This window comes from Trichosurus vulpecula, chromosome 3, assembly GCF_011100635.1.
Source record: "Trichosurus vulpecula isolate mTriVul1 chromosome 3, mTriVul1.pri, whole genome shotgun sequence".
NCBI classification, from domain to species: Eukaryota; Metazoa; Chordata; class Mammalia; order Diprotodontia; family Phalangeridae; genus Trichosurus; species Trichosurus vulpecula.
In genome coordinates this window covers 245,896,718-246,040,896 of record NC_050575.1, presented here as the reverse complement: position 1 = coordinate 246,040,896, position 144,179 = coordinate 245,896,718, and positions in this window count along the sequence as shown.

The window sequence follows — 144,179 nt, the reverse complement described above, 5'->3', positions numbered from 1 at the left end:
AGAAAAGAGTAAATAAGTAGAATGTGTGTGTCTGTGTGTGTTTTGTTAAAGTGGTTAATTGTTTCAATTAGATTTTTACTTGATTCTCTAGGATTCTCCAAGTATACCATCATATTATATACAAAAAGTGATAATTTTGTTTTCTTATTGCCTATTCTAATTCCTCCAATTTCTTTTTATTCCTTTTTTGCTATACCTAGAATTTGATACAATATTGAATAAAAGTGATGATAATGGAAATACTTGTTTTACCCTTGAACTTATTGTGAAAACTTTTAGTTAATCATCATTATAGATAATGCTTGCTGATGTTTTTAGATAGATCTTACTTGGTGTTTGTCCTTCATTCTCAAAGTGTACCATGACATCAAAGAGGTGATGCTATGACATGCAAGTGTATTGGATTTAAGTGAGGCAGGACTGTGCAAAGTCACCAGCCTCACTTTCTCCTCTGGAGCCATCTGCGTCTAGTGGCAAGATATAGATCATGAAGACTGGAGGTGACCTGGATGAAGTGGGAGACCTTTGCATTTTTAAGCTAAGGTCTTTAGTAGGCTTCAGTTTGACTGAGGCAAAGCCCTTTCAGTGATTGTGGCTATTAAGAAATGAAGCAAAGAATGGCCTCTTAAAAATATATCTGAGAGGGTAAAACTTCCAGGCTCTGCTGAAACAGCAAGTGGCAAGCCCTGGAGGCAGCTGGATTGAGAAATAGCCTTGACCTCAGCCACAGGAAGTTTCACTTCCTAGACAGTGTAGGCTTCTCAGTGGGAAAAGATTGAGGGAGCCTCTGCTGGCAAGGGACGCCAAGTCCAGCTGTGCTGCCAAGACATAGTCCTGGGCAAGAATGAATCAGCATATGCCTGGTGAGTACAGAAGTAGTGGGGGTGGGGATGCTGCTGCCTGTGGGCACTTACAGGAGGGTGGTTCTTGGTTTTGTTCCAGGCAGAGGGGAGGATGGAAGTAGGATCTGAGGTGAGAAGCACAATCCCCTATACCTCAGGACTAGAGGATGATTAGAAAAAATAAGCTGGTACAAATACAAAAAAAAAGCAGGCAAAGCAAAACGAATCTAACTATAAGAAGTCACCATGCAAGTAGAAAAGAGGAGGATACTGAAGCAAAAAGAGCCTCTCCTACCCCAAAGTCCCCTGCCTGAAAGTAATTAAGAGAAGAACTTAAAAAAGACTTTGGGGAGACGAGGGGCGGAGCCAAGATGACGGCTGGAAAGCAGGGACTAGCCTGAACTCCCCACCGAGTCTCTCCAAAAACCTATAAAAAATGTTTTTGAACCAATTCTAGAACTGCAGAACCCACAAGGCAGCAGAGGGGGGCAGGGCTTCAGCCCAGGATGGCCTGGATGGTCTTTGGGTGAGGTCTATCCCACAAGGAGCTGGGAGCTGGGAGCTGGGAGCTGGGAACGGAGTGGAGCAGAGCCCAGCGTGGACAGCACAGACCAACCAGACCAGGAGCCGGGCGGAGCGGGCCCTAGCACCCTGAATCAGTGAGCTGCGGCAGTTACCAGACTTCTCAACCCACAAACACCAAAGACAGCAGAGAAGGTTAGTGGGAAAAGCTTCGGGAGTGGAAGGAGTTCGTAGTTCAGCCACCGCTCCCGGGGCAGCGGAGGTGGGGCAGCTATAGCCTCAGTTGCTTCTGGCCCCAGGCCCACCTGGTGGGAGGAATTAAGTAGCAGATCAGAGCAGGAGTGCACAGCCTGCTGAAGATCTAAGCCCAGTCCGGGTTGGAGATTCTTGGGGAAGGAGGAGTGCTGGTGTGGCAGAGCTGGCACCTCCCCCCCAAACATGGAACATAGAACTCTTTAGTCTACAAGCAGTCATACCCCACTGAAAAACTCAAGGGTCAAGTTAGTTGGTTGGGAATATGGCCAGGCAGCGAAAACACACTCAGATTCAGTCTCAGACTTTGTATTCTTTCTTTGGTGACAAAGAAGGCCAAAACATACAGCTAGAAGAAGTCAATAAAGTGCAAGAGCCTACACCAAAAGCCTCCAAGAAAAACATGAACTGGTCTCAGGCCATGGAAGAGCTCAAAAAGGATTTAGAAAAGCAAGTTAGAGAAGTAGAGGAAAAACTGGGAAGAGAAATGAGAAGAATGCGAGAAAACCATGAAAAACAAGTCAATGACTTGCTAAAGGAGACCCCAAAAATACTGAAAAATACACTGAAGAAAACAACACCTTAAAAAATAGACTAACTCAAATGGCAAAAGAGCTCCAAAAAGCCAATGAGGAGAAGAATGCCTTGAAAGGCAGAATTAGCCAAATGGAAAAGGAGGTCCAACGGACCACTGAAGAAAATACTACCTTAAAAATTAGATTGCAGCATGTGGAAGCTAGTGACTTGATGAGAAATCAAGATATTATAAAACAGAACCAAAGGAATGAAAAAAATGGAAGACAATGTGAAATATCTCCTTGGAAAAACCACTGACCTGGAAAATAGATGCAGGAGAGAGAATTTAAAAATTATTGGACTACCTGAAAGCCATGATCAAAAAAAGAGCCTAGATATCATCTTTCAAGAAATTATCAAGGAGAACTGCCCTGATATTCTAGAGCCACAAGGCAAAATAGAAATTGAAAGAATCCATCGATCGCCTCCTCAAATAAATCCCAAAAAGAAATCTCCTAGGAATATTGTTGCCAAATTCCAGAGCACACAGATCAAGGAGAAAATATTGTAAGCAGCCAGAAAGAAACAATTTGAATATTGTGGAAACACAATCAGAATAAACCAAGATCTAGCAAAGTCCACCTTAAGAGATCGAAGGGCTTGGAATACGATATTCTGGAGGTCAATGGAGCTAGGATTAAAACCTAAAATCACCTACCCAGCAAAACTGAGTATCATGCTCCAAGGCAAAATATGGATTTTCAATAAAATAGAGGACTTTCAAACTTTCTCAGTGAAAAGACCAGAGCTGAATAGAAGATTTGACTTTCAAACACAAGAATGAAGAGAAGCATGAAAAGATAATCAAGGAAAAGAACAAGAAAAAGAAATTGCAAGAGACTTACTAAAGTTGAACTGTTTTGTTGACATTCCTACATGGAAAGATGACATGTACGATTCATGAGACCTCAGTATTAGGGTAGCTAAAAGGAGTATGCATATATATGTTTATGTGTGTATATATATATATATATATATATATATATATATGTATGTATGTATGTTTATGTATATATATGTTTATGTATATATATATAAGTGAACGTGTATGTATATATGTATATATGTATGTGTATATATGGAGAGAAAGAGAGAGAGAGAGAGAGAGAGAGAGAGAGAGAGAGAGAGAGAGCGGACACAGGGTGAGTTGAAGATGAAGGAAAGATATCTAAAAGAAATAAAATCAGATTAAGGGATGAGAGAGGAATATATTGATAGAGGGAGATAGGGAAAGATAGAATGGGGTGGATTATCTCGCATAAAGGTGGCAAGAGGAAGCAGTTCTGTGGGAGGAGGGGAGAGGGCAGGTGAGGGGGGAATGAGTGAACATTGCTCTCATCAGATTTGGCCTGAGGACGGAATACCATACATATTCTGTTGGGTATCTTACCCCACAGGAAAGAAGAGGGAGGAAGATAAAAAAATGGGGGGAAGATGGAGGGGAGGGCAGATGGGGGTGGAGGTAATCAAAAGCAAACACTTTGGAAAGGGGACAGGGTCAAGGGAGAATATTCAATAAAGGGGGATGGGTTGGGAAGGAGCAAAATATAGTCTTTCACAACACGAATATTGTGGAAGGGTTATATATAATGATACACATGTGGCCTATGTTGAATTGCTTGACTTCTTAGGGAGGGTGGGTGGGAAGGGAAGAGGGGAGAGAATTTGGAACTCAAAGTTTTAAAAACAGATGTTCAAAAACAGAAAAAAAGAAAAGTTTTTGCATGCAAGTAGAAAATAAGATACACAGGCAATGGGGTGTAGAAATTTATCTTGCCCTACAAGAAAGGAAGGGAAAAGGGGATGGGAGGGGAGTGGGGTGACAGAAGGGAGGGCTGACTGGGGAACAGGGCAACCAGAATATATGCCATCTTGGAGTGGGGGGAGGGTAGAAATGGGGAGAAAATTTGTAATTCAAACTCTTGTGAAAATCAATGCTGAAAACTAAATATGTTAAATCAATAAATTTAATAAAAAAAGTTTGGAGACTCCGACACTGTGAGTTTCAAAAAGTCAAAAAAAAAAGACTTTGAAAATCAAATGAGAGAGACCGAAGAAAAATTAAAAAAAAAAAAAACATAAGGACAATACAAGGAAAACAAGAATGTTAGAAAAAGAAAGACAACCAATTCGAAAAGGAGATCCAGAATCTTAAGGAAGAAAACTTCTTGAAAATTAGACCTGGGCAAAGGGAAGCCAGCAAAATTATAAGAGACTGAGAAATAATAAAACAAAATATAAAGACTGAGAAAACAGAAGGGAATGTGAAACATCTCGTAAGAAAAACAAGTGATCTGGAGAACAGATCAAGAAGAGAAAACATAAGAATAATCAGACTACCTGAAAGCTGAGATTAAAAAAAAGAATCTTGGTACAATAATCACAAGAAATAATTAATTCAGTTTGTCCTGAAGTGTCAGAACAGGCCAACCTACAGCAGCTTGTGGCACATCAAAGAATCTCCTCTATATACAAACAACGTTTTACTCTACATATTTTGAGGGATACCCAAAATCCTTCGGTGTTCTGCAAGTGGCCCACTGGCCATAAGTGGCCTGCAGGCCACAGAATGTGAAGGCCTGGTTTAGAACAAAAGAGGAAAATGGAAATAGAAAAAATGCACCAATCACCACTTGAAAAAGATCTTACGAGGACCACATACAGGAATATCGTAGTGAAATTCCAAAACTGGCAGCTTAAGGAGAAAATATTGTCAGCAACAAGAAAAAAAAAACAAATTAAATATGATGGTGACACAATTAGAATAACGCAAGGTCTTGCATGGTGACACTAAAAGACTGCAGGTCTTGAAGCATTATATATACAAGAGTACAAGAATTGTGGTTGCAGTAAAAAGAAAAATCCTACCCAGCAAAATTAAGCACAATCCTGAATGAAAAAAATGAATATTCAATGAATTGCCAGACTTTCAGGATTTTGTTTAAAAAAACTGAACTTGATAGAGGATTTGACATATAAAATACAAGAGAAATATAAGGTACATATCAAAGACTAATTATAAGGGACTCAATAAAGATAGAGTGTTAATTTTCATATGAGAAATGTAAAATGTATGTCTAAGATTGTTATTAGTAGTAATTTGGTAGTTTGAAAGAAAGATTGGGGTAGACCTTAGTATGATGTGATTCTAAAATTAAAGCCTCTTAAGTGAAGGTAAAAAGAGTAATTATCTTATACAAATGAGTTGTGGGAGGGAGGATTGACACAGAGGAATTAGATGAGGGAGGGAGGCCCGGTAGTTCTGGAACCCTACTCTCATCGGGAATGGGTTTAAGAGGTAACAATACATATATATCTAGAAGAGTATAAAATTCTTCTTAATTTGGAAAGAAATAAAAGGCTAAGGGGATAGGGAGGGGGGACAGGATAAGGGAGAGATTTTTAGAGGGGAGGATGAGGGAGGATGAGGTAGAGTATAGAGAGTGTTTAGATTAATAAGAATGTGAAGACAAGGCAGGGATCTTTGGAGGGTGGGTAGGTTAAATAATGAAGGGCAAGTAGAGGTAAACTAGAGGAGTCAAGAAGGACATGAAATAAGGGATACACACAAACATAAAATAAAGATCAGGAGTAGAGTTTACTATGAAAAAAAAGCAGGAGTAGTAATCACGCGCTCAAATAAAGTTAAAGATAAAACATATTTAATCAAAAGAGAAAAAGAGGGAAACTACATCACATGTTAACTATATTAATCCATATTGTTTTGGATTATTTAAAATAACTAGACAGTATAAGATTGGAACATTTCTGTGGTGTAGGAAATGATGAATTGGTGGACTTAGAAAATATAGAAAGACTCAGACTTATTAAGGAAGGGGTTATTCACCCTCAGAGAAATAGAAGACAAAAAAGTATAATAAGGTCTTATGTAGATGCATATGAATGTGTATGTCTATATGAGTGTGATTATGGATCTCTCTATATATGTATACATACACACATATGTATGTATGCATGTATATGTCTTTTTGTGTATATATGTATATTGCTATATATTTATGTGTGTATTACACACAAAAACATAGCATATATACACATTTATACATACACATATGTGCATATATACACACATACATACATGTATGCATACATATATACATACATATCTATGCTTAATTGTAGTCTTCTTGGGGGAGGGGGAAAAGGGGAGGAAAGGACAAAGTAAAATGTGCACAGCAGAGAATAAAAGAGAACTTACAATGAAGCAACGAAAAAATGAACAGCTCTGAGCACAAAGCATAGCAGTTATTATACAGGCTTTCTTGAAAAGGAAATTAATTTCTGTATATTTTGATTCCTCTCTTATGTTGTGCTATTGTAATATTAATGGAATAGAAAGATCTTCCCTGTCCATTAATAGGCCTTTGTGACCACATGTGTTCAGTCACAGTCCTGATACGTCTTGAGTCACATAGAGCACATTGGGGGAGGAACTTGCCTAAGGAGATGTTTGCTTACTCAGAGGCTTGCTTGTAGTAAGGCTTTTACACCTGATGGTACTAAGTTAATTAGACATTGAGTCACAAGGGTTGTAATGCCTTCTGGCATATATTGATACTCTGAGGTGAGATTTTGCTTTGGGGATTCAATTATGAGAAGGACTTTTTGATTCCCTGGAAGCGACTCTGAGCAGCCATTTGTTCAGAGCCCCCTGGCTACTCAGATCCCCTAATTCAGTGGTATATGTAGATGGTTGTATTATTTTGATCAGATAGCTGGAGCCCTTTCTGTTGGTATTTGTGCTAAATTCTCTGCTTGTCTTTTCTCTACTTGTATTTTCTCCATGTTCAGGGTGCTGACCTTTCCCCTGAACTAAAAATAGTAATTAAAGTAAGATTCTTGACCCTTTAAAAGCTATATTTCCTTCAAAAGCAGATCAAAGAACTTGTGCTAGCAGGCCATCCTGGGTGTGACAGGGTGCTTGATGTTACAGCCATTTATGTGGCAATGCTTTTTTTCCCTTTTATTATTTTATATTTAAATTTTAACATTTAATTTTATGTTTCTTTTTCTACTCTTATTGTGTATGTATATTTAAATTTTAGTATTTAAAATAAACTATTTTTCAAAAGAAAAAAGAAAATGTTGTAGGAAGAAATGAAAGGAGTAATTATCTCATTTAAGTGAGTCAAAAAAAGGAAAAATTGATACAGAAGAATCTAATAGGAAGGTGGGTGGGTAGTGCTGGAGCCTTACTCTTATTGGAATGGGGTAAAGAGGGAAAAACATATATCTAGAAGGATATAAAAATCTAAATTCAGAAAGAAATAAGGGGGTATGGAGATAGGGTTGGGGGGGGAGAAGATAAGGGAGGCACTCTTGGAGGGGTGGCTAAGTTAAGGAACAGGAGGGCAGGGTAATATGTAGAATTAAAGTAAAGGAGTTAGGACAGATAGGAATAGAGTGAGAAGGATGGGGAGGAAAAATAGGAAGAAGGAAAATACGCAAGTAATTATAACTTAGAATGTGAATGGGATGAATTTACCCATAAAAAGGAAATGCATAGCAGCTTAAAAACTCAAAGTCAGTAATATGTTGCTTTCAGGAAATGTTATAAAATAGAGATACACACAAAGATAAAATAAAGATCAGGAGTAAAATTTATTATGTAAAAAAGGCAAGGGTAGTAATTCTGAAAGTTAAATCTAGTTAAATCTAAAATAGATTTAATAAAAAGAGAAAAACAGGGAAACCACACCATGTATCAGCAATATTATTCAGTATTATTTTAGACCATTTCAAATAACTAGACAGTATAAAATACCTGAGAATATACCTGCCAAAAACAGACACAAGATCTATATGAACATAAACACAAAACACTTTTTATACATCTTAAGTCAGATCTAAATAATTGAAGTAATATTTATTTTTTCATGGGTAGATAAAGGCAATATAATAAAAATAACAATTTTACCTAATTTATTTATTTGATGCCATCCCAATTAAAATACTAAAAATTATTTTACTGAGTTAGAAAAAAGTAATTAAAAAGTTCATTTGAAAGAACAAAGATTCAGGATCTTCAAAGAAACCAAGGGAAAAAGATGTAAAGGAAACCAACTCAGCAGCATCAGACCATAAATTTTATTTTAAAGTGAGAGCATTGTTGAACTGTGAAATGGATAACTTTAATTACTTTAAGGTAAAAATTTTCTTGTATAAGTAAAACCTATGTAGCCAAGAATAGAGATAATGCAGAAAATTGGGGGGGGGGAAACTTTCATAGATAATCTCTCAGGATGTGATTGGTTTGGAATATTGCTGTGCTACAGGAAAAGATGAGCTGGTTGATTGAGAAAGAAAAAGACAGGGAAAGCCTTGGACTTATGAAGGAAGATGCTACCTACCTTCAAAGAAAGAGATGGCAAATGAAAAATATGAATAGTACGGTCTAATGTATATGTGTATCAATTTATATAGGTATATATATATATATATATATATATATATATATATATATATATATATATATATATATATATATATATATATATATATGTGTGTGTGTGTGTGTGTGTGTGTGTGTGTGTGTGTGTGTAATTGTAGCCTTCTTTAAGGCAGAGTGATAGGGGGAGAGAGAGGGGGAAAATAAAGTAAAATGTGTACAGCAGAGAAGAAAAGAAAACCTACAAGGAAACAAAGAAAAGTTGGTCAGTTTTAAAAATATGTAGTATTTATTATATAGTTTTTCTTGAAATTGAATTTTTTTGTTTTTTATTGAATCATCTCATGTTCTGCTGTGTACATAGAAATATTGTTTTTCTTTTCTCATTTTGTATGTAAGTTTAAAATAACTTCTAAGATTACAAAAAAAGAGAATACACCATAAAAAAACCCATCCACAAAGATGTGGTGTATTGGTAATTAAAGAGGGCTTTTAGCACTTATTCAGTCAAGTGTCCTTGAAGAGTTTGGCCTTTATTTCCTTGATTAAATTAGGAGTCCTTGATGACCTCCTTTCCTCAAGGGAAAGCCTAGTTTACATGGGTTTGAGTGACATGTTTGTGGCATCAGAGGCTTTTAGACCATGTGGGTTTAAGTCTCATTTTTTGTGACACTTTTAGGTCATGTGGGTGAGTCCCCTGTGGGACTCACCTTTGACCCTGAATGAGATATAAACCCTGAGGTCGGCATTCTCCCTTGGGGCTCTCACTCTTGGAGGTGTGTTGAAGTAGAGACTCTGGGAAGCTGTAGTTAAGAGCCCTTCAGCTTGTATACCCAGATGCTGGGAGTTTGTTAAACCCTGGTAAATATTCATTGAGATTGGAATTAGACAAGGTCTGTCTGTTGATGTTTGTAATCTGTTTGTATTTGTTCTGAAGTTCAGGGTGCTGGCTTTTTCCCTTGAACTTAGTGAATGATATTTGTATGTGCGATTAAACTGAGATTGTTATCCCCTTAACATTACTTTCTTTAGTAAAGCAGATCAAAGAACCTGCGCTGGTAGCATTCTTATGGTTGGGCTTGTATTGGTCTTTCACCCCCACAGCAGCTGCTAGCTGAATTGTTGTAACAGTGGGTGATAAGCTTTTCAGTTTTTCCAACAACACAAAGCCTGACAAGAAAGTTAATACACTGAATCACAAAAATATCAAGATAGAGTTGAACTGTGACACAAATTCAAAAAAGATAACATTTGATGAAGATGAAATCTATAGTTGGGTTAAAAAATCAACTTTAAAATTATACGATGGGAGAGGCATGGCTGGCTAGAAGAACATCTGGAAATGATATGAGAATTTTAAGTGACTGTAAGATCAATACAAGGAATACTAATATATACATTATATTCAGAATTAGGGAGACGATACTCCCAAAGCCCTCTGCTCTTGTTAAAATATAGCTGAAATACCATGTTCAGCTCTGGGTACCACATTTTAAGAAAGACATTTTGGAAGCTGAGTCATTTTGAAAAGAGAGCAACCAAGGTAATAGAACTAGAGGTCATTAAATACAATGATTGATAAAAAAGGGGGAATATCTGAAGACTTAAGAAAGGCATCATATAGTATTTAAGTATTTGAATGACTATCAAGTGAAGACAGATTAGACTTATTCTAATTGACTTCAGTGGTCACAGCTAGTAGGGATGTGTGCAAGCTATAGTGTGATAGATCTAGGTTTGATGTTAATGAAATACTTTCTAAGAATTAAAGCTATCCAAAAATGGAATGGGCCACTTTTAGTAGTAATGGGCCCACCCTTTCTAGAAGTCTTCAAGTGTACCCTGGGTGACTACTTTTCAGTAATCATGTCAAAGGCATTCCTGTTGAATTAGACGGCCTCTGAGACCCCTGCCGATTCCAAGCTTCTGAAACACTAAGCTCCTAAGTAATATTGCTCTTGTTGTTTCCCAGAATTTTTATCATTTTTTATAAGATAATGAGCAGATAAAATTTGAAGCTGGTCTTCCAACTGTGTATTATAACATAAGTCCGGACACATGGTAGGCACTTCACAGACTGAATGAAGTATTACGAAATTAGCCAATTTTAATGTCAATTTTAGGTCATATTTTCTGTATCTGCACTAACTGAGCAGAATCCTGCTCAGTTCCTGCTTGCTGCTGTAGACATATCAGCTTTTACTTTCATGGTTTTTTTTTTCTTTAGCTGCTGAAATTGCATGCCTATCTATCTATTTCCAAGGAGCAATCATCATATCCTCTGCCCTCTGTCCCTTACATTATCTGTTTTTCTACAAAGTTTGTATTGTATAGTGATAGAAAGCAATGGGGCACAGGATATATCTATACTAGTTTAATACCAATAGGATAATATATTATCATATATTAGTTTAGTATTGACAGTGGTATTGAAATTTCAGCAATTCTTATCCTAACTTAGCTCTATATTTTTTCTTAGGAAAATGGTTCTCCTCAGGTTGAAATTGAGAAAATCAGTATGTAAAACAAACCATCTATTCTGATTATGATATATTTCTACTTTGGCATGTAGAATTCATTATCTCTTTTCCTTATAACATAGTTGAATGCATGAGGGTTTATTAAAAATTCAAAATTAAGATGTGCTTTTCTTCATGCATGAAATTTATTATCTACAACTTAATTATATTAAACTCCCAGTTCTCCAAAATGACATGGGAGGTGGGCAGCTGCAGGGACAAGGCAGTTTGGTTTGGTGAGTGAAGTATTGGATAGAGAGACAGAAGAGCTAGGTTTAACCATGACACCAAGCAGCATTGTGATATTAAGCTAATCTCTTTATATTTCTAAGTCTTACTTATTCATCTGTCATATATGGAGCTTGTACCACAGGATGTCTAAAGCAACTTCCAGTTTTAAAAGTCAATATTCTTATGAATTGCATGACCTGGCAAATTGAATATTCTGGTGAACAGACAATTTCCACATGAATCCAATATGAAATACCAAGAATTAGAACAGATTCAAATATATTTGATTATGAATGAGATAATCATAATTATTTGATTTAGAATAATTTTTGAGAACTTGTCCAACATAAGGGGAGTATTAATTCTATTTTTAAAGCTGGAATAATATGTCTGATGTAAGAAGCTTCTGATGAGGAAAATTCCCTACCAACATACATCAGCAAATTCTCTGTAATAAATTCTTAAAGAATTGCTCAGGATACTGGTATGTAAAGTGACTTCCCTCTAAATGTCAGAGAAAGGACTCGATCCCATGTCTCACTGAAGCCCAGGTCAACTTTCTATTCACCCCATCGTATTGCTTCTCAATTCTAACTTTAAATTATCATGAGCAGATTCCAGTTATTCAAACTTTTAAGTGGTTTGGGCTGTGGCTAACTGGGTGATACTGTATTATTATCTCCAATTTTTCCTGGTGTCATTCATGGTTTCACACATGACAGCTTATCACCATGCTACCTGCCAAGCTGCTTGTCAGATGTTCCTTGGCTTGGTGTGAAGCAAATAGTGTATTACAAAATGTTGTTTTTTTCCTTCTATCTAGCTTTTATGTTGATAATGAATGAACTACACTCAGTGAAGCAAACTGTGCTGGGCTCTAATTTCCAGTGCAGCTGTGGGGATGATTTGGCTGCTGTCACTTTACATTTAGAGTAGTACACTAGAAGATGCAATGAAGCTCCTAAAAGAAAGCTCAGAAGAGCTTTTGAAAATGTTTCTTTCAAAAGAAAAATCAAGTGAACTTTTTTAATGGTAAAAATTTAAAAATCATAGATGCTTTTGTACTATGATAATCTCATGCTTTGTTCTGCAGGAGACATGTTAGGTCTTGTGGCAGAAAACTCTCCATTCTTTTAGTTGGATCCTGGGGAAATTAGAGAGGGGAAATAGAGAGGGGAAATAGGATTTCTTAGGCAAAATGTCTCATATTCATTTGATCCTAGGATGAAATATACACACATATACATACATACATTATATATATATATACATATTTATATATGCATACACACAGACACCCCCCCTCCACATATATATATACACACACACATATGTACATACATGCAGGCATATATACATGTATATGTATATATAAATGGGACATAACAGTACTTGCTTCTAGGACAAGAGTTAATAACCAAGAAATAGGAAAGTCTATTACAAAAAAACCCTGCCTCCCTGCCATCATTTCTATTCTTGATGTGTAAGTACAAACTTTAACAAATAACATTATTTTAGTACTGCATATACTACCTCTATAAAGTGAATCTCAATGGAATACAATTACCTAATTAGGATAGAAAGTAAACTCAGTTCAGCCATTTTAATAATACAGGAATGGACATTCCATTCAGGAATGTCGAATTCTGATTTCTATTACACTTTATAATACTTTTTTTCTCACTATTCTGTTATTGTAATGTTGTCCTTAAACATTTTTCCCCCAGTTTTTACAGGTGAAGAAACCAAGCTCTGTCTAGTGATTAGTCTAAGGAAACAAAACTAGCATTATGGACAGGAACTGGGGCTCAAATAAAGCACCTCCGCTTTGCCTAGTATTTCTTCATTATTCCATACTCTCTTAAAAAATCCTAAAAGTCATGGTAGAAATTTGTATTATCAGACTGAGGTAAAAAGAACCTCAAAAGTATGTTGTGAATATGTGTCCATTGTAGAATGTATGATTCACCTACAGCTTTATCACCTGTGATGTTTACCCAGGCTGATTTTTATTGTGGCTGTTTCTTCTCCTAGGCAGTTGATATGCTTATCCAAGGCAATATATTAACAGGTCTTAATATAATAATATACTGATATGAGGTTTCTGAATTTTAACAGTGTTTTCCAGGAAAAAATAAATTTAATCGTGGGAGTTTATATATCATGGTATGCTTGATATTGGGGCAGGGCAATTTGGGGAGGAGTGTTGGACTTTTTTGTTGACCCTTTTGTTAACACATAGGCCTCATCTCCTGCTTCTTTGGGTTAGTTTAGTTCTATTACTCTGTCTTGATGCACCATTACAAGTGCTCAACACAAAAAAGTTGATGATGAGAAGAATGAAACATTTTTTATTTAGTATTTTATTTTCCCCAATTACATGTAAAATGATTTTAATATTCATTTCTAAAACTTTGAGTTCCAAATTCTCTCTCTTCCTGCCTCTTGCCAACCCATTGAGAAGACAAGCAATTTGATACAGTTATAGATGTGTGGTCATGCAAAATATTTCCATATTAGTCATATTGTGAAAGTAAACAGAACAAAAAAGAAAACAAAAAAAAATAAAGTTAAAAAAGTGTTCTTCATTCTGTATTCAGGTACCATCAGTTCTTTCTTTGCAGATGGAGAGCATTTTTCATCAAAAACCTTCATACTTGTCTTGGATCATCATATTGTTGAGAATAGCTAAGTCATTCATAGGTAATTATCTTGTAGTATTGCTGTCACTTTGTACACAGTACACTTCACTTTGAATCAGCCCATGCAAGTCTTTCCAGGTTTTTCTGAGAGCAATCTGCCCACCATTTCTTATAGCACAATAATATTTCATCATAATCATATACCAGAATTTATTCAGCTATTCCCCAATTGATGGGCATCCCCTCAACTTCCAATTCTTTGCCACCAGGAAAGAGTTGCTATAAATACTTTTGTAAATATGTTCCTTTACTTTTTAAAATCTCTTTTGGGATAGAGACTAAATAGTGATATTACTAGATCAAAGGGTATGCATGGTTTTATAGCCCTTTGGGCATAGTTCGAAATTGATCTCAAGAATGACTGAATCACTTCAGAACTCCACCGACAATGCATTAATGTCTTTTTTCCCACACCCTCTCCAACACTGGTCATTTTTCTTTTCCTTTTCTGTCCTATTACTCAATCTAATACATATGAGGTAGTACCTCAGAATTGTTTTAATTTGCATTTCTCCAATCAATAATGATTTAAAGCTTTTTAAAAAAAATATGGCTATAGATAGCTTTGACTACTTGATTTAACAACTGATCATATCTTTTGAGAATTTATCAATTGGGGAATGGCTCTTATTTTTATAAATTTGACTTAGTTCTCTCTATGTTTGAGAATTGAGGCCTTTATAAGAGAAACTTGCTTTAATTTATTCCACCATTACTATTGCTAATTACTTCCCTCCATCCTACCCTGCCCCCCAATTAATCTTTTTTCTCTCTCTCAACCCGTCCCTCCTCAAAATTATCTTGTTTCTGACTAACCTCTCCCCCAGACTGATCTCCTCCCTCCCCTTTCTTTTATTCCGTTCACCTCCTACTTTCTTGTATAAATTTCTATACACAATTTAATCTCAATGGTATTCCCTCTTTGAACCAATTCTGATGAGAGTAAGAGTCACTCATTTCCCCTAATCTTCCCCCTCTTTTCCTTTACTTTAAAAGGTTTTTCTTGCCTTTTTTATGTGAGATAATTTGCCCCATTATTCCTTTCCCTTTCTTCAGTATATCTCTCTCTTGGCCCTTAATTTTATTTTGTTAGGTATCATCCTTTGATAATCAACTCATATCTCTGCCTTCTGACTATATCTCTGTCTATGTCTATGTGTCTGTGTCTGTGTCCATGTCTATATCTATATCTATCTATACACACATATATTATATATATATGTGTGTATACATACATATACATACATACACACATACATTTATATGCCCTAATAATGGGAAAGTTCTTATGATTTACAAATATCATCTTCCCATATAGGAAGGTAAACACTTAACCTTATTAGACCTCTTATGATTTCCCTTTCCTGTTTACAATTTTTGTGCTTCTCTTGAGTATTATATTTGAAAGTTAAATCTTCTATTCAGCTCTAGACTTTTCATCAAGAATGTTTGAAAGTCTTCTATCTTGGGTGTGGAGCCAAGATGGTGGCTTGAAAACAGGGACTCATTTGTGCTCTCCCCCAAATCTCTCCAAACACCTACAAAAATAACTCTAAACAAAATCTAGAGCTACAGAACCCATGAATTGACAGAGTGAAACAAATATTCAAAACAAGACAGCCTAGATGGTCACTGGGAAGGGTCTATCGCACTGTACTGGGAGTGGAACCCACACTGGAAGAGACCAGGCCTCAGGGCAGTGAATCACTTGCAGCTGTATCAGTTTCCAGACTTCTCAACCCACAAACACCAAAGAAAACTTGGCAGGTCAGTGGAAAATTGTTGGATCTGGGTAAGAGACGTTCATGGTTCAGCCCCAGCCCCAGAGCAGTGGAGGTGGCTGCAGCTGTGGCAGCTGCTTCTGGAGCTCCACCTCTACAGATGGTGGGGGGAATCAGGCAGTTGATCAGAGAGGGAGTGCAGGGGTCTCTTTGCTGGCGCTGAGGCAGTGTTCCCTTGCTTTGCCTTGCTTAGATCTGGGTCACAGTCCTGGTTGGTGGTCCTTGGGGGAGGAGGAGGAGTGCTGGTGTGGCAGAGCTTGTGGTGGCTGTGAAGAGGGAGTCCTCCTGGTAGTTACACATCAGAAAGGGGTGCTTGCATCCACAGACAAGAAAACAGGCCAGGAGAGTAGTATCATACCTCCTCAGAATTGAAGTAGCTCTGATAACAGCAGTGCAAAACCCCTGAAACTTGGGACAGAGCACTCTCCACTTGGGAAGCAGTCATATCCCAACCAAGAGCTCAAAAGTCAAGTAATTGGCTGGGAAACTGAGCAGGCAGAGAAAAAGGACTCAGACTATAGAATATTTTTTGGTGACAAAGAAGATCAAAACATATAGTCAGAAGAAGTCAACAAAGTCAAAGAACCTATATCAAAAGCCACCAAGAAAAATATGGATTGGTCTCAGGCTGTGGAAGAGCTCAAAAAGGATTTGGAAAGTCAACTAAAAGAAGTAGAGGAAATACTGGGAAGAGAAATGAGAGTGATGCAAGAAAATCATGAAAAATGGATTGACAATTTGCTCGAGACCCCCAAAATACTGAAGAAAATAACACCTTAAAAATAGACAGACCCAAATGGCAAAAGAGCTCCAAAAAGTCAATGAGGAAAAGAATGCCTTAAAAAGCAGAATTAGACAAATGGAAAAAGAGGTCCAAAAGACCACCAAAGAAAATGCTGCCTTAAAAATTAGAACGGAGCAAATGGAAGCTAGTGACTTTATGAGAAATCAAGAAATTATAAAACAAAACCAAAAGAATGAAAAATGGAAGACAATGTGAAATATCTCATTGGAAAAACCACTGACCTGGAGAATAGATCCAGGAGAAATAATTTAAAAATTATTAGACTACCTGAAAGCCATGATCAAAAAAGAGCCATATTTCAAAGAATTATCAAAGAAAAGTGCACTGATATTCTAGAACCAGAGGGTAAAATATAAATTGAAAGAATCCACCGATCATCTCCTGAAAAATATCCAAAAAAGAAAACTCCTAGGAATATTGCAACCAAATGCCAGAGTTCCCAGGTCAAGGAGAAAATATTGCAAGTAGCCAGAAAGAAACAATTCGAGTTCTGTAGAAACACAATCAGGATAATACAAGATCTAGTAGCTTCTACATTAAGAGATCAAAGGGCTTGGAATGTGATATACCAGAGGTCAAAGGAGCTAGGATTAAAACCAAGAATCACCTACCCAGCAAGACTCAGTATAATACTCCAGGGCAAGATATGGATTTTCAATGAAAGAGAGGACTTTCAAATATTCTTTATGAAAAGACCAGAGCTGAACAGAAAATTTAACTTTCAAATACAAGAATCAAGAGAAGCATGAAAAGGTAAACAGGAAAGAGAAATCATAAGGTACTTACTAAATTTGAACAGTTTTGTTTACATTCCTACATGGAATGACGATATTTGTAACTCATGAGACCTTTCTCAGTATTAGGGTAGTTGAAGGGATATATATATGTATAGACAGAGGGCACAGGGTGAGTTGAATATGAAGTGATGATATCCAAAAAAAACATAAAATTAAGGGGTGATATAGGGGTATATTGGGAGAAGGAGAAAGGGAAAGATAGAATTAGGTAAATCATCTCCCATAAAAGTGGCAAGAAAAATCTGTTGTAATGGAAGTGAAGAGGGGGTAGGTGAAAGCAAATGAATGAATCTTGCTCCCATTGGATTTGGCCTAAGGATGGAATAACATACACACTTAATTAGGTATCTTAACCGACAGGAAAGTAGGGGGGAAGGGGATAAGAGGGGGAGGATGATAGAAGGGAGGGTAGATTGGGGAAAAGGTAGTCAAAAGCAAACACTTTTGAAAAGAGATATGGTTAAAGGCAAAAATTGAATAAAGGAGGATAGGGTAGGATGAAAGGAAATATAATTAGTCTTTCACAACATGACTATTAGGGAAGTGTTTTGCCTAACAATACATGTATAACCTATATTGAATTGCTTGCCTTCTAAAGGTGAGGAGGAAAGAAGGGAGAGAATTTGGAACTCAAAGTTCTAAAAACAAATATTAAAAAAAATGTTTTTACATGCAACTGGGAAATAAGATATACAGGTAATGGGGTAAAGAAATCTATGTTGCCCTGCAAGAAAGTAAGGGGAAAGGGGTTAAGGGGGGTGTGATGGGGTGATAGAAGGGAGGGCACACTGGGGAACAGGGCAATTAGAATATATGCCATTTTGGGGTTGGGGGAGGGTAGAGCTGGGGAGAAATTTTTTTAACTCAAAATCTTGTGGAAATCAATGTTGAAAACTAAAAATAAATTAAAAACAAAGAAAGTCCTCTATTTCATTGAATATCCAGTTTGCCCCCTGAAGGATTATACCCTATTGAGCAGGTGATTCTTGGTTGTAATCCTACCTCTTTTCCCCTCTGGAATATCATAATCTAAGCGCTCAGATACTTTAATGTAGAAGCTGCTAAATATTGTGTTATCCTGACTGTAGCTCCATGATAGTTAAATTGTTTCTTTCTGGCTAATTGCAACATTTTCCCCTTGACTTGGGAACTATGGAATTTGGCTATAATAGTCCTAGGAATTTTCATTTTGGGATCTCTTTCGGGAGGTGTTCAGTGTATTCTTTCAATTTCTGGTTCTAGAATATTAGGGCAATTTTCCTTGAAAATTGCTTGAAAGATGATGTCTAGGCTCTTTTGTTTTTATCATGGCTTTCAGGTAGTCCAATAATTTTCAGATTATTTCTCCTGGATCCATTTTCTAGGTCAGTTGTTTTTCCAGGGAGATAGCTCACATTGTCTTCTATTTTTCATTCTTTTGGGTTTATTTCTTGATTTCTCATAAAGTAACTAGCTTCCATTTACTCAATTCTAATTTTTAAGGAATTATTTTCTTCAGTAAGCTTTTGACCTCCTTTTCCATTTGGGCAATTCTACTTTATAAAGAGTCTTTTCCTTCAGTGAATTTTTATGCCTCTTTTTCCATTTGGACCACTCTGCTTTTTAAGGCATTCTTCTCCTCATTTGCTTTTTGTACCTCTTTTACCATTCGGCCTAGTCTATTTTAAGGTGCTAATTTCTCCAGTATGTGTGTGTGTGTGTGTGTGTGTGTGTGTGTGTGTGTGTGTGTGTCCTTTACCAAGCTCTTGGTGCATTTTTCACAATTTTCTTGCATCACTCTCATTTCTCTTCCCAATTTTTCCTCTGCCTCTTTTACTTGATTTTCAAAATCTTTTTTGAGCTCTTCCATGGCCTGAGACCAACTCGAACTTTTATTATAGGCTTTGGATGTCAGAACTTCTGACTTGTTTCATCTTCTTCTGAGTGTGTGTTTTGATCTTCCTTGGCACCATAGTAACTGTCTATGGTCAGAAGTTTTTCCATTGTTTGCTCATTTCCCGAGGCTATTTCTTTAGTTTTAACTCTTTGTTAAAGTAAGGCTCTACTTCCACGATTGAGGGTGTACTGTCCTAAGCTTCAGGAGTTTTGTGAAGCTGTTTTCAGAGATACTTCAAGGGATCTGTAAGTTTTCAATTCTTCCAAGGTGGTATGATCTAAGGAAAGGTGTGTTTACTACTCTCCTAACCTATGGAATGCGAGGAACCAAAAGCATTCTTTTCTGCCCTGGAACTGTGATGAAAGTCCTTGTTCCACTGGGGCCACAAGCCTTGGTGTGCTAGTCACCGAGTCCTGGGACCTGAACCTAAGTATGGTGAAAGCCATAGAGTGCTCAGTGCTATCAAAGAGAGCCCTGTAATCTCCTTCTGAACAGTTGTGCAACCTCCTTACTGTCTATGGGCTGAGAGCTCTGGAAGCAGCTGCTCCAGATGCTGATTAAGTGGCTCCTAAGGCATGCTCCTACTTGTTTTGGCTGGGTCTGTGTTGGTGCAGCCTGTGCTGGACTGTGCTCCACTCTTGCCCAGGTGTGACAGACCTTTCCTGCTGATGTTCTAAGTTGTTTTTTGCTTGAACTTTATTTTACTCCATCCTCTTTTGAGTTATGATGCCCAAGGAATTGTTTTGTGGTATTATTTAAAGGTGTTTAGAGGGGTTTTTGTGAGAGCTAAGGCAAGTCACATCCTTTTTCTGCCATCTTGGCTCTGCCCTTAGAATAAAGTTTTTATTAAGCATTTACTCTGTGCCAGGCAGCATGCTAAACCCTGGAAATACCAAAAAAAAAAAAGTGAGGGGGGGAAACAACCTTATCCCTACACTCAAGGAGCAATCATTTTAATGCAAATTAAAGCATGCAAATAACCTTATCAAAGACCTCTAAGATACATGAATGTCCACTAGGGAGAGCAGTTCATAGAATGCTGGAGTTATATTCACGAAAATATAGATCTGAATCCTGCCTTAGATACGTATTAGCTGTGTCACTCTGGGGAAGTCACATAACTTCTCTCTGCCTCACTTTACAAATATACATGATCATATCTATTTTATTAAAGTGGAAGGTCTCATATAGGGCATATTTCAATTGTATCATAAAGTTAAGAGTTAAAGGTTCTAATTCGCAGACCTAGCATATTGTAGTGAAAAGTTTCCTGTACTAAGAGTCAGGCATGGCAGATTTTATTTCTAACTCTGGCAGTATCTGCCTATGGCTGGATTTAAGATTGTAAAACCTAATACTAAACCCCTAAGTTTCATTCTTGTCATTTTATCTGTTTCCTATGGCACATAACAACAGCAACAAAATACTTTGGGAATCATAGCGACTAAAGGTAGGTGTATCATAAAAAATAGATTATTTTGTCCTTTGTAGTCACAAGGTTAGTATTGATTGCTGTTCCTAGAACAGAATGTGGAAGTTGCGGGTGTGAGGGAAGTAGGTACACATGTGTAGTGACAGAACATATGGCAAAATGCCTATTTAGGCTATTCTTTTCTGATGCATGGCTAGCTGGGGTATAGCATGGTTAGATACCAGCTAAACATAGTGTTAGGTAAGTTTGTATTGACTCACTGATGAATTAGGGCTGCTCAGCTTCAAGAAGGAAATCATTAAGTCCAACCCTCTTTATTTCAGAGTCCAGGAAACTGAGACTAAAGTAAGATAATTCAATGAGGGTTACCAAGTTAGTATTGGGGCTGAGTTTAGAAATGAATTTCTGATTTCAAATCCAGTGCTTCTAACTAAATTATTCATCAATTAAGTAGTTTGTGGCACATCTCATAATCATCTATGAAAAGAACACTCTGTCCTAATATAGGAAGAGGCAAATATTCCTTGAGATCTTAATGTTTCAGCTATTCAGTTGTCCCTAGTTATAACATTCAAAATCTTTGAAACTTTGATTCAATGCCCAGCATTGACTTTTGATGACTAGATGATAGAGCTTTTGAAATAAAACTCTCTTCCCCCTTATCCTACCCTGTGATAGATTGTGACTGATGATGCTCATACAAATCCAGACAGTTAAAAGAACTCATCAATGTATTGAACATGACAAAGGAAGAGCCTCTGTTAATATCAAATCTGACTATTCTAGTAAAGGTACAAGCACATTCACATTCATTGTCCAGTATCAAAATGGTTCTTCTTTAACTGAACTTTGGTAAATGATCCTATCAGAGGAGACTCCCTGTTAGCACTAACATGGGATCCCTAGTATCTGATGTCTGGGAGAAAAGATGTGTAGCCTGTGAACAATCAATCACATTACTAGAGCCTGTCAATCTCACCAAAAAAAACAGTCCTCACATTCTTCCCCTACTTTCAATGTCCATTGCTACCACCATCATACTGACTCATTCCTAGTTGCATAGCTTCTTACAGTTTTCTTCTAATACATTGCCCTACCTCTCTTGGTTTTGTTTTCCTACCCACTTTACAATCCATCCTTCATATGGCTGATTCTTAGACCTTATTGTCTCTCCCCTCTACTTAAAAATCTTTAGTATCTGCCTAGTATTTCAAATTTACTTTGCATGGCATTCACTCACCCCTTACACGTTTTAGAAGAATTCTGCTTTTTGGCATATGGAAAAGCCTATCTACTTCTAAGTGTGAAGTGACAAGATTGATGACAAGGCAGAGGGTCCATAAATATCAAAGTAAGAATGGCCCTCATTGGTGGCTCCTCTCACTCAGCTATCCCAGATACTCTATCTTCTCTCTTTGGGAGAAACCCTACCTTTGATTATTGACTCTGTGCCCATCCTTTAATACCCAGCTCAAATGCCACTTCTTCCCAACAAAACAAAACGCCAATAACAAAAATGGTCCTAGCAGTTGGTATCAGCCCTCACATTCATACCTTTAAACAGACACACAAACACACACATACACATGTGCATACATAGTCATAGAATAGATTACAGATAGAAGGTACCTTTAAAGAACAATTATCCAAAATTAATCATTTTACAACTGAGCCAATTGAGTCACAAACAGGTGAAACAACTTCTTCATAGATCTTCTGACTTCAAATATACTCATTCCTATCATACTTAGTTGTCTCAAGTGTTGAGGATCTTTCTGTCTGTCAATGTCTCTGTCCCTCTCTGTCTCTATCTCTCCTTGTCTCTCTGTCTCCCTCTGAACTTGGGAGGCCTGTATAAATTCAAATCAAGGCAATCCCAACTGGGTCTGAGAGAAGTAATTTGATTCAATACTAGTGCAACTTGACTTGTGTGTCTAAATTTTAAGGGTTACTGTAAATAACTGTATTTTCCATGCATATGTCATTTTCATGAAGCTGAATGTTTATTCTGAGCCAATAAGTCATCCCCCCAATTTATGTACTTATTAGTTCACATGAATCATTTTTCTCCCACTCTATAATTTATTCAGTGGAGCTCACTTATCTAAGTATGTGCCCACTAGCTAAATGCATAGGCTAAGAAATATTGAGGCAAGTTGAATTTCTCCAAACTGCTCTGCAAGGAATGACATTAGAAAAATTTGTGAAGAAGCAGTTATAAAATGTCAATGAGATTATGATTTTTTAGTAAATATGGTAGTAGACAAGGCATTGAGAAACTGAGTCCTAGTAATTCACAGGACAAGATAATGTACTGGCATCTTAACCACCTTTGGCCTTAGTTTCCTCATCGGCAAAATGAGGGGTTGGACTAGATGATTTTTGAAACCTTCCAGCTCTAATCTATGATTTTAAGTACAGTGGATCCTGAAATAAGACAGGTACAAAGGTTAGTGCCAAGCCACTGCATAATGCTGAAAAAAATTTGCAGGAATAATTCACATAATAGTTCAATGATAGATGCTTGTTCAAGTTGCCAGAGACCACATCCATCCAAAAATCCCAACCAAATAAATAAATGCAAAAGACCAGGATGACTACTAGTCAAATCTTTGTAGATCACAATAGATCTTCTGATTGTTTTATTCTCATCTTGAATGACATTTGTCATTTTTTTCATGAGCCCCAGAAAATCTAAACATTGCCTACATTCTAATTTCCTTTATTCTAATTCCCCCACCAAAAAAAAAATTAAAGCAATATTAGTCATTATACAGTTTCAAACTACTCTTGTGGATCTCCTATGTACCTAAAACAACTTTCCTCCTTTTTTGATTTACAACTGACTCTTTCTTTACCTTTTGTAAAATAGTTATTGAGACAGAGCAGGTAGAACTGAGCATTTTCTTTTGGCAAATGTGATATTTAGACACTCATTTTTGTTTTAGTGCAAGAGGAAAGTCTGACTCCCTCAAATAAATGACTTTGCTGAATAGAATTGTCTAGCAAATGGAAATAAGCTATATATAGGTCTAGTTGTAAACCACAGACAAAAGCACTGGAGCATCTAAATGGAATTAGAAAAAGGAAGGGAGATTACTTCATATAAAGAAAAGCAGGAAGAATTGGGGCCATATTTAAACAAGATGTCAAATTGGAAAATGGGTGTGGGGAAATATAAACTACTTGGGAATTTGGTAGTTTCACATCCAATGATCCAGGAGTAAAATCATGTGAAGAACATGCAAAACTTTGCAAAGAGTGAAAATCTACAAAGACTTATAAAGAAAATCTATGCAGCTTAGACATTGTGGATAGCATGATTTCATATGAAAAAATAACAACTTGCTATTGAGAGAAAAACATTAATTTTCATTGGAAACAGAATCAGAAAGAAAATAAATAAAAATCAGAGATGACCAAATTGAAATTTAAAAAAAAACCTCACAAAGTTATATAATGAGTGATAAGGAAGCAAGACTTAATAAAACAATTGGAAATTTTAAGATATGACACAAAGGCAAAAGATAGGAAAAAGGACAGACTTAAAATGGTCAAAATTAGACCAGAAAGAAAATAAGATATCAAAGCAATATAGATAGGAACCTACTAACTTGTAACAGAGTCAGTCTGAGTTGCAAGAGACAGGCTAAAAAATTGAACATTTGGAAACTCAATGGAACAATCAAAGCAAGTAGTAAAACTAGAATTAGAAGGCATTAATCATGATTTTGAGATGGTACAGTACAAATTTTAAAGTCAATTAAAATTGAATAATATCCACAAATATAAATTACTAGGAAAAAGGTTCTCTATTTCTCAAGTGTTCCTGAGAAAATTATAATGCAGATTAGAAGAAATTAGGGTCAGATCAAAATCTTACAAAACATAATCAATGAGGATTCTTGACCTCAGTATATAATGTAATATCATTAAAAAAAATACAATACAAAATTAAATAAAAAAAAAACTTGTCAAAGAATAGAAAGTAGTATCTTCCAGGGAAACATTATTTTTTAATTGATTAATTTTTTGTAGTTTGCAACACTCAATTCCACAAGTTTTTGAGTTCCAAATTTTCTCCCCTTCCCTCTTCTCCCCCTTCCCCCCAAGATAGCATGTGATCTGATATAGGTTCTACATATACCTTTACATTAAACTTATTTTCCCAGTAATCAAGTTGTAAAGAAGAATTATAATCAATGAAATGAATCATGAGAATGATGAAACAAAACCAAAAATAAAATAAAATAAAAAGGAGAGAGCAAATAGTTTGCTTCAATTTGCATGTAGACTTCATAATTCTTTCTCTGTATATGGATAGCCTTTTCCATCATGAGTCTTTTGGAGCTGTCTTAGAGCCTTGCATTGCTGAGAAGAGGCAAGCCTATCAAAATTAGTCATCACAGAAGAAATGTATCTATGGTTGTGTACAATGTTCTCCTGGCTCTGCTTCCTTCACTCATCATCAGACAATATAATTTTCTCCAGGTTATTATGAAGTCCACCTGCTCCTCATTTCTTATAGTACAAGAGTATTCCATTACATTCATATACCACAATTTGTTTAGGCATTCCCCAATTGATGAGCATCCCCTTCATTTCCAATTCTTTGCCACCACAATAAAGAGCTACTAGAAATATTTTTGAACAAATGGGTCCTTTTACCCCTTGTATGATCTCTTCAGGATAAAGCCCTTGAAGTCGTATTGCTGGGTCAAAGGGTATGCACATTTTTATAGCCCTTTGGGCATAGTTCCAAATTGCTCTCCAGAATCGTTGGATCAGTTCACAACTCCACCAGCAATGGAATAGTGTTCCAATTTTTCCACATCTTCTTTAGCTTTTATCATTTTCCTGTTTTGACATGTTAGCTAATCTGACAAGAGAGATGTAGTACCCAAGAGTTGTTTTGATTTGCATTTCTATAATCAATAGTGATTTAGAGCATTTTTTCATATGCCTGTAGATATTTTTAATTTCTTCCTCTGAAAACTGCCTGTTCATAACCTTTGACCATTTATCAATTGGGGAATGACTTGTATTCTTATAAATTTGACTCAGTTCAAGGGAAATATTCTTAACCAAATGAGAGATAAAGGCAACCATAAAAGATCAAAATGGATTATTTTGATTAAAAAAAAAGTTTCTGATTGAGCAAAATCAATAAAGGGGAAAAATTGTTAAGGAAAACAATTATTGAATAAAAAAACCTGACATTGTATTTTCAACACATATCCTTTCTTCCAATGTAGGTTATCATTTCTACTACAAATTATCTTCTGAGAAAGTTACCTCAAGCAACCTAACACGACTTATCAAGGACCAGAATGTGAATATAAGTCAGAGTTGGAGTTTGAACAAAGGTCTTTTATACTCCATGGCCAGCTCTTTACCAATGGTGAAGTGCTGTCTTCTTTAGCATCAAATATGACTGATCAAATCTGTATCCAAAATATATCAGGGATTGTTTTGCCAGTGCGATACCCACAGCAGCTGCTATGATTATGCTGGTATATTCCTAGGTTTGAATCGCAAAATATAACAGACTCTTGCTCAAAGATAAAACCAAGAAATTTATTCAAACACTAGAAAGCCAAATCCATCATAGTAACCAAGAAGTCTATGCACATTACCAATGCAGGGAGCCCTGCCATCCCCAAGCCTTCCCTCCCTTAGGGCCTTCCCACAAACAAGCTCCCTTAGGCCAAATCATTCCCTCTCTCTCTCTCTCATGCTAGCTGCTCTGCTCTGCTCCTGCCTCTTTCTCTCTCTCCCAGCTCTGTCTCACTACCACTTCCTGCTCCACCCCTTCCTGCTCCACCCATTTAGTAAGCTCTTCCTATGACAGGCTCCTGTGACTCAGACTTCCATGTGACTCCAGCTCAAATCAGGTCACATAAGCCTATTAATGGGCAAGAAAGATCTTCCCATTCCGTTTACAATATTCCCATTCTATTAACAAAATAAGGATTGAGACCACTGTGTTATTGGAAATGATTCTTTTGCAAATAGTTAGAAAAAATAACATTAAAGTATCTGCTACATTTCACCTCTCATGCTGCAAATTAGCAAAAATTACAGAAAATAGGATCATCTAATATTAAAAGTAACATAAGCAGACACCCACACTAATACACTGCTGGTGGAATTTTGAATTGGTCCAACTATTCTAGATCACAACTTGATCTAGAAATTATACCAAAAAAATAATCTAATTGGTCATTCCCTTTGACCTAGCAATTTTATTACTGTGAGACATATTTATGGTGGTAAAAACCAGAAATAAATGTCAAAACATCTCCCCCCTGCCTTTATCAAATCAAAATAACACTTTTTGTTGTGTCTAGGGACCAGAAGCAAATAATATACTCCTCCATTGTTGCATGGCTAGAAAAAATTGTTGCATGTGAATCTAATAGAATATTATTTTGTATTAAACTATATAATCTTCGTAAGTAGAGATTATTTTATCCTTTTGTACTTGTATCCCCAGTGCCTAACAAAATGTCCAGCATTTACCAGTAAATAAAGACTTGTTGATTTAGTAGTTGATTAGTACAGTAAGAAAGTGCAATTATAGGAACTTTAGACAAATATGGGAGGAATAAAAAAACTGATAGAGTAAAATAAACTTAACCAAAAGAACAATATATACAATGTGTTTGGTGGGAAGATCAGCAAAAAGAAGATGGACTCAGAATAATCAAGTAATCATTGATGGTTCTAGAGAGCAGGCAATGATATATTGCTTCCCTCTTCTTGGTGCAGAGGTAGGAAAACTAGGGTAGAATGGTGTTTACTTCGTTAAGCATGGTGGCTATATTGGATGTTTTAACTACACTGTTTTCTTTTGTTAAAAGAGAAGGTTTAATTTAGAAGATGTGGAATGGGGAGAGAGATTTCAAAAAAAGGTAATGTAAAAAGAAAAAAGAATCACTAAACTTGTTTTTTGTAATTGAGAAAGAAAAAAATTCTTCACATTAAGAGAGTTACAATATACGTATAGCAGAAATACAAAATTTAAATAAGTCACTATACCCATTATAAATTTACCTCAGTCAGGAGAGAGAGAGAGAGAGAGACAGAGAGAGAGAGGGAGAGACAGAGAGAGAGAGAGAGAGACAGAGAGAGAGAGAGAGAGAGAGAGAGAGAGAGAGAGAGAGAGAGAGCAACGCCCATCCTTTTGACCTAATAAGAAGTCCATCTCAAAGACATGAACCAAATTCAGGCTTTGATATAAGGGGGAAAATAACAATTTAAAACCTTCCCAAAATGAAAGTGTGCCTCTAGAGTTTATGGGTTTCCTATCACTCAAGATATTTAATCAAAGAATGGATGACCATTTATATGACAGGTAAATTGTTAAAGTTATTCTTATTCAGGTATCAACAGGACCTAATTGCCACAGATGTCTTCCATCTCTGAAATTATGACTTTTTTTGTCATGTCATCTGTCTTATTTTAAGTCTAGACAATACTGTACTGATAGTTGTTCATACAGAAATCTGGGTTTAAGCTAATGGAGAAATTGTGAACTTTCATTGTTTGCCAACATCAGACAAAGATTTAGAGTTGTCAGGGAATTCAGAGGCCTTCTATTCTAGCTGCTTCGTTTCACAGATAAAGCAACTAAAACTCCAAAAAGTGAAGTTATATGCCTAGGTTAACATAGCAAATCAGTGTCATGGATGGAACAATAATAATAAGAAACAAACAGGTATTCCTGATTCTCAAGTCCAGTATTCTATCCCCTAAACCAAATAGTCTATGGAAATACATTAGGACTTCACCTATCACATGGATTCTTATGGTATTCAATGAATTATTTAAATTTTAAATTTTGCTAATGGTTCCTTTTCTTTTAAGATCGATCCAAATTGTCTTATAGTAGGTGACAGAGAATCAAGCACAACAATTCCATAGCCCTTTAACATCAAAAAGCTTACATTTCATTAGAAAAAAGGCTATATACACATTGATACATACATACCGAGAAGATTAAGATTGATATTGTGTTATTTTCTTAATGCTTCTATTTACAGTTGATTGGTTTTGTCCTGTAACTACTTAAGTCATGCTTCTTTTTCTCTGAACTTAGTTCAAAATTAAGCTGTCCTAAAATGTTTTTTTATAAAATCCAGTTTTCTAGCCTTAAGGCATTTAACTGACCTTGGAGAATGTGTGTGAACAGCAATGGAATTAGGGCTTGATTTCTTTACTCCACTAAGCTATCCTTCAAGGATGTCTGGTTTACTGTCCGAAAGTTTAGGCCACTCTTCTCACATCTGCTTTCAGACAATGAGCAATTCTTCACATCATGAAAGAAGGAGGGGTTCATTGCTATCCCCCATTACCAAACTTCCTACCAAAAATGTTATTACCTGAGCCTCAGCTCTGTAACCAGTCCTGTTTTACTTAATTCCATGTTGTCATCTACCCTGTTTTGTATTGCCTAAAACCTATAAAAAGGGAAGTGTCCTTTTTGCTTGGAGACTTTAGCATAAATGGAGGTAATCCATTTACCCATTTATTGACAGGTAGCCTACCTCTGGCAATAAATGTTTTCTTGCTCAGGGATCTCCCTTCTGCTAAAATCAAATCATGAGTACAAACATGGACATATACATACACATACACACAATGTAATTACAAGTTGGGAACACTGGTAGCTAAAGAGATCAAGAAAGGTATTATGTAAAATGTGGTTCTTGAATCATATTTGGTTTAAAGCTAGGGATGCTATATTAAAAGGTGGCGAGGAGGGAGTGAATTTCCAGCATGGGACTAGTATATGCAAAGGCATGTCAAAAAGAAAATGTTATATGTGAGTAACTGCAAAAACAGTTATTTTAGATCATAGAGTTCAAGAAAAGGACCTTATTTTTGCCTCTCTTTTTAAAAATAAAAATTATAACATTCATTCTTAATTGGCTATATCTACTTTATATCAAAACAGGTGTAAGCAAAATGAAAATTTCTATTTTCCAGATACTTGACAAGCCAAATATTTAGAAACATTTAGGAGACTGACAGAAGGTTTCCCTTTTTGTCTAGCTGTTTGCTCTTATGTAGATGCAGGGTGTATGATTTTAAAATATTTCCTTCCTTCTAGTGAGCATCCAGATTTTATGACTCATGTTTTAGGTTTATGTAAAAGCTATTGAAGGACTTCTGTGCAAAACTTGAATAGAGAAATTGATCCCAAAATTTGAGAAAAGGAGGAGTATACTCACTTTAAATTTGTCTGATTCAGATCTTTAATACAATTCTCTTCCTCCATCAAGTATATTCTATTCAATAAGCAAAGTGTATACAGTTATTCACAAAAGAGTTGGCAAATTGGTGGTTTGGCTGTTGCAAATCACTGATCCCATCATATCAAATTTGTCTGAAAGAGTTTAGGTGAAGTCTCCTGAGGCAATGGGACAGATAGATGATACTTAAAAATTCCCTCCCTGAGCTGGAATTCTACAGCTTTCAGTGCTGCTGAGAATATTAAAAAAATACAAGATCTTTCATGCTTGAAAAGAAAATAAGACAAAGAAAGAAAAAAATGCAAAACATTGTGTAATAACCTCAGAAGGATCACCAAGGCTTCTGGTTCTGATAGGCAGGTATGATATTAGTTAATTGTAAATTGTCAGTTTCTCAATGTTGTCTGTACCAAGTTTGAATTTTGTTCTTTTAAATAGACCTTCAAATAAATAATGACAGATAATAGACATTCTTGTAGTGAAAATTACTCCTTGAGTGTGAGTAGACAATTGAGGAGGGTGTATTCTTATTGGCTAACCAACTAGCTGTGTAGAAAGCCATCAGCTTAATGAATAGAGGGAGGCAGCATGTTACAGGGGGAAATTATTTGATTTTGGAATCAGGGGATGTAGACTAGATGATTTAGTCTGTCGCTGAATATTTGTGTGAACCCTCTGAATCTCAGTTTACTCATCTATAAGCTGGGTGGCAATCATGAAGCTCTCACGGTCTTTCAAAATTTCTCAGGGTTTTTTCTTTTGTTTTTATCTTTGAAAAGAAAAAAACAATATTGGTACTATAATGAATATTCCTTTTCTCTTTGGTATCAACCTGTGATTTCCTTACTGTCAACTCCCTCTACTAGTGCAGAGTAGAGTTGACTGGGGGCACCAAGAGATTGTGATTTACTACATGTTCACACAGAGATGTCAGAGGTGGGATTTTAACCTGAGTTTTCCTGGCTATAAAATCATTTCTCTATTCACAATGGTATAGGATGGCTGCTGGGCATGTAGGTGGTGCAATGAATAGAGTGCTGGACCAGGGGTCAGGAAGACCAGAGTTCAAATTCAGCCTCAGACACTTAACAGCCATGTGACCCTGGGCATTTAACTTTGCTTCAGTTTCCTCATCTGTAAAATGAACTGGAGAAGGAAATGCCAAAGCACTCCAGTATCTTTGCCAAAAAACCCTGAATGGGGTCATAAAGAGTCAGATATGACTGAAAAAACTGAACAATAATAAAAGATGGCAATATGTCATAGTGGAAATGGTACTAGAGTTAAAGTGCCTGACTACAAATTTATTTTTTTTAAGTAAAAGGCATTTTATTTTCTGATAAAGATCATACACCTTCAGCCAGTGCAAAATGCACCATAGACACACCACCCCCCTCCAATGCAAAAAACTGGTGTCACTAAACATTTAAGAAATCCTACACTTGTTTGTTTGTTTTTGTCAAAGTGCTGTATAGTGTTATTCGATCTGTTTTATAAAATTAATTATTCATCCGTGAACCAATCAATATCAAAATTTTATGCAGAACACCCCAGAAATGAGAGAGTGAGTGGCTGAAGAAATAAGGTTCTGTTTATGCATAGATTGAAGTACAGTATTAATCCTAGCTGAAAGTTACAACTTGTATAAACTTGACGAAGTCCCTTAACATCTTGGTACTTCAGTTTTCTAAATTGAATAAGCAAGAGAATTAGATTAGAGGCCCTATATTCATTATTTCTTTTATGATTCCCAATGAATTTCATAACTTGCCAACTCCCCTCCCCTCCCCCTGAGATCATAGAGGGACCAAAGAAATAAAGGACATATATATTTGGTAAATTGGGATTTCTATGAACACACACCATGGAGTTAGTAATTTTTTCTCCACTTTAGTTTTGAAAATGATTTCATTTGAGGGGTTTTCCTTACTAGGGTAAAGATGGAAAAAGATGAAGGGGAATCTACTGGAAACTCCATGTTTTTCCTTTCTTTGGCTATCAGGTACAGTGAGGGTAGTGGGTGGTATGATTGGAGGACTAATTTATCGGATTTAGATAACCTAGCTAATCTAGGTGAACAGTTTATCAGTGTTCTGAAAGTCAATGTGTCCTTTGGAAAAGTGGTTATGGTGATTAAAAAGTACATTTTTAACTTTATATTTCTCTCAATACTTAGAGTCTTAGTAATTTTATCAGTGTTATTCATTCCTCCACATGTATAAACCATATGCCTTATAACTTTTTTTCTTAACAGACCTGGGATTTTTTTGGTATAGTGAATTTCTGGGGAGGAACATTCAACTTCCTCTACACTCCCTTTATTACAATAAATTAGTATCTATTGTATCATTAGCACCTATAGTTTTAGAGAATTAACTGAGCTGCTAAGTACTTGAATACAAGTTTCCTTAACGCTGGTAGTTTTTCTAGTTTCTTGTGTGTCCTTTGTAACTAAAGAGGTGGTGTTTGAGAGTGGCCAAGTAGGTGATAAGTCATTTCAAAGCTGTTAGCTTAATTAGTCTTCAAAGAAGAGTTACCTAGTCTATCACTAGGCCCAAGCCCAGTTTTGTCTTGTTTAGATTTTGCATAGTTTGAATTCTTCACATCCCTTAGTAGCTATTTTGTTTTTAATGATAAGTAGGGCATCTCTTTCTCAACATAAAAAGCTACATTAATATGCTGGCAGTGGGCGAGAGGGCTCTAATGAACATTAAGATTTGATCCTGAGATAGAATGTATAATATACAATTAAAGAAAGAGTATATAGGTGTGGAATGCCCAATGCAACAACAAATATTCCATTATCTTTTTATTTTTCTTTTGAAATTTTGTTCTATTTATCTATTGATATGGGAAGAAAATTAATTATGTTCATTGATGATGGGATTTGATAACAAGATCCCATTCAAAAAGATTTTTATAATAACAAAATATCATTTCCTTGAAAATTAGACAGTTAGCTAACCAAATATTCATGAGTTTAGAAATTCACAGTATATATTCTTGCAATTTAAGGCATTGCATTAATTTCTTCAGGGACCGCATGTCTATCATTCAAACAACAATAAAAGAATAGCTAAAAATAAAATTTAGTATATAATGTTGGCTTATAATGGAAAAGGAATTGAGGAAAAATGGGAATTGAGAATACATATTAGTTATAGGGCCAGGTCTTGAAAAAATACAAAATATAGGAAATCTAAAATGAGGGACTGCATTAGAGGATTTCAGATGGTCTTTCCAGATCAAATATCCTATGGCTCTATAATGCAACTTTAAGGATTATGAAAAAAAAACAAGCAAATAAACAAAATTTTAAAAAAAGTTAGGGCCAACTACTTGAATTTAAAGATGAGGAAGCTGGGGCTCCAAAAGGTTAACAGACTTTCCAAGTGGTACCCAGGTATGAAGTCACAGAGCAAGGCTCCACGATTTTTAATCCACAGCTCATTATAGTACAATTGCCCCATATGTTTGCTTAAATAAAAGCTGCCTTTTTCCTATTTTTCTTTTACTCTGTGTTATGTTTCTCAACAAACACTTGTTGACCATAAGTTGCAGTGATATGCCATTGCAGATTGTCAAATGTGACCTTTTTTTCATCCGGGGACATTTCATATCCACTGATGTAAATCAATATCTCATCTATAACATAGTTTTAGAGTTTCCAGAGGTTAAACAATTTGCCCATGGTTATTCAACCAGTATGTGTTAAAAACAAAACTTGACCCCAGGTCTTCCCAATTCTAAAGTTGACCTTCTAGCCACTATACTTTGCTGTCTTTCAGTGGAAGTATAATCATTCCCATTTTGTGTATGAGGAAAATGAAAGTCAGATAGGACAAGCAACATTTTCAAGATTACAATTTTTTCTGTATCAGAATTGATTTTCTATCAGTCTTCCCAGTTTTTATAATTCATAATACTCTTCTGCAACAAATGGAGATTTTATCTTAAATTCCAGTTATGGAATTTACTTTATTCTTCTCATTATCTATTTCACACATTCTTTTGAAAACTAAAGTTAAGAGAGACTGAGCAATACATGAAATTTTTAGAATTAGTGGAGCTTCAGACATGAAATGATGGTGTGGTGTGTTGTCTTTGAGCCTCACAAAAATGAATTAGTTTACCCTTTAACCATCAGCTTGTCAGTCTCACCTCTATAATTTGGAAATAACATTTCTTACTCTTTTATGAAATGGCAGGTTTCACATCCACAGACTCCTCTGTAAGTAATTGCTGCCTTCATGAGAGCAGACAGTCACCTTTTGTAATCCCTCTTAATATCTCCCCCTCCAAAAATTCTGTATTTAGAAAGATCCTTTAACACCAACTTGCTTCAATACCTAACTAATTAATCACATAAAAGAAAATAGAACGGTTTCTGGAGCTCAGGTTTATATTTTGTACTTTTTTATTTTGTAGCGCTTTTTAGAATTCTAAGCTTAATGGTATCTAAAAAATCCAATTCAATTAAAAATGTAGTATTTTTACACATTGCATAGTGCAATAGATTTGGAGGCAAAAAGGTGTGGGTTTGGGTCCCAACACTTTTATCTACTAGCCACTTGACCTTGTGAAAATCACTTCACATCTTGAGCATGTTCACATGAAACAATTGGGCTGCATTAAAAAAAAAAGCATAATTTGTAGCAATAAGGAAATAGAAATGCCAGTTTTTTCTTTCCCAGTCAAATGACATCTGGAACACTATGTTCGGTTTTGGGCACCAGTATTTGAGAAGCACATTGATAGAAGATAAAGATTATCTAGAGAAGTGTCACCAGGACAGTGAAAGGCTTCAATTCAGTGTCATATGGGGACCTCATGAAGGAACTGGGAAGATTAACCTGTAGAATAGAAGATGTAGGGAGCAGTGAGATGTTACAGTTGAAAGTCTTCTCAAGTAGAGAAGGGACTGGACTTGTTCTGTTTAGCCTTTGAGAGCAAAATGAGGAGTAATGGATGGAAGATGCAAAGGGAAAAATATGGGCTTGATGGAAGAAGGAGCTTTCTACAAAGGCTCATGAGATAGTGAGTTGCCTCTTTATGATCACTTGATGGGCTTGATGATCACTTGTCAAGTATGCTAGAAGGAAGATTCTTCTTCAGGGATTGGTTGAGGCAGACATCCCCTGATGTCCCTCCCAACTCTAAAATATTGTGATTATACAATATTAACAATAATGCAATAAAACAAAATACAGCAGGTGTTTTGAAAATGCAAACTACGTCTAGAGCACTGCACTACACACTGCAATAAATATAAGATGTAGCCCATCCTTTCAAGGACGTTATCATACAATAGGAAGATAAGAGACTAAAACATGGCTTCATGATATTATAAAATAAATCCTTGGAAACACAAGAAAAAAGGTCTTGTCTGATAGGAAAATTTATCATCATCTGGGATCTCTAGATAATAGCTAAAGTCTTCAAACAGAGAGGAAAATTTTACCCCAAAGATACAATTGAGATTTGATAGGATAATACTTGTGACTGAAATAGCGGTCTGGTAAGGTATGCCTTATTCTGAAACAACAGATTAATAGATTAAATTGAGTGGGGGAAGATTACAGTTGCATTAAAAAGATACATTCATGTAAAGAAAGCAGTGAGTCTTATTGGTGAAATATAGTGGGGAATATTCGGGTCAGTACCAACAGGGGAAACTGGAATAATACTGTCATTAAGGTAAACTATAGACAACCTGAAGATAAGAGGGGATTGGATGGAAGAAGTTTCAAGAAACAGATAATAAACCTAGAGGCATGAAATCGTGGTGATGAGAGACTTAAATTATCCAGACACTTAATAGAATTTTCTCTTATCCAAAGTAAAGAAGCATATAAATTCCTGACATCACTTAGTGACAGTTTCATCTTTTAAAAATGTAGGAATGGTTAGAAGGGGAACTTCTATTTTGGATTTCTTCCTAACAAAGAAAGAGTAGAGTTGCTGAAGGTAAAATGAAATGAAGCTTGGGGAAAGCAATAACTCTATCATTGAATTTGTGAAGGAGTTCAGCTATTTCCTAATTAATGTACACCCCCTAAGATTCAAATTCTTTGCCCTCTCAAAAAGAGCTATGCATATGTCTGTACAATCTTAGAGTTTACTTTACATGAGACAGATCTCTTCCTTAATCTATTGGCTCTTTAATTGCCCATAGTCCTTCTCCCTTTTCCCCCTTATTTACCTGTTGAGCAAACTTTGTAGCCAATTTTGTGCATATTCTTTCATCATTTTACCAGGTAAAATAAAGGTGAGGTATCAGCCTGTCCCCAACCCATTGCTACTTGTTTGCATGGAATTCTACTTGCAGGCCCAAGTATTATGAGATACTTTTTTCCTAACCTTCATCCTCACATTTGTCCTGTATTCCTCTTCCCCTCCCTTTCAATTTTATTTAAGGTCAACAAGACATATAACAGAGCCACTCCCAGGTTTTCTATCTATTACACTCTCTTTCTTTCTTCTAGTGATGATAAGGTTCAGAAGAAATAAATGTTTCATCTCTCCACAGCAAATGTAAGCAGTTTATCCTTGTTTAGTCCCCTATCATTGTTCATTCACATATACCTTTTTGTGTTTTTCTTACTTCATTTTTTGAATTGAAAGTTTTTTTGTAGCTCTTGTCTTTTCATCAGAAATGCTTGGACATACACTAATTCATTAACCCAGCCTTCCCCCACCTCAACGCACGTGTCTTGTGCTAAGTTCCTAGTTGCCTTTTCACTTCTTTCTTCTGGGACTCTCATTTCTTTTGCATTTTTTTCTACCAATGGTTTTATGCCATTTTATTTCATTCATGAAAAACATTTTAACTCTTTAAAAAAGGAAAAAAAAACTATTGCTTCATTTCTTCTAGGAATTCTACTTGAATTTATGCCCAATGTGTATTTTTATTTTAAAGCTTTGCTTGTATATGTTTTGGAGACATTCTTTTCTACTTGGTTTATATCTTGAATATCCCTGTCACCACAATAATTACTTATGATGTGATTGTTTTTGCTCATTCTTCTAACCTACTTCTCAACATCAGGTTGGTTGTTAAATTCAGGCTCTACCTACTTCTGGAGGGAAGGTCTGTGCTGAACCTATTTCATTTTCTTAGGGTATTGGATGTTTTGTTATTCCAGGACTTTAAAGTTGAGGGACCTGCAAGCTTTTAGTGCTCTCAGTGTGATCTGATCTAGAATAAAGTCTAACACCATCCCTCCTTTCTCAGCTCTGAAAGTTTTTGACTTGTATTTTTGTATGAGCAATATTAAACTGTTGCTGGAGTAAGTTACTCTGAGTCAGATGGAAATCTCTGCTGATTTACAATTCAACTTCCCTTTGGTCTAGGACAGGTTTCCTGGTTATTATTTTGCCAGCTTTAGATTTTGCTGCAAGCTAGAATTAAGACCATACTCCATCTGTGCCATAGAGATGCTGTTGCTTCTGCACCACAGCTAGACTGACACTTCTAGTCACAAATCCATTCCTATGTCTGACTTGGATCTGTGATGTAGACAATAACTGCTGAAGGTCATCATGGCCAGGTATAGGACCTTGTCTTGACCTTGAGCATAGTCTTTGGCCACTAAAATGTTCTTAGTGTGCATTCCTCACCAGACTTCATCTCTAGTCTTTACAGATCTACCCTGTCTGTCTCACTGGGCTGCAAAAATAATTCAATGTGTTTGTTTTCTTTCTTTGACTTCCTAATCAAGATTCAGTCAGGTGTGAATTTTGTTAGATTTTTTTGGAGTTTTGTCAGGAAGTTCATCATATGTCTTCCTGTTGCTTTGCATCTTGGTTTGCCATTCTCTATTCATTATTGAGCTGGAAATTATTTCCAATAGTCCTTGTGCTTGAGAGTACTCATTAAGTGTTTCATGCCTCTTTTTTTAATCCCTTTTCCCCACTTCTTAAAGATTTTGCATATTAAGTAGATTTCACCCCATGAAAAGATAAAAAATAGGAAAGCAATTGTCCTTAATAGATTTGGGGTGCTGTGGTGTTGTTAATATTCAAAGAATATTTCTACTATAAAATATATTATCTTGTGATTTGAGGAAGGAAGATGACCTAAGAAAGAAGCAATGGTTTAAGACACATATAAAATGAAACTGAACTAGGTACCAGAATAGTCAAATAAATAAAGTATATTCAAAATTAAAATCAAGTATGGTTTTAAAAGCAGATATGTATGTATGCATATGTATGCATGTATGTATATATGCATATATCCTCACATGCATAGACATAGATAGATAGAGAGATAGATAGAATAAGAATAGAATAGACCAAGATGCCTATTTTAAAGACAACCTGAGGAATATGAATCAAATAGGGGAGGGAGATTCCTACATGCTTACTGAGTAAATTCTGAAGTATATAGGGAGGAGAAGAAGCATAGTAATGTTATATATTTATGGACTATTTTCTGTATAACCATCTCAAGACTTATTTTTAGCACCAAAGAGAAGAACATTTCTTTTTCTTCCCCACCAGAGGTCTCATTGAGAAACATCAACCATCAACCATTCCTCTTACTTACTGTAATCCCCCATTTGAATATAGGGTCCTTGATGGCATTTCCAAAGCTCAGTATAGTTCCTGGCACATAGTAAGTGCTAAAAATGGGGTTTATAGGGTGTTAAGGGAAGACTAGGACCTCTGGTGTGAGTGCTTGTCGGGCCCTTTTCAGGAATGCTCATCCACCTTGGTTTTCTAACCAGTCACACAATTCTCACTTGTGGTTCCAAGAAGCTGTAGCATGAGCACACAAACCCTGGAAAATCATCTCAGCACACCATCTAAACCAGGTAACTAACAGGCCTCCAACCCATCCATGAATTTGGAGGATGTCTATGCCAAAAATGTGAAGACTTCCCCTGGTGAAATGGGCAGATGAGAATAATTTGTTCCATTGGCCATGAATGCTGTGGAGAACTAGAGCTAAGCAGACACTGAAGATGCCAAGGTCATTAAACTGCATCCCAGCCCATCCCCAGTCATCCTGATTTTTGTTTTACCATTCTGGACATTGATGATTCTGGAAGAGATATTGAGGCAGATGACTTTGTGCAACTCTCCCTCATGAATCAAATTCACACCCAAGTCAAAACATCACCCTGTGATGTCATTGGTCCTCTTGGAATGACAAATGAGTGTTTAATATATGTTATGTACTAACTCACTTTTTGATTGATTGACATAAGCTTATAATTATGCTTCCTCTTATTTGTATACTTTTTTATCTTCCACCATCCAGGAAGCATAATTATAAGCTTATGTCAATATCTCTTCCAGAATCATCAATGTCCATTATTTCAAGTTGGATTGTCAAAAATCAATATTAAGGCATTTTAATGACTTTGTTAAAAAGGGTTTTTTAAAAGTTGTATAATTTTTCAGTCTGGCAGTCTAATCTTTCTGGATGTTGTAAGAAAAATCAAAGCATAATAAGTGTGTTTGGGGAAAATAATTATAGAATAATTGAGCTGTGTGGTAGTGGGGGAGGGGAAATAAGTTGTCACTAGTGATTGGTGCTCTTCAGCTATTAGTACCAGAGAATAGCTGCCAATCAAGTACTTAGACTCATTCCTGACTATCTTCAACACCTGAAGTCACTCTGAAATAATTCACTAACGACTATCCAAAGTCCCCATATTCCTTTCTCCTTGCATCTGTTACCCATCTCTGGATACAAATTAAATAATTAGAATTTACATCAGGATATCATTGGAACAAGAAGAGCTACAATTGTTACAGAAAAAGATGGTGAAAGAAGGAAAACCTTCACCTCTGCATATTGAAAATCTAGAAACATGGATGATCATTAACTTGAAGCTTAGGAAGACTTTAAAGTCCATTTAGTCCAATTTCATCTTACAGAGGGAGAATCTACTATTCAGAAAGGTTAAGTTATTTGCATATAGTTACTTCTCCCCAACTGTCAAATGCCACCCATCTGCTCTAAGAAATTTCCTTTATCATTATATCCAAAACTTATCTCTAACTAATTTGGGCCCCCATGTCTTCAGGTAGATTTTTTTAAATTTATTTAACATACTTAGTTTTCAGCATTGATTTTCACAAGAACTTGGATTACAAATTTTCTCCCCATTTCTACCCTCCCCCCCACTCCAAGATGGCGTATATTCTGGTTGCCCTGTTCCCCAGTCAGCACTCCCCTCTGTCACCCCTCTCCCCTCCAATCCCCTTTTCCCTTCCTTTCTTGTAGGGCAAGATAAAATTTTACGCCCCATTGCCTGTGTATCTTTTTTTCTTGTTGCATGCAAAAACATTTTTGTTTGTTTTTGAACATCTGTTTTTAAAACTTTGAGTTCTAAATTCTCTCCCCTCTTCCCTTCCCACCCACCCTCCCTAAGAAGTCAAGCAATTCACCATAGGCCACATGTGTATCATTATGTATAACCCTTCCACAATACTCATGTTGTGAAAGACTAACTATATTTTGCTCCTTCCCAACCCATCCCCCTTTATTGAATTTTCTCCCTTAACCCTGTCCCCTTTCGAAAGTGTTTGTTTTTGACTACCTCCACCCCCATCTGCCCTCCCCTCCATCATCCCCCCATTTTTTTTTATCTTCTTCCCTCCTCTTTCCTGTGGGGTAAGATTCCCAATTGGGTATGTATGGTATTCCCTCCTTAGGCCAAATCTGATTAGAGCAATGTTCACTCATTCCCCCCTCATCCGCCCTCTCTCATCCTCCCACAGAACTGCTTCCTCTTGCCACCTTTTTGGGAGATAATCCATCCCATTCTATCTCTCCTTATCTCCCTCTCTCAGTATGTTCCTCTCTCATCCCTTAATTTGATTTTATTTCTTTTAGATATCTTCCCTTCATCTCCAACTCACCCTGTGTCCATTCTCTCCCTCTTTCCCTCTCTCTCTCTCTCTCTCTCTCTCTCTCTCTCTCTCTCTCTCTCTCTCTCTCTCTCTATATATATATATATATATATATATATATATACATACACACATACACACATAGATATATACATACATACACATTCACCCATATACATACATAAACATATATGTATGCATATTCCCTTCAGCTACCCTAATACTGAGGTCTCATGAATCACACACATCATCTTTCCATGTAGGAATGTCAACAAAACAGTTCACCTTTAGTAAGTCCCTTGCAATTTCTTTTTCTTGTTCTTTTTATTGATTACCTTTTCATGCTTCTCTTGATTCTTGTGTTTGAAAGTCAAATTTTCTATTCAGTTCTGCTCTTTTCACTGAGAAAGCTTGAAAGTCCTCTATTTTATTGAAAATCCATATTTTGCCTTGGAGCATGATACTCAGTTTTGCTGGGTAGGTGATTCTAGGTTTTAATCCTAGCTCCATTGACCTCCGGAATATTGTATTGCAAGCCCTTCAATCTCTTAATGTAGAGGCTGCCATATCTTGGGTTATTCTGATTGGGTTTCCACAATACTCAAATTGTTTCTTTCTGGCTGCTTGCAGTATTTTCTCCTTGATCTGGGAGCTCTGGAATTTGGCGACAATATTCCTGGGAGATTTCTTTTTGGGATCTATTTGAGGAGGCGATCGATGGATTCTTTCAATTTCTATTTTCCCCTGTGGTTCTAGAATATCAGGGCAGTTCTCCTTGATAATTTCTTGAAAGATGATATCTAGGCTCTTTTTTTGATCATGGCTTTCAGGTAGTCCAATAATTTTTAAATTCTCTCTCCTAGATCTATTTTCCAGGTCAGTGGTTTTTCCAATGAGATATTTCACATTGTCTTCCATTTTTTTCATTCCTTTGGTTCTGTTTTATAATATCTTGATTTCTCATAAAGTCACTAGCTTCCACTTGCTCCAATCTAATTTTTAAAGTAGTATTTTCTTCAGTGGTCTTTTGGACCTCCTTTTCCATTTGGCTAATTCTGCCTTTCAAGGCATTCTTCTCCTCATTGGCTTTTTGGAGCTCTTTTGCCATTTGAGTTAGTCTATTTTTTAAGGTGTTGTTTTCTTCAGTGTATTTTTCGGTATTTTTTTGGGTCTCCTTTAGCAAGTCATTGACTTGTTTTTCATGGTTTTCTCGCATCCTTCTCATTTCTCTTCCCAATTTTTCCTCTACTTCTCTAACTTGCTTTTCCAAATCCTTTTTGAGCTCTTCCATGTCCTGGGACCAGTTCATGTTTTTTCTTGGAGGCTGTTGGTGTAGGCTCTTGCACTTTATTGACTTCTTCTAGCTGTATGTTTTGGTCTTCTTTGTCAGCAAAGAAAGAATGCAAAGTCTGAGACTGAATCTGAGTGTGTTTTCGCTGCCTGGCCATATTCCCAGCCAACTAACTTGACCTTTGAGTTTTTCAGTGGGGTATGACTGCTTGTAGACTAGAGAGTTCTATGTTCCACGTTTGGGGGGGAGGTGCCAGCTCTGCCACACCAGCACTGCTCCTTCCCCAACCCCCAACCCGGACTGGGCTTAGATCTTCAGCAGGCTGTGCACTCCTGCTCTGATCCGCCACTTAATTCCTCCCACCAGGTGGGCCTGGAGCCAGAAGTAACAACAGCTGTAGCTGCCCCACCTCTGCTGCCCCCGGGGCTGGAAGCTGAACCGTGAAATCCTTCCACTCCCGCAGCTTTTTCCACTAACCTTCTCAGCAATCTTTGGTGTTTGTGGGTTAAGGAGTCTGGTAACTGCCGCAGCTTACTGATTCAGGGCGCTAGGTCCCCCTCCGCCGGGCTTCTGGTCTGGATGGTCCATGCCGTTCAGGCTGGGTTCTGCTCCACTCCATTTCCAGCTCCCAGCTCCGTGTGGGATAGCCCTCACCCAGAGACCATCCAGGCTGTCCTCGGCTGGAGCCCTGCTTCCCTCTGCTGTTTTGTGGGTTCTGCAATTCTAGAATTGGTTCAGAGCCATTTTTTATAGGTTTTTGGAGGGACTCAGTACAGAGCTCACACTAGTTCCTGCTTACCAGCTGCCATCTTGGCTCCGCCTCCTTCGGGTAGATTTCTAATGTGAAAAATCATGGAATGGTAGAAAAACAGTCTGACTTGTAATCACTCAAGAATTGGCTTTGAATTTCAACTATGACATCAACTGACTTGTGCAACACCAGAATGGTCACTTGACCTCTCTAGTTTCCTTCTTTGTTAAAAAAAAAAATAGGAATAATGATACTTAAAATATACCTCATGAATTACTGGGAGGAAAGTTCTTTGAGATCCTTAGAAGAATATAAAATATGATCTATTATTATGCAGTTAGAATGTTGCTTCATATTTAAGTTTATGCACATTTCTTATCTCTTACTAAATTATAATATTCTTAAGGACAAACACTCTGTTTCATTGATCTTTGTATCCCATGGATTGCATAGCACAATACAAGGTACATAGCAAGAGCTCAAAAATTTTTGTTTATTGGGAAATAGGTAGATAGGTAGATAGGTGGATAAATAGATAGGATTTCACATATTGGAAAGAGATCTGAAAGCCCTAGCCAACAATTATATCTGACATTATATCTGAAAGGTGAAAACTTAGGTAAACCAAAAACAAAGTATATGATTGCTAATATCATAGCACATTTAAGCTCAAAGCAGTACTTAAATGTCACTCTAGTTTAAACCCCTCATTTAGCATAAGAACAACATGAGGCACAGAGAGGTAAATTCAATAAACACATTTTAAGTTGGAAGGGACCTGAAAAGTAATCTAGTTAAACTCTTATATGTATAATAGCTGACAAATGATCTTCCCTTCTGTACCTGAAAACCTTTTATGAGGGGAAATCCACTACTGCCTAAGGGAGAGCATTTCACTTTGGGGTAGCTCTAATTGTTAGGAGATTTTCTTCTTCATCATACCTAAATTTTCTGACTTACAACCTCCACCCAATACTCTTGGTTCTGCTATTTGAGACAAAGTAGAACAAGTATAATTCCTCCTGTACATGAGTCTTTTATTTCCTTGAATGTAGTCAGCATGTTTCTTCCATGGTTCTTTCATCTCTTTTCCATCTTCTCTATGCTAAATTTACCTAATTCTCTCAAGCAATCATCATATGACATAGACTCAAAGCATTTCCTGAAACCAAGTTGCCATTATCTGTATGAGCTCTTGCTTATAAATGTACTCTTTGAACTGCCCTACCTAGATTCAAAACTAAGTCACTATCCTGAATATTTGTTGTCCAACCTTGCTTCTCAAGTCCTTCAAATTCTGTGAACACATTACCCTCATGAAACCACTCATTTTCCTTCAGAAAGCTTTAATCCTAAGGCAATTAGTCCGCACTGAGAGCCTGGATCTTTTTGTCCACAACTGCCGCCTCTGATGCCAAGTTTTGTTCTCTGAGGCCAAACAGAACAAGTTTCATTCCTCTTCAACATGATTGCCTTTCAAATACCTGAAGACAGCAATCATGTCCCATTTTCTCATCTGTATAATAATCTTTATGAAACTGATCATCTAACTGTGAAAAAAGCTGATCAAATCCTTTCCTGAATGAAGGCTTTGATAGAGCATGAAGGGCACTGGATGGGAAAACATGAGAGAGAGAGAGAGAGAGAGAGAGAGAGAGAGAGAGAGAGAGAGAGAGAGAGAGAGAGAGAGAGAGATGCTAAGGGCAACAAAGACAACTTGACCTAAATTTCATCAGCAACATGGTTTTGCTGGGGTTTGGCTTTAAGGAATAAACTCCTTTTAAGCCAATTATACTCCAATGACTATTAGCAGTAACAGCTGGGATATGGACATTTCCTACACTACTTGGAAATAAGGTCTACTTTGCTCCATAGTTCAAAAGTCTCCCTATGTTCCATTACCCTGGGATATATTTCTAATAGTGACCAAATATTTTTCAAACAAGAGTCATTGTTCATGAGAACACTAGGCTGTTACCAATGGATCAGTACAGATCCATTCCAGGAATTGAAAGACTCAAAGTCAGTCTTTAGCATCATCATCATCATGTAATGCTAATTAAGACCAATTAGGTATAATAGAAATTCAGATTAGGCAGAGCGAGGGAGGGGTAAGTAGCAATGACACAGAAGACAATTTAATTTCTGATGCAGCTGCATTGGAGGATGTGAATCCCATACCCTAGAGAATGGTCCTTAAACCTGTGGGGTCTAAGAGATGGAAAGATGAAGGATAGAGAAACTACAGCAGTAGGATTCTCATGATGGTTTTTGTATCCAGATGTCTAACCTCAATATCTAGCCCTGTGGGGCAAAGTTCAGTTTGCCTGCTGCTATTAACTCTATCCGAGAGAGAAATTTGAAAGATGTTTGAGAACCTCAACCTGGGAAGTGAGGACATTTGAGTTAGGTGAACAACTATAGGGAAAAACTGGAAGAAAAGGAACTAAAAAGATTGATTTCAAATGTGGAATGACAAAATTTACTACTTCTTGAACCAATGGAATGATCAGGGTAGAGGATATTGGTAGGCTACGTCCCTCCTAAAATGACTTTGATTTCTTCTCCTACTTTATCCTCCTGTCTGTTTAGCTTCATTTTGCCTTTCATCTGTCACTTTTTCAGTATTTTCTTCACAAATTACATCTTGGCCCTCAAACTAAGGTAGCTCATATTAAATTCTCTTTCCTAATATGTCAAAGACAATAAGTCAGAATTACATTATCATTTAAAGCATTGAAGGGAAATGGAAATGTGGTGGTCATGTTCTTAACTACACAAAGAGGTGATCTCTGATTATTTACTGAGGAAGTATTTAACTTTAGCAAAATCTTGCATAAATTTTACATCTTTATTTTTTCTAAAGTACAGACTGTCAGAAATATTTTAATAGAACTTGAATTGTATTCACTGATTCTCAGTGTTTAAAATATACATGAATTGAAACAACATGAAGTGTCCTCTGCCGAAATCTCCAGATAATTCATTATGTAGTACATTGTCGAGATGTGAATCAGGAGTAATTTTACCTGCAACTTAACTCAATTGTACAGCATTAAACTTACAAGGCAAAGTGACTCATATTCTTTGTGTGTCTGTCATAAGCTTAATGAGGGAAGTTCTTTGAAGTTTTCTGGGAAAGGGGGAATAAGTACATGTAAGACAAGCATGAAATTGGTACTGCTCTCTCTGGGAGCTGCTACCGTTCCCATGAGAAGAAAGAACTCTTCATTCTTGGCAGTTCACTAGTGTTGCCCCTTCCTAGTGTTCTAAGAGATATTCGGAGGGTCTTAGAGGTGAATGAACACAGGTTATGGTTTTGCCTCTGGGAGGGATAAATGTGGTGGGAAGTATAAAGTGTTTCCTTCTTTATGATCAGGGACTTTTCTAGGACATAAAGACAAATCCAGTTCTGAAAGTAGTTGCTAAAATAGTTTCTATCCCTGGAAAACCCTAGAATTTCCATTCTGCTTACCACAATCTTGTCATAATCATAAACTGAGAATATTAAAAAAGATTAATCTGTATGAAAAAAAAATCAACACTGACTATAAACATCTAGACATGCAATTAATTGGATTTTTCAACAAAATATTTTATTATAATGAATATTTTCTATGTTGCAATCCTATAACGGTGAATCACAGTAGTATTTCTGTCATTTTTTTTGTTGTTAGTGATTTGACTTTAAAAAAAACCATCATTTTAGCACATAGTATTAACAAAGATTTGTTTAGGCATTTGGGATGCCCCCCCCAAAAAAAAATTCAGCCCCTGCCTCCAAGGAATTTTCATTCTCCTGGGAGAACAAGACATACTTACACATCAATGGATACAGGGCAATTTGAAGAGGGAGGTGATTAACAGCCAGGGGAATCAAGGAAAGAATTTCCATGGGAGGTGTAATCTGAGCCATACCTCACATTTGCAAATGGCCTAGGGATGCAAAGTCCTCTTCTTACAACATCATGATATATTTTTAATCCAACCATAGGCAATAATTTATTTAATCATCTCCTAATCAATGGAATTATAGGTTGTTTTCTATTTATTATAATTACAAAAATAAAATAAAGACTTTATAGGAACATTTTCTTTTGATTTGGTTTGGTTTTAATTGGACAGAGAGGTAGACCAATGTCTTCTGAGTAATTTTGAACATCATTTTTAAAATATATGACAAAACCAGGTTTTGTGGCACACAACTATAATCCCTGCTACTGGTGAAGGCTGTGTATTATATCCTTTGAGTTTCAGAGGTCTGAACCAAGCGTCTGTGCTGCATTCCATCCTAATGTGGTGAGGAGCAGGGGTACCAGGCTGCCAAAAAGAGCTAGTTTAACCTTCTGTCCTGATTAATTTGAAGCTGTGAGTGACTGTTCTACTTGTAACCTGGTTGAAATAGAGAAATTCAAAGAAGGAAGGAATAAAGGAAGGAAGGAAGAAGGAAGGAAGGAAAAGAAAGAGAGAGAGGAAAGTAGGCAGAAAGGAAGAGAGAAAGGAAGGGAGGGAGGAAGGAGGAAAAGAGAAAGACAGAAAGAAAGGAAAGGAGGCAAGGAGGAAGGAATGAATGAATGAAGAAACAAAGGAGGGAATATTACAAAAGATGGGCTCTTCTTGTCCAGAGAATGAGGGAATAACTATTCACAAATTCTATTGTTATTCAAAAAATATCAGGAAAATCAGAGGAAGGTTCCAGGCACACTGTATCCCTTTTTGGAGATTTATAGGATATCATGAACAGGTGGCATATGGAATGGTGAAGCCTCAATGAATTCAAATCTGTATCACTAGATAGAGGTTAAATTTAAGTTCAAATCTCAGCTTTCCTGCTTACTACTGTAACCTTTGGCAAATCACTTCCCATTTTGTAATTTAGTATATGACTAAGTAACTTAGTTTATGATCCAGAAGGCTTCAATGTTAAGAAAATAGAACTGGGCCCAAGAGCCAATCCTAGTTGTATTATTTACTACTTGTGAGACCATGAAAAAGTTACTCTATCAAAGAATTGTTCAATTAGCAAGTGTTGATTAAGTATTTACTATGTCAGAGGCACTGCTTCTAAGTTGTAGTGTACAAAAGTGAGATAATACTTGTTCCTAAAGAGTTTACGTTCTACTGGACAGATAGAATAGGTTCACAAACAAGTAAAGGTAGGATATATTTAAGATAAATACAAGGCTGTTTAAGGACAGGACACTGAACATCTAGGGGGATGATGAAGAGCTTCATTCCAACTGAAGGAGGTGGTACTTGAATTGATCTGAAGTGATTTAAGGCCTCCAGGATTCAGAGTGAAGGAGGGAGAACATTCCAGTCAGGTGGAATACCTTCTGCAAAGATACAGAGCCAGGATATGGAATGTTATGTATGTATTTGTTGTTGTTGATGATGACAATGATGATGAGTTGTTTTCAGTAGTGTCTGACTCTTGCTGACCCCATTTGGGGTTGTCTTGACAAAGGTGGTGGAGTGGTTGATAAGGAGTTCATCCATGTATTAAACAGAAATCTGAATTTCTGGAACTTCTACCTATTTGTGCTCTCAAGGAAAAAGAGAATTCAGTTATATAGTTTCTCATCCCAGGAATGACTTATTGGATAAGTGAAAATACATAGCTAATCCTAATAATGGTAGCCAACATTTATATAGTACTTTAAGGTTTGCAAAATAATTTAAACATGTATCATTCGATCCTCATAGAAACCTTATGAACAAGGTGCTATTATTAACCCCATTCTACACATGAGGAAAGTGAAACTGAGAAAGATTAAATGACATTGCTCAAGATCACATAACAAACAATTATTTAAAGCAGTATTCAAACATGTTTTTCCTGTCTCCAAGTCCTTTTAGCTAGCTACTGCACCCGTTAGCTGTCCCTATTTTAAAAAGGTGCATATAGTTGCTCATTGATGGGAGAGCAGGATGCAGTAAGAGAGTCAAGATTTTTAAAGATGGATGAAAAATATTATTCCCTCAGTAAATAGATTTTTGCCTTAGTTGATGCTGGTTTTTCAATGTTTTTTTTTTCTAGCCTTGTATTTCAAAGATATATTTCTCTCACGTTGATTCATTTAGAAACCCCTTGAAATAAAGAACCTACCCTCAGCTCTTTTGATTCCCTCCCAAACACTCTCTATTCACAGCTGAAAGCTGTCATCAAAATCTAAGACTTGGTCAGAGAAATGAATCAAGTAAGAGAGTCTCACTTTTTATTATGGGGTGGATAGAGGGAAGAAAGTACATTTGTTAAGTTTCAGTCAAATTTCAAAACACTGCTATTATTTGGGGCTGTAGGTTGTGCCAAACGTGTATTCTAAAATATGCTCACATATACATCTTTCAAGCTCACAGGTATGAAAATACATGCTAATCACTGAGTGAGAAAAATCCCTTGTGACCTTGCCATTTCAGTTTCTAGTCATGCTTTAAAACAGAAATGAGAATGAAAAGATGTTACATTATTAACAAAGGTCCATTTGATCTTGGGTCTAGAAATGAATAAAAAGTTCTGGAAAAATTTTATTTCTTTTATTCTTTGACAAGGCCTCATTATCTGCCTGCCTGGCTCAAGGCCTTGCCCCTGCCCTCAGACTTCCTCAGGTACTAATCCAGGTAGCTGTAACAGCAAGAACCCCAGCATACCTAGGATGGCCTGCTAGCACAGGTTCTTTGATCTCCTTTTAAAGGAAAGCAACATTAAAGGGGTCAACAATCTCACTTTTAATTACATTCACTAGTTCAGGGGAAAGGTCAGCAGCCTGAACATTGGAGAAAGTATAAGCAGAGAAATTAGCAGAGACCAACAGACAGGACTCTGACTGCCTGAATCAAGGCAGTATTGCTATACACTTTGCATGCACCACTGGATCTAGGCAGCCTTTACATCTGAATAGTTGGGGGGTCTGAACATACCTACGCTCAGAGCCTCGACCAGGAAATCCAAAGGTCCTTCTCATAAGCGAGCCCTAAAAGCAAAATACCAACTCAGAGTATATATACACTTCTTAGAGCCAGAAGGCATCACAATCCTAGCAACTCAGTGTCAAATCAACTTAGTTCCAAAAAGTGTGAAAGCCTTCCTACAAGCAAGCTTCCCTTAATGGGCTCCACATGATGCCTATTAATGGGTGGGGAAGATTTTCATATCCCATTAACATTCCCATAGCCTACCCCAGAAAGGTCACAAACACACCCATGGCCTTTACTACCTTCAACTGTGAGGTCCAAATTCCCCTTCATGGGACAAAATCTTCTCTATTTCTATTACAGACCTTCCCTAATTCAGTCCTGACACCACTGCCTCCTAACCATACCTCCATACATCCTCTGATCCTGTGTCATATGAGGTGGGGCCTCACAAGATACATCACCACCTGCCAGGTGATTAGATTGGAGAGAGGATGCTGATCAGTCTAATCACATTCCTCCTTCAACAGGCCTATCTGTAATCACTCCCTAGACTCACTCCTCAGTAGAATTTGTTTTTCTTTTATACTCTCTCCATCCCCATGATTTTGAATCCTTGGATGTCAAAGTATAAACCCCATTCCCCATCCCCATCTGGCCTTTCTATAATCCCATACACCACTACCACCACCACCACCATCATTTTCTACATCCCACTCCAAAGCTCCTCAATTTTTCAGCCTTCTAGAATGCCTATTCTATAATTAACAAGCTTTCTTTTCATTTTAAGACTCTTTCTTTCTCACCCCGTCCATCTTCTGGAACTCATTAAAATATGGATCCCTCCTGATGATGATGCTTTCCTCATTACACATTCCAGAACTGGCCTTACTGCTTCTTTAAATACTCCACAATTTTGACAATTCCTATAACGTTTTCCTGTACTCACCTCAGTTATACACAAAGATGATCATAACCTTGATCATGCCTGCACATACATTTTCCATGTTCATGAACTCCATTTATTTTTGCCTGATCATAATTGTTTCTCAGTTCTTTCCATTTCACTGTGCTTTATTGTACTCTTTAATCTTTATCCTCACTATGATCTTCATTTCTGCTATCTGTCTTTTTAATTTATTTAATTAAAAAACATATCCTTTCAACCTTCTCCCCCCTCCCCATTTCTTTATAACAAATATGAATGTTCAAGTAAAATAAGTCCCTGTACTAATTATGTCCAAAATATGTCCCTTCCTGAACCTTTAATCCATCATCTTTCAAGAAGTGGGTAACTTGCTTCCTCATTGGTCCTCCAAAACTACGGTTGCTAATTGTGCTGATCAGTGTTCTTAAGTCTTTCAAAGTCATTTGTCTCCAATGTTATTGTATAAATTGCTTTCCTGGTTCTTCTTATTTTGCTCTATATTGGCTCATATGTGACTTTTCAGATTTCTCTGAAACCACCTCTTTCATTATTTCTTTCCATTTCTCAGGTTCTCTCCCTCCAACTCAGGTCACTGCCCTGTCAATATCTTTTTTTATTTGTTATCTCAAATCCTTGGTAAATCAATTCAATTCTATATTATCTTCTACTCTCAAATGCTTTTGTTCCTTCATTCTATTTCTAATTACACTTTGCCAAACCCAGCCTAGAATTATGTCTTTCTTCTTCCTCCTTGGCTCTTGTTCATCTTCTTATGAATAGACTTGTAGCAAATTCTGAAAACTGTGCTGCTTGGATCCCCTGTGGATTTATACTTCCTAATTTTAACTAGGTAGGCAGCTAGATGGCACCATGGATAGAGTGCCAGGCCTGAAATCAGGAATAGTCATCTTCCTGATTTCAAATCTGGCCTCAGACACTTACTAGCTGAGTGACCCTGGTCAAGTCCCAACCCTTTGCCTGTTTCCTCAACTATAAAATGAGCTGGAGAAGGAAATGGCAAAATATTCTAGTATCTTTGGCAAGAAAACTCCAAATGGGGTCACAAAAAGTCAGACTGGACTGAAAGCAACTCAACAACAACAAATATTAAATAGGATACCGCTTCATCAAAACAATCATTCTACCTCTCCTTAAGTTATTCACTATCCTATTTGGTTATTCAAAATATTCACATGTCTCCTCATGCTTCCCATCACCACCCTAATCTCATAATTTGCCAAAATCATTTCCTGAGAGCTCCCTCTTCACAACTCCTTGTCTAATATTATTCACTACGTTCTCTCCGATTACCCCTTTCTTCATTTCAGTCCTTGATGAAGAAGTGGATCTTCTCCTTTCCTCTACATGCTTTCTTGATCTTATCCCCTCCAATGTTTTCATACCATACACAGTCACATCTTTATGTTTGTCACAGTTACAAAAGACAATATATACATTTTGATAGCAAACACATTTTAAAATGCATTAAGCTTATGAAGTCTCAAGCAGAACTTGTAATGTCCTATGTAGCCTGTCAAATGAGCTATTTCATGAACCTCACTCTTAAAAAATGAATGCTTTATTTCACTTTGACCTGGAATGATTAAGAGATACAGGAAAAGTACAATGAGGATTGTGAATTCTCTCCTGTCACAGTGATTCTCTGTCTGTCTCTGTCTCTGTCTCTCTGTCTCTCTGTCTCTCTCTCTTTTTCTCTCCTGTCTCTAAAAAGCTTATGTAAGGAAGCAGAGAACTGCAATAATCATTTTGAGGACACTAATCCAGAGAAGGTGAATGGGCTGATATAACTGCCCCCCCCCCACATTTTTCCCTATTCTACAACTAGAGTTACTGAGCCCCAGCTAGCAAACCTCAACACTAGGACCCCAACGCAGTGGCAGACACCAGCACAGACAATAGCTGAGACCACTCATACTGTAGAGCAGTCCCAGGGAAGAGAAGACTATCAGCAGCCAGACCACCCCCCCCCCCACACACGCACTTCATGAAACCAGAGGCAATAGCAAACAAAGCCAGTGAGCAGGCCCACAGATCCCAGCACAAGAAGCTTAGAGCAAAGCCCTCTGACCCTAGAAGCAGAGATCAACTTTAGAAGCCAGGAGGAAAAAAAACAGCATGAAAAAACACAATAAAAAGCCAAAGACCATTGATTCCTATTATGGAGACAGGGAAGATCAAAATACCAATTCAGAAGAGGACAGCATGAACACTATACCCACATCTGAAACCTCAAAAGGGAAAGTGAACTGGTCTCTAGACCAAAAAAGCATTCCTGGAAAAACTCAAGGAGGATGTTAAAAACCAAATTTGCGAGGTAAAAGAAAAAAATGGAAAAAAATTCACTGATGAAAATAAATCTTTAAAAAGGAAAATCAGTGAAATGACTAAGGAGATTCAGAATATAAATGGAGAAAATGTCCCATTGAAAAGTAAAATCAACCAAATGGAAAAGGAGATAGAGAAGCTAAAGGAAGAAAATAATACATTAAAATTAGAATTGGGCAAGAAGAAGCTAATTACTCTATGAGACATCAAGATCAGTCAAACAAAATCTAAAGAATGAAAAAATAGAAGAAAACATGAAATATCTGATTGGAAAAACAACTGACCTGGAAAATAGGTCCATGAGAAATAAGATAAGAATTATTGATCTACCAGAAAGCCATGATGAAAAAAAAGAGCCTGGACAGTATCTTCCAAGAAACCCCTAAGGATAACTGACTTGAGGTCCTAGAACCAGGGGGTAAAATAGTCTTCAAAAGAATCCACCAATCACCCTCTCAGAGAGATCCCAAATTGAAAACTTCAAGAAATATTACAGCCAAATTCTAGAATTATCAGGTCAAGGAGAAAATACTGCCAGGAGACAGAAAAGAAACAATTCAAATATTGCAGAGCTAGTCAGAATCACGCAGGATCTTTCAGCTTCTACAATAAATGACAGGAGAAATTGGAATATGATATTCCAAAAGGCAAAAGAACTTGGACTGCAACCAAGGATCAACTACCCAGAAAAACTGAGCATAATGTTTCAGGCAAGGAAATGGACGTTCAATGAAATAAGAGAATTCCAGATCTTCCTGATGAAAAGGCCAGATCTCAATGGAAAACTTGATCTTCAAATACAAAACTCAAGAGAGACACAAAAAAGGCAAATGGCAAAAAAGAAGAAAAACACTTGTTAATCAATAAGGCAAATTATTTACATCCTTATATAAAATTATGTTGTTTTATACATGTTATATATATAATCTTGAGAATAATACAGTTCTTATGACAATTGAAAGGGATATACATAGACTGTGGGTGTCAGTATAAAATAACTGATACAATGATAAAAAACCTCATTAAGAGATATAAAGGGATGGTTCTGAGAGAAGAGGTAAGGAGGTAGTAGAAAAAGGTAAATTATATCACATGAAGAGGCACAAAAACATATTATAGTAAAGGGAAAGAAGGGAGGGAGAAGAGCAGTATTTGAACTTTACTCTCATCTGATTTTTTTTCAAAAAGGGAATAACATACTCTGATAAGTATAGAAATCAAACTTGTCCTACTAGTAGTAGTAGGGGAAAAGGGAAAGAAAAGGGAGGGGGTGGTCAGAAGGGAGGGAAGAAGTAGCAAAGGGGAAAAAGGTAAGAAAAGGGAGGGTAATCCAGAGGCACAGTAAACTGAGGAAGTCAGTGGTCAAAAGCAAAACTCTTTTGTGGAGTGGAAGGGAGCAGGTAGAAATAAAAGCATAAACAGGGGGGAAATAGGATGGGGAAAAAGACACAGATAGTAATCATAACTATCAATGTAAATAGAATGAACTCTCCCATAAAACAGAATCAGATAGAAGAATGGATTAAAAACCATAATCCTACAATATGTTGTTAACAAGAAACACATTTGAAACAGGGGGATACACACAGGGTAAAGGTAAAAGGCTGGAGCAGAATATATTGTGCTTCAGCTGAAGGAAAAAAAAAAAGCAGGGGTAGCAATCCTTATCTTAGACAAAGGAAAAGCAAAGATAGATCTAATTAAAAGAGATAAGGAAGGATACTATATCCTGCTAAAAGGCACCATAGACAATGAAGCAATATCATTAATAACATATAGGTACAAAGTGGTATAGCATGCAAATTCTTAGAAGAGAAGTAAAGGGAGTTACAGGAAGAAATAGACAGTAAAAGTATACTAGTGGGGGACCTCAATCTCCCCCTCTCTGAACTTGATAAATCTAACCTCAAAATAACAAGAAAGAAGTTAAGGAGTTGAATAGAATTTTAGAAAAGGAAGATATGATAGGCCTCTGGAGAAAACTGAATGGGGATAAAAAGGAATAGACTTTTTTTCTCAGTGGTACATGGCACATACTCAAAAATTGACGTTGTACTAGGGCATAAAAACCTCACAATCCAGTGAAGAAAGGCAGAAGTAATCAAGGCATCCTTTTCAGATTATGATGCAATAAAAATTATTTGTAATAAAGAACCATAGAAAGATATAATAAAAATTAATTGCAAACTAAATAATCTAATCCTAAAGAAAGAGTGGGCCAGAGAACAAATCATAAAGCAATAAATATCTTCATTCAAGAGAATGACGATAATGAGGCAACCAACTTGAAAAGGAAGTCCAGAATCTTAAGGAAGCAAATGATCTTTGAAAATTAGAATTGGGCAAGGAGAAGCTAGAAAAGTTAAAGATACCAAGAAATAATAAAATGAAATATAAAGAATTAAGAAAATGCATCAGAATATGAAAAATCTTATTAGAAAACAACTGATCAGGAGGACAAACCGAGAAGAGAAAGCATCAGAATAATCAGGTTACCTGAAAGCTGCAATAAAAAAAGAATATTGATGTAATAATAAAAAACATAATTATAGAAAATTGTCCTGAAGTGTTAGAACAAGAGTGGAAAGAAGAAATAGAAAAAAAAAAGCCACCATTCACTACCTGAAAGAAATCCTCAGGGGAAAGTAAGTTCTAAAACCCCCAGGTTAAGAAAAAGATATTATGAGCAACAAGAGAAAAAAATAATTCAAATATGGCAGAGCCACAATTAGAATTACACAAGACCTAACAGTGGCTACTCTAAAAGCCTGCAAGTCTTGGATCACTATATGTAAAAGAGCAAAAGAACTGTGTTATGGTTGAAAATATCATACCCTGCAAAGTTAAGTATATTTCTGAATGAAACAAAAGGGTATTCAATGAATTGATAGACTTTCAAGATTTTGTTGCAAAAATATGAGAACTAAATTGGAAATTTAACATAGGAGATCTGAGGGAAATATAAGGTAAACAAAGACTAATTACAAGGGACTCAATAAAGACAAATTACTTACTTTTTTATGCATAGAAATGTACACCCTAAATGTAAGATTGTCATTATTAATTGGGTAGTTCAAAAGAAAGAAAGGGGTAAAGTTGAGTATGATGTGATTATTAAAATAAAAAGATGTAGAAAAAGGTCAAAGGAGTAATTATTTCATACAAATGAGGTGAGAGAGGAAGAACTGACACAGAGTAATTAGATGGGTGAGGATGGCTGGTAGTTCTGAAACCCTACCCCTATTAGGAATGGGTTAAATATATACATGTATATATATATATATATATATATATATATATATATATATATATATATATGTGTGTGTGTGTGTGTGTGTGTGTGTGTGTGTGTGTGCATGTACATATGTTTATGTGTGTATACACACATATGTATATACACACATATGTACATATAAATATATATGTATATTTATATATTCACATATAAATATGAATGTATGCTTGTATGTATAAAAGTCTTCTAAACTGAGAAAGAAATGAGGGTAAGGGGATAGAGTGTAGGGAGAGGATAATGGGGGGGATTTTTGGAAGGGGGTAGGTTGAGGAATAGGAGGGTAAAGTAGATAGAAGTAAAATAGAAGAGTGAGGATGGATAGGAATAGAGTGAGAAGAATATTGATGAAAATAGGAAGGAGGAAAATATGCAAATAACTGTAGTTTAGAATGTGAATGGGATGAATTTACCCATTCAATGGAAACTGATAAGATTAAAACAAATTCAACAATATGTTACTTTCAAGAAATGCTACAAAAATCAGAGATACACACAAACATAAAATAAATGTTAGTAGCACAATTTATTCTGTAAAAAATCAGGGATAGTAATTATGATCTCAAGCCAAGTTAAAGCTGACAGAAATTTATCAAAAGAGAAAAATAAGGAAACTTCACTATATGTCAGCCATGTTAATCAATAGTTTTAGACCATATAAAATAACTGGAGAGTATAAAAATAACATGAGACTATACCTGCCAAAACAGACAGGAGTTATATGATATGAATATAAACTCATAACACCTTTTATATAAATAAAATTAGATGTAAATAATTGAAGTAATATTTGTTTTGCATGGGTAGATAAAGTAAATATAATTTAAATGTGACAATTCAACTGAATTTGTACAGATGGTTTCCTTCTAATATCGATGAAGTCACAGGTCCAGCCCCTGTTCCTTATTTTTAGAGGCAGTGAGAAATAGTGGATTGATAACCAGTTTTGTAGCTAAGAAGACACCTGTCATGCATATTGAGCTGTTGTTACCCTGAACAAGAAATTTCATCATTTCAGTGCTCTGTGCAAAGATAATAAGTTGTAGAGAAAATGCCTTCTTGCATTGGTAGAGGGACTTTTCTCACCTAGAAGTTTACTATACTTAGGAATCCATGGTTCAACCCCTTTCCTTAACATTTATACTCATTTCAAAAATGTAGTATCACAAGTAAAAAAGGGATGAGACTTTAATTCAATAGTTTATAATTAGGAAAAAAGTTCTTGATTTTTTATTGGATTTTGGTGCAGTATGAGATAATAATAAAGCATGGTGGCCAAAAGAATTCAGACTGTATTAGCTGCGGAATGATGTCCAGAACTAGGGCAATGATAGCGGTAATTTTCTATTGGGAAGATAGTGGCCTTCTATGAGATATTGAAAAAGATGATGAAGCGCCACAGATTCATTCCATGTGAGAAATGGTCGAAAGAACTGTGGTTCTTAAGCCTGCAAAAGGTAATGTTTAAGGGATATGTGATGACTCTCATTAAGTATTTGAAGGATTGTCATGTGAAAGAGAGATTAGCCCTTATTCTGCTTGATGACAGGGGTATAACTAAGGAAAGTGGTTGGAAGTTGCCAAGAGGCAAATTTAGTTATAATGGAAGCACTCACTTGAAAATATCTGGAGCTATACAACAGTGCAAGGGACTTTCTTGGCAGGTGATCGGCTCCCTCTCACTGGAGATCTTTGTGCAAAGGCTGGGAAGGCATTTGTCTGACATTTTGAAAAAGGAATTCTTGTATTGATACAGATCAAGCTACACGGCCCCTGTGGTTTTTGCACTGCTCATGTCCTTTGGTTCTATGACTTAGTCATGCTTATCCAACTGATAAATGTAAGACTCAGCCTTTGAACCCATCTCTACTATATTGCTAGGATAGGATAAATCTGTAGTTTTTCCTTTCCCATTTGGTTTTTGTCTCTGTTTTCAAGAATATTTTAAATACTGATGCTCCTGCCAGAGCACTGTCTTGCCACTAAGTGAAATGATCCACTTAAATAGATTGGATGATCTGTTTAAGAAGTTTGCCAAGTTTTAGGGGAATCTGACTAAAGGAGCAACATAAATGTCAGCTTCCTTCACTATAATTTTCCCGAGATTAAATGTACTGTGCAAACATTGACAGATGCAGTTGAATTCACCATGATAAGATATGCTTTAGTCACTCAGATTATTATAGCAAGAGAAATGAAGAACATGCTTGACTTGGCAATGGGAAGCCAAAGTATCCAATCTCTCCAATAAAATGTCACTATGACCATAGGCAAGTACCCCTAGTTGCCTCTTTCATAAAATGGGGATAATAATGCCACAGAACTGTTGTGAGAATCAAAGGAAATTTTCTTTGTAAAGATAGAGTATAATGTAAATTCTAGTCATTATTAACATCATCAGAAATGAACTCAGACTATTGTGTATTCTAGTTGCCATGTTGTCAAGTTTTAAAGAAGAACTCTTTTATTAATAATAAAACAAGTCATGAGAGGAGGTTTATAATGAGTTGTTTTTTTGTATGTCTGTATATTTGTTTTTAATTGGACTTAGGATTTAATTGATGTAGAAAACTACAGGTAATTAACTTCCTTCCTCAATGGTGATGAGTATATTCTCTGAAACTTACCATCTGAGTGATTTGTCTGGAGCACTGAGAATTTTTTTTTTAAATTGCTCAAGCTCACACAGTCAGTATCTAACAAAGATGGAACTTGAACTTGTTTTCCTGATTCATCGGCCATTTTTTAATCTATTATGCCTTTCTTACTTTCAAATGGTAAATTAGAAGGCCTAAGTTTCAGAATATTGTATTTTAAAATTAAAACTCGCAACTCAAGTTGTATAAAACATAAGTAGCTAATTATTCCAACTAGTACCATACTTAAACTGAGAGTGATGTGAACTAATATTGCAAGAGATGTTGAGAGTAATTTTCTTATTAAGTTGTAGATATATATATATATACATATATATATAATATATATGTGTGTGTGTGCGTGTGCATGCGTGCGTGCGTGTGTGTGCTTTTTCCCAATTCGTGGAAGGTACAAACTTTTTTTTTTGCTCCTCACTTCAAGTCTAATTTTATCCTCTTTTTAAACTTAGGCTTGACTAAAGAGGATGATGTATTTTCTGTTATACTGTACAATTCATAGAGGCCAGAAAATCTGACCTTTTCACTGATTTCTAAAACTTTCCAAGTAGGAAAGAAAGCTGAAGACATCTGAGTCGAGTCATACGGAAAGAATATTAAACTAAGAGTCTGGTGATCGGAGCTTTGTTCCTAACTTGCTATTTGGACTTTTACAATTCATTTAATCCTTCAATGTCTTATTTTTCCTTATTTTTCCTCTGAGGTCAGTATCCCCTTAAGCCTCTATGCTGATGCCTTCTCATGAAATAGAGGTGATTCTGGGCTGTTGAGGGGCTATGACAGATGAGCACAAGCTCTGATATACCCTATAAAACTCAAAATGCTTTGGTATCAACCAGTAACAGATTACATCTCTATTGCCTAAGAACTAACCCAGCTGAGCTTAGAGAAACTCATCACCAAGTAGTTCATAAAACAATGAATTTCTCAGGCATTACAACTCAGAAGAATAGTTTATCCAGGTATAAAGATTGTAATATAGGTGAAGGGAAAGAGTGCTCTCATTGATAAGATCAGAGATTTCATAAATTCTCAATGTAAAAGGCAGATACTAATATTTGCCTAACCTACTCTTCAAGGTTTGTTAAAAATGATGAAATTAAGTCACAGGTATGAGTCTTTTTAAAAATATATTGTACAGTACAGACATAATAAAAAAGTAGTATGAATCCAAGTCTCTTTGGCCCTCCAGGACTGTAGGGTCAGGATCATGTGTAAATGCATGCCTCCTACTAGAAAGAACATCTGATTTAGTGCTAACAGACCTTGGGTTCTTATTCCAGTTTTGTCACTTCCTGGTGATGTGAACTTTGGCAAATCGCTTTTTTTATATCTCTTGACCTCAGTTTCCGTAGTAGCAAAATAGGAGCAATAATATCTGTCTTTCCTACGACGTATCATTGATCATTGTTGTAATGCTCAAATGAGAGCAAAAATATGGATTATTTGATAAATTGTAAAGCAATCTATAAAAATAAGATCTTGCATAAAATGGAATATCCAATAATAAATGAGGATTTATGATTCTATGTCATTGATAAATCTCATGGTCTGATGAATATAGAAGGGCACTATGTATATTTGTTGTTGCTATTGATTTGTTCCCTTCATGGCTAACTCTTCATTGATCACATTTGAGGTTTTCTTGGCAAAGATATTGGAGTGGTTTGCCATTTCCTTTCCCAGCTCCTTTTACCAATGAAGAAACTGAGGCAAACAGAGTTAAGCAAGTTTCCCAGGGACACACGGCTGGTAAGTGTCTTGTTGGATATGAACTCAGGTCTTCCTGACTCCAGGCCCAGCATTCTATCCACTGTGCCACCATACTCAATTACCTGCACATTCCTCCACCTACCATGTTACTGTATAATGATTTCACACACTTTGTACACTTTAAATCTTTTTTATATTTACATCCTCAGAGGTAGCATAACAGGTATGCTGTTTGAATATATGTAGTTATAGGGAAGAATTTATATGTGACATAATGGTCATGATTTATGCTAGAAACATAGGCTTTTTACTGTTAGATATGTTATTAAGTAGTTTTTATTGAAATGGAGTAATGAAGTTTGAGAATTGAATTTTTTTTAATAATCATTGAAAACAAAGGTTGATTAAATAAATGCAACTAGGGAAAAAAAGAGAAGTGGTCAAATGAGGGAAACTACTTACATCAATTATTATTGATAAGGGTATGCCATCAAAAATTTATATGGAGCTAACATAAATATGTGTAATTTAAAACTGTTGTGTAATAGTTAAATGGACAGAATCATAAGCAAAAACTTAGAAAGAATTGAAAGCCATTAACCATATTCAATGACCTATAATAAGAGAAATGCAGAGGATTCTGGGAAGATGGCAGACTAGGTCAGAAAATTCCAAGCTCTCAAGGTTTTCCTTCACAAAAAAGTCAAAATAGCACCTTAGGGTGAACAAAGTGTGGGTCAAGATAAAGGAGAATAGGGGCACAACCTGGGTCTTCCTGGGACAACTGGAGAAGATCTGAAGAAAAATCACAGAATGAGATTTGTTCCCTGGGAAAAGTAAACACCTCCAGGCTTTGTTCCATTTTAACCACAAGCAACAAGCCACTTAAACAACAAACAGCAAGTCTTGGGGTTAGTTGGTTTGAGAGGCTGCCTCAGGGCCCTAGCCACAGGAACTTTTCACCCCAGGATAGGGAAGGCAGTTTGGTGTTAGAATCCAGGAAGATTGAGGGAATCTCTATTGATGAGGAACTCCAGACCCTGCTGTGCTTTGAAGAGTGAAAGGGGTGAGAAGGAACCAGCATATGCCTGGTGAGGGCAGAAGCAGTGAGGCAGAAAGCCGCTGGATGTGGGCACTTACAGGAGGTTGTAAATTTGGCTTTGCTTCCAGGCTAGAGGGAAGAACTAAAGATCGGGGGCTAGAGACACCATCTCCCTCACCCGAGTGCTAGAGGCGATTACAGAATCAAAGTATTAACACAAAAAAGGCACAGGCAAAGGAGAAAGAACCCAATCATAGAAAGCTATTATGAGAATAGAGATAGCTGGGGTACATCTTCAGAGGAGGATATTGAAATAAAGAAACCCCCAAAGAGTAACGTCAAATGGTCACCAGCCCAAAAAAGGATGTTTAGAAGATTTTAAAAAAATGACTTTAAAATCAAATGACAGAGGTGGAGGAAAAACTTAAAAAAAGAATAATCCAAGAAAAACAAGAAGGTTATAAAAGGAAAGTCAAGCTAATAGAAAAAAGAGACCCAGAATCTGAAGGCATTAGTTTTTCTCCAATGTTTCCCCTCCCTTTTTAAAATTTTGTATTTTAATGGGATGTATTAGGAAAGAAAAGTGATATAAAAATAAAAAAATCAATAAAATTAAAATATAAAACAAGAAAATAATGGATTTTAAAGATCAGTGGCAAAACTCTAAGTTATTAATGTTTTATGCTACCCACCTTAGTCTTAATAAAGAAATTCTATGCTTTATATGAAGAAGTGTGGATAAATTGTGAACTAATATAGTGTGTATCCTACAGCATAAAGACCAATGCAGTATACTAGATAGAGACGTAACCTCACCATCAGAAAGACCTGGATTCCATACCTTCCTCTGACACATGCTCGTTATGTGACTGTGGTCAAGTTACTTAACCTCTTAGTGGCAGAGGAAACTCTATGACTCCAAGTTGAAAAACAAATGCCCATCTGCATGGATAGAGAGGGAGTTTCCCCTACCAAGAGTTCCCTATTCCAAAGTAATCACAGGTTCATCCGAAAATAAAATTACAGCATATAATATAGTATGGCATATTTCAATATCTACTCATTGTGAAATGCTCCTTCCATATAATGAAATTGATTATTTCTGATTATACTGTCAGGAAAGTAAGAGACAAGGAAGTATATTTGACTTCTATAATTCTCACTGCTACACAAGCAGGTGATAAAATGAGCAGTTGATTGCTCAGACATTTCCATTGGCATATTATGATGCTAGAGTTTATGAAGGAAATTGATATATAAAGTTTAATGGGGGGCAGGATTGAGTGTTATCTAGTGTGCAAAGAGAGTGAGCAGACAGTGAGGTACTTAGAGGGTAAACAGTACTTAATCTGCATGAGATGAATGATGGGGTGCTGGGTGCTTGTGCTTGGACCCTATTTCTAACATCAAATTTCTCCTTAGCCCCTGCTTGGGTGCCTGTGCCTGGACCCCAGTTCCAAAAACACATCTAGTTCTAAAATCACATCTGTCCCTAGCTTCAAAGCATTGGCGCTAGCAGTTTCTCTCCAGTTCAAGGACGGCATGCCTTAGCGAAACATTTATCTCTCCTCCTGATACTGTGGCCAGCTGCACATGTAGAATTTATTGGTCTGACACCCTGTGTACATGCTAATTGGCTGTGCACTGGGACATAACAATATTTACTACTTACTGACCCTCCTGATATGTATCCTAGACATAGTCAAATTTATACTCCCTTACATTCATCTTGTCTAACAAGACATTTGATGGAAGCAACCTGGATATCTTCAGCCAGCCCTGACCAATAGTTGAGTTAGTGATGTTTCATGGTCACAACCACACCTCCACGTAGCCCCCCCCCCCCCCTTGGGCTATTTCCCAGTGAACTCTGGGTAAGATAGCTGTGCAGTAGATACAAAAAGTGAATGTTCCTTTAAGAACTGGCCACCCCTTAACCACTCCCTAATCCCACCCTGAAACATCTAATTGATAGGTTTCACCCCCAAATCTCATATTTAAACTTTCCCTGCACCCATGTAAGGTTGCAGGTTCCCTCAGAACTCTTTCCCACTGTAAAGCCTAATAAATCGTTGACACCTTGACTTAAAGAATGTTTGAGATCATGAATTCATTCCAGACAGCCCCAACCCTCTCCAGTACTTGGGAGAGCTTAAGCAGTTAGAGTCTGTAAAGGTACTCCACCGTCAGGATCCCTTCGTACACGGCGAGAGTCTATAAGGATGGGTAAAGCCAATTTGATTTCTGAATCCCTGGGTTTTTTCCCCTCAACAATGAAGAGTGACTGTGGGTGAAGAGACAGAGTGAAAAAAAGTTCACATCTTTGGGCTAATTGTCCAAATGAGTAATAAAGCAATGATTTCTACAGCAGTTCACAATAGGGAGAAATTGCACTGGGGTAAGGTGGTTGGAAGAAGCATTGTTGTGGAGAAGGGACTTGACCTAAAATCTAAAAATGGCTATACTTTATGAAGGAAGAAAGGAAATGTTAACTATACCAATCAAAAGAGCATGAAAACATTGAAGGGGAAAAGGGACAAGTGATCTGGGTGACAGTGAGGAGACTAGCCTGACTAGAGGGAGTGTTTTCATGTTGTAGCGTGCTGGGAGAAGAGACTGGATATGATGGCAATTAGATTCTGAGGTCTTCAATGAAAAGCAGAGAGATTTTATTAGATTATTTTCCTTGTAGGTAATCAAGAACCATTGAATAGTAGTGAGAAAGAAAAGTGAGAAAGTAGAACCAGTTGATAGGGGAAGATAAGTTATTATTTGGACATGTTGAATTAGAAGCTTAGGATTTAGAGGATAGGATTATAGAAGTAGAGCTGGAAAGACCTTAAAATGATGGAATGATATACAAATGTGTTTTAATATTTTTCTTATTCTGTTCTCTCCTCCTGACAACCCTTCACCTCAAATTAGTATAGTATATATGTGTGTAAGTAGCTTGTATAAGATATTAATAGGAAAGAAGATTACAAAAGGGGAACGTAGAAGTCACTTGCCAACAGTTTCATAAATCAGGGGAGCATAGTAGTTACTTGCAAACTGTCTCATAAAATAGGGGAATATAGGAGCAACTTGCAACTGTTTTATAAATTAACTGAAGCCAAATTCTGAGACTATGTGCTAAATTATGGGAAGCCAACTAAGCCCCAATGTAATGGGTCCTGGGTCCTAATAACTACCCTCCATCTGTAAAACAAGGAAAATTAGCAAACCATTTTGAAAATTAACTAACCCCAGGGTGGTATGATAACTTCAAGATGATGCTGATTTGTTAATGAATGCCTAAAGTGCCATGCATAGGAGTTAATCCATCCCTCACCATCAAAATCCATAAAAATGGAACCCCAAACTCTTCCCTCTCAAACAGTCTTTCACTTGGGTACAAGCTGTCCAAGTACTCCCAACTCACGTTCACAATTGCATCAGTGACTCTCTGGGTCCCTCTCCCTCTCCCCTTCTCTTCCACACCACTGCCTGCCTCCTTCCCATATCCCATCATCACTCCCCATGATGTCTACCTCCATACTTCCCTCATGAGGCCAAGCATCACTCTATTTTCTGTGCCTTATTAAAGTGCAATTGAAATGTTACTCCCCATTTGCTGACATTGTCATCTTTCCTGGTGAGTTTCCAAATTATCAGTCTTGATTTAACAGGAACCCCATCAATAATTACCTTCCATTAGCCCATAAATTTGGGTGGGCATCAGGGCTGGGCTATTTGTAGACATACCTATCATAGATAAGCAGGGGGCTATGAATCCACTGGTAGAAACAAAGGTGGACAGAGGAACTCACATCTCCTTTTCAGGAGTAACCGCCCCTCCCCCAATTGTTGGGTCATAATAAATTGATGAACACTTCATAATGTGTGTGTATGTGTGTGTATATATAGGCATACATATACATAAATATGCAAACAGCTATACAAATATATACATATATAGACACATGTATGTATGCATATATGTATACATGTGTGTATACACATATGCACATCCACACACATATATCTATAGAGCTTAGGTGGGAACTGGAAAAGGAGATTTTCAATTCATCTGTCTAGAGCAAATATGTGAATCCTTTTGGGTAAAACTAATGTTTTTTTTTCTGACTGCAGCTTTTAAAGACAAAATAAGTTAAATGCTATAAAACTTTTGGAAGAATCTTACCCATAGTTGGTGGTGTGCAGTCAATGTTTAATAGCTGGCTCTCTAAAAAGGCACAGCACATTTTAGGTTTGTTGTTGTTTATTGGTGTCTGACTCTGTGACCCCATGTATTATAACTGTCCATGGGGTTTTCTTGGCAAAGATACTGTAGTGGTTTGCTATTTCATTCTCCAGTGAATGCTTTTGTCAGGCAATCAGACCTTAAGTGACTTACCCAAGGTCAAATAACCAGGAGGTATATGAAGCTGGATTTGAACTGAGGTCTTTCTTTTACCAGCCTCAGTGCTCTATCCATTGATATACCAGGGGCCTCCACTTTTTTTTAATCTTAATTTATTTATTTTTAATTTTCAACATTCATTTCAACAAGATTTCAAGTTACAAATTTTCTCCCCATCTCTCCCTTCCCCCCACCCCAAGATGGCATGCATTCTGATTATCCCCTTCCCTAGTCTGCCCTCCCTTCTGTCACCCCACCCCCTTATCTTTTCCCCCCTTACTTTCTTGTAGGGTAAGATGGATTTCTATACACCATTGCTTATATATCTTATTTCCCAGTTGCATGTAAAAACAAATTTAAACATTTGTTTTTAAACATTGAGTTCCATATTCTCTCCCTCCTTCCTTCCCCACCCACCCTTACGGAGAAGGCAAGCAATTCAATACAGGTCATACATCCGTCATTATGCAAAACACTTTCATAACAGTAATGTTGGGAAAGACTAACTATATTTCCCTCCATCCTATCCCACCTCCCTCATTTAGTCTATTTTCTCCTTTGTTCTTGTCCCTTTACAAAAATGTTTTTTTCTGACTGCCCCCTTCCCCAATCTGCCCTCCCTTCTATCATCTCCCCCAATTATCCTTTCCCCCACCTAATTTCCTGTAGGGTAAGATACCCAACCAAATCTGATGAGAGTAAGGTTCACTCATTATTCCCTTTCACCTCTCTCCTCTTCCCTTCCATTATAATAGTTTTTTCTTGCCTCTTTTATGTGAAATAATATACCCCTTTCTATCTCTCCCTTTCTCCTCCCAATGTATTCCTCTCTCACCCCTTAATTTTATTTTTTAGATATCATTAATTCGTATTCAACTCACCCTGTGCCCTCTGTCTATATATATGTATATTCCCTTCAACTACCCTAATACTGAGAAAAGTCTCATGAGTTACAAATATCATCTTTCCATGTAGGAATGTAGAGTTCAACTTTAATAAATCCCTTATTATTTCTCTTTCCTTTTTACCTTTTCATGCTTCTCTTGATTCTTGTGTTTGAAAGCCAAATTTTCTGTTCAGCTGTGGCCTGTTCATCAAGAATGCTTGGAACTCCTATATTTCATTGAAAATCCATTTTTCCCTGAAGTATTATACTCACTTTTGCTGGGTAGGTGATTCTTGGTTGTAATCCTAGCTCCTTTGACCTCCTGACTATCATATTCCAAGATCTTTGATCCCTTAAGGTAGAAGCTGCTAGATCTTGTGTTATCTTGACTGTGTTTCCACAGAACTTGAATTTTTTTTCTTTCTGGCTGCTTGCAACATTTTCTCCTCAATCTGGGAACTCTGGAATTTGGCTACAATATTCCTATGAGTTTTCCTTTTGGGATCTTTTTCAAGAGGTGATGGGTGGATTCTTTCCATTTTCTATTTTACCCTCTGGTTCTAGATGATCAGGGCAATTTTCCTTGATAATTTCTTGAAAGATGATGTGTAGGTTCTTTTTTAATCATAACTTTCAGGTAATCTAATAATTTTTAAATTATCTCTCGTGGATCTATTTTCTAGGTCAGTGGTTTTTCCCAATGAAATATTTCACATTGTCTTCTATTTTTTCATTCTTTTGGCTCTGTCTTATAATTTATTGATTTCTCTTAAAGTCATTAGCTTATATTTGCTCCATTCTAATTTTTAAGGAATTATTTTTTTCAGTGAGTTTTTGGAGCATTTTTTCCATTTGTCCAATCCTGCTTTTTAAGGCCTTCTCTTCATTGGCTTTTTGGACCTCTTTTGCCATTTGGCTTAGTCTATTGTTTGCGATGTTATTTTCTTCAGTATTTTTTGGGTCTCTTTTAGCAAGCTGTTGACTCATTTTTCATAATTTTCTTGCAGCACTCTAAATTGTTTTCCCAATTTTTCCTCTGCTTCTCTTACTTGATTTTCCATATCCTTTTTGAGCTCTTCCAGGGCCTGTGACAAATTCATATATTTCTTGGAGGCTTTTGACATAGGATCTTTGAATTTGTTGTCTTCTTCTGGTTGTATGTTTTGATCTTCTTTGTCACCAAAGTAAGATTCTATATTCTGAGGTTTTTTTTTTTACACTGTCTGCTCATTTTCCCAGTCAATTACTTGACTTTTGAGCTCTTTGTCAAGGTAGGATTCTGCTTCCAGAGTGGAAAGTGCTCTGTCCCAAACTTCTGGGGTTTTGCCCAGCTGTTTTCAGAGCTCCTTTTGGGCACCTGTCAATTTTCAGTTCTTCTGAGTTGGTTTCATCCAAGCAGAAGCATTTACTTCCCTCCTGGCCTGTGCTCTGGTCTACGAGTGACCTCAAGCACTCTACTATGCCCTGGAACTGCAAGGAGGATTCTCTCTCTACAGCCACCACAAGCTCTGCCACAGTAGCACTCCTCCTCACCCCAGGACCACCACCCAGGACTGTGTCCCAGATTCAAGCAGGGCAAAGCAAAAGAATCCTGCCTCAGTGCCAATAAAGAGATCCCTACACTCCTGCTCTGATCAGATGCTTGCTCCCCCCATTGTCTGTGCGCCTGGAGCTGCGGAAGCAGTCATTTCTGCTACTGCCTTCACTGCTCCGGGGCTGGGGCTGGACCTGCTCTTCTCTCACCTAGGTCTGACAGAGTTTTCCCACTGACCTTTTATGATGTCTTTGATGTTTGTGGGTCAAGAAGTCTGGAAACTGCCACAACTGACAATGATTCAGTGTCCTGAGCCCTGCTCTGTCCAGTCTGGTCCAGCCTGGTCTGTGCTGGTAAAGCATATGCTGGGCTGTGCTACACTCCCAGCACAGTGTGAGAGACCCTTCACATGGATACCCCAGGCTGTCTTGGGCTGGAGACTGGTTTCCCTCTGTCATTTTGTGAGTTCTATAGCCCTAGAATTTGTTTAGAGTCATTTTTACAGGTATTTTGAGGGATTTTCAGGAGACCTCAAACAAGTCCCTGCTTCTATTCCGCCATCTTGGCTCTGCCCCCCCAGTGCCTCAACTTTTATGTTTAAGTTGTATTATTGCCATTTTCCACTACTGTCTTAAGTCTAGATAATCAGCAAAACAATGACTTTAAACCCGATTAATAGAATTTGCTAATTTCCAAAATATGAATATGCTGGCTATTTAACAATCTGTATGAGCTGATTCCATGTAACAACAATGTTGCTAGCAGCTGCTGTGGCCATGTAAGACCAATAACACCAGCACACAGAAAGGCTGACAGCACAACTTCTTTGATCTGCTTTTCTAAGGACAGCAACTTTAAGGGGTTAACAATCTCACTTCAATCAAGCATACGTATATCATTCACTTAGTTCAGGGGAAAAGCCACCACTCTGAGCTTCAGACCAAATATGAACAGAAATTACAGGGACAATATAAACAGAGCAAACAAACACAGTTACCAGCGGACAGGCCTTTAGCTGTCTGACCAAAGAATTGCATAGTTACCAGAGAGAGAGGCACTAACATTTGGGTTTTCAAAGCTAGGGGACTCCAGTGGCTACCCAGAGTTTCTTCTGGTCAAATCACACAACACTGTTCCAGTGAGTGAGAGCCCCAAACAGAACACTAATCTCTGAGTTTATATACCCTGTTCAGGGTCCAAGGGCATCACAACTATGTGACTCAAAACCATGTCAGGTTTCTTCAGGCATCACAACCATGTGACTCAAATCTATGTGAACGAAACTTTCTTGTTTCTTAAGCAGGTCATCAAAGACTCCCAATTTAATCAAAGAAACAAAGGCCAGAATCATCAAAGGCACTTGATTACCTCAGTGCTCCAAAAGAGAAAACAGAAAAAAAAAATGTCCCACCATATTTGCCATTATACCCCAGGGTACCCCTATATCATAAAATTCCAAAGTGTACTATCAATTAAGTTGGGGCTTTCTTACCATTTTAAAACGATTAATTAAGTGTGTTTGAGTCTTACTATGGGCTAAGCCCCAGGCCCAAACCCCTATTAGGTGCTAAACGTATGTGGGTGTGAATTGGTAATTAAGGTGGGGCCCCAGGTGGGGCTAACTAAGGGAGGCCTGATTAGATCTTTGCTCCTAAGTTTGCCCCAAACCCCTACTGCTAGGTGCTAAGCCTATGTGGATGTGAAGCTCCCAGGGTCCTAAGTGGAGGTGCTAACTCCAGAGCCAATCATAGGAGCCTAAGTTCTGGTCCTTCAGAGGGATGTTTGATGACATCTGAAACTGTATAAAAAAAGGGAAGACAGAGCCATTTTCTGGGAGTTCTCACCCTTGGTGGCTCGCTGATGCAGAGACTCTGGGCAGCTGTAAGAGCCCTCCAACTCATAAACCCAGACGCTGGGACTTTGTTAAACTCTGGTAACCATGTATTGGGATTTGAATCAGACAAGGTCTGTCTGTCGATGTTTGTACTTTGTATTTTGCTCTGAAGTTCAGGGTGCTGGCTTTTCCCCCTGAACTAAGTGAGTGATATTTGTATGCTGTATTAACGTTGCTTTCCTTAGTAAAGCAGATCAAAACAACCTATGTTGGCAGCATTCTTGTTGTTGGGCTTGTGTAGTTCTGTAGCTACACCACCTCCACTGCTCCTGGGGCGGGGGCGGGGCAGGGTGGCCAGACCATGAACTACTTTCACTCTGTCCCCCGCAGCTTTTCCCACTAACCTTCTCAGTTGTCTTTGTTGTTTGTGGATTGAGAAGTCTGGTTACTGCCACAGCTTACTGATTCAGGATGCTAGGTCCTGTTCCTCCCAGCTCCTGGTCTGGTTGGTCCAGGTACTGCTCACGCTGGGCTCTGCTTCACACCACTCCCAGTTCTGTGCGGTCCCTGCAACCATCCAGGCTGTCCTGGGCTGGAGCCCTGCTTCCCTCTGCTATTTTGTGGGTTCTGCAGTTCTAGAATTTATTCAGAACCATTTTTGTAGGTGTTTGGAGGGACCTGGGGGGGGGATTCATGCAAGTCCCTGCTTTCTAGTCTCCATCTTGTCTGCTATTTTCTTTAAGTAGAGGAAGGATGTCCTTTTCTAAGAATTGGCTTTGAATGCCAACTGGCTCTTAGGAAAGTGTGTTAATATTTTCACAAGTCTCACAATCAGAGCAAAGGGAAATTTAATAAGGCCTGGCAGGTCTTAGAGCATTGTAATGATCAGAAGAAACTATCCTTGCTTGGGAAAGCTCAGAGATACTGTTGGAGACTAATGTTGGTACTAATCTGTGTTTAGGTGGTGGAGAGTCCTTTTGGAGCCAGCCTTCCTGAAATCAAGCTAGAAACTTTTGCTCTATGGACATGGCTGGTCTCTTTTTGTGTGGAATTGCTATTTATTGAATTTTAATTCAACTTTATTGTTTTTTCATTGCTCTAGGGTTTTCAAATAAACTAATACATTTCTGACTGCATATGTTTATGTTGGGATTGTGTTAGTTCAGTGGTTCAAAATAAAATTTATGTTCTCACTCAAACACACTCTGCAGGAAAAACTGTGAAAGACATTTCAGCCAGACAGTCACAGATGCAAGAAAGGAAAGATAAAGGAGACAAGATGGTCAGTGCTAATATGTTTCCTTATACTCTAAGGCCACTGATGAGTCCAATGAGATGACATTTTAAAGTTATTCTTAAAATGTGCCTAATAGATTATATTCACATAGTGCTTAATGTTTGCAAAGTCATTTACATTATTTAATGTGATCCTCCTAACAGCCCTTTAAAGACAGGACATACGAATGTTGTGAAGTAGATGGAGAGGTAGACCTGGATCCAGAAAGAATTGAGTTTACTTCCCACCATAGTTATTTACTAGCTATACAACTCTTGGCTAGTCACTTAATCTATTACAGCCTCAAGTTTCCCATCTCACACTTGAACTCTCTCTGGATATCTTCTTCTTCTTTACTGTTTTTTAGAGGTAATTGGGATTAAGTGATTTGCCCAGGATCATGCAGCTTGTAAGCATCTGAGGTCAGATGTGAACTCAGGTCTTCCTCCCTCCAGGGCTGGTGCTCTATCCACTGTGAAACCTAACCCCCTGGACATCTTCTTCACTGCCACATTGCCATCCTGGAGAAATATCTGCTCTGAGGTCTTCCTCTTTTATTTTATGACTTGCTCCCAGGACCAGCATTTTGGAAAGAGCCCCAGCCACGCATAATCTCACTCTTACCCTCTGACTTTAAGTCAACAGCATCTGTCAGTTGTTCCTTTTACAATCGGGAAGGGTCATGGTAGGGAGTTGGCAGCCCACATGTAAAAGCTCTAATGACATCCCTCCGTCAATTTCAGATTCTTCTCTACACACTCCCCTCCTCATACTCACAGCTCTCTTATAAAATGGCCTTTACAGTTTCTGAAGCCCCATTACTCATACCTGGAGATCTTTATCTCTCTACTGAGCTGGGTATGTCTTCAGACAAAGGGAAACAGATTAGGTTCAAACTTGAAGTTTTTCCAGAGTAAAAAACTTTTGAAAGAGATTGTTCTCTACTGGAAAAATATTCAAGAATTCATGGTATCAGTTTCATACTACTTTGATGAAACATTGAAGGACCTGTGTGGCAAATTACATGTTGTCGACTAAATCACTTACTTCATGGCTTTATAGAAAGAATTGAAGTTGGATAAACTTACTTCAATTTCCAGTTCTACTTCCAATCTGTATGGCTTTGGGGAAGTAATTTCACATCATTGTGCCTCAGTTTCTTTGTTTAATAAAAGAAAGGGTAAGAATAAATGGTATTTTAGGTCACTTCAGATTGTGAACAATTCTGTGAGAATTCTTTTTTTAAAGTCAGTGTTTAAGTGGTACATACTTTTGGGTTAGCTTTTGGCCTTATACTACTAGGAACAAATTGTTCTGTGATTATGGTCTCAAAAGACATTTAAGAGGTTTTAACATTAAATTATTGAAGCTGCCAATGAATGGTCAAATGATAATGTTAAATAAATAACAAGTTACCAGCAAAAGCCAATATAGTACATTTGAAAGAAAAGTGGAATTATAGGCAAAGGAACTGGGTATAAATTTTGCAATCATCACTTACTACCTGTGTAACTTTTGGTGAGTCATATCGCCTCTGTTGGCCTTAGTTTTCTTATCCTTAAGATGAGGAGGTTTGACTGGAAAGCTTCTGTAATCTCCCCTATGTCAAACTGTATGATCCCACTATTATAAACATAGTCCAGAGGTACGAAAATGTTACCATGCCTTTGAAAAGGAAATATTTTCTTTATTAATTTTTGACAGAATCAGTCCCTAGGCAAAATATATAGACAGGGAAACATGAGTTTTATTTTTAAAAGTTAAGTATTTTAATGTCCTTAGATGTGTTCATATATCCTCTTTCTTTCCAGCTGAAATGATTATAAGGGATCATAGACTCTCTAAGATTTGTTTTAAAAAAAAGAGAAAGGAAGGAATGAAGGAAGAAAAAATAACCCATGTTATACTGAGTTTTAAAAAATAAAGCTAATGCCCTTTTTTCTGGTTTCAGTGGGGACTCAACAATTTTCTGTTTCTCAGTTTATTGACACTCGTTTTGCAGCCTTTTGACTTACTCCTTATTTCAACCTATGTTGCTACTCAGCTATTGACGGGCATGAAAATTAAGTCAGTGCCAGCCATGCTGTGCTGGCATTCCATTAAGTCAGTGATTGATGGGAAAAATTGTGCTCCTTATTTTTAACGATTCAAATTGCCCTACCTAAATTATCCCTCTGACTGAGCACCAGCAAACACTCCAGCAACCTCTTCAGTGATGGGGAGGGATTGTTTCCTTCGCCTTTATTGATATGATGAACAAAATTTGGCTATGTCATTAAAAATTTATATGCTATTAAGAGGTCACACTTTGGATGATTAACTTACAATCTCAGCGTAGCTGAATTTGGATATTCAGTTTAATGAAGAATCTGGAATCAGGAAGGCCTGTCATTTTAATCCCACCTTCCCACTCTTATTACTGGTAACCTCCAGTCAGTTATTCAAACTTTCATCCTCAGCTTCCTCTTTTGTTAAAAGTGCCTGTTAATAACTTTAGTATATGGCCCACAGGGTTGTTACAAAGTTCAAATTTTATCACACAATCAGTGAATTTGAGAGTGGCAAGTGCCTTTGTAGGTTGTCCAACTAAATCCATATGCAAAAGCAATCTTCATGATAATATATGCAACAAGTGATTGTCTAACTTCTGTTTAAAGACCCTTAAAGACAGAGAACCCACCAGCAGACCCATTCCACTTCTGAACATCTCTGGTACCACATCTCTCCTGTTAGATTGGCTAACACAACAAAACAGGAAAATGATAAATGCTAGAGAGGATGTGGGAAAATTGGAACACTGTTACAATTTTGGTGGAGTTGTGAACTGATCCAGCCATTCTGGGGAGCAATTTGGAACTATGCCCAAAGGACTATAAAATGTGCATACCCTTTGACCCATCAATACCACTTCTAGGGTTTCACCCCAAAGATATCACACAAGTGGGAAAGGGACTTGTATGTACAAAAATATTTATAGCAGCCCTTTTTGTGATCACAAAGAATTGGAAACCAAAGGGATGCCTATCAATTGGGGAATGGCTAAACAAGTTTTGGTATATGAATGTAATATTGTGCTATAAGAAATGGGGAAGATATGGATTTTATAATAACCTGGAAAGACCTACAGGATATGATGCTGAGTGAGTGGAGCAGTACCAGCAGAACATTGTATACAACCACAGATATATTGGTTCTGTGATGACTAATTTTGATAGACTTGGCTCTTCTCAGCAATACAAGATTCAAAGACAACCCCAAAGGACTCATGATGGAAAGAGCTATCTATATCCAGAGAAAGAACTATGGAGTCTGAATGCAGAGTGAGGCAAACTATTTGCTCTCTTTATTGGGGGCTTGTTTCTTCTTTCTCATGATTCATTCCATTGGTCATAAGTCTTCCTCACAACTTGGCTATCGTGTAAATAAGTTTAACGTAAAGGTATATGTAGACGATGTATCAGATTTCATGCTGTCTTGGGGGGACAGGAAGAAAATCTGGAACTCAAAAACATGCAGAACTGAGTGTCATAAACTAAAAAAAAAAACAAAAAAACTTAATAAAATTTTAAAAAAATGATTGATTTTTCCTGGTATGAAAAATAAACTAATCCTAATACTCATTGCTCCTAGTTCTGACCGCTGAGATCAAACCAAACAAGTCTAGTCCCTCTTCCATATGATAGCCCTTCAAACAGGTGAAGGCAGTGATGATGTCCCACTAAGTCTTCTCTTCTCCAGACTAAACATATCTAGTTCCTTCAACTTATCTCCACAGGTCAAGCACTCAGAACACTTCACTATGCTGGTTGCTTTCCTCTTGTTGCTTTACCTTTAGCACCCATATTAGTCATTCATTATGCCAATAACTGAACAAAGTACCCCAGAGAAGGTCTCCAAAGTGCACATTACAGTGAGACTGCCACTTCCTTATTCCTGGAAGCGATTTCCCTCTGAATGTATCCCAAATCTTTTAGATTTTTCTAGCTGCCATGCCCAACTATGAAGACTTACGAAATTTTTTTTGTACTAAAATCCAACACATTACATTAATCTATATGAATACAAAGACAGTCAATCAGTGAGTAAACATTTATTAAGTGTCTACCATATACCAGGCACTGAACTAAGCACCGAGGATACAAAGAGGAAAAAGAGTCTGGTCTAAAGAAGCTTAAAATATTTTTTTTTTAATGAGAGAAGACAATGTGACAGAAGACAGCACACAAAAAGAAACTGAAAGGTAGGTAGAGAAAGGGAAAGAAAAAGCAGCTCACATGCATACATGATGGAAAAGTCCAAAGGACTCAAGCCACAAATAAAGACATGGGTAGCCTGGGTGCATTCCTTAAAAGGAGATTCTGAGAAGAGTTCTCTGTTCTACTCTTTAATGAGAGAAGTCCCAGGAACAGAGGCTACTGATGAGATATCAATACCAGGAGTGACGTGATCTTGTAATATGAAGAGGTTCTCAAGGCATGATGAAAAACAGCCCAAAGGAGTGCAAAACATGGCCCAATATATGTAAATATGTATGTAAAGCAATTTTGAATTGTAAAATTTTACAGAAATACATAATATCATAGATTTAGAGTATAAAGAAGTCTTAAATGCTATCTAAAAAATACATTCATTTTACAGGTGAGGAAACTGAGCCCGATATTATTATTGATATTTTTGTTTTGGCCTGTGATTTCACCCATTTAGAGAATTCTTAGGTTGGAAACTCCCTCTAATAATGCAGATCAGTAGCTTTTCTGCAACTTATAGTCATACTCTTAAGTGCCTAGGTCACAGATGGTTTAAGTGATTTTCCTGGGTATTCATGGTCAATTATGTGAAGAATTTGAATACAAACCCAAGTCTTCCTGATTCTGAATTCTATACTCTATCAAAGATGCCATGCTTTCTCATATGTTATTATTAGTTCGTAGGTTATCATTGAAATGTAGAGTCTTAGAAATGGAAACAACATTATTGAGCATCTAATTACATTTTTCTTTATTTTTTCAAATGTTTTAAGAAGATCAGAGAAGTAAAGTTGCCTGCCATAAATCATGCAGTGAGTAAATGACAAAGATGAAATTTGTCCTCAGGTCTTGGGAATTCCCGCCTGTAATGGTAAGTAAAGTAGGGCTTTTTGTTCTCTTTTGTTTTGTAGCACTTTTCAGCGCGAAGGCAATCAAGTGCCTTTGAGTCTTGCCTTTGTTTCAATCAAGAGTTTTTGATTGAATTGGGAGTCTTTAATGACCTGATTAAATCATGGGAAAGATTAGGTCACATGGGTTTGAGTTGAATGGTTGTGATGCCCTCTGACCCTGAAGAAGTGTATATATACACTGAGGTCAGCATTTTGTTTTGGCACTCACTCACTGGAAGAATGTCATGTGATTTGACCAGAAAAGAGTAGTTGTTCGTGCCCCCCAGCTTTGAAAAACCCAGATATGGGTGCTTCTCTCTCTGGTAACTATGTATGTAATGTCTTGAGCAAACAGCTAGAAGCCTGACTGCAGATTTGTGTTATTTTGCTAGGTTTATGTAATTTAAGTTTGTAATTTCTGTTTGTGTTTTTTCTGAAGTTCAGGGTGCTTACTTTTTCCCCTGAACTAAGTGAATTATATATATATATATATATTTAATTAAAGTGAGATTGTAAACCCTTTAAAGTCATTTTCCTTAGAAAAACAGATCAAAAAATCTGCGCTAGCAGCCCTCCTGTGTGCTGGTTTTATTGGCCTTACATAGCCACAGTAGTGGCAAGTAGCATCGTTGTTACACTGCCCCAGCTTATATGCCCTTTTTGTTGTTTCATTCTTCTCCCTCACCTCCTTCCCTATCCCAATTAAGAAAATTTTCTTCGTTCATCTAAATTGGCTGGTGAAATATGAGGAATTGACACAATTCATTCTAACTATAACTGCCTTATCTTTCTCATTTCTGCTATTGTAAGTTATTCTCACCTTCATTATGACTTCCATTATGACTGCATTATCTCCTTCAATTGTACAGTATAATCAACTCTCCTTTCTCTTGCCCTTTTGTCCTGTTATCATTCATGATTTGCCACACAACAAGTTAAAATTGCCCCTGCTATATTATTTCTCTTCTCCTATTCACATGCTTTTAAATAGCAGTAGATGACGTCCAAAATATATCAACCATGTCCACTATAAATATATGGTTTGTAATCTCAACTTGCCTCATTGCTTCATGAAAATAATTTTATTCTTTTTTTTTAATTGAGTGAATTATATTTTCCACAGCAATTGTTCCAAACCTTTTATTTCCTCAATCCTCCCATACCACTCTTCCCCACTGCCTTCTTTCTTAATAGAGGACTTGGTCTAAAAACTCCTCACCATCCTCCCTATTCTCTCTCCCTTTATTCCAGTCTCAACTAAGAATATTCTTTCTCAACAAGTACCGTCCCTCTATGCTTTCAATATCCTGTGTGCTTTTGTCTCTACTACCAACCTCCCATTCAACCTCTCTCTCTCTCTCTCTCAATGTCTCTCTCTCTCTCTCAATGTCTCTCTCTCTCTCTCAATGTCTCTCTTCTTTCTTTCTTTCCTTCCTTCCTTCCTTCCTTCCTCCCTTCCTTCCTAATCCCTCCCCCTGGAATTGCGTCCTGGGCACTCTGGTTTTTTTTTCTGGCTTCTCTGCCAGGTTGGCTGGCTGCAATATTATTTTTTTCAAATAGTATTTTGTTATTTCACAATTTCATGTAAAACAATTTTTAACATTAGCTTTTTAAAATTTTGAGTTCCAAATTCTCTCCCTTCTTTCCCGCTCTCTGAGATGGCAAACAATTTGATATAGGTAATACATGTGCAATCATGCAAAACATATTTCATATTAGTCATGTTGTAAAGGAAAACAGAACGAAAAGCCAACAACAAACAAACACAAAAAGTGAAAAGTATTTTTTTTCCTCAATCTGCATTCAGATGCCATTAACTCTTTCTCTGGAAGGACATAGTATTTTTCATTAGAAGTCCTTTGAAACTATGCTGGATCATGGTAGTGCTGAGAATTCATTCACAGTTGATTATCATAGAATACTGCTGTTAGTCTGCATGGCATTCTCTTGTATTCGTGTAAATTTTTCTAGCTTTTTTCTGAAAGTATCCCTCTCATCATTTCTTAAATCACAACAGGATTCCATGACATTCAAATGCCACAACATATATCATTTTGGCTGTAACATATTAGCTGAAATCCTTGTTCCAAGGTCAACAAAGCTAATACTCCTGCGGCCAAATGATCACCAATAGACACCTAAAACTGGAGACAAGCAGCACATAACAGAAACAAACACTCCTAGTCCCATTTTTTAGAATAAAGATAAGAGAGGAATCAAAGGAAGGAAGTCTTTTCCTTCTCATTAGTTCAGTTCATGGTGCTTATATTTTGATTGCACCATGATCTTCACCCTCTGGACACCACTCGTAAGAATGGTCAAAAAAGCAGCAGAGAGTAGTGGAAAAGAGAAGAATGCCTAGTTTTGAAAACAAAGTCAGCCAATGAAAAGCAGGTGCTCCCACTTCCATGGCAGGGGATGTAGAGGCCTCCATGTTAGGAAATCTGGAAATGATACAAAGGCTCCTCAGGACACCTCCTTGTTAGGTGAACTGGGCACGACTTGACAAGACCCATTTAAAAATCAACTACAGATTCCTAAACTTGACATATAAGCCATTCTATAAGTCAGCTCCCATTTACTTTTGCAGTCATTCCATTGGTCTCCTAATACTTTTTTTTTGTACTAATCGAAGTGATATTTATTGTGCATGTGTAGGTAAAGCTAACATATTTTATTATTTTAAATTTAATTTATTAATATATTTAGTTTTCAGCATTGATTTTCACAAAAGTTTGAATTATGAATTTTCTCCCCATTTCTACCCTCCCACCCACTCCAAGATGACGTGTATTCTGGTTGCCCCATTCCCCAGTCAGCCCTCCCTTCTGTCAACCCACTCTCCTCCCATCCTCCTTTCCCTTCTTCTCTTGTAGGACAAGATAAATTTCTATGCCCCATTGACTGTGTAACTTATTTCCTAGTTGTGTGCAAAAACTTTTTTTTGTTAGTTTTTGAACATCTGTTTTTAAAACTTTGAGTTCCAAATTCTCTCCCCTCTTCCCTCCCCACCCACCCTCCTTAAGAAGGCAAGCAATTCACCATAGGCCACATGTTTATCATTATGTAAAACCTTTCCACGATACTTATGTCGTGAAAGACTATGTTTTGCTCCTTCCTAACCTATCCCCCTTTATTGAATTTTCTCCCTTGACCCTGTCCCTTTTTGAAAGTGTTGGTTTTTGATTACTTCCTCCCCCTGTCTGCCCTCCCTTCTATCATCCCTCCGTTTTTTATCTTGTTCCTCCTTCTTTCCCAGTTGATAAGATACCCAACTGAGTGTGTATGGTATTCCCTCCTCAGGTCAAATCTGATGAGAGCAAGATTTACTCATTCCTCCTCACTTGCCCCCTCTTTCCTTCCTACAGAACCACTTTTTCTTGCCACTTTTATGCGAGATAATTTACCCCATTCTATTTCTCCCTTTCTCCCTCTCTCAATATATTCCTCTCTTATCCCTTAATTTGTAAACAAACCAGTTCAACTTACTTAGTAAGTCCCTTATGATTTCTCTTTCTTGTTTACCTTTTCATGCTTCCTTTGATTCTTGTGTTTGAAAGTCAAATTTTCTATTCAGCTCTGGTCTTTTCACTGAGAAAGCTTGAAAGTCCTCTATTTTATTGAAAATCCATATTTTGCTTTGGAGCATGATACTCAGTTTTGCTGGGTAGGTGATTCTTGGTTTTAATCCTAGCTCCATTGACCTCTGGAATATCATATTCCAAGCCCATCGGTCCCTTAATGTGGAAGCTGCTAGATCCTGTATTATCCTGATTGTTTTTCCACAATACTCAAATTATTTGTTTCTGGCTGCTTGCAATATTTTCTCCTTGACCTGGGAGCTCTGGAATTTGCTGACAATATTCCTAGGAGTTTTCTTTTTGGGATCTTTTTGAGGAGGTGATCTGTGGATTCTTTCAATTTCTATTTTACCCTCTGTCTCTAGAACATCAGGGCAGTTCTCCTTGATAATTTCTTGAAAGATGATATCTAGGTTCTTTTTTGATCATGGCTTTCAGGTAGTGCAGTAATTTTTAAATGATCTCTCCTGGATCTATTTTCCAGGTCAGTGGCTTTTCCAATGAGATATTTCACATTGTCTTCTACTTTTTCATTCCTTTGGTTCTGTTTTATAATATCCTGATTTCTCATAAAGTCACTAGCTTCCACTTGCTGCAATCTAATTTTTAAGGTAGTATTTTCTTCAGTGGCCTTTGGACCTCCTTTTTCCATTTGGCTAATTCTGCCTTTCAAGGCATTCTTCTCCTCATTGGCTTTTGGGAGCTCTTTTGCCATTTGAATTAATCTATTTTTTAAGGTGTTTTCAATATTTTTTTCAGTATTTTTTTTGGTCTCCTTTAGCAAGTCATTGACTTGTTTTTCATGGTTTTCTTGCATCACTCTCATTTCTCTTCCCAGTTTTTCCTCTACTTCTCTAACTTGTTTTTCCAAACCCTTTTTGAGCTCTTCCATGGCCTGAGACCAGGTCATGTTTTTCTTGGAGGCTTTTGATGTAGGCTCTTTCACTTTGTTGACTTCTTCTGGCTGTATGTTTTGGTCTTATTTGTCACCAAAGAAAGATTCCAAAGTCGGATACTGAATCTGAGTGCATTTTTGCTGCCTGGCCATGTTCCCAGCCAACTTACTTGACCCTTGAGTTTTTCATTGGGGCATGACTTCTTGTAGAGTAAACAGTACTTTGTTCCAAGCATGAGCTGATGCGCCGTTGATTTCAGAGCTGTTTCTATACAGGCAGCTCTGCCACACCAGCACTCCTCCTTGTCCAAGAACCACCAGACTGGACCTGACTAAGATCTTCAGCAGGCTTTGCACTCCTGCTCTGATCTGCCACTTAATTCCTCCCACCAGGTGGGCCTGGGGCAGTTGCTTCAGCAACTGCAGCTCTAGTTCTGTAGCTGCACCTCCCTCACCACCCCCAGGGCGGTGGCTGAACTGAGAACTCTTTTCACTCTGTTCCCCCCACCCCCCGCAGGTTTTCCCACTAACCTTCTCTGTTGTCTTTGCTGTTTGTGGGTTGAGAGGTCTGGTAACTGCCGCAGCTCACTGATTCAGGGCGCTAGGGCCTGTTCTGCCCGGCTCCCAGTCTGGTTGGTCCTGCCGCTGCCCACGCTGGGCTCTGCTCCGCTCCACCTCATCCAATGACCATTCAGCTGTCCTGGGCTGGATCCTTGCTTTCCTCTGCTATTTTGTGGGTTCTGCAGTGCTAGAATTTGTTCGGAGCCATTTTTTAAAGGTTTTTGGAGTGACGGGGGGGGGGGGGGGGGGGAAGCTCATGCAAGTCCCTGCTTTCCAGGTCTCCTAATACTTAACCTCTATATTCCAGATGAGATGGGGCTATTTCATTTCTCTTTTTGTATTCCTAGTGCCAAAGGCAGTCCTTTGCACATAACAGCTACTTAATATGTCTTTGTGGAATTGAATTAGATTGCATAATAAGTGGCAGGGCTACTATTCATGCTTATGTCTTCAACACAACAGTTGTTTAATAAGTGCTTCTTGTGAGCCAGGCACTGTGATTATTGCTAGAAATATAAAGATTAAAACAATTGGAGGTGGCACTTGAATGAAATTTTTAAGAGCTAAGTATTCTATGACACAGACATAAGTAAGGAGAGCATTTAAGACATGGAAGATTCTTTGTACAAAGGCTCAGAGCTGGGAGATAGAATGCCATTCAAGAGAAAGTGAGTTGGTTTCCCTAGAATATAGACTGCATGGAGGAGGGCAATGAGTACATGAGTAGCTTAGGAAAAAAAAATAAACTAGATCCTGATAATGAACAAATTTAAATTCCAAGTTAAGTCAACAAAGATTTACTAAGTGTTTGCTAGACACAATGCTAAATTTTGGGAATAAAAAGAATGACAAAAACAAAGACTATCTCTGACCCCAAGGAGCTTACACTCTAATGGAGGAAAGACAACACATAAAAGGAAGCTCAAAAGAGAATTTAAAAGTAGTGTGGAGAGGAGGTACATGAGAAGGATAAAAGTGTGAAGATCACTAGCTTCAACGCTTTCTTTAAAATAAAGATTCTGGGAGTAAATGAGCAATTATATAAAGGAACAACAGAGGCTATGTGATCTTCCAGGGTGAGAAGGCTGTAAGCAGGCCAATAATCTAATTCAGGCTCAAATTTTTGTTTTTCTTTTTATTAATATGGTCAATTATATTTATAATTTTCCTAACTGAGAAAGCCCAGCATACTTGATATAAATTTAATTGTGATACTGCAATTTTGGTGACATTCTGCTGTAGTATCATTGCTTATAATTTATTTGAAAATATGTAATCAATATTAATTATGGATATTAGTAGTTTTCTTTCTCTTGACTACCTCTGGTTTATATATAGTCCATTTTTATGTAGTAGAATAAGTGTAGCAGGATTCTCTCTATTTCTTGTTCTGTTAATCTAGGCATTTTATATATTTATCAATATTCATCCAGTTAATTGAGATTGTAGGTTTCATTGTCATATAATTCATGTAATTTAGATCATAAGTTTTATTGTCATAGAATTTCTAAGAACTTATTTCTGGGGGAAGCTAGGTGGTACAGTAAGTAGAGCACCAGCCCTGGAGTCAGGAGGATATGAGTTCAAATCCGGCCTCAGATACTTGACACACTTACTAGTTGTGTGACCTTGGGCAAGTCACTTAATCCCAATTGTCTTGCTTCCCCCCCCCCTTTAAAAATAGGAAAAAGGAACTTATTTTTGTCTTTATAGGTTGTATGTTCACTTCTTAATTTTTGATACTGGTAATTTGTTTTTCTTTCTTTTTTGAAAAATTAAATTATCTATTGTTTTAATCTTATTTTAAAAATCCCAGGTTTATTTACTAATTCATTTTTTTACATTAAATTTCATTAACTCTCTTTGTTAATTATCAGGATGCATATTCTGATATTTAACTGGGAGTTTTAAATTTGTAGGTTTTCTTGTTTTGTTTTGTTTTAGTTGCATGCCCAATTTATTTATCTGTTCTTTCACTCTTTTATTGATGAATACATTTAGAGATATAAGTTTTCCTTTTAATACTGCTTTGATTGGATCCTCAGATCCCTGTTGAGTGAAATATATGTCTATAACCATCTGTGAAGGTATTCTTCTCTAATTTTCTCAGTTCAAAGGATAGTGAGTTGTCTGCTTCTCCTCCCCTTTCTCCTTATTTGTACATGTACACTCTGATTATGTGAGAAAGTATGCCCCCATCTTTCTTCTCCCTTTTCTACAAGAATAGAGGTAAGTGACACAGTGGATAGAGCACTGGGTCTGGAGTCAGGAAAGCCAAAGTTTGAATAAGATCTCAGATGTTTACTAGCTGTGTGACCCTGGGAAAATCATTTAAACTTACCCTGGGAAAATAATTTAATCTTTGTTTGCCTTAGTTTCCTCATCTGTAAAATGGAGATAATAATAGCACTTGTCTCCCACGATTGTTGTGAAGATCAAATGAGATATTTACAAAGGGCTTACCATGGTGCCTAGCATATACTAAGCATTATGTAAATCTATTATTTCTTCTATTATTATAATTATCATTAGGGCCATGTGCTTTGAATTAAATGTGACTAGTTAAATTATTCCTTAATTTCTTCTCAATTATCCTTATCTTGGATATAAACTGTCCATCATGCATTTCTATCCTGTTATGTCTAGTATAGAGGCCATTCTCTTTTCTTGAGAAAATAATAATAAAAGAAGGTTTGAGTAGTTCTGTCTTCTTTCTTTTCATATGTTTCCTTGGTCTAGCCACCACAATAAAAGGTCATATAACTTTGTTGGCCCAATGTTTTCTCCCAAGATATATTTCAGTAAAAAAAAAAACAAAAAAAAAAAAACAAGTTGTGTCCTTTAGCTTTCTTTACCAGTCAGATTCAGCACGCTCTAAGCTTTTGTACTTCTGACCTTATTTTTTATAGGACTATGCTACATTCTTATTTTCTTTGCTAATTATATATGTGTTTTTCTATATATATTTGATGAATCCCAAATAGTCCACAGTAATTTATTTAGGTGATATCAATACAATAGTTGGGAATTGGGATAGAAGAGAGACAATAAAAGTTGTGAGACACTGGAATGAGTGTAAAAATGAAATCTTTCTTCGGTCATAGGCAGTGATGTTATGTGTGATAGTAAGGGTGATAAGGAGACAAACTAATGACCTTTCCTCAAAATGTCCCATCAGTGTTTTGTTGTTGTGCTTAGCAAAGGCAAGGAAACTGTAGAGATTGTTTTTATTTAAATTACAAATTAATAATAAAATGCATTTGAATGCTCTATTATTAGGGGAATGAGTTTCACACTGATTCTGCTCCTATACAGGGATAGAGAGAAGTAAAAGTTTTTAAATGGAAAAAAGCTGTTACCTTTTCTTCCTTCCAACTCTGCCCCTTTCATTTTTAAATCTAAGTTCTTTGATGAGTCCACTGTGCATCCACATCAATCTGTTCAGACATCCCATTTTCCTCCTCATTGGAACTATTTCCTTTTCTGAATAATGTGTTTCACTCTTGAGTATTCCCCATCCCTTCTGTTTCTATTTTTCCTATATTGTTTTACTTCATATTTCCTTTCAGTCCTTTGAAATCTGCTTTCCCAAAGTCTAAGTTCCAGGATAGACTATGCAAAGATTTCATCTCCTCTATCAAATCTTTGGAATAGAACGGTCAGTTCTTCCCACCCTTCTCTCCCACCCTCCAAATTTTCTATGATTTCTACCTCTGCTGCCAATTTCCCTCAAATAGTGAGAATCAGATGAAGAACAGGCTTTTCATTTGTTGATTCCTTTACTTTTTCCAACAATGAAATTATCACTAAGGCAAAGCAAGAAATTATTATTGGCTACTGTATTTCTGAAAGAAAGCTTGCTCTGATAAATGTTTAGGTAATAAATTTCCCTATCGTTATTATTTAGTGACTCTGTCAGACTTGTGATTTCCCAAACTCTTCTATATAGTTCCTTTCTCTCAAGTTGGACTATAATATAATCCAATGACTAAGTTTCTTCTTATTTCTTCTTTCTTTTACCTTAACCCAAACATTCCATAATCTTGTCTGTTCCCACTTCCCTGACTCTGGTTCTAGACCTTTTCCCCTTCATAATATGTATAATATGTTATTCCATTAAACTTTACCTATTATTTCTTTTAGTGAATTATATCCATCTAAACCATAGTGCATTCATCAGTATCATGTCAACAAATGTCAGTAAAACTTATGAGATCAAATTTGAAAGAAATCTGGAAATTACATTCTAACCAGCCTCTGTTAATTGTACTCTATCTCTGGCCAGGAATATACAAACCCTATATTATAAACAGTAATCGACAAATATATATTTCCTCCTTAGATACAAACTTATTAGTCAGCTATTCATTTTTAGAGTCTTTAATTCTAAGTCAGGGCAAGCACAGTGGATAACACTGTTTCTGGGTTCAGATTTGGTTCAAATTCAGGCTCTCCTACTTACTATCTATGTGAACTTAAATAAGACATTTGACTTCTCTATGTCTCATCATTTGAACCATCACTTATAAAATGGGGATAATGATACTTGCACTGCCTACCTGACCAGGTTTTCATGAGAAAATATTTCGTAAAAGGTAATGAGCTATAGAAATGTGAGACAATAAGCTGTGAAAAAGCAAAATGCTTTTGCCCAAATTACTTGAGTGAATAAATATGTAAATAATCAAGTAAATAAGTTGGCCCAGGCTTCCTTCCTCTGTGCTCCTCTTTCACAGGACAGAAGGGAATGTAATAAATGTACTTGCTCCTCAGGAGATAATAATTAAAATAGAATTGATTTTGATAAGTTTAAGTTTTACCATATTTGTTTTAAAACTCAGTTCACACATCAAATTTCCAATATTATTAAATTAACATTCATATCTGGGTAGGCAATACATTTTATTGATATTAGGATGATGTTTTATCATAGAATTACATAATAGGAAAAATTCTGACTTTATCTTCAGTCAGTTTGAACCCTAGCTCTGCCACTTACTACTTGCGTGATCTTGGAAAAGTCACCTAAACTCTCTAGGCCACAGTTTACTTCTCTGCAAAAAAGAAGGATATTGAACCAAATGAACTTAAGATGTTCATGTAGCCCTACAAATATGATACTATGATTTAGAACTAGAAAGGATTGTTCTAATTTTTAGGTGTGGGATTGAGGACCAGAGATGTTAAGATATTTGTTCAAGGTATCGCAAGGACCAAATAGCAAAGTTATGATTTGAAGCACTTCCTTCTTATTCAAAATCTAGTTCCCTTTTCACTTTGCTTTTCATATATAAAGTGATGGCTATATTTAGGCAAATTTATTACCAAACAAACCATATTGAGTTTTTAATAGAGTTCCTTATTTTAATTCCTTCCCATCAGAATGTATGTCAGAATAACCAATTTGGTGAAGGTGCAACCTTAGTAGCTAATGTTTCTCATTCTTATTCTGTCTTGTCTATGATCAGTAATACTTAATATACTTTCAGTGAGTATCCGCCTTTATAAAAGATGAAATTATGTTAAACTAAAGAAAAGAATTTTTGGCCTAAGGGCTTCTTGTCTTTAGAATATGAAACCAGCAAGGCCCCATACAGAGAAAAACTGGATAAGCTTAAAAGAGAAAAGAAGAAAGGGACTTATGAATATAAAGTTCAGTATCTTAAGACAGATTCTTCCAGTACATTTACTTGGGATGTAATGAGTCAAACATGGATTCTGCTTTCACCTTTTCAGACTCAGAAACTTTCCTTCATCTACTTGCTGTTCAGTGAATTAATGGTTTTCATTGCTGAAGAGTTCTTTGTATTCTGGGATGGATATAGCATGTTAACTTCATGTTTCTACATTTTTTGTCAAGCCAACTACCTTTAATTAGGTACATACCATGAGTTCTTGTTACTTGGGATTTAAAGAGAAAAATATTAACTCCTACTCTCAAGGGCTTTCCAGTATTAGAGAAAAAGCTTTGAATCATGGAAAGAGTAGTTGTCCAAACACTTCCTACCTATATGGCCTACTTAAGTCATTTAATTTCTGTGAGGCAATTTCCTCATCTGTGACATTGGTATTATAATACAGTAATGGCACTAAATATCTTACAATGCCATTGTGAAGAAAGAGTTGATTTATCAAGGTAAAACATACTAAATGAATTATTATTGTCTACTAGAGAACTATGATATGTATACAAGTAAGCATGATATAAAGTAGGAAGTCATAGTGATGAGGACTAATGGGAAATTAAGGAAAAAATGCTATAAGAAAGTTTGAGGGAAGAGAGATCACTTTCTGATGGGAGGATTTAGGGAGATATAAGAATAGGAAGAAAAATAAAGACTTATGTGTAATGTGTTCAAAGAGATGAAGGATTGAATATTTTTCCAGTCCATACTTGCATTGCCAAAAACCTTGAAATAAGAATTATGCGCTGGAGGTAGAGCATTTACAGCTGAGCGTATGGGATAAGAAAGGAAGGAATCCAACTATTAATAGTGGAGAATGTCAAAGCTAAAACCTTTCCACACCTTACCCAATTGTCTCAACCTTCCAGAAAGGCATGCAACCCAATCAATAGGCTTTTTCTTTTCTTTCATTTTCTTCATTTCCCTTTTGCTTTAGTTTCTGTTGATATACCTTATTTTTGTCCTTCCTCTATCATCCTGTTGCAAGAAACAATGTCCATCAATTCTTTTCAACCGTGTGAGTGAGTTTTGTTATGGGTGAGGGTTATTTTTCCCTTTAGGCTGGGGAAAGAAACACAAATGTCAATACAGCCTAGGCAGAAAACTAAGGAATAAAGAAATCTGCGAAGGTGGCCAATGTTTTTTGTTTGTTTATTTTGTTTTCCCTATACTGAGACTAAAGGAAAATAGAGAGAAATGTAACTTAGGTGAGTCCTGATTTTTCAGAAACTCTGGTTTAGGGACCTTGACCAATGAAAAGTAAATTGCCCAACCTGAGAAGAGATTGGGATAGCATTGCCTATGCATACACCCTCCAATCCAAGAGGTAAGAGTAAGAAAATAAGTGACAAGAGAATATAAGAAAAAAAGTCTAAAATCACCAAAGATTTCCAGAGGAAGAAAATCCAATTAAAAACATAGAATACAAGGAGATAAATGAGATACTAAAATTAGAGGAGAAGATAAATAGTAGAACATCTGAAAGACTATATAACCATATAAAGAAATACTGCAAAACAAAGAAAACTAAAACATCTGAGTAAATATAGAACACTGTAGATTTAAAATAAATTATGGAATTTCAAAAGTTTATTCCAGAATATTTCAAGAAAGTAATTAGATTCTTAGGAAAAGATAGGAGAGAAAGACAAAATTCTACCATCTGGCAGAATTCATGGCATGAATGGAAAAAAATAGAAAAAAGAAGCTTGAATAACTTGGAAGTGAGTCTATTGAAAGAAATGAAAGAGAGAAACAGTTTAGAATACAAACATATTAAAACGGAGAAGAATCTGAAAGAAAGGGAAGAAGAAAACCTAATGTTAAAAGAACACATTATTATTAAATAAATTATTATTATTATTATGTAAATAATTATTAAATATCAATTACAAATTATAAGACAATAATTTCACATACTTATTACACCTTTGAGTAGAAGACTTCTTACCCAAACAAGTGACAGAGGTAATTACAAAATCAATAGATAATTTTGACTACTTGAAATTGAAAATTATTTGCAAAAACGAAATTAATGCATTTAGAATAAGAAAGGAAGCCATGGACTTGGAATATCTATTATATATACACATATATGCATATATATATATGCATATGAGTATATGCATATATATGTGTATATATGTGTATATATATGTATATATGTGTGTATATATGTGTATATACATATACATATACATATATATATATATACATATATGTGTATATATATTCTCAGACAGGGTTTCATATCCAAATTATGTAGATAACTAACAAAAATATATAAAACCAAAAGCCATTCTCCCAATATATGTGATCAAAAATATGAATGGTTTTCAAAAGACTTGCAAACTTTTAAGAACAATATAAAGGATACTACAAATCACTAATAAAATGAGAACAGTATGTTAAAATAATGCTAACATTTCATCTTAAACCCAGAAATTGTTAAGGATTACAAGAGTGTAAGAGTAGTCACCTGTAGAGCTAGAACGATTGTGGAAAGACAGCCATAGCAATGATTATAGGTGAAGATAAGAATCAGTAAACAATTCTGGGAATGCATTTGGGGATTCTTGATATATAGAGATTATAAGATCTGTATCTTTTGTCCCAGAGATTCCATGGAGAAGCATATACCCCAAGGAAGGTAATAACACAAAGAAACGTTCTGAATACAACAAAATTTTTGTGATAGAACTTTTGGTAGTAGCAAAGAACTGGAAACCAAATAGATGCCTATTAGGGAATGGTTAGACAAATTGTGAGTCATCTAGATGGCTCAGGGGATAGAGCACTTAGCCTAGAGTCAGGAAGACCTAAATTCAAATCCAGCCTCTGACACTTACTAGCTGTGTGATCCTGGACAAGTCACTTAACCTCTGTTTGCTTCAATCCACTGGAGAAGGAAATGGCAAACCATTCCACTATCTTTATGCCCCTTCACCACCTCAGGCCTCCCCCCAAAAAACATGTATAGTATTGTTGTGCTATTGTCCATAGGATCACAAAGAGTTGGAGGTGACTGAATGACTGAACAACAACAACACATGATCAAACTGTAGTGTATAAATGTAATTGAATATTACTTTACTATAAAAACTATGATTATTGTAAATACAGAGAAACATAGATTTACATGAAATGGTACAAAACAAAATGAGTAGTGTCACGGAAATAATATGACAATATAGTACAAAATGTAAATTAAAAAACCATCCATAAAATAATTGAAGATAAATGTAAAATTATGCAGAATAATCCTAGAAACAATAAGAGATATGACAAAAGAGCCCTGACAAACCCTTTGCAGAGAGCTTTGGGGGTTTGGAAAGTTGAATACAGTGTGATTTTTTTAAATCAATATATACATTGATTTTGTGGTTTGTTCTCACTTCTTTATTTTTTCTCTTAATTGTTGTTGCTACAAATCTAGATGGTTTTTAAAATGTCAATAAGGATTATGTTAAATGCTATTAAAATGCCAAGGAAAATAAAATGTTATTTTAGATCACAGAAAGAAATTAAGTTATGTCCATATCCAAAACAAGAAAAAAATCCCCAAATACTTCAACAATAAAAGTAAATGATTGCATCATTGATATAGCAATGAAACACCCTAAATGTTTTTACAAATGAAATGTCTCAAAAATATTAATGTGCTCAAATGTTCTAATAATTGTTCCCCCTTCCCCATCCCACACCCTGGGCAGTTCCTAACCTTTGGTATTAGAAATAGAAATGATAGGAAATTTGTGAATAGTCTAACATGCACTTTAGATTTAAGTCAAGGCATAACTCAAAGGGTTCAGAAGAAAGATAAGTAGGGTCACATGAATAAAATATTATAAGTGAATTCATCCTAGAAGTACAGGAGATACTCAAGAGTGAAATTTTGAGGACACAAAAGAAACACATTTCAATCGTAGTAAGGAGTCAATTAGAGTATGTGTTTAGATCCATGTGGAAATACAGGGAACTCATCAACTCTAAATTATTAGATGACCTGTGCAGAATATGGAAGCAAGGCAAGTACCAGAGGATGAGCATAAGAATGCAAAGCCATACAGTAAACATATTGTTAGAATTATTAAGTATTAAGATGAGCTTATGGTGGCAAAGGAAACTAAGTACCATACAATTTTTTTCAAAGCTATGGTGGGAGAAAATATGACGTTCAAAGTAGGGATAAACTCCTTTCTTAAGGCAGATGGATCAAGGATTCCTACCAAAAGAGAGTAAGGAGACCTGCTCACTCTTTTTTTTTGCTTCAGTTTTCTGAGACCTGTACACATTGGGAAAAAAAGCAAAATTACTCACAAAGATTTGATACCCAAGATAAGTTGTAGTTGTTATTTGTCTTTTGATAAGACCTTGACAATGGGAGGGTGATGCCATGCCTTGCAATTAATTGAATCTAAGTGAGGCAGATCTGTGCAAAGTCACCAGCCTCACTCTCTCCTCCTTAGTCACCTGGCTCTGATCAAAAGATATAAATCAAGATGAGAAGAGATGGCCCTGGATGCAGTAGGAGACCTTAACCTTTTTAAGCTAAGTCTTTCCCAGGTTTCAATTCATCTGAGGCAATGCCCATTCAGTGATTAAGGCTAGGTAAGAAATGGGACAAGAAATGTTATCTTTCACCTAGTCAAAAAAAATCTTGGAGGGGAGCATCCTCAGGGTTTCTGGCCAAAACTGAAACAATTGCTATTTACATTCACTCTGAGCCACTTGGGCTGGGATCTATTGTTGGCCAAGTGATGAGAGTCAGAGTGATTTATGTTTAAGACTTGGTCCTTAAAAGAAGAAATCTAGCTCATATATCCCAAGATATTTTGTGAGATTTCAGCAGTCAAAATTTATATTTCTTTAGGCAGAATACCAGCAGGTAAAGTTAAGTAAGAAGATATAAAGGGAGTACCTACTTGATCTTGATGAATTCAATCCCTTAGACCAAATGACCTATATTGTTGGATCCTGAAAGAACTGGCAAATATGATTATTGAGCCCAAAGCAGTGATATCTGAAAGACCCTGGAAAACAATGTTCAAAAAAGGAAGAGAAGTATCAACAAACTGTAGGAGAGGAGAAGACTCCCAATTCATGGGAACAGTCCTCAACATATAGTTAAAGATGTGATTGGTGATGATCTAGAGAGAGAAATGATTACAAAAGTAAGCATGATTTCATCAAGAACATATCCTTTCCCTTTATAAAAACATTGCTAAGCTAGTAGATGAGAATAATGTTGTGGATATAGGTTACATAAATTTTAAGAGAGCTTTTGAAAAAATTATTTATTTTTGTTTTCAACACTTACTTTCATAAGATTCTGAGTTCCAAATTTTCTCCCCAACTCTCCCCTTCCCCCACCCCAAAATGGTGTGTAATTTGATATAAGTTCTACATATACATTCAAATTAAACCTATTTTCACATTAGTCATGTTGTAAAAAAAAGGATTAGAACCAATAGGAGAAACCATGAGAAAGAAGAACCAACAAAAGAGAGAGAAAGAGGGAGAGGAAGAGGGAGGGAGGGAGGGAGGGAGAGAGAGAGAGAGCAAATAAATTGCTTCAATCTGCATTCAGACTCCATAGTTTTTTTCTGGATGTGTATAGCATTTTTCATTATGAATCTTTTGGGGTCATCTTAGATCCTTGCTTTGCTGAGAAGAGATAAATCTGTCAAAGTTAATCATTGCGCAATGTGACTCTTACTGTGTACAACATTCTCCTGGTTCTGCTCAGCATCAGTTCATATAAGTCTTTTCAGGTTTTTCTGCTCATGGTTTCTTATAGCACAATAGTATTCCATAACATTCATATAACAGAACTTTTCAGCCATTCCCCAACTAATGGGCATCCTCTCAACTTTTCATTCTTTGCCACCACAAAAGAGCTGCTATCAATTTTTTTACATGTAGGTCTTTTTTCCCATCTGAATGATCTCTTTGGGGTATAGAAGTGGTATTGCCAGGTCAAAGGGTATGCACATTTTATAGCCCTTTGGGCATAGTTCCAGATTGCTCTCCAGAATGGTTGGATCCGTTTATAACTCCACCAATAATGCCTTAGTGTTCCAGTTTTCCGACATCATCTCTAGCATTTGTCATTTTCCTGTTTTGTCATGTTAGCCAATCTGACAGGTGTGATGTGGTATCTCTGTGTTGTTTTGGTTTGCATTTCTCTAATCAATAGTGAATTAGAGCATTTTTTCTTATGACTCTAGATAACTTTAATTTCTTCATTTGAAAACTACCTGTTCATATCTTTGACCATTTATCAATTGGGATATGAGTTTTATTCTCATAAATTTGACTCAGTTCTCTATATATTTTATAAGTGAAGTCTTTATCAGAGACACTGGTTGTAAAAATTCTTTCCCAGTTTTCTCCTTCCCTCCTGATCTTGGTTTCATTGGCTTTATTTGTGCAAAGCTTTTTTTTAATTTAATGTAATCAAAATTATCCATTTTGCATTTCATAATCTTCTCTCTTTCTTGTTTGGTCATAAATTCTTCCATTCTCCCTAAATTTGACAGGTAAACTAAGCCTTGCTCTCCCACTTTGCTTATAATATCTTTAATAAAGATTTTGACAAAATCTCTCATAGTAACCATTTGGAGAAATGTGGACTATATGATCATATAATTAGATGGATTCATTATTGGATGACTCAACTTAAAGAATATTTGTTGATGATTTAATATCAATGTGCCAGAATGTCTCCAGGGGAGTAACTCAGGAATATGTGTGTGGTCCTGCGATGTTTAACATTTTGATTAATAACAGATAAATGTATAGATGATGTGGTGACAAATTTGCAGGTGACAAAAAGGTAGGAGGGCTAACAAATATACAGGCTAATGGAAATAAGATCCCAAAAGTTGCTGACAAGATAAAGCATTTGGCTAAATCTTAAATTCAATAAGAGATAACTGTAAAATGATGGATTTTCATGCAGATGAATGTAAATCTAACATGGGTGTAAAAAAAGAACTTCACAAGTGTAGACAAGATGAGGAAATCACCCTTGCTTTGAAAAAATAGTGTAAAATAATGATAATCCAGCACAAATTCATGTGTATATATATATATATATATATATATATATATATATATATATATATATATATATAAGGATAAGGATATATATATGTGTATATATATAAGGATAAGGATATATATATATGTGTGTATATATATATATATGTATATATATATATACACATGTGTATATATATATAAGGATAAGGATATATATATGTAAGGATATATATATATATATATATATATATATATATATATATATATATATCCTTAAGGTGTGCAAAGTGCTTTACCAAGATTATCTCATTTGGTAGTTTAGTGGACTGGAAGGTCAGTATGCAAACTCCAAACTCAATATGAGTTGGGAGAGTGCAAAGGTAGGAAAAAAATTCTCTCAGACTTTGGTTCAGACTAGGTTAAGAGGCAGGTAGTTTCCTGGACTAGGGAATTCCCAGTCATACCCTGTTATCAGCAAAACTCATTTAGTGTATTGCGTTCAGTTCTCAGAGCCATGGTAGAAAAATAGTTGTGGCAACCTGGAAGGTATTGATGACAAGCTAAGAGTTGGGAAAGCTGGTTTATCAAATGTTAAAGAATTCACTTAGACCTCTGTAGCCATTGGGAGCTTTATTGACACAAAAGCAGAAGGCTAGCCCTGGAAGAAGGACTAACCAGGACTAGCAATTTACCGAGGGACAGAGGCTTGTTTTTATAAGGACAGGATAAGGGAGACAATGGGAAATTTAATGACCCAGGGTGGGTGGAGACAAGGAATTCCATGGTCCAGGATAAGGGGAAGTTTGGTGCTATTTTAAGATAAAGAAAGGAGACATTAGGTCACCAGGAAGAGAGCAACTCATCACTTAGGGTACCTCTGTATCAAGAAACTTTAGGGTATCTCCAGGTTAGAGGATAAACAAGGAAAAGGCAACTCAACCCTTAGGGCATCTTTGTATCTACTTCAGTACCCTGATTATTGCAACCAGAATGGTGAATGTTCTCAAATCCATATCATAGGAGGATCAGTTGAAAGAGCTGGTCATATTTATCCTAGCATAGAGAAGACTCAGAGAGAATGTGATTGCTATCTTTGAGTTTTCAAAGTCTATCATCTGGAAGAAGGATTAGCTGGTTTTCGTGTTTGTTTGTTTGTTTGTTTTTTCCCCAATGGCCCCAGAAGGAGTAATGGGTATAAGTGGCAAAGAGGACAACTTAATCTTGATGTCAAGGAAAAAAAATATCCTAATAATTACATCTGCCCGAAGGCGGAATAGGCTGCGTAGAGATGGGTTTTGCCTTTCTTGGAGTTTTTCAACAGAAGCTTCCTGTGAGTATGTTGCAGTGTGGATATTTGTGTGTGTGTGTGTGTGTGTGTGTGTGTGTGTGTGTGTGTATGAAGAGTGAAATCTCTTGCACATTTCAAATTCTATAATTTTGTGGCAATATTTAATGCCTACAAACTACAGCTGCTGAGTAGCTGTAGAAGATGTTGTCAGAGTAGCCCTTCATTGTAAGACCAGATGGTTTTGTAAAAGCACTGTTGGGACTTAAACATGGGGACTTAGCAGCTCTGCCCTCTATGCCCAAGTTTCAACCTTAGCCTTCACAACTATGAAGGATGTAGGGATATGATGTAAAATTGTATCCTCATTCTTTACAGGGACTCATTCTCAAAACAAACAAACAAGCAAGCAACAATTGTTTCCTCTGAAAGCAGTGTCATTGTTTCTAAGTGACCTTCCTACCCTTGGAACAAAAGATATCTGACTACCCCCTACTATTTCTTTGTAGATGCAGGGTATATGTTATTCACAAATACTTATGAGATACACAGATATTTATGAGAATTTTACCCAAAAAGTTAAGATTCGAGGTTCATTCCCATCAGTCAGTACTCATTAGAAACCTGTTTCCTTTTCACCTTATAGAATCATATCCTATCAGGAGTGGAAGGAATACTAGAGATCTTCTAGTCCAATGATCTTATTTTGCAGACGAGGAAACTGAAGATTAGATAAATGAGCTAAAATGTAAGTTATTTGAGGGCCAAAATAGTTGCATTTTTGTACTTAGATCCCAAAATATAAGCTTAGTACTTTGAACTGGGTTCTGAATGAATGATTGTTACTTAGTTGATTGAAGGGTGGCAGGGCATATAATTAGCAAGCTGCTTTCCATTGCATCCCAAGTTTTCTCTTATAGTCCCTGAATCCATTAATATTATAAGAAAAGGATCTCGTCTACTTTATAAGCTGAAATGAAATATCAAGTCTATATGTTTTATATTCACTGCACCACGGGAAAATAAGCTAATAAGAATACTAAGAGATAAATGAAGAGAAAATCCTTCATTATATGTATCTTAGGAAAACACTACAAATGGATGATAAACTGAACCAGAATTAAAAAGAATCACAAAAGCAAATCAAATTTCATTGAGAAAATGCTCACCAGTCTCAATAATTACAAAATGCTCCATACTATGAAGATCCATCTTTTCCATACAACTTCTGTTGTCATGGTACTAGATGATTACTAGATCCAAACAATAATTCATCTAAGTACGCTGAAGCATATTATCAAAAATTGCTTGCATATATGAAGTAGCATAAAGGCATGCAACAAAATTACAGTACAATGGAGTTGGAAGCCCAGAGGTCATCTTGCCTAACCTGTGAAAGATCAAGAATTCATTTTTTCTACAACATTTACAATAGTTGCCTACTCAGCTTTCATTTTCAAGACATCTAGCCCAGGGAAAACTAGTTATCTCTCACTGCAACCCACTACACCTTCGGACAGACTTAATTGTTAATTGACATGTGGGGTGGGTTTTTTTTCCTTACGTGGAGATGAAATCTCTCTAAATCTGCCTTCCTCACATTGCTACTAGCTCTCTCTCCTCTGACATGAAGCAAAAATAAGACTAATCCCTCTTCCACATGACAATACAGTATGTACTTGGAAGGAACTATCATGTCAATTCAAAGTCTCTTCAGAAAAGAAAAAAAAAATCATTCAATCATTTTTAAAATGTTATCAAAGCCCCACATCATACTGATTACCATCACTCAGATGCTTTCCAGCTTGTCAAGGACATGCATGTCAAGAAAAGGAGTAAATCAGTCATGTGATCAAAGGAGGATTAATAAATGAACAGAATGATTGCTGCATACTTGCTCACAAAATATTGAAAGGCCAAGGGGAAGTTCTCCAGGGCACTATTTAGGTTGGCTGTGGAAGATTTCTTGATGGAAACAAGGATCACAGAAGATAAGAAGGCATGGATGGGCTGTATTCTGTATGGGGATAGGAAGTACCCATACTGATGTGCTCACAGATCCATCCAAATATGAAGGAATATTTGTTACCATGATTTACCACAAGAGGATTTCCTACATATGTCCATCCATAGAAACATCCTGGCCTCTAACAAATGAACTTTCACCTTATTTTTCCAGGACACAGTCCTGTACCTCACTTTTTGCCACCAGCTCCAAACCATGCTATTGGGTATCTGTTCTTCCCTCCCTCTTCCACCTTCCCTTTATGACTTGTTTTCCTACATCAGAATATAAGTTCCTTGAGGATTGAACCGGTCCTGTTTGTATGTAAACTGAGTCCTAAGCGTAGGGCTTAGCTCATTGTAAGGCCTAAAAAAATGAATAAATAAAAAAAAGCCTTTACCAATCTATGTACTAATCTATGACAATACTATGTAACAATGTTTTTCACTCTTTTGGTGAACCTAAAATATCACATTTCTCAAGATTATAATTATGAAAAGAGAATTTATAGACAATTATTCTGCATAGCATTTTGTTCTGTCATTTTTAATCAACTAAGCTAAAATATTCAATATAAAGAATGATCCATTTTAAAATAAACTTACACCTTCTTAATCTTAAAAAAATCCTTAATAATGAAATAACATTTATATTTGCCTTGATTACAATGGTTAGTATTTCATTTTCATGATGCCTCTTGAATTAACTGCTTTTGAAAGTGGTCACAGAATTGTTTGAAGAGAATCTATAAATTATAAAACTTAAAATCATCACCAGCTATGTGATTTAGTAGATTCAGCTTTTTCTCTCCTTGTCACATTTGACTAGCGAAAACTTGCTTTTTGTTATTTCCTCTGTTCTTTCAAAAATAAGTGTCCCTGCTTTAATTTTTAAATGTTACATAATTGCCTAAGTCCCAACATAATTTGTGAGTCTGTGATAAATTTTGTTTCAAAGATTCCCCATTTTTCTTCCCCACTAAAAATTTACTGTGTACCGCTTCCATGACTATGTGTGTATGTGTATTGTATTTGTTTATTTCTATACATATTTTCCCCAGTAGAAATGTAAAGATCTTGAGGGCAAGGACTGAGTTGGTTTTGTCTTTACACATTTAATACTGTGAAGCTAATACATATTAAATAAATGCTTGACAATTTGAATTGAATTGAATTCCTTTTGAAAGTCATATTGTAGGTAAATCTAATGTATTTTGATCATTTTTAATTTTTTAACGATTATTTCTTGTTTTACCTAAATCATTTGGTATGAATGTCTGCGGAATCTCAATCTGCTTCCATAGTAGAGTAGTAGAGCTCTCCAACATTTTCCTCTGATGGAAATTTTTGCAAACAGGTATTTAAATTCCATGTGCATGGTCTAATCACTTCTCCTTCTCTTGAAACTCCATGTGTTTTTTCTTTAGTCATTGAAAGAAGATGAACTCTTTGGTCCTCTTCTGGTGTGAGAAGACAATTTGGCAAATCTCATAAGATTGAAAGAACGAGTATTGCTTTTTTTGAAAAGATAGTTCTGAGAAAGAAAAATTAAATTAAATGCATATGATTTGCATCTAGATGATTTTACTTCAGGTATTGTATCTAATAAAGGAGTTTTCAATGAGTTTTAGTGGGGTGGATACTTAATACCTCTGTTTTACAAAGAGAATTTATCTTTCCAAAGATTTTTTCAGTATATGTGTGTATATATATATATATATATATGTGTGTGTGTGTGTGTGTGTGTGTGTGTATACACATACACACACATACACACACATATATAATATATATATATACATATATATATTAATGTTGATGCTCTAGGAAATGAGAACTAGCCACTTTTTATACCAGGAAACAGAACTTGTCAGTGATGATTGATAAGCAGACCAATCTAAGGGAATTTCTTTGTACATGAAGGGCGAAAAGAAAGAATGTGATACAATCCGATAGACCTGCTCTTTTCCACAGAATGGGACCAAATGGTTGGGGAGAAGTGAAAGTATGGATCTATTTATACTCCTTTTACTTTTTAAGACTTTGTAAATGAGTATTCCATCATTGTTTTATGTGCTGTAAATACTACCTTTACTATGTTCATGTGTTTATGTTTCTGTTCCTTGATATACAGCAGTAAACTAACTTGCATTATAAAGTGGAAGGGATATTGTATCTGGAGTCCCAGGATCTGGGATCAGATATCATTTTAGACACTATCTGAATGACCTTGGCAAGCAATTGAATCATACTGAGTCTTTTTTCACATTTGCAAAATTAGACTTCCAAGGTCTAGATTCATGATACTATGATCAAGTTGGATTTAAATATGTACTGATGGAGGAACCTTTCTATTAAAATAATTCAGATTGTTGGTATCAGGCTATGGCATCATCATTCTATTTAAGTTTTCTCTTGGGGTGAAGAAAAAGAGCAGAGTTGGGGGAACATTCAGAGGATTTATTAAGACTGCCAAGGAGACAAATTTACTGTTGTTTCTCTGATTATATGAAATTTAGGTTTCTTTCCACCTAGAGAAAAGATCAAAGGACAAACAGAAGTTGCCTTCAAAACATTTTCTTTGTTTATATAAAAAGAAAACAAAACTGGGAGTCCAAGTGCAAAGGACAAAGTTGAATTAACCCAGACCTATCTAGGAAAGATTTAGGGTTAATTAAAAGTGACTGATCTGCTGAAAGCTAGGGGCAGAACCAAGGTTAATATTGAGTAATGGTTCAATTCAGTTCTCTTCAGTTCAAGGAAAAAAGGTAGTTGCTTTGTACAAATCACTATGCTAGTAGGTGACTGATTGATAACATATGGCACTTCTTAAATAATGTGCCTTTTAAAGGTGGCCCAGTTGCAGAAATGATGAGTGTAATCATCTTGGACAGAATTAGCCATTTTCAATACTACCAACATGGATAGAGGCAGCTAGGTGGTACATTGTACAGAGCACTTCACCTAGAATCTGAGACTTGAGTTCAAATCTGACCCCAGATGCTTACTAGCTGTGTAACCCTAGACAAATTAATTAACTTTTTTTTCTCATCTGTGAGTTGAGAATATTAATAAGACCTACCTCCCAGGGTGGTTATGATGATCAAGTGAGATAATATTTGTAAAGTACTTGGCACTTTGCCCAGCACATAATGAGCATTCTATAAATGTCAGCTATTATTTTGGATGAACAAAAGGAGACTGATCAGCACAGAATTATGATTTGACAGTGTTGAAGAGGATAGCAATGATTATTGTATCATTAATATTAATAATAATCATGAATAATAGTAATTATAATTATTGTTGGAATTTATATAGTGTCTTAAATTGGTAGCTAGGGAGTACAAGAGATAAAGTGCTGGTCCTGGAGTCAGGAAGACTTGAGTTCAAATCTAATCTCAAACACTTATTAGCTGTGCGACCCTGGGCAAGTCACTTAATCCTATTTGCTTCAGTTTTCTCATCTGAAAATGACCTGAAGAAGTAAATGGCAAACCACTCCACTATCTTTGCCAAGAAAACTGCCAGTGGGGGTCACAAAGAGTTGGACATGAGTGAAATGACTGAAAAAAAAAAAACAACAAAAAGGTTGGTAAAATGCTTTACAAATGTTATCTTATTTGTTCCCCACAACTACCCTGGTGTTATTAATAATATCTCTACTGCACAGATGAGGAAACTGAAGAAAACAAGGGTTAAGTTATTTGCTCGAGGTCATACAGCTAGTGAGAATTTAAGACTGGGTTTAAATTCAGATCCTTTTGAGTCCAAGTCCAGAGCTATATCCATAGTGTCACCTAGCTATTCAGAGTCTGCCTCTTTTAATAGAATGATCAAGAAAGAAAGAGATTGTCTCAGTCTCAACAGTTTTAAAATCTGTTGGTGTATCAGGAGGGCAGAGTTTATAATCTCAAAGAGGATCATAAACATGTCTGAAAGGTTCGGAATCGCCGGATAGAAGAAACTCTCAAAGTAGAAGGCAGAAGAATCAAAACATTTATTTAGGCTCAACAGTAACCAACCCATGAACCAGCAACCCCATTTTGATATGTTGGTCATAATCTTCCAGGCCCAATAAGTACGCCTTGAAAGAGTAACCAGGAGGCTACAGAGAAACATGATTGCGTAAAGCAAAATCATGTTTCCCCCTTGATGGTAATAAGATTACCCACTGGACTGAAGTCTTTGTTCAGCTTCCTCCCGTAGATCAGCTCTGCTGCTGGCAGCTCCTGCCTCAGCTGTGTCTGTTTCTGAAACTGAAGCTGCAACTGTAACTGACGATGTAACTGTCGTAACTGTCGCTGGCTCCAACCGGAAAAGGAAAGAGAGAGAACTCTCCGAGCTGTCCTCTCCCCTCTTATAGGGTCTCTGACATCATCAAGCTCCGCCCAAATGACCAGGGCCGATTGGTTCCTGAGTTGGCCCCTCCCCCTAGGGTAGACCAGGTTCTGGAGCTAACACCTCCCCTCAGCCAGCCCCATGACTCCCCACACAGGAAGCCGTCTGCCTCCCGGCATGCTCCCCGGGCCTCCTGCCCCGGAAGAGCAAGCCACAGTGTCCAGAGGATCAATGAGGCAAGCTGAGCCATTCAAAGAAAACAAAAGCCATTATGGCTACACTTGGCTACACCTAACCCTGTAGTAGAGTACACAGAGGACTTCACGTTAGAAAATCTGCACTTGCTCCAAAGGCTCTTCGAGGAGCCTTCAGATTAGTCTATCTGGGCATGCCCAGACAAGTCCAAGTTGCATTTGTAAAGTTCTTTACAAATCTCAAAAAGAACCCTATAGAAATGCTAGCTATTAAAATAAAACATTATTATTAATAAATTTTTAATTAATGTTTATGGCACCTAAAAGGTTACAAATTACTTACTTAACAACAACCCTCCTAGGTTATTATTATTATATCCATTCTATTGGTTGATATTATTAGTATTATTATATTTCTTACACTGATTAGGAAATACACCACAGCAAAGGAGAGTTGCTCATGACATACAAAGTTAAGAAGTGTTTGAGATAGACTTTGAACCTAGTTATTCTCCAGTCATTCAAGGACTCATTCAAACACATTGTTTCTATATACTTTAGAAACCTACATACAATTTTTAAAAAAAGTATAATTTAAGAAAGTAAAGAAACCTAAGTTTAATAGGAGAACTACAGCCCTCTAGCTCTAGTTTATCATCTTCTATACAGAGGCAGAGGCAAAGAAGAATCTAGAAGATGAAACTTTTCAAAGATGCATTTCTGTTCAATTCGTCTAACTTTGTCATAGGAACATTAATTCTACCTCATAAAAACCTATTTAAGTTCCCAGGAGCCATACAGAATCTCTTATATCCCCCTCTAGATGTACTATTATGTAATTCAGTCACTCCCCACACTTCACCAAAAATGTTTCTTACCTGTGGATACTGGATGTCTTCTACAATGCAGGAACAATTCTCTTTAGCATAGATATTCCTTAAGTTTGAAACTTATTAAAATGCATATTAAAGTGAGCTCTCCTTCCTCAAGGTTCATATTTTCCTTTTTCTCATAGCATCGGATACAATTCTTCTACAATAACATATTTTTCTTAGCAACACTTAACACAGTGCCTGGCACATAGTGGGTGCTTAACAAACTTTTGTCGATTTTTCTCCTTTCCTTTTTCTTCTTTCTCTGGTTTATTTCAGTTCTTAGATAACCAGGCAGCTTTCATCAAAATATTCCCATCTCTCATCCCAAGAAAGATTTAAGGAAGGAAGAAGAGACTAGTCCTCAGGGCTACCCTTAAGTCACTAGAAGAAATGGTTAGAACATTTCCATAGTGAAATTAGTTTGTGTAGTGTATATAGTATGGAACTTGGGGTAGGAAAGACCTGAATTTGAATTATTTCAAGCACTGATTAGCTTTGTGATCCAGGATAAGATCACTCTTCCCCTACTGTAGGGGTACCATGAAGTAAACTGGTGAAAAAGGAAGGTCTTCCTTCTCCTGCCCCATCTTTTAAGCCAGCTCCAATAAATTACACTGGAGGCATTTGTTTCTATTCTGTGTTGTTTGTCCTCAGTTTTAGGTGGCCATCAGTGATCTTTTCTACCCAGACACAGTGATCAGGGAGCCAGGATCCCAGGCAAGATGTTGCAGCTAACCAGCCCAGCAGAGAAAACAGGAGAAGCTGGGGTGCTTAGGATTCAAACCTGGGGAAAGGGCTTGTAGTTGGAATTTGTACTGTGCTTTATAGCAGAGGTGTCAAAGAACACAAAACACTGAGTATAGCCCGAACCAGTTTAAAATGTAATTGGGAAATAGTAAACACAACAAATAAAAGTTTAATAGACCATAGACAATATTAATATGTGGTCATCCAAGTCACTATGCACATCATAGGAATCTTTATGTATAGTTTAATGAGTTTGACACCTCAGCTCAATAGGAACTGAGCTAAGGTATGAACCTAATCCACTTCCTCTCCCCAGAAAAAGGGGATGTAAGGGAGTGGGAGAGTTAGGTCTCCCACATTTGAGGGAAGTAAATTTGTATATATGTGATTCTGCCTTTTGAAATTAATATTTTCTGGTAAAAGCTAACTTGTTAATGACTAAATAAAACTAGGATGCAGATTCCCTGCCCCGCCGCCCACCCACATTGGGGAAATACCCTTGGTGGGGGCTGGAGCCATTTTCAGAGGGTCTAAACACACCTCAAATCCTATTAAAGGTATTGACTAAACCTGGTGGGGGGGATTATATAGGAATACAATACAGGTTAAAATATTAAATATTTATTAAATAATAAATGTTACCTAGACATCTCAAGCACCTTAAGGATGTCAGAGAATCCTGGGGAAGGAAGGAATTAAACAACATACCTGGCCTTCAAGCGATAGAAGCCAAGGTGGTTCAGTCTCACATGTGAGACTTTTGGATAAATTGAGCCCATTTTTTAAGGAATATTGTTAAGTAAATAATTTATAATGCTTTAAATGTCATATAAATATAAATTTTTATTTTGGTAATAATAATAAACATAATACTTCATTGTAATATATATTTATATAGCTTATATAATATATAAATATATATTTATATATTATATAATATTATATATATTTATATAAATATATATTTATATAGCTTATATAATATATAAATATATATTTATATAGCACTTTAAGGTCTGCATAATAATTATCGTTTGCATAATAATTTGTAAAATCCCACTTTATCCTCACAACAAACCTGGGAGGTAACTGCTCCTATTATCCCCATAATAATAAGAAAAAAAAACTGAGTCAGACAAAGCTTGTGACTTGCTGAGGAATGCACAGCTAGTGTCTGCAGCTAGATTTAATCTCAAGTTTCCCTATCTCTCAAGGTCTAGCACTCTATCCACTGTACCACATAGCTGTGTGGATTGAATAATTATGCCTTGTGAACAAAAATGACTAATAAAAAATTGAAATACAAGATGGGTGGAGATAATAGGAACACCTAGTAGCCCTTGATTAATTCATTGTAGCAGTCCCAGAAAAGATATAATAAAAAGTAATGAATATAACATTAGATATAACTTCTGAGTCACAGTCCTTAGCCTTCAAATAATTATGGAGAGAGCGGAAGATTTGTCAGAAGGCTGGAAAAGACTATTGGCATAATTTCATGATAAAGAAAGATAGTGGAATCAGTTGAATGAAAATGGCAACAACAACCAGAATCTATGATTTAGTTCTAATTGTTGTCATTGTTCAGTTGTTTCAGTTATTCCTGACTCACTGTGAGCCCATTTGAGGTTTTCTTGTCAGAGATCCTGGAGTAGTTTGCCATTTCCTTCTCCAACTCGTTTTTAAAGATGAGGAAACTTGGTTGCCCATCCACCTTTACTGTGTCTGCTCTCATTATTGAGAGATCTGACGTGAAGGAATTCACCAGGACCTTTCAATTTACACATACAGAGTAAACCTAAGAGCTGTACAGATTATCTTGGGGGTGTGGTATACCAGACCCAAAGACTCAAAGGAAGATCTCATCTTTGTTCACTTTGATAGCAACTTGCCAAACCCAGCAATTCTAGGTGAAAAATAAATCTCCATCACTTTGCTGAGTTTGCTTTCCATGAAACTGATTGCATGGGTTTTAGTCTTTTGTTTTGTATTTAAATGGTCAAATTTCTTAGTGAATAGTAGCAGGAAAGAAAAACACATCAAGCAATGCCCTCCTGTCCAAAAAACTTCATCAGACCTCTCCTTTGCATGGTCAATAAAATGTAGAAGAAGGAAATTACTCACGGCATGAATCCCAGAGATTAAAGCTCTGGGCTCTGTGGGTGGTTTTTCCAGAGCTTTCATTATGATGTATAATACATCTATTTTACAGTCCTTTCCAACTCTTCAAGCCCTCTTCTCCTTGAGGCCCAGCCCTCAGATGGCCTTCTTCAGCCTCAGCTTGCCATCCATCATCCCTTCTTAAACCTGAGCTCTGTGATCTCTGATTCTGTGACTTCTGAAACATCCCTGCTTTAACTTTTATTCCGGTCTCCTCTGGTCCTAGATATCCAGTTAACTTTCTCTAGAGGCTTAGGTGGAAGCATGTTATAATGGAATTGGTACCTTTCCCACCACTATAGATTCAGTTTAAGTGAGAAGATGGCAATGGTTGTAAGTGAGCAAATGGATGCTCTTTCTATCTTTCTCCCTCACAGGTATCTTTTCTTTGATTTTACTCTGAGACTGGGCTGTCATACCCCAGAAATACTGCTCAGAAGGTGCAATTTCCAACTTTTATATACTAGCAAGGGTTGTCTAAGCTTTCCTCATGGGAAGACCTAAGCTAGCTTCCCAGATATACTCACTGGCTATTACGGGCAGCCAACATTTATTATATATTTCCAGCTCTCCCCTTAAACTCTCTCTATTGATATGTGTTTTGTGGGTATCAAGTTCTTATGTCTGGTAAATATGAAAGAAAGGACAAGTAAGCCTTCCTGTGGTCTGTGGTTGCTCCGAAGCAGCTCCTGTGTGGAAGAGCTATTTAGTTTGAACCATAAAGAAGCGTATTTTGAGTTTAGCTGAAGAAATGTTCATACAAGTGACTGTTACTTTAAACCTGGTTATTAAGATAATTGCAACAACACAATAACATTAAGATAACATGCAACAACAAAAAATGAGGAAACTGAGGCAAAGGGTTAAGTGCCTTGGCCAGGGTCATTCAGCTAGTAAGTGTCTGAGGCCAGATTTAAACTCAGGACTTCCTGATACCAGGCTAGGCACCCTGTTCACTGTGCCACCTAGTTAGCCCTATCATTCAGTAACTGATGTTTTATCTAATAAAATTTGGATTCTATTTAAGATAATATCTACTGCAATAGGAGACAAAACAAGTAAACACATGCACACACACGCACCCATGCGCTCATGGGAGCACGCGCACACACACACACACACACACACACAAAATCCATGTAAGAGATTACATACGTTTTTAAGGCATTCAGGGATTGACTTTTTAAAAGATGGAGGTATTCTGGTTCAGGAACGAATGCCAAATTTGGCACCATTGGACCGAAGATCAAACTCCACTCTTAAAATTTCTTAACTTTGTGATTAGAGAAGTCACATAATTTCTCTAGGCCTCACTTTCTTCATCTATGAAATGAGGGATTTGATTCCCTCTAATATCTGTTATAGCTCTAAGTTTTATATTACTAGTATATGAACCAAAGCAATGAGAAAAATCTTAAACATAATTACCTTGAAAATGTGAACAACATGTCAACAACTGTGACAGTGGGCACTTTTCACTGATTTTTTTTTTTTGTTTTGGAGTGCTTCCCAGCACTAAGGTAATCAGGTGCCTTTGATTGAGCCTTGCTTTGTTTTGATCGAGATTCTTTGATGACCTACTTAAGTCACAAGAAAGCCAAAGTCACATGAATTTGAGCCACATGGTCGTGACACCCTCTGACCGTGAAGAAGTGTATATATACACTCTGAGGTTAGCAATTTGATGGGGGCTCAGTCTTTGGAAGTGTGTTGATGTTGAGACTCTGGGTAGCCATTAAGAAACCCCCTGGCTTTGAAAACTCAGATGTTGGTGCTTCTCTCTCTGGTAACTATGTATGTATTTTCTTGGTCAGACAGCTAGAAGCCCTGTCTGCTGATTTGTGTTATTTGTTCAGTTTACATAATTTCTGCTTGCAATTTTTGTTTGTGTTTTCTCTGAAGTTCAGGATGCTAACTTTTTCCCCTGAACTAAGTGAATGACATATGCATGTTTAATTAAAGTGAGATTATAAACCTCTTAAAGTTGCTTTCCTTGGAAAAGCAGATCAAAGAACCTGTGCTAACAGCCCTCCTGTGTGCTGATATTATTAGCCTTACACCTCCACAGCAGCTGCAAGCAGCATTGTTGTTACAACTACTGATCCATATGGGTAGTTTTTTTTCATCTTCATACAATCATTAAGAGAAATATCTATATACATATGGAAGGCAAACCTGATGACAATATAAGAATGGAAAAGGCCTATTAAACATTGGTTAGAACTTCTAAGGTAATATATGAAAGGACTTGAACAATAATGTAAGGGATGATAAAGAATGATTGGGTAGTAGTCCACAGTCATGTGCCTAGTACTAACTCATATAGAAAAGAACATGGATCCACTGAAGTAAATACTATATAAATTCCTCCAATTAGAAATAATAACTGCTGAAATTCAAGGAGAGCTTTCAGAAGTTTCAAGCTCCCTTGCCAACAATACCAACTTTGCTTAGGAAAGAATTGGTGTTCTGCCACCCTCAAATCACATTTCCAAGTATGAGATTCTCAAAGAACTGAGGGATATGAGGAAGATCCACTTGTCAAACTTGTAGTTTTACCTTTGTGGGGTTTTTCAGCTGCAGTTTTTTGCTAATAAGGAACTTTCCATGCTAAAGAATGACAAACTGAAAGAGGGTTTTCAGGCAAGTATGCAGTGGATTTTGATATTCTAAAAAAATGATATGTGTCTCATACTGATTATTTTTTCACTTTTTGTATTGAACACTGTCACGTAGGAATGTTGAGAGGAAGAGATATTGACTGGTGCCACATCATTGGCCTGAAATATTTATTACTCCTACTTGGTGGCTAGTGCTAACCATTCATCCTGGAGATCAATTATCTTCATGAAAAACAATCTCCATGACAAACAAAGAGCCTACCACTACAGAATTTCTGAAGGATGAATGAAAAAGTGAGCACAGGATATGAATGGACAGGATCAAATGTGAAAATATCACTGTGTTTTCACTTTTATAAAATGAAGGGCTAGAAAAACATTATTATTAAGATCCCTTCCAACTCTAAGACCTATTAAACCTATGAAAATGACTGAAAATATTTTAGCTGCACAATTAGTTCTGAATGAGGTATATTTAAACATACAAATAGAAATATGTGATAATGATGATACATATAGTACTTGAGGTCTTGTGAACCTACTCACAGATCATGTGAAGGCTATAGAAATATTATTGTCCCTATTTTATAGAAAAAAGCTTAAGACGATGAAATGACTTGACTAGTCACACATTTACTAAGTGGCAGATTCACCGATATATTCAGACAAAGATGTACTGGAAGCCAGATTGTCTCTGGGAGATGATTATTAAATTTTCAGTGTGACTACACCTGGAAAATCAGTGAATGTTAACAATTCAGTTCCTGATTTGTTGTTCTGTTGATTGTTTAGACTTAAGAAAACAATGCAGAAAATGTTAGTGCATATTAAACTTGAAAGTGTGTTATGTATACATTTTTGGGAGGAGAAGAACTAATTGTTAAACATTTACTAGCACAGCCTGAATACAGATTTATTGGCTCTAATTCTCTTTCCTCTATTCTGTACTGGATGCACTAAAGATTTTATCATATTCTTTATCTGCCTCATTTAGCTACCTACATGTTAACACAAGGTGCTGGCCCGTAAAATGTTTGGAAATTTCCAGGTGAAAATCTGAGTGTTTATACAATAGTGAACAACAACAACAGCCCATTTTTTTTAGAACTTTAAAGCTTATAAGGCAATTATTTTACAACAACAAGATGAGATGTCTAGTGCAAATATTATCTCTAATTTACATTTGAAGAAACTGAAGCTCTGAGAGTTTACAAATTGAATGCATAGCAATAATGTGTTTGAAAAGGGATTTGGGTCCATGTTGACCAACCAATAAATATTTATTAAGCACCTAGTAAGGACCAGCCACTCTACTAGACACTGGGGAGACAAAGACAAAAATAAGTCTCTGTCCTCAAGGTTTTTACTGTAGTCATAGAGAAAAATATGCACATTTATAAGTATATATAAAATGAATGCAAATGGCTTTTAGGTCAAAGAAGACTGGGAAGCACTTTTCCTTCATTTGGAAGTTTGCACTTCAGATTAGCTTTGAAGGAAATTAGACATTCTAAGAGTCGGAGGTATAAAGGAAGTACATTCCTGGCGTAGGGGTCAGCATATGCAAACATATATAAATGGATGATGGAGTATCCAGACTTCAGGTCAAATGTTCCTTCTCCAAAACATGCCACTCCCTGCAATGAAAATTGAAAAATTCAAACAAGTAAAGTAAGGAGGAAAAATCACTTTTAATTAACCTATTTTTAAAAAAAAATCAATCAGCATTATTTGTCTATACAGATGCTGCTTATGTCTGAAGTTTATGTCTTGTTTCAAATACTAGCTCCAATTCTTGCTACTTAAATAACTGTTATGGGACTCTTTTTTGTCCTTTCCTTCTTGTTGGCTTAATACATATTAAGAAATTCCTTATGTTGCATCTGTGTGATTGGTTTTTCCTCCCCAAAGCATATTATTGTATATACTTCCCCACCTAGCCATACTCTGCTTCCAAATGGCTACTTGCCCAGTTGTTTGGCATCAAATCTTATCTTCCCAGAGGTGCTCCTCATCCTACCTGCTTCATCAATGAATTTAATGAGAAATGTTGCATTTCAGCCCTCGAGGCTTGGATGAAAATATTAAGGAGTTCAAAGCTGATCTTTGATCCCAAAGGAGGACCACTTAAGATGTGTTACCCAATTTGAACTAATGACAACTTGGGCCACAACTTTCCAGAATGGATTAAACGGATTCAGAAGACCTACAATATTTGATTTTCCTCTCCTTATGTTCTCTTTCATATTATAGTTCCATACCTATATAAATGACAGGGATTTAACATGGAATATGTTCCTAAAAGAAGGTCAATACCTTCAGTGAAAAGATTATTTATTTTTTGAACCACCCCTTAGGTATTTTTAGATGTAATATCAACAAACATTAAATGCAATGCCTACTTAATGTAATTTTCATGCAGTACTGGTGGGTTCATGGGGTTTGAAATGTGTATTTACAGAAAGTGACAGATCATTAATCCAAGACTCTGGCTAAGCGTGACCCCAGTTACAGGCGCAATGATGGTAATTTCTCAAGACTTCTGACTTTTCATCAGGTTGTCCCTTTAGTTGTACAGTTGATTGCATCTAATAAACTGTACAGTAATAACCTCCTCTTGCGAACTCTATTCTCTAATGTGATATGTAATCTCATTGCAAATGAAAATTTCTTTGGCTACCCAAATCTATAATTCTGCCTTTTTGAGCTGCTTGTTGTCTAAGTTCCACTTGTTTAAATAGAGAATTCGGAAGTATTTGGGGGGCATTTTTAGAATGTTTCGTTTCATTTTAGATGTAATTGGAATTTATGGCAGTGAACTTTAGTTTCTTAACACATGAACTACAAAATGCAGACTGTTTAATTATTATTCATCCTCTCCTCAAAATGTTTTGCAGGGATCCAGATCTGTGATTTCCTCAGGTTAGAAAAGGCCATGTATAAAAATTTCCTCTGCATCGGCAGATTGCCATTTATCTGTATTTTATATTCTTGTATTGTCAGAGGCTCTGCGAATAAAATAATAATGATAATAATAATAAAACAATAATAATAATGTTGATTCTGGAGTTAGAGCACCTGGGTTCAAGGACCATTTATGAAATTCATTATCTGCAATAAATTTGGTAAAATCATTTAATATCTGAATGAATTTGTTCATGCTCAAACTCTAGTACATGTTAGAGGCAGGAGCTGAACCAAGTCTTCTCTACTTAAAGTTCTCAAATGTATCCTATATAATATTTTTCATATACCTGCATTTATTCAATAATTTTGTCTATTATTTTGGCTACAAGTTTTGAGAAAGAAAAATTAAGAATTTATTCATAAGGGAAAATTACTAGTCCAACATAGTGTTGAAAAGCAACTGATTTTAGGAAAAGCAATTTTGATCCTATCATTATAAAATAATGTGAATACTCTAATTTATTAGAAACACTATTTTGAAAATTAAAGAGTATATATTAATCACCAGCAAAAGAAAATTTATTTGTAAATTAAAGGTCCAGATGCCAAGCAACTATAACTATTCTTTTGATGACATTCGTTCATTTAGTCATTCATTCATTGAACGATTTATTGAATGCCTTCAGCATGCAAATTCATTACAAATTACATCAATACATGGCAGTCAGAGGCATTGCAATATAGTAAAAAGAATACTGGAGTACCAAAATGTGAGCACTAATTTTGGCTGTACTATTAATTTGGGAAAATTGCATGGGTTTTCTAAAGCATCAGTTTCTTCTGTTTTGAGATAAGGTAGTTGGAGAAAAAGGGACCAATGATAACAAAATATTAATAGCACTATTTTTATGATAGCAAAAGTCTAGAAACTAGCTTTCTTGAGCAATTGGGAAATAGTAAACAGAATGTCTTGGATTATTATTATGCCAAAACAAATAATGAATAGTAAGCATTCAGGGTCCTTAGAAAGACTTGTATCATAATGAAGAGAAAAGCAATCAAATATAGGAGAACACTACAACAATGTAAATGAAAACAACACTGATCCTTAATTGAAATCTAGATAATTATAAGGACCAATCTCAGTCCAGTAAAATAGAGATTATGGATGTGGAATGTCGTATACGCTATCATGCAAAATACCTCAATTGGTTGCTTTTGCTTAAATATTTTTCTTTGCTACAAGGGACAATATAATGATGATGATGAAGGGAAGGTTATGGGGAAATGTGGTATAAAAACAGAAATCCTTAATAAAGTAAGGTTAAATTAAATGAAGAAAATAGATGGTTCTTTTCTTTTAAATATAATCTTTTGATTCTAAAAAAAAATTAAAGTGAAATTCATTTTTAGAGAAATGACTTTAATAAATGTACATATGCATATGTGTGTGTGTGTGTGTTATAACCTCCATGGCCATTATATAGTAATACTATTATAACAATGACTCATTAGATATGTGCAATCAGATCACAGAATCTTAGAATTATGAGGGGCTTCTAAGGCTGTCTAGCCAAATTCTTCCTGACCAAGCATTCCTGTTGCAGAACACCTAACTGGTCACCCAAACTGCACTTAAGCTCCTCCAGAAAAGAGAAATCAATTAACCCAATGTAATCTATTCCACTTTTGGATAAAATAATTGTCAAAAGTTTTCTTTTATATTAAGTCATTTGTGGCTACTGGTTTATCCTCTGGCGATAATCAATTAACCAACAATCATTTATTGAATGAACAATATGCATCAGTCCTAGGTTCTGGGTACACAAACCCAAGAAGAACAGGTCTAATCCTTCCATGTGACTATCCTTGAAATGCTTGGTGTCCTGTTGCTATTAAAATCTTCTCTTCTCCTGGACATGACATCTTCATTTCCTTCAAGTGATTCTCATATATATAGACTAAGATAATATAAGGTAATAACTAAGAATTTTATTATTTTGCTATCCAGGTTAAGTTTTACTAAATATTCCTCAGTTTATAAATGTTTCCCATAAAATGTGTAACCCCCAAATGACCAAAGCACTCCAATCACCAATCAAAAAGCTTTAAATGCTTACTATAAGCCAGGAAATTTGTTAAGTCCTAAGGCAGAGTGTTGAGAGACCATCACCTCTGTAGTCCTGGACACTAGATTTATTTTCCTGAAGCTTAAAATTAAATTAGCTTTTTTTTCTTTCATATTACATTATTTTCTTTAAAATAAATATAATGCCATATCCTAAGTTTTCCAAATAATATATACATATGTTAGTGTGTAGTTTGGTTTGTTCTAATACTTATACAACCCAAAAAATAAAAACCAGCTCAAATGAAGAGCTACTTTGAACTTAGCTAGGTAGGTTCTTGGATATCACATGACCAGATATGTCAGAATCTTCCTCATAGCCTTTCCGTAGTGTTAGTGCCTGCTTGAGTTAAACTCTACCCAGTTTATATTGAGAGACTCAGGATCATCTTCATGTCACAATGGAATCACAAGAAGACTTTTGTTAATGTTAATCCAAGCAGATGTTTAAAAACAAAATCTTGACTAAAAGTAAAATAAATGTTTTACTGAGTTAAAAATCTATGTTCAAAATAACTAATTTAGAAACTTACTCATAAAAAGGAAAGAAATTTCAATATATGTTAAGATAAAAATTGACAAGTTAATTTTACTTTGAGTTATAAAATATTTTATTTTAATTATTATTACACTCATTTGCAGCTTTTAAGCCCTGAATCAGTTTATTTCAAAGTATTTTTGCAGTCCCCATGTTTCAGTGAATTGATGGGAAAGTACACTTGTATATGGTATGTATGTTGGATGAATTTTCTTCCACCAACACTAAACTGCCTCTAAGCATTTTCCCACAGCATGTTTAATCAAGATATGCACAAACAGGTTAGGGAAATTTTTATGATTTCTGTAAGTATACGCAGAAATGAAGACAGAAATGATTGAATTATTGTATTATAGTATTGTTTGTCTTCCCAAAGATTCCTACTTCAAGTTGATGGGCTCTTCTTCATTCTACTGGATATTTGGAGTAACCCTCAGTAAATATGCTTTGTGCTGCAATTGCAGCATTTCTTATTTTGCACCATAGCTATTGATCCCATCCAAGTTCCACTGTTCATTTGGTTATATTCCCTGACTTGCTTCCACTATAGCCCTAATAAACAAATTCATCAAAATATCAAGTTTCTGGCTGATTGGGGTGATTAGAGTTTTGAGAGGAGTTCAACATTATTTCATTTATCTCTTTAGTGGACCTGTGCTTAAATTTTTTAGGTACAGAGGCAGGAAGGCAGGCACAAAGGAAGAAAGGAAAAAAAAAGTATAGAAAGAAGAGAGGAAGAAAAGAAGGAAGAGAGAAGAATAAAAGAGAAGAAAGGAGGAAGGAAGAGAAGAGAGACAGGAAGAAGAGGGAAAGAGAAGAAGAGGGGTGAGAGGGGGAAATGAAAGAGGGATTGGTTATATGAGCACTGGTGATACAGAAATAAGAAAATGAGATAGTCCCTTCTCTCAACAAGTTTACATTGTAATTGGAGAAGATAACACAAAAAGGAGGTGGAAAAGGAGCACGGTGTGTTTATATCCATGTAAGGTAATAGGTATGGAGCAAACCAGAAAGTGCGCTGAGAGGGAAATGTGTAGTGTGGCCAAAACTTACAATATGTTAGATTCTGACCAATATTCACAAAACATTCTCCACCCCCATCATAGGGTAGAATAATTCTCAAGAGAGACACTGAATTACAGTTATCAGTCTTCATTTTGTGGGTCATATGATCTACAGTTGGAAGGATCCTTAGAAGCCATCTAGTCCAGCCCCTTCATTTCACATCACAATTATGTTGATGATAGTGAAGATAATAAGGATTTATATAGCATTTCAACATTTGCAAAGTGCTTTGCAAATATTATCTCAGTTTCTTCTTATGACCCAGAGAGACAGGTGCCATTATTATCCCCATTTATATAGAAGATGTAACTGAGGCAGAAGAGTTTAAATGATTTTCCCAGTATTGCAAACTTAGCAAGTGTGATGGTCAGATTTGAACTCATATTCCTCATTCTAAATCCAGTGCCTAGCTAGTCATCTAGCTGCCAAGTGAGTAAACAGACACCAAGAAAAAGGAAAGGACTTGCTCAAAGTTACTCAGTGAGTTAATAGCACAGCTAGATGGTGTTATGGTAATTAAAGTGGGAACATTTTTTGTTGTTTTCTCTTTTGGAATACTGAGGTAATCAAGTGCCTTTGATGAGTTTTGCTTTTCAAATGTAATGGCAAGCAAATTGGACTTTTTGTTGTCTTTGTTTTGGAGTGCTTCTCAGCACTAAGGAATCATTGATTGAATTGGGAGTCTTTGATGATCTGCTGAGCAAGCGTTTAAGTTACAAGAAGGTCTAAGTCATGTGGGTGTGAGTTGCATGGTTGTGACACCCTTTGACCCTGAAGAACTGTATATAAACTCAGAAGTTAGCATTTTGCCTTTGGGGGCACACTCATTGGAAGAGTGTAGGTGATGAGATTCTGGGTAGCCATTAAGGAGCTCCTCCAGCTTCGAAAACCCAGATATTAGATGGACAGTTAGAAGGCTGTCTATTGGTTTGTGTTATTCATTCTGTTTATATAATGCATGCTTGTAATTTCTGTTTGTATTTGCTCTGAAGTTCAGGGTGCTGACTTTTCCCCCTGAACTAAGTGAATGGTACATGTATGTTTAATTAAAATGAGATTGTTAACCCCCTAAAGTTGCTTTCCTTAGAAAAGCAGATCAAACAACCCATGCTAACAGCTCTTCTGTGTGCTAGTGTTATTGGTCTTTCAGGCCCACAACAGCTGCTAGCAACATTGGTTGTTACAGATGGTCTTTTTTCAATTCAATTTTCAGTTTCTTTACAATAGGGTCTGTGAATCATTATTTCCCTAATATCCACCATAGATATGTGTACTTGTAGCAATAGAATCTTGAGATTTAGACCTGGAAGGGAACTCAACGGTCATCTAGTCTAAACTCCTCATTTTACAGATGAGGAACCTAAGGTCCAAGGAAGGGAAGAAACTCAATCAAGATCAAACAATGAGTTTGTCAAAGATCCAGAATATCTTTCTCCCCCCCAAATTTTAAGCATCTTAGCAGCAGGATTTGTGGTTATATCTTTCTTCATTTCCATAACATCCACCACAGGACCTTAGACTTTGTAGGGCCATAAAGTCATAAGGTTTTTACAAATAGAAGGAATTTTAGAAATTATCTAGTCCAAGCCTCTCATCCTACAAATGGAAAAACTAAGCCTGCTATACAGCTTAACTGTTTTGTCCATGGCTACATAGGTAGAAAGTATCATATCGAGGATTCAATCTAAGGAAGATACTCTGGCTCCAACATTCCTCCCATGATATCATGGTCCTTCTCAAGCTAAATATATGTTGGTTGAGGGAACAGAACATGTATTCGTTGGAAAGGTAATATTTCTTTATTTCAGAGAAAAGCTAAATTTGATGAATTCTTTGAAATTACTTTAATGGACTCATTTTGATAAAATGTAGTTTCTTTTGTCAGTAATCACAATTTCAGCTTTGATTTCAAGTTTGAATTATTTCATGAGACATTTTAGCTTTTATGAACCATTTGTCTATTCAATCATTGTCTTGTCAGGGTGTCTCTTTTTGCTTATTAAATACCTGAAATATGAAAGAATGAAACCCAGCTTTAATTCTCTTCCATTTATTTTGTGTTTCTTTTGTGCGACCCTTATTAGAGAGCTTGTTAGCTTTCCATTATATTTGTAGAATATTTTGATGTTGCTTAAGAAGAAGAAACAACAGATCACAATGTGATTCTTTTCAGACTGTTATTATCTCTGGAGTAATACTGCTTTTTGGCTTTTCCACAGAACTTGCTGCCTCTAATGGAGCCTAGCCCCTGACTTACCTACCATAGGGAACCTTCAGATGTGTGGTTTCTATGATTCTACATAGCAGTATCAAATAAAGAACAAAAATAATCCCTGATCTGTTACTAGTGGTTTTGACTTCCATAGATCTGCAATTATAGCAAAGGAAACAAAGAAAACACAGTGACTATAATGGCATGGCTAAACTGTTCAATATAGCAGTCTCAGAATTTTTGCCCAATTATTTAATTATTATTAATCCAAGAATAATTCCTATAACTCAGTAGGAGGTACAGACAGTGGTTTTAGATATTGAGGAACTACTCTGAAAAAAAAACTTTCCTCTGAATTGTCTATTTTTCTAATATATAGCATTCACTTATTTCTCCCATTGGAAAGATTTTAAGTTTGAAGTATCTTGGGCAGCTAGGTGGTGCAATGGATAGAGTGTCAGCCTTACTTAGGGTCAGGAATCCCTGAGTTCAAATCTGACCTCAGACACTTACTAGCTATTTGAACCTGGGAAAATCACTTCACTCTGTTTGTCTTATTTTCTTCATTCGTAAAATGAGCTGGGGAAAGAAAGAGCAAATCACACCAGAATCTCTGCAATGTAACTCTAAATGGGATCATGAAGAGTCAGACACAACTGAAACAGCAGAATATCAACAAAAACTTAGAATCATGGGCATGTGTTTAAATCCCAGCTCTCCCACTTTTCTACCCATGTGACTTTTGCTAAGTCACTTAAACTCTCTGGACCTCATTTTTTTCATCTATAAAATGAGGAGTTTGAATTCAGTGACCTCTTAGTGCTAGATGATGATACTATGGTTCTCCCTTCCATCCTGTAAGGGAAGATTTCTGCCTATCATTATTTCCCTGCATCCTTTTCTTCCTCATACATGTTTGCTCTCATTCCAATTCTGTGAAATCCTTTGCAACTTTCATTTGATCTTATTTCATAGCCAGAAGGGACTTTAGAAATCATTTCATCCATCCCCTTCATCTTACAGATGAAGAAACTGAGGCTTCAAGGGAAGCAGAAACTTAAAGCATATATTGAAAAGGCAATTTAAAGTCCAGGAAAATTACTTTTGGTTGGATTAGTTTCCTTAAGGGCATAGCATATAATGAAGAATAGTATGAAAATAGATCATATTTTAGGAGAAAAATCATGATCAATGGTTTCATTAAATGTCTACTAATGTGAAAAGCTTTTCCTGTTACTGGTTTTCCATTCCCTTCAGATCATTCTTCCTTCTTTTCCCCCCTATTTCTGATCAAATTAATTTTACAGTTTTGGGATAATGAGTAGCCAAAGAAATGTCTGGTAACAACCAAAAGGTGTTTTATCATGATGACAAGGCAGAAATTAAGAAGGAATGAGATACTAGAGTGGTTCAATTCAGTTGAGCCCGGAAATCAAATTCAGGGTCTTTCAAAAATAACTTTTTGATTCATTCATACAAGAAGAAAATTAATTGTAGATCTATATCTTTTCTTCCTAGATTTCATGTCAGAGCTAAAAGACAAGTTTTCCTGAAATCATAGCCTGAGACTCACATTGTATCTTCAGAATGCAGCGCTTTCTCAGGACAAGTAGCAAAGATAATTCTAAATTTGTTTCTCTTGTCATGTAGACAAAACAACATTGTTCCTCCTTCCTGACTTCACTTGTCAACCTTCCTCTGACCAAATATCTGAATTCAATTCAATTAAAGCTTAACACAGAAACTTGTGGAAGATCTCCCATAAGCAGATTTATATTACCCTCATTTTTGATCTGCACGTCAGAGACTTAGGTCAAATGTCACTGTAATCAGTTACAATAATTACATTACTGACCAAACTACTTTTCTGACTACTTTTCCTGAATTATATTCTAAGCCACTTTGGGTATGTTATTCATTATTGCGTAAGCAATATCTTATCCGTGTCTTTCTCCTTCCCCCCATCTCCTTCTGTCTTCCTCACTCTGTCTCTCAGTTTTCCTTTGGTCCACCTACAATTTTCGATCCTTTGAGAAGTGTCATGTAGCATGATTCAGCCATATTGCAACAATAGGACCATAATGATTTTAAAGACATGGTTTTCTCAATCATGGAGCAGCTCAAAATCATTAGAAGGATTTCACAAATCCCAAAATTTATTCCAGCATTCTCTCGTCCTTTGATTCAATTGTGACCTGAACTCATTCTCTATGTGAAAAATCTAATTCTCCTTTTATATGTGCTGACAAACTAACTCAATGAGTTGTCCATCAAATTTTATTTCTTAATCTAGGTAATATTCATGCTTTGTCTGATTAAAATTTCCCCAGATATTACTAAGCAACCTTTTAAAGGTGAAATAATATAGAATCCTAGTTTTAAATGCAAAATAGCATATTATTATCTCTAAACATAAATATACAAAGGATGTCACCATTTGTTGGAAATCACTCTTCTCTTAAAACTCTGTAAAGGATACATTTTGCGAAAGTATTGAACACATTTAGTGAGCAAATATTTCCTTGCTTTATGCCTCTACTTGATTCATGAGCTTAAAAAGTAATCAATAAATAAAAATTACAGCCTAATTTTATATTTGTCATATTGTGCAGTCAATAATCTGATAATGAACAGATAGTCTGCTTTAATAAATGGCCTAGAAAAAACATACATTTTTTCTGCTTACATTTTCATCAAGGATAAACATGACACATTTTTAAATCATTTTCAAAAACTTTTTTGGGTTTTCATTTTGAGCCTTGGACTACTTATCTTGCTCAGGCCACAAGAGCTTTAGCTTTGACATGGTCTGTTTTCAACCAGGGTCTGTTCATTTCTCCTTCAGCAATCTGGTGGTGCCTCTCTCTCCCACTTTAAAGGCTCACCAATTTGGTGCCAGATTTAGTGTTAATACACAGTTAGTTTTAGCCTACTGAAACTCAGAATTCCTAAGTTCACATGACATGATATCCTCTGCCTTTCTGGTAGCAAGAATTACCACTACCCCTGATTTATGAAGATTTTATAAAAATGAGAACATAAGCATAGGCATACCTCCCTGTTTACATTTAAGGAAAGAGGATGAAATGTTCTGACCTTCTGTTTAGGGGAGATTTCTCAGGCCTTTCTCACTCAGGCTGCCATGAAGTTGATGGCCTCCTAGGAGAGTCTATCCTGCAATGGGGCTAGCTTTCATTTATGTATTATTTCTTTTGATATATTGGAAACCCAAGTGATGGAAATTCATGGCAAAGTTGTTCAACAGCTAAGCCCAGTGTGGGGAAATTTGCTTGACTCAGCAGAACAGCTAACGTGACATGCCTGCAAAAAGGGATTTATGATTCACCAGGAAGTAACTCTAGCTAGACAAATACTTTGTAATAATTGTTACATGTTTGAATCCAGTCTTCCTGGGGATGGAGGTGGTTTGAAGCAAGAGTGTTCTGTGGTTCAGAAGATATTGTCTTTCCAATTATATTATTTCTATCTCTTAAGAAAATATGACTTTTAGAAAAGATATTTGAAAAAAACAGGCTTATGGTTATATATGGCTGATGTCCCTGAACACATTTAAAAAACAAACATATTACTATTTTCTGTGACTTAAAAAATGTATATTTCCTTCCTTAAGATACCTTGAAAATGGATCCACCAATACTTGTAAAATTATATCACCTCCATCACCTCTTTTTAATGTGTGTACTTGATATAGTCTAGACAATTTTTCTGGCTTTGTCTTTTGAAGTGGAATATGTGTTTCCTCATATGATACATTAAGATATTAGAATCCAAAGTCTAGAAGATGGCAGCTGAAAAGCAGGGACTTGCTAATGCTCTCCCTCAGGTCCCTTCAAAAACCTGTAAAAATGAATCTGAACAAATTCTAGAGCTGCCAAACTGACAAAATAGCAGAGGGAAGCAGGACTCCAGGCCAGGAAAGCCTAGATTGTCGCTGGGAAGGGTCTATTGCACAGAGCTGGGAGCAGAGTGGAGCAAAGCCCAGCATGGGCTGCCCAGTACCAACCAGACTGGGAGCCAGGCAGAACAGGTGGTAGGGCCCTGAATCATTGAGATGTGGCAGTTACCAGACTTCTCAACCCACAAACGCCAAAGACAACAGAGCAGGTTAATGGGAAACTTCTGGATCTGAGTGAAAGGAGTGTGCAGTAGGCCACAGCCCAGGGGGCACACATATGTTGCAGCACTAGGGCTACTTCCAGAGATGCAGCTGTGGTTGCTTGTGGCCACAGGTCCACCCGGTGGGAGGAATTAAGCAGCATATCAGAGCAGGGGTGCAGAGCCTGCTTGGATTTGGGTCCAGATGTGGGTTGGCAGTTCTTGGGGGAGAAGGAGTGCTGTTGTGGCAGAGCTTGCTGTGTAGAAGTAGCTATGAAAACAGCAGAACAACCCCTTAAGCTTGGGACAAAGTACTCTCTACTCTACAAGCAGCTATACACTGGAAAAAGCTGAAGGATCAAGTAGTTGGCTGAGAACATGAACAGGCAGCAAAAACAGATTCAGATTCAGACTCAGACTTTGGAATCTTTTTTTGGTGACGAAGAAGATCACAACATACAGCCAGAAGAAGTCAACAAAGTCAAAGAGCCTACATCAAAAGCCTCTGAGAAAAATGTGAATTGATCCCAGGCCATGGAAGAGCTCAAAAAAGATTTGGAAAAGCGAATAAGAGAAGTAGAGGAAAAATTGGGAAGAGAAATGAGAGTGATGAGAGAAAACTATGACAAACAAATCAATGAGTTGCTAAAGGAGACTCAAAAAAATACTGAAGAAAATGACACCTTAAAGAATAGACTAACTCAAATGGCAAAAGAACTCCAAAAAGCCAGTGAGGAGAAGAATGCCTTGAAAGGCAGAATTACCCAAATGGAAAAGGAGGTCCAAAAGACAACTGAAGAAAATACTACCATAAAAATTAGATTGGAGCAAGTGGAAGCTAGTGACTTTATGAGAAATCAAGATATTATAAAACAGGACCAAAGGAATGAAAAAAAATGGAGGACAATGTGAAATATCTCATTGGAAAAATCACTGACCTGGAAAATAGATTCAGGAGAGATAATTTAAAAATTATTGGACTATCTGAAAGTCATGATCAAAAAAAGAGCCTAGACATCATCTTTCAAGAAATTATCAAGGAAAAATTGCCCTGATATACTAGAGCCAGTGGGTAAAATAGAAATTGAAAGAATCCACCATTTGCCTCTTGAAAAAGATCCCAAAAAGAAAACTCCTAGGAATATTGTTGCCAAATTCCAGAGCTCCTAGAACAAGGAGAAAATACTTCAAGCAGCCAGAAAGAAAAAAATTGAGCATTGTAGAAACACAATCAGGATTACACAAGATCTAGCAGTTTCTATGTTAAGGGATCAAAGCTCTTGGAATATGATATTCTGGAGATCAATGGAGCTAGGATTAGTACCATGAATCACCTACCCAGCAAAACTGAGTATATGACTTTCAAACACAAGAATCAAGAGAAGCGTAAAAAGGTAAAAAAAGAAAGAGAAATCATAAGGAACTTACTAAAGTTGAACTGTTTTGTTTACATTCCTACATGGGAAAATGATGTGTGTAATTCCTGAGACCTCAGTATTAGAGTAGCTGAAGGGAATATACATATATACACATATATACATACATATACATGTACACATATACATGCACACACACACACACACACACACACACACACACACATATATAGACAGAGGGCACAGGGTCAGTGGAATATGAAAATATGAAGGGATGATATCTAAAAAAACAAAATCAAATAAAGGGATGAGAGAGGGAGAAAGGGAGAGATAGAATGGGGTAAATTGGATCACATAAAAGTGGCAAAGCAGTTCGTTGGAAGGGAAGTGGGGGCTGGTGAAGGGGAATGAGTGAATCTTGCTCTCATCGGATTTGACTTGAGGAGGGAACACCATTCACACTCAATTGGGTATCTTACCCCACAGGAAAGGAGGAAGGGGATAAAAAAGGGGGAACAATAGAAGGCAGGGCAGGTAGGGGGAGGAGGTAATCAAAAGCAAACACTTTAAAAGGAACAGGGTCACGGGAGAAAATTGAATAGGGGGGAACAGTTGGATATATCAAGTGATTTCTGACTCTCTTCTTTAAATAATATTGCAAAACTGAATGGAAATGCCACTTGATTAAGGTCCATTTACTATTTTTAAAGATTTTGTGGCTTGATATGCCCAAGTAATTCATCATCTTGCTGCCAAGCCACTGATATCTGCTGTTAGTAAGACATACTTAGATAGTATAGTCATTCTTTCACCAAAACTATCCATACACAAGCCTTTCTAATTTACAGAGTAACCATACCTTATCCTTTACTGGTACAGCCTTTGTAGAATTCAGGCTAACTACTATGCTACAATAAGGAATCAGAGTAGGATTTCTGGAAAGTTTTAATATTATTCGGTCTCAAAATGTTCATTAAATTCAACACAGCCAAGGGTTGCAAAGAAAAAAATAAAAGGGTACATTGTGTCTTATTTTCATGTTAACTTCCACTATTTTTTTTGAAAGGCTGGAACAAAAGTTTTATAGATCAGGTGAACCCAGGAAATGCAGACTCAGACAAAACAAACTTCCACAACATAAAAAGAAATAAACAAAAATCCACATTATACTGAAAGGAATTTTAGACAGGAAACCAATATTAATATTAAACTCAGACGGTCCAAATGGCTTCATCTCTAAATTTATAAAGGAAAAAAAAATAACTGAGTTCTAAGAAGACATAGGCAGTAATACAATGGTCATGGGAGATTTTAATGACCATTTTGGACACTTCTAACAGAAAGATAAGCAAAAAGTAAAAAAATAGAATTCAACAAATTTCTGGATATTAGAGCTAAAACATCTATGGCATCTTCCAAACGGAACTTGTAAAGAATATACGTTTCCCCAGAACAACATGGAACTTTAAAAAAAGATTTATGTTTAAAAATTTTCCCCAGTTACATGGAAAAACAAATTTAGTGTGAATTTTTAAAACTTTATGTTCCAACCTCTCTCCCTTCCTCCTTTCCCACCTCCCTTTCCATTGAGAAGGCAAGCAGTTTGATATAGGTTATACATGTATAGTCATGTAAAACATATCCATAATACTCATGTTGTAGAAAAAAAAAAGCATAGACAAAAAAACACTCAAGAAAAAGACATTTTTTAAAAGCATCCTCCAATCTGTATAAGACACCATCAGTTCTTTCTCTGGGGATGGATACCTTTTTTTCAGTATAAGTCTTTCAGAGTTGTCTTGCATCATTATGTTGCTGAAAACAGCTACGTAATTCAGAACTGATCATCTTACAATGATACTGTTACTTTGTACACAGTTACTTTGACTTTGTATCAGCTCATGCAAGTCTTTACGGGTTTTTCTGAAAGCATCCTGCTAATCATTTCTTGTAGTACAATAGTATTCCATGATAATCACATAACATATCTTATTCAGCTATTCTCCAATTGATGGGCGTCCCCTCAATTTCTAATTCTTTGCTCCCAGAAATGAGCTTCTATAAATACATATAGGTCATTTTCCTTTTTTGCTTTTGATCTCTTTTTGGGATGCAGACCTAGTAGCGGTATTGCTAAGTCGAAATGTGTGCATGGTTTTATAACCCTTTGAGCATAGTTCCAAACTGTTCTATAGAATGATGGTTGAATCAGTTCACAACTCCACCAATATTACATTACTGTCCCAGTTTTCCCACATCCCCTCCAACATTTGTGATCTACCTTTTCTGTCCTATTAGCCAATCTAATAGGTATGAGTTTGTACCTCAGAATTGTTTTGATTTGCATTTCTCTAATCAACAGTGAGTTAGAGTATTTCTTCATATGGTTATAGACAGCTTTGATTACTTCATCTGAAAACTGATCATAACTTTTGATGGTTTATCATTTGGGGAATGGCTCTTATTTTATAAATCAAGAAAAGCATGAAAAGGTAAACAAGATAGAGAAATCATAAGGGACTTAACTAAAGTTGAACTGTTTTGTTTACATTCCTACATAGAAAGATGATGTGTATGATTCATGAGACCTCAATATCATAGTAGCTGAAAGGAATATGCATATATATATATATGTTTATGTATATATATATATAAATGAATGTGCATGTATGTATATATGTATATATATATATATATATATATATATATATATATAGAGAGAGAGAGAGAGAGAGAGAGAGAGAGAGAGAGAGAGAGAGAGAGAGAGAGCACAGGGTGAGTTGAAGATGAAGGGAAGATATCTAAAAGAAATAAAATCAAATTAAAGGATGAGAGAGGAATATATTGAGAGAGGGAGATAGGGAGAGATAGAATGGGGTGGATTATCTCGCATAAAGGTGGCAAGAAGAAGCAGTTCTGTGGGAGGAGGGGCGAGCGCAGGTGAGGGGGCAATGAGTGAATCTTACTCTCGTCAAATTTGGCCTGAGGAGGGAATACCATACATACTCAATTCGGTATCTTACCCCACAGGAAAGAAGAGGTAAGAAGATAAAAAAGGGGGGGATGATGGAGGGGAGGGCAGATGGGGGTGGAGGTAAGCAAAAACAAACACTTTGGAAAGGGCACAGGGTCAAGGGAGAAAATTCAATAAAGGGGGATGGGTTGGGAAGGAGAAAAATATAGTTAGTCTTTCACAACATGAGTATTGTGGAAGGGTTATACATAATGATACACATGTGGCCTATGTTGAATTGCTTGACTTCTTAGGGAGGGCGGGTGGGAAGGGAAGAGGGGAGAGAATTTGGAACTCAAAGTTTTAAAAACAGATGTTCGAAAACAAACAAAAAAAGTTTTTGCATGCAAGTAGAAAATAAGGTACACAGGCAATGGCACGTAAAAATTTATCTCGCCCTACAAGAAAGGAAGGGAAAAGGGGATGGGAGGGAAGTGGGGTGACAGAAGGGAGGGCTGAATGGAGAACAGGTCAACCAGAATATATGTCATCTTGGAGTGGGGGGGAGGGTAGAAATGGGGAGAAAATTTGTAATTCAAACTCTTGTGAAAATCAATGCTGAAAATTAAATATGTTAAATAAATAAATTTATAAAAAAAAGAAAATCAAATGGAAAAAAATGAATACAAAAATAATTTACAAAGTGTAAAATTTATGCAAATATCAGATGTTATAATTTTATGGGCAAATTTACTACATGTGAGTAGATAATATGATATAGATTGGTGTTACATGGAGAGTGAGAACACATGCAAAACTGACCTGCTGATTTGGGCTGACCACATGTTGTACATCAGTCCTGAAAACATGTGGAGTTTTGCTAAAATGTAGTAAATCCCATCTGTTCATCATGGGAGGGGTGGAGCTGAGAAATGTTGCTACATCAGCATGTTTTTGACTTTCTTTTTTTCCTTGTACTTTCCCATAGGTTTAGCAAGTAAATCTTCCATTAAGGAGGACCCTTCTCCCCAGCAGGACACCATTGCCACTTGTTCCCATGTGGCAGATTGAGCAGGTGCTCTATAAGGCAAGTTGACTGGGTCTCTGGATTAGACTTTTAAGTTCTTTCACTGAGTAGAAATGACCAAATACAGATTGTATGATGGATGTGTGTATGTTCAGAGGCAACTTTGTGGGTTTGAGATATACTGGGTATTTTGGTAAAATCTGACTAGTAGTGGGAGGAATTTCTTAAATAGAAAATAGTCTCTAACAGGAAAGTGAACCTAAGCCATAGGTAGAGTGCCAGAATATATAGACCTTTGAGGAATTGTTGGAATAGTGCGAAGATCATGGGAAATAGATGCTATTTGTTCATATTTCCCACCTTTTATCTCTCAAAAGCTGTATGTCTCAAATTCTTGGAGAAGGTATAATAGTAGTTACAAGTTACTTAATCCTGTATTAAATCTTTCTTTCAAGGCACACTATTGAGTCATGTATGAGTTAAGCTTTTTGGTTTCTTGTGTCTGTAGAGAAAATTAATACCTATTCCCTACTTGATTCATATTATGCATTGAGCGCTTTTCTACTTCTTCCCTTAGATACAAAAAAAGCCCAAGACATAAGCATTTTACCCCGGGCTTTCAGGGTGGCAGTGCAATGGGAGATACAGTACTAGAAAAATAACCATGTTCTTCTCAGGACTGAAACCTGTCACCCTGGGAGAGGGTTCAGAGCAAAAGAGCCTCAAGCACAGAGGGAGAAGGTAGAGTGGTAGAGTGCCCCAGCACCAGGGTGAGGATTAGGGTTAACATATAGATGGTTTTAGATGTAAGTATACATATATGCACATGTATTTATATATGTTACACATATATTCATATATAATATGTATGTTTTTTCTTATGGAAATATACAAGATGAATATTTGCATGATTTATTAAAATATAACTATGTATTTACTTCTCTTTGTATATATTGTGTTCACTGAAACAATCTTTGCAAGCAGGGTCCATATCTTCTATTTTTTCCTTTGCACAAAAAAGACTTTGAATAAGTATTCATTGAGTTGAGATAAAGAAAAAATGTAATCAATAGGTCTTAAGCTGGGAGAAAATGACCCTGAAGTTCAGATCCCATTCTCTGTTTCCTCCCTCCTTTCTCCTCCTGCCCCTCATTACACTTTTCCCTACTTTTTCTTCTTTACCCCTGACTTCCTTCTTTCTCTTCTTTAGATAGATGTATTAATGTGGGAGGTAACATGGAATATAAAATTTGGGCTGTCTGATTTTGGAGGGGAAGGCAATCTCAACATTATTTTACAAATGTCTCTCATTTGATATTGAATAATATGGACTACTTAAAATAGCAATAGATTAAAAGTTTAAATAAAATAACCAAGAAGCAAAGAAATTGAGAGTTCCAAATGATGCTAAATGAGCCTTGAGAAGAGAGTAGTTATTCTGAAAATACTTACAGCAAATAGGCATCAGACCTGCCAGATGGCTCATCATTAATTGAAATTTGCTATCCTTTCTTTCATGCTACATATCAATAATGGCCCAAGGTTGCTGACTCTCCAGAGTGCTTGAGAGTACCAAAGACCAACAATAGAAAAAGAGTTCATAGAGCCTTTTTTTTTGCTTTATTTATGTTGTTGCTGTTGTTCCATCATTCATATCTGGGCAAGGAGACTTGAATTTATAGAATCATTGATTGCTAGAAGTAGAAAGGACATTGCTTATTATGTAGCAGAATGTAAGTTCCTTGAGGGAAGGGGTGGTTTTCTTTTCGTTTATTTTCTTGCATTCCTCGAGCCTAGTATAACAACAATGTTGCTAGTAGCTGTTGTAGGGGTGGAAGACCAAAAACAAGAGCACACAGGAGTTCTGCTAGCCCAGGTTCTTTGATCTGCTTTTCTAAGGAAAGCAACTTTAAGGGGTTAACAATCTCACTTTAGTTAAACATACATATATCATTCACTTAGTTCAGGGGGTAAAGGCTGTACCCTGAACTTCAGAGAGAATACAAAAAGAAATTACAAGCATACATTATATAAATAGAACAAACACAAATCAGTAGACAGGCTTCTATCTGTCCATAGAAATACATACAGTTACCAGAGAGTGAAGCACCAACATCTGGATTTTCATAGGCAGCTGGAGGGGGGGAGGCTCCAACAGCTGCCTAGCGTCTCATCTGGCCAAATCACCAATACTCTTCCAATGAGTGTGCCCCCCAAAGTTGAAACACTAACCTCTGAGTATTTACACACACATTTCTTCAGGGTCAAATGTCATCACAAACATGTGACTCAATGCTTGCTCAGGGTCAGAGGACATCACAACCATGGGACCCAAACCCACATGAACTAGGCCTTCCCTTGATATAAGCTGGTCATCAAAGACTCCCTATTCAATCTAACATTTCTTAGGGATGAGAATCACTCCAAAACAAAAGACAAAAGATTCCCACTTTACCTGCCCCATTCAAAGAAAAGAAAGACTCTTTAAAGGCACTTGATGGCCTTAGCACTCCAAAAGAGAAGACAACAAAAAAAAACTCTCACCCTAGTTACCATGACACCTAGTTCATTGCGAATACAATTTCAGCGCTTGTTGAATTGATTTAAATTTAGTCCATCCCCCATATTTTGCAAATGGGAAAACTGGGTAACAGAAATTAGAAGTGTCTTGGCAAACACTGTGTAATGAGTTTGCAGTAGAACCAGTTTTATTGACTCCAAGGCTAATGATCTTTTTAATACACTGAGGAAACTGACCATCAAAACTGGTTTGCAATTTAAACTGTTATTTATCTCCTCTTTGTTGCACATGTAACAGAATACATTAAGACAAGCCAAACACAAAGTCGATATTTTAAATGAGTGGTTTTCCTTTTTATTGTTTTGCGACTCCTTTTCAGTATTAGAAGGTACTGACTCCCCCCAAGACCTTTTGTTTATGTGGGTTTTATCTATTGACATTTACTATATCAGAAATTAAAACATCTGAGAATTATTATTAAAATAGTTGACCTTGTAGATCTCATGTAGGAATCTTGAGAAGCACCAGGGATTCTCATATCATGAGAACCACAGGTTTAAACCATAGGAAAATCACTTAACCTCTTAAAGCCTTGCCTTTCCAATCTGTGAAATGGAAAAAAAAATAATAGTACCTACCTTACAGGTATGAAAGCACAGTCAAGTGAGACCATCTATATATAACCCTTTGCAAACCTTAAAGTATTATGTAAATGTCAGCAATTGTTTTAATGGCTATTGTATGTGAAATCTGCCACTAAAATTCTCTTCTAATGCCTCATGATGTGAAGTTAATACTGAGATGTGAGTGAAGTACAAGTTCCGGCTGATTCTACCAAACGAAAAAGTCCTGGATACTACTGTATACTCCATATGTGGTATATTCTCCTATTAGGTCATAAGTCTTTTCAGGACAGAGACTGTATCACTCTTATGTCTACATTCCAAGCACCTGGTGCTTGGCACATAGAAATTTCATAATAAATGTTTCATCCATTCATTAATTTATGTAAGAATCATGATGTATTCATTAAAGGAATATCCAAGCTAATGAAATCATCACTTTATTGAAGGACTGAAGGATTAGTGGAAATAACAGCTCCTGTTCATGATAGCTGGAGATGAAAGAGAACTGATATAGAATTATGAGTTAGCAAAGAAAAGAAAAATTCTAGACATGATAAAAGAAAGGGTAAGAAGATACACTTTTACTACCCCCTCCCCACCCCAGTTTCCTTCTCCAAGCTCCTGGCTCTTCCTGTGGGTTGTGTCGTTTTGTTTTGATCTGTGTTTTAAGAGTTGAAGTAGGTTTTGTTTTTGTGTTCCTTTGCAGAGATGATTGGGGTATGTGGGAGGAAAGTTAAAAGATAATTCCTGTTTGATAGCAAAACAATAGAGCTATGAATAACTCAGATTTCTCCTTTCCAGGCTATGGAGGAAACATCACATAATTGTGTACTTTTTAGCAGGAATAAAAAGGACTAGGAAAATCAGTTTTTCAGCTCAAGTCAATTCAGCAATCATTTATTAAGTGTTACTATGGTGAGGTATCATGTGCTACATGCAGGATGTGCAAAGATAGATGCCATGGGTCCTACTTTCATTTGCGTATGTGCATGCGTGCATGTATATGTATACATGTATAGATATGAACTGTGTGCATATGTGTATATATGTATACATATGCATGTCTGGCTATGTATGGACATGTATGTATATATACATATACATATATATATGCGTGTATATGTATGTGTTCACACATGTGATATTTTATTTTCCCCAATTATATATCACAAGTATACCACACCTTGTTTCAACCATTCCAAACTGATGGACATCCCTTCAAATTCCAACTCTTGGCTACCAGAAAAAGAGCTGTTGTAAATATTTTGTACAAATAGGTTCTTTGCTCTTTTTTATGTCTTTGGGATATAGACCTAGCAGTAGTATTGCAGGATCAAAGGATATATATATCAGATATGTGTGAGGTGGTACCTTGCAGTTGTTTTAACTTTGCATTTCTCCAATCAATAGTGACTTAGAGTATTTATTTTCACGTAACTACAGATAGCTTTAATTTCTTCGTCTGAAAACTGCCTGTTCGTATCCTTTGACCATTTATCAATTGGGGAATGACTTGTATTTTTATAAATTTGATTGAGTTCCCTATATTTTGGAGAATTGAGGCCTTTATCAGAGATAGTGGTTGCATAGATTATTTCCCAGTTTCCTACTTTCCTTCTAATCTTTGTTGATTTGAATTTTTCGTGCAAAGCAATTCTAATTTGATATAATCAAAATCACCTGTTTTACATTAATAATGATCTATATCTCTTGTTTGGCCCAAATTCTTCCCTTACCATATATCTGACAAATAAACTATTCCTCACTCTCCTAATTTGATTATGGTATCACCCTTTATGTGTAAACTTATGTGTAACTTTTTTTAACCTTATCTTGGTATACAGTATAAGATGTTGGTCTATACCTAATTTCTGCCATATTGTTCTCCAGTTTTCCCAGAAGTTTGGTAAAATAATGTGTTCTAATGTCACAAGTTAACACACAAGTTAAGTTTTGAGGTTCATCAAAGAGTAAATTATTTTGGTCTTTTACCATAATGCAATGTGTACCTAATCTATTCCATGGATCTACTGTTCTATTTCTTAGCCAGTACCCAACTGTTTAGATAATTACCACTGTATAATACAGCTTGAGATCTGGTATATCTAGACAAATTTCCTTCACACTTTTCTTCACTGATTCCTTTAATATCCTAGACCTTTTGTTCTTCCAGATGAATTTTGCTATTTCTTTTAGCTCTATAAAATACCTTTCTGGTAGTTTGAGTGTTATGGCACTGAATAAATTGATTAATTTAGGCAGAATTATCGGTTGGCCTACCAGTGAGCAATTAATAATTGTTTAAATGTCTTTATTTGTGTGAAAAGTATTTTGTAATTATGTTTATATAGTTCCTGGGTTTCTCTTGGCATGTAGATTCCCAAGTATTTTATATTGTCTAGTTTTTGTTTTTTTAATAAATTTATTTATTTTCAATTTTCAACATTCACTTCCACAAGATTCTGAATTCCAAATTTTCTTCCCATCTCTCCCCTCCCCCCATCCCAGAACAGCATGTATTTGATTATCCCTCTTCCAATATGCCCTCCATTCTATTACCCCCCACCCCCTTCAATTAACCCTTTCCCTTTTATTTTTCTGTAGGGCAAGATCGATTTCTACGCTCCATTGCCTGTATATCTTATTTCCCAGTTGCATGTAAGAACAATTTTAAAAATTCATTTTTAAAGCTTTGAGTTCCATATTCTCTCCTTTCCTCCCTTTCCACCCACCCTCATTTAGAAAGCAAGCAATTCAGTATAGGTTATACATGTGTAGTCATGCAAAACACTTCCATACATAACAGTTATGTTGTGAAAGACTCACTATATTATCCTCTATCCTGTCCCACCAGCCATCATCATGGCTCCCCGATGTTCAAGACAGTGAGTTTCAAACATTTAGTCTGTGGGTCGATAGACCCAAGAGTAGCTGCTGCAGCTGCTACAAGCTCTGTGCTTTTGTCTCACCTAGCTTCAGCAGACTCCTGTCCTCTGCTAAGAGGTTTGGGGATTGTCACTGCAATCAGTGATTCAGCCCACAAGGATCTGCTCCTGCTCCATCATGGTTGGGTGTAGGCCTGCACACGCTCTGCGCTCTCCCAGCCCAGTGCAACAGATCCTTCCATTTGACCTTCTGGACTCGCCTGGGCAGGAAATCTGTCACACTCTGTCTCCTAGGGGATTCTAACTCTCTCAAATTATTTTAGATTCACTTTTTTAGAGGTATCTGAAAGAATTTGTGAGAGAGCTCAGGTATGTCCCTGCTTTCACTCCACCGTCTTGGCTCCAGTACCTCCTCTCACCCCTTTATTTTTTCTGGGGTATAATCCCTTCAAAGTCACCTTATACCAGAATGCTTTGTCTATATATACTTGCCCTTATAGTAATAAAGTTCTTAAGAGTTACAAATATTATCTGCCTTATAGAAATATATAGTTTAACCTGTATTATAGAAATATAAACAGTTTAACCTTATTGAATCTCTTATGTTTTCTTTTTCACCATTTTATGTTTCTCTTGATTCTTTTGTTTGGAGATCAAATATTTTATTCAGCTCTGTTCTTTTAATTAACAATGTTTGAAAGTCCTCTATTTTGTTAAATATCAATTTTCTCTCCTGAGGGATTATATTCAGTTTTGCTTGGTAGATGATTCTTGGTTGTAATACAAACTCCCTTGCTTTCTAGTTCTTTAATGTGGAAGCTGTCAAATCCTGTATAATCCCGACTGTAGTCCCACAACATTTAAATTGTTTCTTTTTGGGGGGCGGAGCCAAGATGGCGGCTGGTAAGCACGGACTAGAGTGAGCTCCGTACCCGAGTCCCTCCAAAAACCTATAAAAATGGCTCTAAACCAATTCTAGAACGGCAGAACCCACAGAACAGCAGAGGGAAGCAGGGCTCCAGCCCAGGGCAGCCCGGATGGTCTCTGGGTGAGCTCTATTCCACACGGAGCTGGGAGCTGGGAGCTGGGAACGGAGTGGAGCAGAGCCCAGCCTGAGCGGCGTGGACGATCCAGACCGGAAGCCGGGCGGAGGGGGCCCTAGCGCCCTGAATACGTGAGCAGTTACCAGACCCCTCGACCCACAAACACCAAAGACTGCGGAGAAGGTTAGTGGGAAAAGCTGCGGGAGTGGAAGGAGTTCGCGGTTCGGCTTCCAGCCCCGGGGGCAGCGGAGGTGGGGCAGCTACAGCTGTTGTTACTTCTGGCTCCAGGCCCACCTGGTGGGGGGAATTAAGTGGCGGATCACAGCAGGGGTGCACAGCCTGCCGAAGATCTGAGCCCAGTCTGGACTGGGGGTCCTTGGGGAAGGAGGAGTGCGGCTCTGACAGAGCTGGCACCTCCCCCCCAAACGTAGAACATAGAACTCTGTAATCTACAAGCAGTCATACCCCACTGAAAAGCTCAAGGGTCAAGTTAGTTGGTTGGGAATATGGCCAGGCAGGGAAAACGCGCCCAGATTCAGTCTCAGACTTTGGATTCTTTCTTTGGTGACAAAGAAGACCAAAACATACAGCCTAAAGAAGACAGCAAAGTCATAGAGCCTACAACCAAAGCCTCCAAGAAAAACATGAACTGGCCCCAGACCATAGAAGAACTCAAAAAGGATTTGGAAAAGCAAGTTAGAGAAGTAGAGGAAAAATTGGGAAGAGAAATAAGAAGGATGCGAGAAAACCATGAAAAACAAGTCAATGACTTGCTAAAGGTGACCCAAAAAAATACTGAAAAATACACTGAAGAAAACAACACCTTACAAAATAGACTAACTCAAATGGCAAAAGAGCTCCAAAAAGCCAAGGAGGAGAAGAATTCCTTGAAAGGCAGAATTAGCCAAATGGAAAAGGAGGTCCAAAAGACCACTGAAGAAAATACTACTTTAAAAATTAGATTGGAGCAAGTGGAAGCTAGTGACTTTATGAGAAATCAGGATATTATAAAACAGAACCAGAGGAATGAAAAAATGGAAGACAATGTGAAATGTCTCCTTGGAAAAACCACTGACCTGGAAAATAGATCCAGGAGAGATAATTTAAAAATTATTGGACTACCTGAAAGCCATGATCAAAAAAAGAGCCTAGATACCATCTTTCAGGAAATTATCAAGGAGAACTGCCCTGATATTCTAGAGCCACAGGGCAAAATAGAAATTGAAAGAATCCATCGATCGCCTCCGCAAATAGATCCCAAAAAGAAATCTCCTAGGAATATTGTTGCCAAATTCCAGAGCTCCCAGATCAAGGAGAAAATACTGCAAGCAGCCAGAAAGAAACAATTTGAATATTGTGGAAACCCAATCAGAATAACCCAAGACCTGGCAGCTTCTACATTAAGAGATCGAAGGGCTTGGAATGCGATATTCCGGAGGTCAATGGAGCTAGGATTAAAACCTAGAATCACCTACCCAGCAAAACTGAGTATCATGTTCCAAGGCAAAATATGGACTTTCAATAAAATGGAGGACTTTCAAGCTTTCTCAGTGAAAAGACCAGAACTGAATAGAAAATTTGACTTTCAAACACAAGAATCAAGAGAAGCATGAAAAGGTAATCAAGAAACGGAAATTGCAAGGGACTTACTAAAGTTGAACTGTTTTGTTTACATTCCTACATGGAAAGATGATGAGTATGATTCATGAGACCTCAGTATTAGGGTAGTTGAAGGGAATATGCATATATATATATATGCATATATATATGTTTATGTATATATATAAGTGAATGTGTATGTATGCATGTATCTATGTGTATATGTATGTATGTGTATGTATGTGTATGTGTATATATATATATATATATGTAAAAGAAAGAGAGCAGACACAGGGTGAGTTGAGGATGAAGGGAAGATAGCTAAAAGAAATAAAATGAAATTAAGGGATGAGAGAGTAACTTACTGAGAGAGGGAGATAGGGAGAGATAGAATGGGGTGGATTATCTCCCATAAAGGTGGCAAGAGGAAGCAGTTCTAGGAGAGGAGGGGAGTGGGCAGGTGAGGGGGGAATGAGTGAACCTTGCTCTCATCAGATTTGGCCTGAGGGGGAATACCATACATACTCAGCTGGGTATCTTACCCCACAGGAAAGAAGAGGGAGGAAGATAAAAAAAAAAATAAAAGGCAGGGGGATGATGGAGTGGAGGGCAGATGGGGGTGGAGGTAATCAAAACAAACACTTTGGAAAGGGGACAGGGTCAAGGAAGAAAATTCAATAAAGTGGGATGGGTTGGGAAGGAGCAAAATGTAGTTAGCCTTTCACAACATGAATATTGTGGAAGGGTTATACATAATAATACATGTGTGGCCTAGGTTGAATTGCTCAACTTCTTAGGGAGGGTGGGTGGGAAGGGAAGAGGGAAGGGAATTTGGAACTCAAAGTTTTAAAATCAGATGTTCAAAAACAAAAAAACTTTTTGTATGCAACTAAAAAATAAGATACACAGGCAATGGGGCGTAGAAATTTATCTTGCCCTACAAGAAAGGAAGGGAAAAGGGGATGAGAGGGGAGGGGGGTGATAGAGGGGAGGGCTGACTGGGGAACAGGGCAACCAGAATATACGCCATCTTGGAGTGGGGGGGGAGGGCAGAAATGGGGAGAAAATTTGTAATTCAAACTGTTGTGAAAATCAATGCTGAAAACCAAATATGTTAAATAAATAAATTGCATTAAAAAAAAATAAAAAATAAAAAAAAATAGGAATTCCAAAAAAAAAAAAAATAAAAAAATAAATTGTTTCTTTTTGGCAGTCCTCTATGCTTGCTCCTTTATTTATGAGTTCTGGAATTTGGCTATGATGTTCCTGGACGTTTTCATTTTGTAATCTCTTTCAGGTAGCAATCAGTGAATTATTTCTAGTTCTATTTTGCCCTCTAGTTCCAGTATATCAGGGCAGTTTTTCTTGATAATTTATTGAAATATGCTGTTATGTGGGGTTTTTTGGTTTTGTTTTGTTGTTGTTGTTGTTGATTTTTTGATCATGGTTTTCTGGTAGTCTAATACTTTTTAAATTATCTCTTCCGGATCTACTTCCTAGATCAGTTATTATTGTTCTTTCCAATGAGAAATTTCACGTTTTCTTCTTAAAATTTGTTTTATTGTACCTTGATGTCTCATGAAGTCATTAGCTTCCACTTGTCTAGTTCTAATTTTTAAGGAATTATTTTCTTCAGTGACCTTTTGTACTTCCTTTTCCATTTGGCCAATTCTATTTCTTAAGGAGATATTTTCTGTGGTGAATTTTTGTATATCTTTTTTCCATGCTGTTGACTCTTTTTCATGATTCTCTTACATTACTCTCATTTCTTTTACCAGTTTTTCTTCTACTTCACTCATTTGCTTTTAAAAATCCCTTTTAAGCTTTTCTGGGAATTCTTTTTGGACCTGACAGCAAGCTACATCTTTCTTTGAGGCTTCACATATAGATTTGATACTGTTGTCCTTTTTTACATTTGTGCCTTAATCCTCCCTGTCACCACAATAACTTTCTATAGTCATTTTCTTTTTATTTGTTTTTTTTTTTTTTTTTTTTGCTCATTTTCCCTCTGCCTATTCTGTGACTTGGTATTTTTATGTGAGACCTAGGTTCTGACCCAAGTTTCTTGTTGTGCTGGGGCCAAGGGTCTTGCCACTGGCTTTCACTGGCCTTCAGGGCCTAATTGCTGGCATGTCCTGAAGGGAAGGCCTACTGGCTGTCTTGTCCTGGGACTGTAAGGCTTCCCTATTAGCCTCTCCAGGATGTGAGTTTCACTGCTGGTGGGGGCCTTGCTGCTGGGTTGCTACGCAAGTAAGACATTTCTTCTGGCTAGCATTGGGGGAAGAATTTTGTTGTTTGTCTGCCCTTGGCCTCACTACTGTTCAGCAATGAGAATGAAGACTTGTGGTAGCCTGTGTTTGGAGTGGGGCTCTTGGAGTGGGGACTTGCTTTGCTGTATAGACTGCTGGGTTATCTGGGGGCTGCTGGCTTATAGGAAGGCAAAGCCTTACTTGTTAATTGATCAGGGCTTGGAACCTTGTTGGAGTCCCCCTGATATGAGGCTGGATGCTGCTGCTTTTGTCTTTACTCCTCTCCAACCCCAGTGAGACAACACCTTACTGCTGTACTGGTAAATTTCTTCCCTGATCCTAGATCAGTTCTGAGGTGGTTTTCAAGTTGTTTGGAGGGGAATTTGGTAAAGGTCCTGGGAATTCTTTCCTTATTCTACAAACTTGGTACTAGAAACTCCTGGCCCTACTTTCAAAGACTTTATATTCTAATGGAAGAAAGAAGTTTACAAAAAATGGTACAAGGACAACTGAGAAATGAGTAAATGAGTAGTCCAGGAAACGCATTAGGAGAAACTTGAGGGAAAGATCACTTGCACCCTGGAGATGAGAAAAGTATGGGTGGAGTTGGAATCCTGAAATATTTGCTAGATGATGCAGCATCTAAAATATAGAGGAATATAATCACACGGAGATGAAGGAGCTAATTCCAATCATGAAAGACAGTATGAGCAAAGGGTTGGAAATGAGAGAAGTCTGGGGAGAACAGTTCAATTTGACTGGATTGCAGAAAATATAAAAGGGAATTATATCCCATAAAACTGGACAGAGAGGGTGGAGTCAAAGTATGGAGACATTTTAATTTTAGGATCAAGAATTTATACTCTATTCATATGGTAATAGGAAAGCCACCGAGAGTATTTAAGCAAAGGAGTAATGCCATCATAGCAATGTGTTGGGGGAATCATTTGGACAGTTAAAGTGAGGAGCAGTTGTTGGAAAAGGGATAGACTAGAGGCAAGAAACTTATTACATATTCCTATATTAGTACAGATAAGAAAAGATGAAATCCTGGACTAAGGTAGGAACAAATTATATTTTTTGTTGTTAAGGAATATTTTATATTGACAAACTTTATTCTATTGGATTATCTACTAAGGCATAGAAACAGTTCTATTTTCTTCCTCCTTATGACATTTTTATATACGTGTCATCATTTCCCAGATGAAAAGACAATGTGATTATACCTATAAGATATCATAATACCATGATGTTATTAATCAAATGTGTGTTCTGTCTTCTGGTTCGAGGCTGAATTTTTACTTTTATCCTCAGTTCAGCCTTCTTTATTAGCTTAGCTAAATTCAGGAAAGCTCATCATCAGGCTAGCTACAGGGTGATGAAATCTTAAGCAATAACTCATAGATTATCTAATGAATTTTAGAAGACTTATGATCTATATTGACAGACAAAGTATTCATATCAACAAAATGATAGATCCTAAAAATATTTAAGGCTTACAAGCACCTGCCTGTGAGCCAGAAAGACATATTATTATACTTATTTTGCCAATGAGAAACCTGAGGCTCTGAGAGTTTAAATTAATTGCTGATGATTGCAAGGGGCAGGTAGGTAGCACAGATGCTGTCTCTGGACTCAGAAAGACTCATCTTCCTAAGTTCAAATCTGGACTCAGACAGTTATTAACTATGTCACCCTGTGCAAGGCATTTCACCCTTTTTGCCTCAGTTCCTCATCTGTAAAATGATGTGGAGATTAAAATGGCAAAACATTCCAATATCTTTACCAAGAAAACTTCAAATGGGGTTGTGAAGAGTTAGACATGACTGGAACCACTTAGCAAAAAAGTCATTGCAAAGAAAATGTTAGACATCAGATTCAAATCTTTGGATTGTAGTGATTTTCTACATTATAACATTCTGGATGTTTTGTTGTCTTCAGTTTTCTCAATTATAAAATGAAAAGGCTTTGGATAGTTAGTCTCTAAGATCCCTTCTAGTCAATCCTATGATCTTATGAAATGAGAGATTGCTAGGGGGCATGGTAAAGTGCTAAACTTTCATTCAGAAAAAGTTGAGTTTAAATGATTCCTCAGACATCAGATAGCTGTATGATGCTGGGTGAGTAATTTACCCCATCTCAGTCTCAGTTTTCTCATCTGTATAAACATTTTGGTTGGAAATGATAAGTCGTTTGGCTCCCTTCTAGCTTTAAAATGATGTTTTCAGAAATTAATTTTAATATAGCACTGCTTCTTCAGAAAGCTAAAACCATCTGGGATTCATTCTAACTATTTATCCTATTGGATTATCTACTAAGCAATAAAAATAGTTAGCTTTCATGTTAACCAATGGGATTCTTGACGCTTCCATTTCAGAAACGAGGAATGAGGCAGCTAGATGGCCCAGTGGATAGAACATTAGGCCTGGATTCAGGAAGACCTAAATTCAAATCAGGCCTTAGACACTTACTAACTGTGTGATCCCAAGAAAGTCACTTAACCTCTATTTACCTCAGTTTCTTCATATGTAAAATAGGGATAATAATAACACCTATCTCCCAAGGTTATGGTGCAGTTCAAACGAAAGAATAATTATAAAACACCTGTCACATAGTAACCACTATATGATATTAACTATTAATATTATCTTCCATTTTCCATTCACTCAAGAGCATGTACTTTGTTTAAAAGGCATTGTGCTATATCCTATGGATACCAGAATCTTGTTTTAGATTTTGAGACATTTACCAATCAAACAACAACCACACACCAAAATGTGTTTTAAAGAAGGATTCCAAAAGGAATATCCTTAGTCAGAAACCATTTCCTAACTTTAGTTTAGCAAATATGCTCACTGAAGCAAGAGGAAGTAAAAGGTAAATAAGACATAACCTATATTCTCAGAGAGCTTGAGAAAGACAAGAGATGATAAAATGCAAAAATAAGTATAATACATGACTAAATGTGATAAGAGAGGCATAAATAAGATATGTTTGTGGAATACAGGGAAGGAAGAAATTACTTTTAGTCAGAGGCATCATGTATGGCATTTTGGAGAAAATGTTACTTAAGCTTGTCTTCATAATATAGATAGGACCTTCACTGATTGAGTAGGAAAAAAATAAAGGTATATAGGTGGGAAATGACAAACAGTTTGTTTTGACTAGATTGTGATGGTACATGATGATTTAAAAAAAGAAAGGTAAATTTGGACCAAATCATAGAGTCTTGGAAGCCTTAATTTAAGTGTGGACTTATTTCTTTAGGCAATGTTGAGCCAATGCAAATTTATGTCAATTGATGAAGTGATTAGAGCTCTTCTACTCTTTTAAGATCCAGTTTAATCGATCTATTAATGGTCAGAACACTATTGCTTATAAACGCAGGTATAAATCAAATGTCTAGTTCCAGTCTGCATCTTGGTCATGAATGTCAGGCTATGCCAATTGGCAGAACTTAATTATGGTATGCTTTAACATCATAACTACCTTATAAGGAATCTCTTTTAATATTGTGTAGTGCTTGACTCATTCTTGTTTTGTTTTCTGTATTTTTCTTTGAGAGGCAGCAAATATAAATAAATGAGTATTTTAAAGACATTTAGGTTCTCAGTATTTATTTTTCCTAAGCTTAACATCAAAATCAATTATTTCAAGTAACAAGTAAGCAAGTAAAATTACTTTGTCATGTAAAAAAGGAATGCAATGAATCAATATACAAGCATTTATTAAGTCAATCAATCAATAGTGGACAACGAGCTGGCTCTGGAGTCAGCAAGACCTGGCCGGGTTCATGTTCCACTTCTGAACTATGCGACTTTGAGTAAATGACAATGACACCCCAAATTTCTCTAGAATTCTAACTTTTAACTTTAATTTAAGTTTTAACAATTATCAACATATTTTGAGAGGGCATAGTGGTTAGAGTCTTGAACATGGAGTCAGAATGACTTAAGTTTGAACTCACATCAAACTCAGACCCTTAATAGTTGTATAACCATGGATAAGTTATTTAATATATCTTAGTTTCAGTTTTCTGATTTACAAAGTGGAAATAATTATAGCCTCAACCTCAGGGTGTTGTTGAGATGACCAAATGGCTCACTGTATATGAAGGGTTTGGCAAAGGTTAAAGCACTATATCAATGTTAGCTATTATTGTCATCATTGTGACAAAAGAAATTACAAATTTAGATGGAATGAATGAATAAACATACAAACATTTTTATAAATGAATAACCAAATAAGTATATTAATAAATAAATAAGCAAGCAAATAAGTGAAGAAATAGACAAATATAAATAAATGAATAGTTAGAGGGATAGATGATAGATAAATAAGATTCATCTTCTCCAACTTGCTTGTTTCATTCTTTAGTTTCAGTAATATCTCTTAGAATCATAAAATCTTATATTCAAAAGGAAACTGGAGGTCATCCGGAGTCCATTTCCCTATGCAAAGATGTGTTGGTAACCAAAAATGGGCTCCTTAGCACTTAGTCAACAAGTGCCCTTGAATAGTTTGGCTTTTTCCCCTGAACTAACTGAATGCTGTTTGTATGTTGGATTGGAGTAAGCTTGTTGGCCCCTTCACCTTGCTTCCCTTGCTTAAGCAGATTGAAAGAACCTGTGCTTTCCCGGTCAACCCCTTCACGTTGCTTAAGCATATCAAAAGAACCTGTGCTTTCCCCATGTACCTTATACCCCCGCGGAAGCCAGATGGTTAAAAACAGCTTCCATTGGAGCCAGAGGCTGCTACAGTTACAGCTACAGCCAAAGCTGAAGCAGGAGCTGTTGGTAGCAGAGCTGACATACGTGAGGGTTGAGGAGTGCTGAACAAGGACTTGAGGCCAGTGGGTAATCTTTTTACCATAGAGTGGAAGCATGTATATGATTTTGCTTTATACCATCATGCTTCTCTGCGGCCTCCTGGTTACTCTTGTGAGGCGGATTTATTGGGCCTGGAAACTTTTGATCAAAATATCAAAATGGGGATGCTGGTTTGTGGGTTGGTTACTGTGGAGCCTAAATATATGCTTTGATTCTTCTGCCTCCTGCTTTGAGAATTACTTATATCCAGCGGTTCTGAACCTTTCAGACATATATATGACCCTCTTTGAAATTATAAACTCTGCCCTCATGCTACATTAGCTTTGCAAAATATGTGACAAATTGTCTTTCTGTCTTTCAGTGAAAATATTCAATAACTAGAACTTTACTACTTAAAAAGTCAAACCACTTCATTTTTAAGAATTCTGTGAGAAAGTTTTTCATTAAATTGAATCAAAATCTACCTTTGTAGAGATTCCACACATTTCGGTTGTATTTCTATTCCCTGTGGCAAAGCAAAATATGCCTTACCTTTAAACATTTTAAAGACATTTTAAGTTCTCTGTATTTGTTTTTTCTAAGCTTAACATCCCAATCAATTATTTCTCATCAAATAAAATTACTTTGTCATATAAAAAAGGATTGCAATTAATCATTATACAAGCATTTACTAAGTCGATCAATCAATAAACATTTGTTAAATGCCTTGAAATACAAAGAAAGAAAAATAAGCCAGTTTCTGCTCTCAGGGAGCCACATAATGGAGGCCAGAAAATACAAACAACTGTATACAAACAGGATAAATTAGAAATAATCAAAGAATAAAGGCACCAGAATTAAGCAGAATGTGAAAAACCTTCCTATTGAAAATAAAAATTTAGCTGGGACTTAAAGGAAGCCAAGAAAGCCAGGAAGTAGAGATAGGGATAGAAATACACAGGGTGAAAAAATTCCTGCTTGTAAGAAGTTTATATTCTAACATGAAAGACAATGTGTACCTACATGAATGTTTTGTGTGTGTTTTATTCTTTGTATATGCATGTATACATGTGAGTACAATGTATGCTTTATATTTTTAATATTATATGATACATTTTATATTTTAATTGGTTGTTATAAATATGGGAATGATAATAGCTAATGTTTATAAAGCACTTACTATGTATCAGTCACTCTGCCTAGCACTTTAGACTTATTAGTTCATTTAAACCTCACAATAATCCTCCAAGATAGTTGCTA